At 46.9% G+C, this 132,693-nt stretch overlaps 5 protein-coding genes and 4 pseudogenes across 5 annotated transcripts; 3 read left to right on the top strand and 6 right to left on the bottom strand.

The window, feature by feature from the left end:
- Nucleotides 1-709: 709 nt before the first annotated feature.
- On the bottom strand, nucleotides 710-826 carry LOC136661872 (5S ribosomal RNA; annotated as a pseudogene).
- A 105-nt stretch (nucleotides 827-931) lies between these two features.
- Nucleotides 932-13,095, bottom strand: IL20RB (interleukin 20 receptor subunit beta). The gene is made up of 6 exons (XM_066638799.1): nucleotides 12,995-13,095; nucleotides 11,487-11,677; nucleotides 6,267-6,391; nucleotides 3,390-3,540; nucleotides 1,868-2,013; nucleotides 932-1,060 (listed from the first exon to the last, which is right to left on the bottom strand). Exons 1-6 carry the CDS (start codon nucleotides 13,066-13,068, stop codon nucleotides 932-934), a joined length of 816 nt encoding a protein of 271 aa, XP_066494896.1. The 5' UTR covers nucleotides 13,069-13,095.
- Nucleotides 13,096-22,704: 9,609 nt separating this feature from the next.
- On the top strand, nucleotides 22,705-36,453 carry DBR1 (debranching RNA lariats 1). Its single transcript, XM_066638672.1, has 8 exons — nucleotides 22,705-22,908; nucleotides 24,092-24,216; nucleotides 26,385-26,465; nucleotides 26,820-26,905; nucleotides 27,725-27,949; nucleotides 30,283-30,363; nucleotides 31,781-31,926; nucleotides 35,079-36,453. Exons 1-8 carry the CDS (start codon nucleotides 22,709-22,711, stop codon nucleotides 35,761-35,763), a joined length of 1,629 nt encoding a protein of 542 aa, XP_066494769.1. The 5' UTR covers nucleotides 22,705-22,708; the 3' UTR covers nucleotides 35,764-36,453.
- A 7,108-nt stretch (nucleotides 36,454-43,561) lies between these two features.
- Nucleotides 43,562-63,873, bottom strand: LOC136661516 (trypsin-like). Its single transcript, XM_066638800.1, has 6 exons — nucleotides 63,835-63,873; nucleotides 54,432-54,519; nucleotides 51,947-52,106; nucleotides 47,715-47,968; nucleotides 45,962-46,098; nucleotides 43,562-43,714 (listed from the first exon to the last, which is right to left on the bottom strand). Exons 1-6 carry the CDS (start codon nucleotides 63,871-63,873, stop codon nucleotides 43,562-43,564), a joined length of 831 nt encoding a protein of 276 aa, XP_066494897.1.
- Nucleotides 51,460-51,579, top strand: LOC136661937 (5S ribosomal RNA; annotated as a pseudogene).
- A 955-nt stretch (nucleotides 63,874-64,828) lies between the features above and the next one.
- Nucleotides 64,829-70,054, bottom strand: LOC136661518 (trypsin-like). Its single transcript, XM_066638803.1, has 5 exons — nucleotides 70,042-70,054; nucleotides 69,650-69,821; nucleotides 67,366-67,619; nucleotides 66,127-66,263; nucleotides 64,829-65,008 (listed from the first exon to the last, which is right to left on the bottom strand). The coding sequence occupies exons 1-5, from the start codon at nucleotides 70,052-70,054 to the stop codon at nucleotides 64,829-64,831; spliced, it is 756 nt and encodes a 251-aa protein (XP_066494900.1).
- Nucleotides 70,055-92,027: 21,973 nt separating this feature from the next.
- Nucleotides 92,028-104,581, bottom strand: LOC136661519 (trypsin-3-like). Its single transcript, XM_066638804.1, has 5 exons — nucleotides 104,539-104,581; nucleotides 96,509-96,683; nucleotides 94,755-95,005; nucleotides 93,329-93,465; nucleotides 92,028-92,180 (listed from the first exon to the last, which is right to left on the bottom strand). Exons 1-5 carry the CDS (start codon nucleotides 104,579-104,581, stop codon nucleotides 92,028-92,030), a joined length of 759 nt encoding a protein of 252 aa, XP_066494901.1.
- LOC136662027 (5S ribosomal RNA) lies at nucleotides 99,914-100,030 on the top strand (annotated as a pseudogene).
- Nucleotides 104,582-110,323: 5,742 nt separating the features above from the next.
- Nucleotides 110,324-110,440, bottom strand: LOC136662107 (5S ribosomal RNA; annotated as a pseudogene).
- Between the last annotated feature and the right edge of the window lie 22,253 nt (nucleotides 110,441-132,693).

A 132,693-nucleotide genomic window follows, 5' to 3' on the forward strand; every position in this document is an offset into this window, starting at 1 on the left:
TGCATTCCACTAACTGGCGGGTCACCTGTTTACTTGAGAAGGCCAGTATTGGTGGAGTGCTGAAGAGGCAAGGGGTGGGCTACAGGGCAAGGGCAAACAGTGCAGGGACCGCCACTGCGATCAGTGATGCCCAGGTGGTCCAGCCAGGCGGAGATACCATCTTCAGGAAAATCATCTGCAAAGAGATCTCAAACTGGTTGGTTGGCAACCTTCAGTCTCGAAAGACTATGGTATAAGCCAGCGGTGCCCAAACTCCGGCCCTGGGGCCACTTGCGGTCATTGAGGCCTCTCAATGCGACCCTCAGGGAGCCCCCAGTCTCCAATGAGCCTCTGGCCCTCCGGGGATTTGCTGGAGCCCACACTGGCCCGATGCAACTGCTCTCAGCGTGAGGGCAACTGTTTGACCTCTTGTGTGAGCTGTGGGATGAGGGTTCCCTCTAATGCTTGTTGTTTCATGTCTGTGATGCAGTAGCAGCAGCAAAGGAAAGGCCAGCCTTGCTTTGTGCAAGGCCTTTTTATAGACCTTGAGCTATTGCAAGACCATTCATTCATTCATAGAAGTTCATCTTTAATATATTCATTTATGTGAACGTATGTAAATTTATTCAAATTTTAAATGTAAATTAATTCTTCCCCCCCCCGGCCCCCAACACAGTGTCAGAGAGACGATGTGGCCCTCCTGCCAAAAACTTTGGAAACCCCTGGTATAAGCCTACAGCACCCGGTATTCCCAGGTGGTCTCCCATCCAAGTACTAACCAGGCCTGACCCTGCTTAGCTTCCGAGATCAGACAAGATCAGGCATGTGCAGGGTAACAGTTGCTGATCTCAATTATGATCAGCAAAAGGAAGTTGTGTGTGCCCAGCTCAGGTTGATGGGGAAGAGCTGAGAGCTGGCTGGACAGTCTTAGATTTTTGCCTTTGGTACCATATTAAAGGGGTTCATTGATCCAAAAGTGGAGGAGAAGCTCTTCAGGGGACAACACTTGTACAGAGTCATCACATTTTTCAGTCTCCTCTTCCCTGTAATTCAGCATCCAGGTAGGTGATTCTGTTAGTTTCTGCGGAAGGAAAAAAGAGATAGACTTAATGGGAGAAAGGCTTGGAAGCAGTCACTCCACTACATAGAAACCTTGACAGAGAATTATCATCCATCTTCCATATAGCGTTCTTTAAGTATTCAGACATGCCCACCGAAACCAACACAGTTGCACATTATGTGACAGCATATTCGCCTGAACGAAGCCTTTTCATGGGGTGGTGCAGCAAGCAGGCACAGGGGCATTAGAGGCAGGACTAGAGGGCACAGCCTCACTTCCCCCTTCACTGAACATGAGAGAAGGAATGATTCAACAGAACAAAAAAAATACTCTTCTATAATTGGAGTTGGCAAGTCTCCAGAAACCACATCTTGTTCAAAGCTCAGATGGTGTAGTGGTTCAAGAATTGGACTTAGACCTGGAAGATCTAGGTTCAAGTCCCAGCTCAGCCATGAAGCTTCTTGGGTGACCTTGGGCCAGTCTCTCTCTCTCTCTCTCTCTCTCAGCCTCACCAACCTCTCAGGGCTGTTGTGAGGACGAAAGGAAGGAACCATTTACGCCACCCTGAGCTCCTTGGAGGAATGGTGGCATACACATGTGAAAACTAAACATATAACTAGATTCTGTGAGCTGACTCATGGCAAGGCACTTTACTTGCACAAAAGTCCCGAGGATGCAAATTTTGGGAATAAAACTCATCTTTCATCATGACAACTCCTGGGTGAGTTTCCATGTCTGTCTTCTCTGGGATTTACAATGTCAAGGCAGGGCTGAAGAGTTCCAAATGTTCCCTTGTCCACTAATTAAAAAAACAAACAAGCAAATTACCAAAGTGTCTGGCAGGCCCTCCTCTGGGCAGCAGGAATACTGGCAGATCTTGCAGGTTTTCCAAGCCGCTAAAGGAAGGACCAAAACAGCTACGATGAAGATGACCAGGAAGAGTGGGGCAAAAGTCACCAACATGGCCTTGCCATCTGAAGACAAAGGGGAAATCACTAAAGGCCAAACTAGGTTTGTAAGCAAATATTTATTTAAATAACTTATACCCAACCTTTCCAAAAGCTCAAAGTGGCTTACGATACTTGATAAAGTACCAAAAAAAAAAATTCCACGTATTAAACATTGAAAATCTCAAACTTAATTTAAAAAGTCAGCACGGCAAATGGAAATAACAATTCTAAATGCAGGTAGGTGGTGTTAGGTACTAAAAAGCAATCTACAACAAGCTTAAAATACTGAGGCTGCAAACACAGAAGTACACAATAAAAGTAACAGGCCAAATAAACACAAATGTATGGTATAGAGGGGAGATTTCTACTGGATCTGTGTAAAAACATCCTGTGTGTATGTGGGGCTTGAACCTGGCTGGGGATGCACAGGGAGAGGAAGGCTTGCTCTTTCCCCATGCGCCATTTTGAAATCAAAAATCTCCCCCACACCACACTGGATTTGAAGTCACTTCATATGATTTTGAGCTCCAGAGCATGAGTTTTCAACCAGGCCCAAGACCTCCTGGTGCCTTTAGCTATTGTGTCCAAATTTCAGAACCACCTCTCAAGGCAGAAGCACCTGCCCAATACTCCTTTGTTTTAAGAAAGTGTTTCCCAACCCGGGGGTCATAACCCCCCAGGTAGTCATACATTTTTGGGGGGGCACAAAACCCCTTAAGGAGGGTAGCAACCTGACCAGGGAACCATATCTATTGTTAGATTGGCACTTCCGGATTTAGCTTCTGATGTCACCAAATATGAATAAGTAAAAAAGAGATTTTTTTACTTACCTGTGTTTGGTGTTGGCAGCAGAAACCAAAAGTGCAGCACTAACGGCAGCTACAGGTTCCCCTCCTTAAGGGGGTAGCACCCCAACAAAGGTTGGAACCACTGTATCAAGAAAAAAAAAACATGAAGCTGTCTTTAAGTGGCGACAGCTTCCTTCTCAAAGGCTCTTCCCAACTTATGTTTTAACTGGGATTAAACATTTCCACTGTGATTTGGTTTTGCCATTTTATTTTATTTCTCAGGGCACTGTAGCCCTGACCAAATACTCCAGACTGCAACCCTGATCCAAATCACTTCCCTGTGTGGTGCTTTCTGGAAGAGAAAAAGCTGCTCGCATCCAGCATCTTTTTTGACCATCCAGCATTTAATACGGCCATCAAGGTCTGGTATAAAAACACCCTGCATGTTTGGTTTTTTTTACCCCAGAAGCTGAAAAAGGCTGTTCTGGAACCAGTTACTTGGCAGAGATCCATCAAAGGAGCACAGACAGCTTCATCTTAATTAAAGGTGACTGCCCTCCTCTTGCAGAGGAAAATCACACCTGGGAAAAGGAGTGGCAATGTTGTCCTTACCTGCGGCCCGCACACACTGCACCTGGCTGAAATTGCTGCTTCGATTAATGGCTTCCACAAAGGTCTGTGCTGTGACACAGTATTCAGCTCCAGGTTCCATAGTATCCAGGTGGATGGTGCTGCTGCTGTCTCTCTTCACTGTGTGGTACACCTTCAAGGAATTGGGGTTGAAAAGAAAATTCAGAGTCACAACAGATCCCAGGTATGAGAGGAATTAACCAAGACTTCTGTGTGTGATTCTACCTTGCTTTTGTCCTCCTACCTAAGTTTGAAATTGACACCATTTCCCAAGCAGTAAAAAAAACCCACCCTTTTGGGACAGGAAGTCATCTGTTTCTTTTTTTTCTTTTTTTGTAACCCATTTTGAGAACTTTTATTTTAAGACAGGGGTCTCCAAACCCTGGCCCGGGGGCCAGACACGGCATGCGGCGAACCTCTATCTGACCTGCAGCCAGCCTCTTATCCCCTAAAAGTCTCTGCCCCACTTGGCTGAACATGACTGGAGCTGGTTGCATCTGGAGGGTGTTCCAAGGGCCAGAGAGGTTGAATGAATGAGCCCATTCATTCATTTATTCACTCATCTAAGTTCCATGCCTAATTTATTTATATACATTTTATATTTAAATTTTTTTTCTGGCCCTCTACACCGCGCCAGATATTTGATGCAGCCCTCTGGTCAAAAAGTTTGGAGAACCCTGCTTTAAGAGAAGCATATATAAATACTAGTGTGACAGCTAAAAACTAAGGGAAAGGAGGTCTGATCTAGAGGGTAGAGCCTCCATTTGCCTGAAGATAACATCCACAAGGTAGCCAGTTTGAGGCCACCGGCACCGTGCGACCTTGAAGCAGCTGACAAGCTGAAGCCGAGCTATTCCATCTGCTCTGAGCGTGGGAGGATGGAGGCCAGCATGTGAAACCAGATCAGAGAGAAACACCTGACTGTTGTGGTTCTTGAAAGAAAGAACCTTCTTTCATTTGTAAAAATCCCTACGGGGATTTAAATAAGCCTGCCTATGTAAACCGCCTTGAATAAAGTCTTGAATAAAGACCAAGAAAGGCGGTATATAAATACCTGTATTATTATTATTATTATTATTATTAAGGGAAAGGCATGTTCACTGCATGGGAGGAGGTCTATCACGGGGGTGACATGTTGGCCTCTTGCACCAGGTGACACAAACCCTGGTGACGCCACTGACTCAAGGGTGTATGTCTCTTCCCCTGAAGCTGAAATAATGAGCACACTTATCTGGGAGAAAGCACCATTAAAAAAAATTGAGGGCGCAATCCTAACCACTTATGTCACTGCTTTCCAGCACTGGGCAATGGCTGCTTTTCCAGCACTGGACATAAGGGCAATGCAGCTCCAAGGTAAGGGAACAAACATTCTCTTACTTTGAGGAGGCCACCTGAGTGACACCTAACTGCAGGATGTAGCACACGTCCCATTGGCACCGCTATGCCAGTGCTGGAAAGTACTGACATAAGGGGTTAGGATTGCGCCCTTAATTAAATATTTAAGGAACTTCTTTATAAGTACACACACAAATACAAATAAAATAAAAGCAAATGGCATTGTGGTTCTGTCAGATGAGATAGATAGATCCCTAAACATCCAACAGCAGGTTTAGCCTGCTTGCCCAGGAGGAATATAGTTGCTTTACAAATGAAAGGTACCAAGTTCAGCACAGCTGAGCTTCTCATTTACTGCTTCAAGCAGGACTGGAGAAACAGATGACTCTTCACAGTCCCTGAGTTACGGCTGGCCTGTTCGCCTGCCTTTCTCCAATTCTCCTCCTCCTAATCCCAGAATCTGAAAAGGAATAGACGTCCTCTTTTTCCAGGTCATGTTCTCTTTTTTTAGCCTTGTGACCTGGAAAATAACTTAAATGTCCTCCTTTTCCCTGTGAGGAGGCCCCTGTAGGCAGAGCATAGCCTTCTGGTAATTAAGAAATTATATGTAATAAATTATGTGATACAGTGTTAAATTACTTAATAAATGTAAAACTATATTACATAGAGTATACGTTACACTCCTATTCAAAACATTCGTATTTTGATTTCATGTGGTTAATTTAAACTCAATGGGCACCATCTTAACCTGCACTGGAAACAGGCAGGCCAGTGGGCCTGTGCTGCATCCAGCACAAGTTTGGGGCCAAAAGCGGCGCAGCCCGAGGCAAGGGAAAACATTTCCCCTTACCCTATGTCGCACTGCTGCAGCCCCAATGGGTTTACTCGGATCTGCGCCGCCTGATGAGGTGATGCAGAGCCAAGTACAACAGAGCAACCAGAGGCAGCTTTGTGCCACTAGGGATGGGGCTAGGATCTGGATAACTGCCAGATCTTGGCCCCGCCTCCCGTTTCCGCCTGCTCCCGGGAATGCCCACCCTCCCTCCCTCCCTCCTTCCCTCCTCCTCCCTGCCCCCCCCAACCTCTGTGTCAGCTGAGCTTGGCCGACACAATTCACCTTTTCCCTGGGGCCTCTGTTGGTGTGGGGAGGCCGTCACACATTCGCGTGCCAGCCCATCTCCCCTCAGAGTGGCGCAAAAGTGTTTTATGGCACTTTTGTGGCACTTCCGGGCCAGCGCAAGGGACTGCCCAAATGCCAGGTAGGATTGCACCCTATATTATTATATTAGCCGCATGAAATCAATATATGGGTGTTTTTAGCTTTTATTTTGTCACATCCTACATTTTGCTTGGATGGCCCACATTTTGGGGTGGGCCATCTTGTCCTCTTTTGCAGTTCTGACATCTGGTCACCCTGAATGGAGGAAATGTGGAAGACAGCAGAGAGTAAGAGCCACTCCAGCTCAAAGCTCTCCTCTCCTCCCTCTTCTGCATTCTGAGACCGAGCACAAGACCCCAACGTACCTCATGGTCCCGGCCCTTCTTCCAGAAGATGATCCAGAATTCAAAGGCTGGTCCTAGTTGTTCCAGCTCTACTAGTAAATGATTTCCATCAGCCTTGACAGTCAGTGTGGGTGGAATGAGGGATGCTGTGAACAACAGACAGCCACCATGTGGCTATATCAAGGTCACACAAATCTCATTGCCTCAATCCAGGGAGGACGAATTTCTGTATTTTTTTGAAAAATTTATATCCCGCCTTTCCCACTGAAGCAAACGCCCAAGGCGGCTTACAAATTTCCACAATAAAGTGTACAATGTACACAATAAAGTGTACAATGTACATACCAAGATCCAGGTCTACAGAGCTTGCGTCCTGAGTACACTTCTGTACTGCAGCGAGTCATGGACTCTTCGCTCACAACAGGAGAGGAAACTGAACACTTTCCACATGCGCTGCCTCCGACGCATTCTCGGCATCACCTGGCAGGACAAAGTTCCAAACAACATAGTCCTGGAACGTGCTGGAATCCCTAGCATGTATGCACTGCTGAAACAGAGATGCCTGCATTGGCTCGGTCATGTCGTGAGAATGAATGATGGCCGGATCCCAAAGGATCTCCTCTATGGAGAACTCGTGCAAGGAAAGTGCCCTACAGGTAGACCACAGCTGCGATACAAGGACATCTGCAAGAGGGATCTGAAGGCCTTAGGAGTGGAGCTCAACAAGTGGGAAACCCTGGCCTCTGAGCGGCCCGCTTGGAGGCAGGCTGTGCAGCATGGCCTTTCCCAGTTTGAAGAGACATGTGGCCAACAGACTGAGGCAAAGAAGGAAGGCCCATAGCCAGGGAGACAGACCAGGGACAGACTGCACTTGCTCCCAGTGTGGAAGGGATTGTCACCCCCGAATCGGCCTTTTCAGCCACACTAGACGCTGTTCCTGAACCACCATTCAGAGCGTGATACCAGAGTCTTTCGAGACTGAAGGTTGCCAACAACAAGTACAGCAATTCCTCACTTAAAGTTGTTGATAGGCTACAACTTTTAAGTTAAATAATGAATCCTATTTTTCCAGTTGGCTAATTGATATACAGGCAGATCTTGGCCCTTCTGAGGACCGAAAACCACAGCTTCTGATTTTCAGCGCTCTGTGTAGGAATCCTCCCTTCCGTTAAGGTCACCAGAGGATGTGTTGCCTACCTGTAAGATATGGGGCAAATAGCAGTTTCTTTCTAGTGGGGTGGTGGTTTTCAGAAACAGCATAGGGAAAGAGTGAAACCCATCTCATTCAATGCTGTGGTCCTACTTCAAATTTGCACTACCTGACAGCAGCTTTTAAAAGAATTGACAGAGACAGAAGATGCATCCAAATCATAAATCCTTAACGTCTCATCCAGTCTGAACATAAAAAGAACCCTGCTAGATCAGGATATGAGGCGTATCTAGTCTAGCATCTTAGTTCTCACTGTGGTCCCCCAGCTGCCTATAGGAAGCTGACAAGCAGGAAGGAATAGCAAACCCCTCCTCTCACCATTGCTCTGCTAGAACTGGTATTTTGAAATATACTGCCTCTGATGTTAAAGGTAGCGCAGAGCCATCATGACTAGTTGGATACTCATAGTCCTCTCTATGCAAGACTTGAGATTAGGAGGGACGGGGTGCGGCATAGCATGGCCTTCTCGTTTGTGGCTCCATTTGGGCAGGAGGTCTGGTCTAGAGGGTAGAGCCTCCGTCTGCCTGAAGATAACATCCACAAGGTCGCCAGTTCGAGGCCACCGGCATCCTGTGACCTTGAAGCAGCTGACAAGCTGAAGCCGAGCTATTCCACCTGCTCTGAGCTTGGGAGGATGGAGGCCAGAGTGTGAAGCCAGATCAGAATGAAACACCTGAATGTAGTGGTTCTTGAAAGAAAGAACCTTCTTTCAATTGTAAAAATCCCTATTTAATAAGGGATTTGGATAAGCCTGCCTATGTAAATCGCCTTGAATAAAGTCTTGAATAAAGACCAAGAAAGGTGGTATATAAATACCTGTTATTATTATTATTATTATTATTTAAAGATTATGGAATCTATTACCCAAGGGCCAAACTAGGATTATATTGTGTAGTTTGGCTGTGGCGTGCTCAGAGAGTTTTTTCGGTGGGTAAATAGCTGGGAGGGGGTGCTGACCCTTGATTGAGACCCTGGCATGGAAGGAGGGGGTTTTAACATTGCACGGTCCTGATCATATCTCCTGTGCACACCCCAGTTGCTATTTACTCCAAAAGGATAAATACATTGGCATTGTTTCAATCTCATTTCTTGGAAGTTGCCCGGTTGCTCAGTATGGAAATGTTTTCCTGGCAGTAATTTCAGTGGATGTGAACGTGGCTTTCTGCACAATGAGAATCAAGACTGACATTCATGGCTGGCTTCTCTGATCCAGATACACTGAAGTCTCAGTCCACACTGGTCCATACCCATCCATACAGCAGACGAGCTGTTATAACACCAAAGCTGATTGGCTAGAAAGTGCAAGTGGCTTCCAGCTATCAGTCTTTGAATGGTGCAAAGGACCATCAAGCAGATACCCAACACATATCTCACCTCTGAGTCTTACATTTGTCCTCAATTTTTTGCTCACCCAGTCTTGTTTTTCTGGTAGCAAGTCCCTGGGGCTAAGGTGGAGCAAAATGTTCTCTCCATTACCAGAACTAGGCAGTTGGCAATCTTGCACAGACTTGCAATCTCTCTTGCGTTGCAAAGATACCATTTTGCCTGCAGGCTCCGGCTAGTAGTAAAAGTACCAGCAGGAGCTAGGGAGAGGACAAACCAGTTCAGACCAGGAGGGAGACTATACCAGTGGTCAGGGCCTAGGAGAGGGGAGTAAAGGGGGTAATTTGTACCTGGGTCCAGGGTCCGAAAGGGGGCCCAGGAGCCAAAGGAGGGGGCCTAGAAAGTTCCTGGATCTGACATTTTCCTATCTTACCTGAACTAACTGCCAGCGCATAATGCTGGGGCACAGCCATGTGCATGCAGTGTTAACTGCTGCCGCAAGCCATACACACCAGGCCCAGGAAAGCATCCATGACCCTCCTCAACACAGTGTCAAATCTGGGAGGAAACTGGCCTGCTACAGTAGCTCATTGGCTTGTGGATCCTATAACCATGATGGAGTGTATAGAAGCTCAGGGACCCAGCTGTGGGGTTATAGCTACTGTAGAAGTTCATTTTGATTCATTCTAGTGTGAGCCTAAATATGATAATGCTAATATTCTGCAATCCATTTTCTATATTTCAAAAATTTTAGAGAGACTTAGGAGTGGTTTTCCATATGACTTTATCTAGCTGCTAATGCCACATGGTTGGGTAGACCTGGACTCTGCATCAAGAAGCCTAGTAGACCTAACCTTCAAAGACTTTTGTGGCTCTTAGCATCCTTCCCCATCTTATTTTGCCCCCCCCCCTTTCTGCCCATCCAAATTCCCCCCCTTCCTCTTTGGGAAGAAGTCCAGAAGAAACTTTGTACCCCCTTCTAAAATTCCTCTCATTGGTTCTGCCAGTGGTTCACAAACTGTGGGTTGGGACCCACTAGTAGGTCTCAACCTGATTTTTGGTGGGGCGCCAAAGTGTGATGGAAAGATCAGAAAACTAATTGTTTTCTGATTATTCAAAAATTCAAGGCTATTCAAAAATTAAATACTGTAGCTTCTAATTACCCAGCAAAGAGCTCAGCTCCTGCAGTTTGTAAGCAAGTGTACCTATAAGGAGATAAATGTTTGAGGGTCTTTTTTCTGGTTATTATTACTTTTTCTAGATCTTTTTTAAAAGTCTGGTAAACCGAGATGGGTCCTGATGGCGCATTGTTTTAAAAAGTGGGTCCCTGTGCTACAAATTTTGAGAACCACTGGACTATACCGATAAAAAATATGATGTAGAAAAAAGGTACTTTCAATGGCTGCATCAGAAAAAAAATATTAAGGGGAACACAGAAGGGGCAAAGTGCATTTTGGGACTTTCTAGAAAGACTTTCCTGCATATTATGTCTCTACCAGATAATCTGCATCTCAAACTGTCTTACTGCCAGGTTTAAAATAGGACAGAGCTGCTGTCTCTAAGAGCTGGTGCAGAAGACATAAGGTCAACTGGTGCAGCTTTTCATGGTTCAGGCATCAAACTGCACCTGTTGAATACGACAGGGGGTAGCTACTCAGTGAGCAAGGGAGATAACACCAGAACCAGGGGACATCCACTAAAATTGAGTGTTGTGAGAGTTAGGACAGACAAAAGAAAAATATTTCTTTACTCAGCGTGTGGTTGGTCTGTGGAACTCCTTGCCATAGGATGTGGTGACGGCATCTGGCCTGGATGCCTTTAAAAGGGGATTGGACAAGTTTCTGGAGGAAAAATCCATTACGGGTTACAAGCCATGATGTGTATGTGCAACCTCCTGATTTTAGAAATGGGCTATGTCAGATGCAAGGGAGGGCACCAGGATGCAGGTCTCTTGTTATCTGGTGTGCTTCCTGGGGCATTTGGTGGGCTGCTGTGAGATACAGGAAACTGGACTAGATGGGCCTATGGCCTGATCTAGTGGGGCTGTTCTTATGTTCTTATGAGATGCCCCCTCATATAAACATTGTTTCCTCTAGGTCAGCATTGTCTGCAGCTATCTAGGATTCCAGACAGCTTCCCCAGCCAACTTTGCCTGAGGACTCCAAGGACTGAACATGGACTTTTTTCCCTTTTTTCTAGACAAGAGTCCCAAATGCTGTAGCCTTTCCTCGTAAGGGAGTGCCCCAGCCCAGTAATAATTTTTGTCGCTCTCTTCTGCACCTTTTCCGTTTCCACTATATGGAAATGGTCTATGTATTATTTACTCAGAAGTAAGCTCTGTTGTGTTCAGTAAGACTTATCCCAGGTAAACCTGCATAACATTGTAGTAAAATGAGTTACATAAGAACATAAGAAGAGCCCCGCTGGATCAGGCCAAAGGCCCATCTAGTCCAGCTTCCTGCATCTTACAGTGGCCCACCAGCACTGGGGAAAAATGATGACCTAGACATTCTGCCCTAAGCAAATTTCTCAGTTTGCTTCTTGCTAAACCTGATGCTTCTTCTCAAGTTCCTTCTGAAAAACATTTCAAAGGTAGCACCTAAGCACTCCTGCTGGAGGAGGTCCTACTCTCCCTTGACTACACTACTGGTGAGGACTAGAGCCCCTAATTGTGCCATTAGGGCAAAACAAGGCATATGAACACTTACTTGTGACACGGTTGAAGAACTGGTTGAGAGTGGCCCAGCATGAGACTTGTGTACCCACAGCTGCCCTCACACGTACATTGTATGGGACGGTGGCAGAAATGTCTTCTGTGATGTCACACTGTGTATTGCTAATGTTTGAACACTCTCCAACAGGGATCCAGCTGTCATTGGCGTAGTCTCTCTCATATTCTCTGGTGAAAATGACAACACATATAAGGAAGGGGCATCATATAGTCCAGGGGCGACCAAACTTGCTTAAAACAAGAGCTGCATATGATAAACTCCAGGTGTTTGAGAGCCACAAGAGAGATATTTGGCCACCCCTGAGCCTGTCCCGGACAGGTAGTTGTCCAGATGGATCTGACTTGGGGCACAATCCTAACCAGGTCTACTCAGAAGTAAGTCCTATTTTGTTCAATGGGGCTTGCTCTCAGGAAAGTGTGGTTAGGACTGCAGCCTAGTCTAGCATTCTGGTTTCTGCGATCATTCACCAGCTGTCTCCTGGAATTCCACAATCACAAGCTGAAGACAAACAGACTTCCTATATCATTACCCACAGCACCTGTTATTCATACATTCATTCAGAGCATACAACCTCTGACTCTGGAAGCTCCATTGAGCCATCATGACTTGATAGATCTCTTCCATGTAGTTGTCAATTCCCCCTTGAAAGCCAGCTAAGATAGTGGCCTTCATCACATCCACAATTCACTTTGGTTGATCCCCCAAATGGTCCCCTGGATTTGAAAAAGCAGGAGAGGAAGTGAAGAGGAGAAGAGGTCAGAATGGTGGTTAGAGCAGCCCACCCCCTCCTCCATGATTTGTCTTCTGCTCCACTCCTCTCTTTTTTGAATTCAAGGACCAGAAGGAAGAATGGAAAGAAGCAGGAAGATAGGCATGTGCCCCTTACCAATCTGTCACCTAAGGCAACGGCCTCAGTTGGCCCCATGGGTGGGCCAGCTCCCTTCCTTATAGAGTTCTGCTGGTGGAGATTTGTGCTTTCATACATTCTATCTATAGCTCAGTTATACAGAATATTGCCTCCAAACAGGGCAGAACGGCTTGCAAATAAACATTTGCGCAATCGCTAGACAGTATTTTTCCTAGCAGCACCCAACAATGTGCGTCACAAACTTGCCTAATGGCTCCGGGCAGAAAAAGCTGCCAAAATAAGAGATTCCCTCTCACTTTTTCAAGTGGGCTGAGAGCCCAATCCTATGCGTGTCGATTCAGAAGTAAATCCCATTATAGACATTGGGGCTTACTCCCAGGTAAGTATGGATAGGATTAGAACATAAGAACATAAGAACAGCCCCACTGGATCAGGCCATAGGCCCATCTAGTCCAGCTTTCTGTATCTCTCTTCCCACTCTCTCCAACAGGCCTTGCATGGATTGGGGTCCCACTCTATATCTTATTTAGCATGTCCACTAACCTACCCTGTACCAGACTCTGCCTGAAATTAGCTAACATCCACAAGGAGAAAAAAACAGAACAAGAAAACTTACCCTTGGAACTCAACTGAATATTTCACCTCTTCTCCAGACACAGTCACTGGGCTCCATACCAGAAAGTGTTTCATATTCGTGGACAGGATCGTGATGTTCTGAGGGGGTTGCAGGAAGGTGCCTTCGGGTGGGAATTGCCCCACAAAACAAAACAAAAGAAAGCCAGAAGTTATCATTGGCCCCATGAGTTGTAATGGAGAAATTGAAGTTCCTTCCTGCCTTTCGCCCGAACTAGGTTGCCATAATGTCACCAAACCCAGACATTTAATGCAAATGACTATAAATGAATGAATCAATGAAAGTAGTTTGGGGACAGGCAATTTGCATTGAGAAAATAATGCGTGGGAAATGATGAAATCTCCTCCTCCAAGCCATAGTTCCCACCCAGTCAGCTTCCCCCCCTCTACTACAACCGCATTTGGTTGGAACGAAAGACGTGGAAAATCTCCAGCAGGGAATTCAAAGACATGTTAAATGTCATATCTAGATTGACCCATAGTTAAGCACTGGAGTGTCTCAAATTGTTTCCATTGCGTGCTCAATGCAATCTTCGGCAATTCAAAGTCTTCATTTGCTGGCTATTTTGAAGGAGTGCATGTCAACTCATGCCGATCTTGTCTGATCTCGGAAGCTAAGCAGGGTCAGTCCTGGTTAATACTTGGATGGGAGACCGCCTGGGAATACCAGGTGCTGTAGGCTTATACCACAGTCTTTCGAGACTGAAGGTTGCCAACCAACCATGTCAACTCTCTCAACATGTCTATGCTGGAGACACCACCATGTCAATATTCAATGACATGAGACACACACACATAGGAAAGCAAACAGGAAGGAAAAAGTCTTTTTATGCACTCTACTGCTCCTATTTCAAGTCCATCTTTCCACCATATCTGCCTAAATACAATACAGGTTGCTGACTTTCCTTTTTTTCCCAAGAGGACTGCTGATACGTGCAGCAAATAAGAATCTAAACCAGGGTTTCTCAAACTGTAGGTTGGGACGCACTACATGGGTCACAAGCCAATTTCAGATGGGTCCCCATTCATTTCAATGTGCATTTTATTTTTAATATATTGCATTTGATACAGGGCCCAATCCTATCCTATCCAACATTCCAGTGCCGGTGCAGCAGTCATGCAAATGGGGCATGTACTGTACCCAGTAGTGAGGCAGTCATGGAGGCTTCCTCAAGGAACAATCATTTCCTTACCACGGGGCAGCATTGCAGCTGCATCGGCACTGGAAAGTTGGATAGGACTGGGCCCACAGTCATGGTATGTGAATGCATTTGGGGAAATGTTACAGATCTGTGCTTTTATAGGCTACTCTGTATATAGGCTTTTAACAACGATCGTCAATGGGGCTTACTCCCAATAAGTGTGGATAGGATTGCAGCTTTTGGGACGTTTGGGGGATATTTTTTTTAAACAGATCAGCAACTGCTTGGGAGGGTTCTTCTTTATTTTAAATAAATATTTAAACTTACACTTATTGCAAACTTTTCATTTACTTACTCGATTGATTGATTGATTTCATATGGCGGATGTTTAAAATTTTCCTGCTTGATGATGTCACTTCCGGACACGACACCACTTCCAGTGGGTCCAGACAGACTGTCATTCTAAAAAGTGGGTCCCAGTGCTAACAAGTTTGAGAACCACTGATCTAAACCATCAAGGGTTGGAGGATAATAATAATAATAATAATAATACAAGTATTTATATATCGCCTTTCTTGGTCTTTATTCAAGACTTTATTCAAGGCGGTTTACATAGGCAGGCTAATTTAAATCCCCGTAGGGATTTTTACAATTGAAAGAAGGCTCTATCTTTCAAGAGCCACAACAATTCAGATGTTTCGTTCTGATCTGGCCTCCATCCTGGCCTCCATCCTCCATCCTCCCACGCTCAGATTGGGACAGGATGCCAGATTTTTGAATAAGTACAACTACCAACTATCTATCAAAGACTAGATAAAAGTTCCCAGAATGTGCTTTATGTGGCCCAATGAGAAGCAATCCTATGCATATCTACTCAGAAGCTCCATTAAATTCAGTGGGACGTACTCCCAGGAAAGTGTGTATAGGATAGGATTGCAGCCCTCCTCATTCATCTGGTTAGATTTGAAGAGTTACGAATTATTTTGAAAGTCGGAATCATTGTGTGATCTATTAGAATAAGCAATTTAACTGGTGAAAATAGTAGTATTTTTCAGCTACTACAGCTACTAATGTTTGGATTTGTATATTTTGTCATGGTTTAGATGAGTGAAGGATATGGGTTGTTCTTTTCTTTTTTTATTAGACCAAACTTTTAAAGTCATGTATGGAAAGTATGTAGAATGCCAAACGGAAATGTTCAAAAAGTAATTTTTTTAAAAAATGTGGGATTGCATTTTGTTTCAGTAGACAGAGAGAGGAAGGAGTCAGCAAGACTCACACGCCACCTCTTTGAGGATTGCAGTGCCTAAGGGCCTTTCTGAACTGTTCGGTTTTTGATACCATAAACATCTTTCCTCCTCATTTCATGTGCAGAGTTCACGCACCTTCCCTCACGACTATTCAGGATTCCTGTTGTGAGGACACCTTTTCTGAGCACTCAGAGAGCATCACATAATCAAACTTATACCTGTTTAACAGTACAATCTTAGGAAGTTAAGGCTGAAATCCTAAACGCTTAACGGCGGGTTGGGAATAAGCCCCAGTGAACTCAGTGGGCCTTCTAAGAACACTCATCAGAATGGGCTGTGCAGGTCACGGCTTCCCCGGAATCTTGGAAATCCTAGTTTGGGGAAAGTCCCGAGAACTCTGCCTAAGTCAGCTTCCTACACCAGAACTACAGTTCTCAAGGGTCTGAGAAGAGGAAATAACTGGTTTAAGAGCCAAGCCAGACACGTGCAAGAGGCGTCTTCTTCCTTGAAAACAACAGCACTGGGATGACCCAGATCAAGACTGGGTCACACAGGGAGTAGGCGGCCCATTACCTCCCTGAATGCCATTTTTATGCTGTTTCCCACAGCGTGGCCCATGAGTTGCCTCTGGAAACCTGACAAGCAGGAGAGAAAGGCAGGCTTCTTTCCCATCACAGCTCCCTTGCCACTGGTCTTCAGTGGCACACACTGCCATCAAATTATAGAGGAAGAACGCAGCCATCATCTAGCCCAGTATCCTGCGTCCATCAGTGGCCAGCCTGATGCTTATTGGAAAGCCACGAGCAGGGCATCAAAGCAATGCACACTGCTGCTTCCGAGCAACTATGGTAGTATTCAGCGGCATCGCTAAGGGGTGCAAGCTGCACCAGGTGACATGTGCAGGGGGAATGACAGCACGACTGGTCAAAAAAATTTTAAATCTTGGTATTTTAGAATAATACCATCATGTTATATACCATTTGATGCGTAATTTTAAGCTGAATGCAATGAAACAAACCGTGTTGAAATATCTCGATTCTACCAAAAGTTATAGCCAAAAAACCAGCAGGGTGGGGTGATGGTACGTCACCATGCCCACCGTCCGGGGTGTTGCCTCATCCACTGCATGGGTCCATCATGGGGAAGATGCCAGGGTGGTGTAGTGGTTTGGGAGGTGGACTTAGACCTGGATGATCCAGGTTCAAATCTCCCCTCAGCCACAAAGCTTCCTGGGTGACCTTGGGCCAGTCACTTTCTCTCAGCCTCACCTACCTCACAGGGTTGTTGTGAGGACAAGAAGGAGGGGAGGAGCAGCTGTGTAAACCGCCCTGAGCTCTTTGGAGGAGGGGCAGTATAAAAATGTGAATAAATAAATAAAATAAAAAATGCACTGGCCTCCTGCACAGGGCGGTGCAAACCCTAGTGATGCCAACGAGCAGCATACTGTAACATGGAGGTTCTTTCCAGTCTAAGGCATGTGAGGCAGCACATTTTCCAAATGTAAACAGGCCTGGGTCTAGTAGTGCCTGGATGGGAAAACAATCTAAGGTTGCAATCCTATTCACACTTTCCTTGGAGTAAGAGCCACTGACTATAATGGGACTTCTGAGTAGGCATGCACTGGACTGGGCCTCTAAGTGCCCCACAATGTTATTGTACACAATTTAAAATCAACTTCATCACTTGCAGCACATGAAACGGCCAGTTATACACTACGTGGTACCATCATGTTCACACACATGCATTTTTTTAGCCTTAATATTTCTCAGTTGCTTTTCCACCCTATCCTGGGCCCTCAAAGTGACTCACAATTAAAACAACAGCAAACAGTACAGTAGAAAAGCAGTATCAATAAAACAAACTGCAGGGGCGGGCAACAGTATGCAGACCATTTATTTGTGCTGCACGACACAGCTCACCCCCCCACCCCCAAAAACCCTGAATTTCTGGTGATGAAGAACAAAAATTGGAGCTTGACGAACAGAACCTTCAGCTATTCACACTGACATTTGCTTTAAAAGCATCTCTGAAATTGCTTCCAAAGTCAAAGGGCAGGATCAGAAACCAGAAAATAGAGACTGTCCCTGGTAGGTAAGAACAGCTGGAGCATAGGATTCAGAATATTTATACACTGCTATTCAATTAAGGGCACATTCCTAACCCCTTATGTCAGTGCTTTCCAGCACTGACATCAGGGCAATGCAGCTCTGAGGTAAAGGAACAAACATTCCCTTACTTTGAGGAGGCCTCCGTGAGTGACACCCAACTGCAGGATGCAGCACATGTCCCATTGGCACCACTATGCCAGTGCTGGAAAGCACTAACATAAAGGGTTAGGATTGTGCCCTAAAAGTAGTTTGCAAAGCACTTCACATAGCAAACAAAATGGTTCCCTGTCCCCACAGAGCTTACAATCTGAAAAACTTATTTGTTGCTCAAGTAGTGTTTAAGAACGTCCGGTGACTATACAAAGCTAGAAAGGATATGAGAAGGGCTCCCTAAGCTTCTCCCCACCCTCTTGTCTAATCGGTCTGAGTTGGGATGACGCAGTGATAACCACATACCTGAGACAAAAAGGGGCATCAAAGAACAGAGGATGAAGGAACGGAAACCTGTAGCCATTTCGCCTCATATTAGGATGCTTTCCAAGATATAGCTGGATCTGGTGGTGTCTTCTCCAGAACAAGGAGCCATTCCATGCTCTCTGAGCTCAGCGGCAACTTTAGCACTGCTGAAAGCTGGTAAATAGCTGGCAAACTTCAAGTCTTTCTGCTGCCTGGGCCCTGCCTCCACAACCAGCCACACTGCTTGGGAGGGCGTGGCCACGAGTAGTTTACCTGAACCTATTATTGAACCTTCTTTCATCCGGTGTTCTCTCAACAGCTTGTGTAATTGACTTAGACAGAAGAAGCTGCTGGAGATGGAGCTTCAGCATTGGCACAATCAGCAAGTTGGAGGCAAGCTGAGTTGGTGTAGTTGAGGGAGAGTATAGCTCTGGGATTTTCCAATAGCAGGAGTGCTCAGGTGCTACCTTTGAAATTTTTTTTTGAAAGTACCTTAGCCAAGAAACAGTGGTTCTCAAACTTTTTAGCATCAGGACCCACTTTTTAGAATGGAAATCTATCAGGACCCACTGGAAGTGATGTCATTAACTGGGAAGTGATGTCATGACCGGAAGGGACATAATTTATGCTTCAAACCTAAGCTGTGATCAGCCAAAGGTCCCATTAGACAGCACACTCGTGCTGTTATTTTGTATAGCTTGGAATTCAAACATTCCAGCTTGGAAGTCAAAGCAGAAGGCAGACTTGGATCCTTCTCCAACCACACAGCCTTCCCCCCTTTCCAGTCTCCCACCTTCCTACCTATTCGGGACAAAGCACCATGCCTCTCTCCCACTGGGAGACTGCCCTGCCCAGCAGCTCTGTACCCTATATTTTCAACTCTCTCAGCGGCTGAGCTAGGTGCTATGAGACCCACCTGAAATTGGCTCACGACCCACCTAGTGGGTCCTGACTTCCAGTTTGAAAAACACTTGCCAAGAAGAAACATCAGGCTCAGCAGAAGGCAAATTGAGAAATTTACTAGGCTCATCTGCTAGCGTCTCCAAACCAGGGGTCTCCAAACAACGACCCAAGGGTCTCATCTGTCCTGCCACAAGATTTTATCCAGCCCGCAGCAACTTAAAATATTTTTCCCCAACCACCTTGTTGGGCAGTTAACACTGGAAGTTCTGTGTGCCTCACACCTTTCCATATGGCCAGAGGGGTATCAGTCTGGCTAACCCTCATTTTTAGTCAACTGGATCAGGGGTGTCCAAAGTTTTTGGCAGGAGGGCCACATCATCTCTCTGACATAGTGTCGGGGGCCGGGGAAAAAAAGAATTAATTTACATTTAAATTTTGAATAAATTTACATAAGTTTTCATAAATGAATATATTAAAGATGAACTTCTATGAATGAATGAAGGTCTTGCAATAGCTCAAGGCCTATAAAAGGCCTTGCACAAAGCACAGCTGGCCTTTCCTTTGCTGCCGCTACTGCACTATAGACATGAAACAGCAAGCAGTGGAGGGAGCCCTCATCCCACAGCTCACGCAAGAGGTCAAACAGTCACCCTCATGCTGAGAGCAGTTGCGTCACGCCAGTGCGTGCTTCAACAAATCTCCGGAGGGCCAGAGGCTCATTGGAGACTGGGGGCTCTCTGAGGGCCGCACTGAGAGGCTTCGAGGGCTGCAAGTGGCCTCAGGGCCGGGGTTTGAGCACCCCTGAACTGGACCATACGCTTTAGGACTCTCAAACCGTAATTATTCAATCTTAACCTCACCCCTGCTGAAAATAAATTGGGCTGCCAGATGTTGACTTTTCAACAATGTAAAACAATCAGTGAGGAAACGGCGCCATCTTTGAACATGCATAAACAGGTCATAACAAACCAGGTTTCCGCACAGATCAGTGTGCCATGAGCTGCTCACTCACACCTTATATAACCAGCTCATGTCAAGCCCTGCTTCTTACATCAACTCTGTAACTATAATCTTTGAACAAATCCTAATCATTAGAATTTGGAATTGTCTTTTAAAATTCTTATGATTTAGAATTTTAGAATATAGAATTCTAGAATATAGAATTTAGAATTCAGAACTAACAATCTTTTCATTGTTCAGTTGTGTTCCTCATTTAAATTTCTTTCATTTATAAAACTGCTCTTTTTTCAGCCCATGAAAAATGTGTAAAATATATGATGTGGTCTTCATACTGCAAAGTTTTGAGGCCCCTGCTCTAGACCAGTGTTTCTCAAACTGTGGGTTGGGACCCACTAGGTGGGTCGTGAGCCAATTTTAGATGGTTGCGTAGCGCCTATCTAATGGCCCAATCCTATCCAACATTCCAGCACCATTGCTGCTGTAATGCAGCTCCAAGGTAAGGGAACAAATGTGACTATCCCTCCACCACAGGATTCAGCGCATGCCCCATTGGCACGGCTGCACACTGGCACTGGAAAATGGGTAGGATTGAACCCTAAGCCATTGAAAATAAAGAGTTGCAAATTCAGGGTAAAGAGCAGATGGTCTGGTATAGGAGGAGGTCCATCATATAGGGATGATGTAATGAGCTCTCACACCTGGTGATGCAGACCCTAGCGAGGACTCTGATGGGAAAACATTAAGGGCCCAATCCTATTCAACTTTCCAGCCTTGATGCAACCTCAATGAAAACTCAAGATAAGCAAACAAACATTCCCTTAGCTTGAGGAGGCCTCCATGATTGTCCATGCACAGCTGGATGCAGTACATGCCCCATTGTCACAGCTACATTGTTACCAAAAGGGCTGTTTTGTTTAGGGAATTATTACACTGCCCTTATGGAACATTAGGATCGTAGGCTGGATAACAAGATGGCGTAATGCAGAGAAATTCCCTTTTGCTTAAAGAGGTGACTGGGAGAAAGATAACTTTTAATAAAAGATTATAGTTTTATTACAAAAGCACAAAGGTAAACTTAATGCACATGGAGAAATGATAAGTGTATGTTTCTTGGCCCTAATGCTTGAATTCAATGTACCTAGCTTTCATGGTGATTGTGTGTGAGGAGTATTTGGTGCATCTGAGGAAATCAGAACTGGAAGGGGGGTTGTAGGGAAGGATTTTAGGAGGTCCTGCTCTGCCAACCCCAGCTGCTAACTAAAGATGGGGAGGAAGGGAAAGAGTTCCAGGCACAAGATAGTTACCTGTCCTGTAGAGCAGTTGTGGGAGGGGGGAGAGTCCTGTGAAGAGGACCCTCTGACACAACACAGATGTGTTGGTCCTTGGAGAGAGAGTGCATGTGAGAGGAAGCCCTCACTTAAAAGGGGTTGGGAGACAGTGCTGAGCTGGATGGTAGCTTGATTACTACCACACAGCAGGGTGCTTGGAGTACGTAAAACATTGAAAGAGAATCAGGATGTCAGTTATCAGCAGAATTCAATGGGGTCTATGGCTGGCTTCCTAGATGGGGGAACTTAAACAAAGCAACACAAGAAGGCAGTTCAAGTTTGCATACAGTACTTAAACAGTGATTGGGTTAAAATACAATGAATACCATAATGTAGGAGACATTTAAACAGTGATTTAAGACACCAGACTTCCTCCCATAATGTGTGACTATGGGGGTGGTGGTTGTGTAACCATGAGCCTGTGGCTTGATCAGAGTTCTGGAAAGGTGGCCTGTGTGCTGGGAGAACAGTTTAGCCTGCATGATATTTTAGTCCATAGTAACATAACCAGCTATAGAAAGAAAATCACAACTAAAAGGCAAAAGGGGATTTTCACGTAACACCATCTGTGCTGGAAATTTGGATAGGATATGGTGGTAAGACAGTGGTTCTCAAATTATTAGCTGTGGTTTCCCCAGGGAGCCTCAGAAAATAGCCAGGGGAGCCGCAGAATCATTGTGATAAACCTACCGCACTATAAACCGTATAGCACGTATAAACCGTATAAACCTTGGGTCCCTCTAGGGAGAAGGGCGGGATAAAAATAAAGTTTTATTATTATTATTTTATTATTAGCAGTGATTGCCAAACTGTGGGTTTATAATTCTTAACAATCCTAGGCTGCAATCCTACCCACGCTTACCCAGGGGTAAGCCCCATTGATTATCATTGTTAAAAGAAAATACATAGTAACTTGTTCAATGTACAGGTCTGTAACGTTTCCCCAAATGCAGTGTCATATAATGATAGTATCAAGTCAAATATATTAAAAATAAAATATTGAAATGAAGGGGGACCCACCTGAAATTGGCTCACAACCCACCTAGTGGGTCCTGACCTACACTTTGAGAAACACTTCTCCACTGTATCTGGTCACCCTGAACTGTGAGCAATTGGTCCAAGTGGCTTACAGCCAGCCCTGCCCAGGAGATCAAGGGGTTCACCTGCTATGGGGGGAAAAAAGTACCCACTGTATTAAACCCATTTCTGCCCAGCCCACAGGTATACACATTTGATCCCTGTTGCGTATACGCAACATTGTGCAGCAAGGGCTGAAGAGGCAAGCTGAAGCCACAAACAAGCACCCTTCTGCTTGCTTCTCCCATCTCCTCTCCAAACACATGCAGCTCAGGTGTCTGGATGCGCTTCTGGGGACGCGCTTTGATTGGCTGGAACATAAAGCTTGCAAAGAGGAAGTAGTTTTCCCTCTGGTCGGGCAGGCTGTGTGTCGCGCATGCGCAGGAACGGCAGGGGAGCAGGGCTGCGCTGGGAGGCTCCCGCTGCGTCACAGAGCCCGGCCGGCCAGCCAGTGCGCTTGCGCGGGCTGGAAGATGAAGGTGGCGGTGGCGGGCTGCTGCCATGGCGCGCTGGACAAGATGTACGAGACCCTCCGGCTACTGGAGCAGCGCCACGGCCACGCGCTCCCCGACCTGCTGCTCTGCGCCGGGGACTTCCAGGCCGTACGCAACGCCGCGGACCTGCGCTGCATGGCCGTGCCCGCCAAGTACCGCCTCCTGGGGGGCTTCGCGCGGTGAGAGCGCTGGGGGAAGGAGGGCAAGAGTGCCCCCAAGCATGTGCAGAGTGCAGATTTTCCTTACAGCCCTTCTACCCCTACTACTGAGAGAGAGAGTGAGTGCTGGGGGAAAAGGGAAGACAAGAGTGCCCCCGTGCATGTGCTGAGTGCAGATTTTTCTTTCACAGTCCTTTCACCCCCACTACTGAGAGAGAGAGAGAGAGAGATTGTGCTGGGAGAAAGGGAAGAGTGCTGCTGAGCATGTGCAGAGTGCAGATTTTCCTTACAGCCCTTCCACCCCCACTACTGAGAGAGAAAGAGAGAGTGTGCTGGGGGGAAAGGGAAGAGTGTCTCCGAGCATGTGCAGGTGCAGATATTTTTCCTTACAGCTCTTCCACCCCCACTACTGAGAGAGAGAGTGCGTGTGCGCGCTGGGAGAAAGGGATGAGTGCACCCGAGCATGTGCAGAGTGCAGATTTTCCTTACAGCCCTCCCACCCCCACTGCTTACTTCTGAGTGGTCAAGATCAGTGATGGGTCCCAGTCTGATACTTTATTGATTGATTGGGGGTTGTGGCATGAAAAAGGTTGAAAACTACTTTACAGAATGTGGGTGCCTTTTTGGACAGGTTTAAGTCCTGACACTGCTCATTTTAAAACACCTCTAATCTCAAAGCTTGACTCTCTGTAGCTACTCAGTGCAGAAGGGAATGCTTTGAAAAGTCTTGGGTTAAAAGTGGTGCATGAAAGCATGAAATAAACTAAATTTGGTGCTCAGATTTTGGATGATTTTGGTCTCTTTTCTGCATTCCCCCTGTGCACACAGTTGGGCACACAGTTGGGCACATAAATGCATGATGCTGTGTAACGGGGCGGGCAAACTTTCAACTTCAGGTATCCTGGACCTTTAACAATTGTGTAGGAGTGTTAAATTTAATTGTGTAGGAGAGAGAATTTCAGCTTCTCTCAGATGTCAAGCTACACCTGCTGAAATTCTCTCTCCTACGCAATTGTTAAAAGGTCCAGGATCCCTAAATTTGAAAGTTTGCCCGCCCCTGCTGTATGAAGGGATACTGTATCCCTTAGGTTTATCAATGGGGGGGAGGGGGGTGGCTCACCCTGAACATGAGTTGTGAATAAGCACAAAGATGCTGGACCTTGAATGCCTGCATCTAAGATCTGGACTTTTAATGTTTTTCTAGGTATTATTCTGGAGAGAAAAAGGCTCCAGTCCTCACCATCTTTATTGGGGGCAATCATGAAGCTTCCAACCACTTACAGGAGCTCCCTTATGGTGGATGGGTGGCACCCAACATCTATTACCTTGGTATGAAATTTTACTTCTTTCTTGGGCGCATGGCTTCTAGTGCTGGGGTGGAGGGTATGTGGCTTGGTGTGAAAAGAGAAACGAGAACTAGGTCAGAGGCAAAGAGTTTGAACAGCTGCCAGGTCTTAGCTTTGAATCTTGAGGCACATGGTCTTTTGGTCCCAGTCTCTTCCTATCCCCTGATTTCCAATATGGGGAGAATTCAGTGGTGTCCTCATAAGGATTGTGGTGAAGCTCTTTAAACCTGGGAAAACAGACTAAGCATTTTTGAAACTGAGGCTGCTTCCCATTTGCCTGACTAGGGAAAAGGCATGTAGTTATTATAAGATGTGTGTAATGGTCAAAACCTAGAAAAAAGCACCTGAGGGAGGCATGATTGAGATGTACAAAATTATATAGGGGATGGATAAGTGGATACAGGGATGTTCATTTCCTTCTTGCACAACACCAGAATCAGGGGACATCCACTAAAATTGAGCATTGGGAGAGTTAGGACCAACAAAGAAAATATTTCTTTACCCCATGTGTAATCAATCTGTGGAACTCCTTGCCATAGGATGTAGTGATGGTGTCTGGCCTAGATGCCTTTAAAAGGGGATTGGACAGATTTCTGGAGGAAAAGTCCATCACAGGCTATGGGCCATTATGGTACTACCTGGTTTTTGAAGTAGGCTATAACCCAGCGATTTTCAACCTTTTTCATCTCGTGGCACACTGACAAGGCACTAAAATTGTCAAGGCACATCATCGGGTTTTTTACAGTTGACAAGGCACACCATGCTGCCAGTGGGGCGACTCACATCCCCATTGGCCCTACTAATAAATTATCTTCCCCCAAATTCCTGTGGCACACCAGTGTGCCGCGGCACAGTGGTTGAAAATGGCTGCTATAACCGAATGCCAGATGCAAGGGAGTGGCAACAGAATGCAGGACTCGTGTGTGCTCCTTGCAGCATCTAGTGGGCCACTGTGAGATACAGGAAACTGCACTGGATGGGCTTTTGGCCTGATCCAGCAGGGCTTCTCTTATGTTCTCTTATGGAGTGTCTGCCTCTGGCCTTGTACAATCAGATTGGAAGAACTGCTGTTTGTGCGCATGTGGCCTAAAAGACCTTCACTATCATGTATGTGTTCCAAGATGCATACTTCCTGTTAAGAAGGTCAGTTTCCATGGGGCCTATTTGAAGGTGCACATGCCTGATCTCGTCTGATCTCGGAAGCTAAGCAGGGTCAGGCCTGGTTAGTACTTGGATGGGAGACGACCTGGGAATACCGGGTGTTGTAGGCTTATACCATAATCTTTCGAGACTGAAGGTTGCCAACCTTATGAGAAAAGGTTACGGCGTTTGGGCCTCTTCAGCCTAGAAAAGTGACGCTTGAGGGGGGACATGATTGAGAAATACAAAATTATGCAGGGGATGGACAGAGTGGATAGGGAGATACTCTTTACACTCTCACATAACACCAACACCAGGGGACATCTGCTAAAATTGAGTGTTGGGAGAGTTAGAACAGACAAGAGAAAATATTTCTTTACTCAGCGTGTGGTCGGTCTGTGGAACTCCTTGCCACAGGATGTGGTGATGTCGTCTAGCCTGGACGCCTTTAAAAGGGGATTGGACAAGTTTCTGGAGGAAAAATCCATGACGGGGTACAAGCCATGATGTGTATGCGCAACCTCCTGATTTTAGAAATGGGTTATGTCAGAATGCCAGATGCAAGAGAGGGCACCAGGATGAGGTCTCTTGTTATCTGGTGTGCTCCCTGGGGCATTTGGTGGGCCGCTGTGAGATACAGGAAGCTGGACTAGATGGGCCTATGGCCTGATCCAGTGGGGCTGTTCTTATGTTCTTAACCATATGAAGGGGTGTGTAATGCAACCTGCGATGAAAAGCCATTGTCCCTGGGTGAACATCTGAGAGGTTAGATCTCATCTACCTGCTGTCATGGGCTCCTGATCTCTCTCTTGCTGAGTTGCAAAAGGGAAGGCGATGGAGTAATCAAGTCTCATGCACGTCCCGCTGAATTCTGTCTTGCTTATCATACTGAGCCAAGTGCACGTTGGGATCATATTCTCTCTATTCCTAGTTCCAAAAGATTGATAGCCCTCAGAAGCTAGGAGACATCCTACCCTTGTGATTAATGCCTTTCCTTTTCCCCTGTTTCAGGTTATGCTGGAGTAGTGAAGTATCGTGGGGTCAGGATTGGCGGGCTGTCTGGTATTTTCAAATCTCACGATTACAGAAAAGGTACTTTTCACCGGGCAACACTGTGGGCTGCTAAATTCAGAGAGCCAGCATGGTGTAGTGGTTTGAGAATTGGACATAGGACCTGAAAGAACCAGGTTCAAATCCCTGCTCAGCAGTGAAGCTTCCTGGGTGAGCTGGGGCCATTTGCTGTGTCTCAGCTTCACCTATAGGGTTGTTGTGAGGGCAGAAGGAGGGGAGGAACCTTGTACACTGCCTTGAGCTCCTTGGATTAAGGGCAGTATGAAAACATGAAAAATATATTCAGCAAAGGGGGTGGGTTAGATCCCAAGCTCACCCAAGCACTGAACACACGTGTCTGTGCTTGTCACCTAACTTTCTCTTAACTTCTTCCAGGCCACTTTGAGTGTCCGCCGTACAACCAGCAAACGTTAAGAAGCGTTTACCATGTCAGGAGCGTCGAAGTCTTCAAGCTCAAACAAGTTAGTGCAAAATAACTTTTCCACCACATAAGACAGGATCCGGTTCCTGTGTCCTGCTCTGTATTTGAATCCACTGCAAAAGCCCTCTGGAAGATGGTGTCACCAATCTAGTATGGGGGATTTATGCACACCAGTTGCCTTCTTCTTGCAGTGCTTGTTGGGGTCCCACTAAACTGGCTAGAGGGGTGTGTGTGTGTGTGTGTGTGTGTGTGTGTGTGTGTATGTTTTAAGGGCTTCTATATGGCTTTGTGCTCACACCCTTCTTAAGAACCACCTCTTCCCCTATGACCCTACTTAGAGTTCTGTTCCTGGGCCCTGCCAACAGTGCCAACTGCTGCCCGAGGTATAACACGCAGCATCAAGAGACAGAACTTGCTGGACTGCAGCACCTAGACCAGCGATTTTCAACCATTGTTCTGCAGCACATTGGTGTGCCGTGACTGTCCCACAGGTGTGCTGTGGGAGATTCAGTGAGTGTCATATATTGGTAGGGCCATTGGATGTGAGTCCCCAGCAGCAGCACGGTGTGCCTTGACAACTTTTGCCCTTCACAGTGTGCCTTGATATGAAAAAAGATTACAAATCATTAACCTAGATTGTGGAACGCCTTTTCCAAAGAGACCTGTGCGTTTACATGGTTGTTGACTTTCCTATGTGCAGTCAAGTCTCCGTGCTTTAAGAAAACTTTTGGGCTTGTCCAGCATCACCTCTGGTGACGGAATGAAATATTTTGTGGTTGTGGTATTCCATCTCGCTTCCTTGGGCATAGAATAGCAAGTTGTGTGTCTGATTTGTGTTCCTTTCTTCTTGGCTTATCAGCTAAAGCAGCCGATGGATGTCTTTATGTCCCATGACTGGCCTCGAAGCATATATCACTACGGCAACAAGCAATCGCTCTTGAAAAGGAAAGCCTTTTTCCGCCAAGAGGTGGAAAGCAACACTTTAGGAAGCCCAGCCGCTTCGGAGCTTCTGCAGCACCTGAAACCCAAGTACTGGTTCTCTGCACACCTTCATGTGAAGTTTGCGGCTTTGATGCAACACCAGGTAAGAAAAGCAAAGTGTTTTTGCTTTGTGTCTATGAAGAGGGCTGCCAATGTGCATACTATGACTTAAGAATTTAAGGCTCTGAAAACCTCAGACTGTTTTTTCAGAAAGCTGGTTTCCCCTTTTGTATCGTTCAGCAAAATGGTCAAAGTATAAGCCATCCTGCTGCTTGCATCTAATTTTTGCATTAAAACCTTTATCATTCCAATAAATAGATCAAAACAAAGAAATGCATGCATGCCACCCCTCTTTTCAACTGATTAAGGGCACAATCCTTACCCCTTATGTCAGTGCTTTCCAGCGCTGACATAAGGGCAGTGCCACTCCAAGGTAAGAGAGCAAACATTCCCTTACCTTGAGGAGGCCTCTGTGAGTGACACCCAACTGCAGGATGCAGCACTTGTCCCACTGGCACAGCTATGTCATTGCTGGAAAGCACTGACATAAGGGGTTAGGACAGCCATTCTCAACCGTTTGCATTTCACGGCACAGTGACAAGGCACGAAAACGGTCAAGGCAGACCATCAGGGTGTGATAGTGACAAGACACGGCATGCTCCCAGTGGGGGGCTCATATCCCCCATTGCCCATACTAATAAATAACCTTCCCCTAAGCTCCTAGGGCACACCTGTGGACCACTCATGGCACACCAGCGTGCCACAGCACAGTGGTTGAAAATGGTTGGGTTAGGATTGCAGCCTAAGCAAGATATGTAAGAGGTTACACGCAACCTTTGAAACAGACACAAACTGTTTTACATCTTCTGTCTCAAGAGAAGGCTGAGTTCCATTTTCCAAACTGATCTTATTCGTTCCTGTTAAAAGTGAAGCATTTCCCATGTAACTGTTTTGACTACATGTCACTTCCGATAGGGGGCGGACTTTCCAGCATTCTGTAAACGTTTTTAACTTTCTTCACCCCTTCCCCTTCTCAAAATCTGATTAGACGTGTGAATTTAACTATATAGGAAATGGTGATAATGAAATTAAAACACATAATATTGCTTTCTGCGCTTCTCTTTGAAGTAAAAAAAACCCCGAAACCCTGAAATCCACAGAAAAAAATAACAGTTTGCTTTAGAAACACCCTTGACAAAATGTACTTTAAATGTACCTTGTCCATTTCTTCAAATTGTTGCTATATGAACCCCTGTTGCCTGGACAAAGGGGCATCTTTTAAAGTGGTGCTGCTCTTACATTTAACAGGGGGAGAGCAGCCATCCCTCTTCACCCCACCATTGTGTCTATTCAAGTTGCTGCTGGTGTCTCTTCTGCATCTTTTTTAAGACTAAACCCTCTAGGGGCGTGGAACTATTTGATTTATTTTATTGTATAAACGCTTTGTTTTACATATGCTTTCAGATTGCAGGAACTCAGTTCCTTGCAGTGCATTTAGCAGCTATCTGATTTTTGAATAGCTTCAGGGCTTGAGGCAATTAGTTGGAAAGCAGTATATAAATCTTTTTGTTGGAAAGCAGTATAGAAATATTCCTAATAAGTTATACTAATTTGTAAGCTGGACTTCAGCCTTCAAGGATTTCTATTGACTGTCATGGGGAATGATGGTTTCTCTAAAGCCCCAAATGATTCATTTATGGACTGTTTTTCAATCTGGTTTAAATCGGTGGTCTCTAAACTGGAAACTGCTATGTGCTAAAAACAGCCTCCCCGGCACAACCAGAGCCTCTCATCTTCACAACTGATCTCTCCCAAACCTCACACCAGTCAGCCACATCTGCCCCAAAATCCAGACACAAAGCTGGGGCAACAGTGCGTAGTAATGGCAGGGCTGGTGCGAGGTTTGGGGGAGATTGGGTGCAAAGATGAGAGGCCCCCACGGAGCTATAAGTGTGTGTGGGGGGGTTGCATGGGTGCCAGATCCGTAGTTTGGAGAGTCCTGACTCTTCAGCCTAGGAAGGCAGTTCATCTAAGAGAAGGAAACTCTGACCTCAAACCTCCACTGCCTTGTGGCTATATCCAGTTGTGGAAAAGGCTTCAGGAGTCAACCTTGAGGCAAAATCAGGAGCCGGAGTCCCTGAGGCAGTCCGCGGCTGTACACAGTCACGCTCTGGCAACTCCTGCGACGCCGCTGGAACCAACCGTATTGGCTTCTGCCTTTCCATTGGACTATTCCAGCAACGTAGAGAGGGGGGATTTGCTGCATGGGTAACAGCCTATCCTTCATACCTTCTTTACCCAGGCTTCGCGCACTGAAGAGGACACTCCAACTTCGGTTTAAATGCTTTCAGAAAAGATCATTCATGAATGTTCACCATTATCACCAGTCGGCATTTGTTGTTTAGTGTGCAGTTTTCTCATGTCTTTTCTTTCTAGGCCAATGGGAGTGGGCAGGAACCAAAAGCAACAAAATTCCTAGCCCTGGATAAATGTCTGCCACACAGAGATTTCCTCCAGGTAAACTTATTTTGAGTGTTCTGTGTTTTACTATAGTATGCCGAAGTGGTAGAGTGCCTGCTTTCCATGCAGAAGGTCCCAAGTTTGATCCCTGGAATCTCCAGGTAGAGCTGGGAATGCTGGAGAGCCACTCCCAAGTCCATGCGTAGGCCATAGTGACTTCAACGGAGGTACTGGTTATATTAACAGTGTGAAGACCACGTGTTCAGAGCAGGAGAGTTATTCCGTGATGGAACTTGATGTGTACACAGGGTCCTTGGTGGTCTCCTTTTCAAGCATTGCTCAGACTTGGATTGCTCTGCTTCAGCAAGGTAGCTGCATCCTGTGTCTTCAGACCATGACCCGGAATGTGGTTGCTATCAGACAAAAGTATAGTGGGTCCTTGGTGTCTGTGGGGGATCTGTTCCAGGACCCCCCACAGATACTGATTTCGGTGGGTAATGAAATCTGCCTGGAGGGCCTTAGAGGACCTCCAGCTGCGAACTTGGCGCCCGTGGATACTGAAATCTGCAGATATTGAGCCCATGGATAAATGAGGCCTCACCTGTTGGCAGCCTTCAGTCTCGAAAGACTCTGGTATCGCGCTCTGAATGGTGGTTCTGGAACAGCGTCTAGTGTGGCTGAAAAGGCCAATTTGGGAGTGACAATCCTTTCCACACTGGGAGCAAGTGCAGTCTGTCCCTGGTCTGTCTCCCAGGCTATGGGCCTTCCTTCTTTGCCTCAATCTGTTGGCCAAGTGTCTCTTCAAACTGGGAAAGGCCATGCTGCACAGCCTGCCTCCAAGCGGGCTGCTCAGATGCCAGGGTTTCCCACCTGTTGAGGTCCACTCCTAAGGCCTTCAGATCCCTCTTGTATTGTCCTTGTATTGCAGCTGTGGTCTACCTATAGGGCACTTTCCCTACTATACAGTATATCCTTGTGTCTATAACATGCATGTATTAATTATCATATGTTTCTGTATCTGAGGTCCTGCTGTAGGCCCTCAGTCCCCCTCCTGTCTGCCCCAGGTAGAGGTTTAGCTAGTGGGTACAAGACAGGAGACCTTTTTGGTTGTTGCACCCACACTACAATGCCTTTCTTAGATGTGATCCTGTTGTGTTATGTCTTCCAGTGCTGGGGAAGGCCTTGCTCTTGAAAGAGTCCTTTGGGAGAATTTTACAGAAGTATAGTTACAAGTTTCCAATCCTGGTTGGCAGTGTTGTCCATTAAATCAACCTGGTCAATCAGTTCTTAAATTGATCAAACACATCCTTTACAACCAAGTTTCAGACACAGTGCTTGCTTCCCAGTTCTTGCCCAAGGAAATGGAGAAATGCAAGCTGTGCATGAGCCCTACCAGTGACATCTGCGGTGAAAGATGTTCACAGCCGCATTCTTCCTGTTAACAAGACTGAGATCTTTCTGTTTGTTTTCTAAGATCATAGACATCGAGCACGATCCCAGCGCTCCTGACTGCCTGGAATACGACGCTGAATGGATCGCAGTCCTGAAAGCTACGAACAGTCTCGTTAACGTGTCACCGAACTTCTGGAACATGCCTGAAAACAATGGACTCCATGCAAAGTATGTGGAATGAAGGACTCTCTCCATTTTTTGCTGTGCACTCAAGGGCCGAATCCTTATTCAGCTAAGAAATGGTGCAGCTGCATGCTGGCATTCTAGAATCCAGGCATGTGGTAGGCTTGGCTACATAGACATGTGAACTGGCCCAAATTTCCTATTCCAGGGGTACTCAGACTGGTGGGTTGCGACCCACCAGCTTGTTTACCCCAGTACCTTTAAGGCAGGGGTATCCAAAGTTTTTGGCAGGAGGGCCACATCATCTCTCTGACACTGTGTTGGGGGCCGGGGGAAAAAAAGAATAAATTTACATTTAAAATTTGAATAAATTTACATAAGTTTACATAAATGAATATATTAAAGATGAACTTATATGAATGAATGAAGGTCTTGAAATATCTCAAGGCCTATAAAAGGCCTTGCACAAAGCAAGGCCAGCCTTTCCTTTGCTGCCACTACTGCATCACAGACGTGAAACAGCAAGCTGTGGAGGAAGCCCTCCTCCCACAGCTCACGCAAGAGCTCAAACAGTCGCCCTCACACTGAGAGCAGTTACATTGGGCCAATGTGGGCTCCAGCAAATCTCTGGAGGGCCAGAGGCTCATTGGAGACTGGGAGCTCCCTGAGGGCCGCAGTGAGAGGCCTCGAGGGCCGCATGTGGCCCCAGGGCCGGGGTTTGGGCACCACTGCTTTAAGGGGAGGGGACGAGGGCAACAAAGCGATCATCAGGATTGCATCACTAACAGGAGTGTAGAGGGGGTGCTTATATTCATGGAGGTCTGCTGCAAGCTGCAGGTGGTGCAGGGAGCCCTACGTAGCCCTCCACTGGGCTCCCCTGAGGCTTAGAACAGAGCAACTAGGAAGTACTTTGCGATCGCTCTGTTTGAACATTCTGAACCTTGGGGGAGCCCTAGAGGGGCTTCCTGCTCCTCTTGCAGCAGCTCTTCATGAGTATAAGCACCCCCTTACATCCCCGTTAGCAATGTGATCCTGCGTATCACTTTGCTGGCCTTGCCCCCTCCACCTTAAAGACTTACCGTGAGAGTAAAACTCCCAAGAAGTTTGAGAACCACTATTGTATTCAATTACAATGTCCTCTGAGTGTGTCTGTACACCTTTTCCTGCACTCCTGCTCTGCTGGTATGGGTTGGAGAGATACGTTGGAGAGCTCAGAGGGGAGGTGGTGGACAAATTGGTGAATAGTGAATAGATACTTATATCCAGATGGGGCCAGGTAGTTCTTCCTATGATGAAAATGGTTTATGGTACCTGCTTAGAGGCCCTTAGTCTCTTGCTGGTGGCAGAAGGTCCTTTCAGTTGTTTCCGAATGGAGTTGGGGAAGCAAGTGTTATGTGGCTGCTTTTTGTCAGGGCGATGGCTGGGGGCCAGGGTAGTGGTGGCTCCTTTGATGCTCTGAATGGGAGAAGAAACAGTGAAGGTAGCCCAGGAGGAACATTAAAAAAAGAATAAGAACATAAGAACAGCCCCACTGGATCAGGCCATAGGCCCATCTAGTCCAGCTTCCTGTATCTCACAGCGGCCCACCAAATGCCCCGGGGAGCACACCAGATAACATCCTGGTGCCCTCCCTTGCATCTGACATAGCCCATTTCTAAAATCAGGAGATTGCACATGCACATCATGGCTTGTAATCCGTAATGGATTTTTCCTCCAGAAACTTTTCCAATCCCCTTTTAAATGCTTCCAGGCCAGACACCATCACCACATCCTGTGGCAAGAATGTGGGCTGGTGATTGCTCAAAAAAACACCATTTAACACAGAATTGTTCAACTTTTGTTAGAATATTTTGATTTTTAATTTTGATGTAGTGGTAGTAGTACGCCATTCTGTTGAATAATATATTACAATGCATTAGGCCAGTAGTTCTCAAACTTTCTAGCAGCAGGACCCACTTTTTAGAATGACCATCTGTTGTGGCCCACCAGAAGTGATTCCATTAACCTGGAGTGATGTCATGGCCAGAAGTGACATCAACCAGGAAAACTTTTCTCGCATGACAGAATCAAATCAAGTAAATAAATTAAAAGTTTCAGTAAGTTTAAAATGTATTTAAAATAAAGAACCCTGCTAATCTTAACAAGCAGTAGCAGATCTGTTTTTTAAAAAAAAAAAATTCTCAAACATCCCTAAGGCTGCAATTCTATCCACACTTACCCAGGAGTAAGCCCCATTGACTATCACTTTTAAAAGCATATAGTGATGATTCCCAAACTTTTTAGCACTGTTCCCACTCTTTAAAATGACACTCTGTTGGGACCCACCTAGGTTTACCAGACTTCTTAAAAAATGAGATCTAGAAAGTAATGTTTTATTTATTTAAAAGTAATGTTGACCAGAAAAAAGATCTTCAGACATTTTATCTCCCGATATTTACACATGCTTTCAGACTGTAGGAGCTCAAGCTCCTTGCAGGATAGTTAGCAGCTATCTGATTTTTTGAATAGCTTCAGGGCTGGAGGCAATTAGTTATCTGAACTTTCCGTCACCCTTGGGCAATCCACCAAAAATCATATCACGACTCACCAGTGGGTCTTGGCCCACAGTTTGGGAACCACTGGGTGACCTGTTAAAAGTATAAGTAAAAAGTAAGATTTCCCCAAATGCAGTCACATACCATGTCTAATATATTTAAAATAAAATACACATTGAAATTAATGGGAACCTACCTGAAATTGGCTTGCAATTGGCTAGTGGGTTCCGACCCACAGTTTAAGAAACAGTGCATTAGGCAATAGGCTAGATAAAAACCACAAAATTTAAGATACTTTAAAAGGTAGTGATAACACCCAAAAAAGCCAACCAAAAACTAAGATTATCATTGAAATCAGAACCCCTGAACTGTATAAGAAACATTAAAATTCAAAATTTGTTCAACATGAACAATTTTTTTTACACAGTATAATGGCTGGAGAGCTTAGCTCTGCTCATCTTATATTTATTTATATTTTAAGCAAGTTCCAGGCTTGATAGGCCTGAAGCAAAGGGTTAAAGATAAATGTTAGAGCATATGGGTTTGAGCAAAAGATATTAAGTCCTCTCTGGAAGCACAGCAGTTCTGTAACACTCTTTAGATAAGGTGCGGAGAAGGGACAATTTCAGTCTAATGGGCCTCCTTGTCTTTGACCTCTTGTAGATGGGACTACAGTGTTACAGAAGATGACATCAAGGAAGTTTTGGAAGAGGCAAACCAGGACCTTCAGATCCCACACAACTTCAGTGCCACTGTTGCTCGTTATGATGCTGAGAAATCCCAGCAAGAGTTGCAACCAGTTCATAGGATCAACCCTCAGACCACTGAGTTCTGTGCCCGGTTTGGTCTTGTGGACATCAATGATCGTATCCAACAGTTGAAGGAGGAGCTGTCCAAGCACAAGGACGAGGAAGAGGACGAGGTAGACAGTACCGGGTCAGCTGAAGAACCCAGTGACTACAGTACAGATGTTTCTGGGTTGTCCTCTTCTGTCAACCCAGATGAAATAATACTGGATGACAGCAGCAGTGATGAAGATCTGGATTCCCATTCAGAGGATCCGTCATCTGACCACCCTTCCAGCATTTCCACAGCTTTTTCCGACGCCAGGATCATGCCAGATTCCATGACTGTGTCTCCCAGCGAGACGGCGGATCTTGCCAACGAAGATGAACTGGAGAAACTGAGCGATGGAAATCAGACAGACAAGCAAAGCCTGGTCGAGAAGTCTTTGAAGCGGATAAGTGGCAAAAATGAAGATGGAGATACCGGCACCAAGCGGATTAAAAGGCGGAACCAGGCCATCTATGCTTCCAAGGATGATGATGATGATGATGATGTGGAATAAGGAACCCCTTTTCAAATCGCTTTAACTGCTCGTTCCTTTTGGCATTTGCTGATTCTTGCAGTTGCAATATTTTAATTACCCCAAACAAGCTTTCGTTTTTAAAATAATAATGTTTACAGTATCACAAATATTTTAAAGAGACAGATTTTCTAGATTGAAGTATAGATTTTCTTTAATCGTACTCGAAACGCAGAACGTGTTGTGTTTTGCGGTGACTTACCAGCCAAGACAAAAGAATATTCACATTTTAGTAAAAGGTTTGGAAAAGGGTCTTTTTGAATTTGGAGGAGTTGGATTCAGGTTGATTCAACTCTGTTGGCACTTGTGTTCCTCACCCAGCCCACTACATGTCAAGCAAGTCTCACATTGGGTTGACTGTACTTCTGCAAGTCAACCCAATGCAGGACCTGTCTGATGTCTCGCTTCTTGCCTTACCCTTTCCAGAGGTGGTGACTCTTGTGATGTGCCTGTGATGTTGCGATATTCCATGTTGACCTTTGAAGCTGTCTGATATGGGATGTACCATCTATTGCTACGTGGAGGGGCCCATTCAACAGGACACCCGCCGTGTGAAATTGAGAAAATGAAATCATCTCATGATGAATTCAACATGTCAGAAGACAAACCAGGATGTGGGTTTTGTTTAATGCCCCAGATATTCCCCAAATAAATTCCTCTTTTACAAAACAACCTCCACTTGGGTTCTGAATTGGCCGTTCATGCTGTACAGAAGGAAAAACCGTACGTCTGTCTGCACCAAATTGTGCCGTATTGGTGTACCTCCGACATACTACTAGTTGGAGTTGTGGGAGAAGGAATTTAAATCATCAGCCGAAGAAAAATAGTTCTGGTGCAAAGAGTGGAGCAGCCATTTTCAACTTTTTTATATCGGGGCACACTGACAAGGCGCTGAAACTTTCAGGGCACACCATCAGTTTGTTTTGACAACTGCCTGGCCCCACTGGTGGGGGGTGGGATTACACACCACCCATGGCCCTACTTATAAATTGATCTCCCCCAAACCCCTGTGGAGCGTTCACGGCATACCAATGGGCCACGGCACATTGGTTGAAAATGGCTGCAGTAGACAGTAAAAATGTTATATTAAAAACAGAAAAGGAGGGGGAAGGATGAAGACCCAGAGTTTTATTAGTCAGGCAGCGCGATCCTGTCTGGGCTGCCTGTGCCGCAATATAGCAGCACTGAAATGGCCGCTGCTGTATCCCACGTGGGCAGAGAGGCTGCCAGAGGTCTCCTTTGGGTAAGGGAACTTTGTGCAGCTGCTATGGGTCTACTTAGATCTATACCGGCTTAGTGGCTAGCTCAGAACCAAGGAGACCCATGTAGGGCTGCAAAGTGCCGAATGGGTGATAGGATCTGACAACAGCCTCTGCTGCTGTCCCTGCCTCCTTTCTGGCCCTGAACCCCCACCCCTCCCGGGCCACTCTTTCCCTACAGTTTCACCCCCCTGCCTTTCCACATGCTCTGGAATGCCTCCTTGCTACCAGGGGTGGCAGTTATCCCATCTGGTGGCCGCTCTCCAGTGCCCACTGCTCCTGGCCTCAGCGCTGGTGCCAACAACTGCTGGGCCCGGCACAAAGTGCTTTATGGCACTTTCACAACAGCTGTCACCATGACAGCGTGCGCAAGAGTAGCACTGCAAGGATCAGGCCCTTATTCTCTCCAACTCCATCAGTTGCAAGGATCACTGCAAGGATCAGGCCCTTATTCTCTCTAACTCCATCAGTGAGGACAGGGCTTTTCAACCTTTTTTTTTTTTGCAAGTATCGCTTTTCTAAGTCGAGCCTTCTGAGAGTGCCACCACTGTTCTATGAGCCAGTAGTAGCCCACAGTTATCCCTGCAGCAAGGAAGAGGGTTCTTGCTGCCTACATTATGTTTTTAATCTCCACTCTGCCCCCTCCATGTCCAGACCTTGTTTGAAGAACTTGGCAACTTCACAACTATATCTTATCCACTGGTGCACCACTTTCCCAGGAGGCAAACGCCACTGAAGCATCATCAGTGTCCCTTCACCACCGAGGTATCAACACCATGTCAACCAGTACTACATGCAGTGGCTGCAATATACTGAGCTGGTATGGTAATGATGTCTGGGTCCAAAACCCATATTCTGGTTTGCCATTGAAGCCCAAGCTTGAGGACTACTTCCAAGATCACAGCATTTACTAGCTATGTACCGGTGTATTACGCATACCCCTGTCATGTGTCATATTGTGATTTAACATTTTGAAGGATCATTGTTTTTTTTTGGGGGGGGCACAATAGGCTGTGGGGCTTTGCAGTGTGTGCATGCTCTTGATTGCAGAAAGATTTGTGTGGTTCTCGAAATGCTGAGTAACAATGTGAACATTGATGAAACAGGTAGCTGCTTCTTGGTCCTTCTACATCAGTACAGTTGGTATAGATTGGCAGTAGGTTTTCAGGGTTTCAGACAGGAATATTTTCTCCCTAAGCACCTGGGACGAGCAGTGCGCAGGACTGGTTCTCTACTACTGAGCGATATGTTTTTCACAACATGTAAAGAGGCCTTCTGTCCTTCTTCTAAGTCAGGGGTCTCTAAACTTTTTGGCCAGAGGGCCACATCAAATATCTGGCATGGTTTTGAGGGCCAGAAAAAAATTTAAATATAACATTTAAATAAATAAATAAGAGATGGAACTTAGATGAGTGAATAAATGAGCTCATTCGTTCAACCTCTCTGGCTACCCTCCAGACACAATCAGTTCTGGTCATGTTCAGTTGAGTGGGCCAGAGGCTTTCAGGGGACAAGAGGTTGGCCGCGGGCCAGGTTGAGGCTTACTGTGGGCCGCATCTGGCCCCCAGGCCGGGGTTTAGAGACTTCTGCTCTAAGTGGAAAATACATTGTTTTAAAATCACAGATCTCTTGTATGTAGTGGGGTGGGGGGAAACCAATTGTCCTGTTTCACCCCAAGGTATAATGTCATTTCCAGTGACTGCCCATATCTGTGTGCATGTGTGAGAGTGATTGTCAGCCCCTTTAAGGTCGGGAACAATTTTGTTTGCTATGTAAACTACTCTGGGAATTTTAAATTTATTTTTTTTGGCTGAAAAGCAGTGCAAAAATATACTAAGTACACCTGGCTTAATTGTCACAGTGTAAACCTGTTTTCTGTCTGAGAACTTCCTTGATGGGGCTGCGAATCTAGTATGGAGAATTAATCATTTAAACTTGTGCACAGTTTGTAATGATGAGGGCCAGCAGAGGGCACCCGTAACATAGAGAAGCAGTTTCTGAGCCTTGGTCTTTCCTAAAGGATATCCTTAATACTCAAGAAGACAAAACAGGCCAGCCTCTCTGCAAAGGAAAAAAGGGGCACATATTTGATGTCAGAAATAGTACTATTATTAACACAGTTCCGTAGGAAAAAACAGGGGTGCTGGGTGTATGTGCTGCTGAAAGGGGGGGCATGTGTGATAATTGCCTGGGCTCTACTTACCTTGAAAGTATGGTCAAGGTTTGCATATTTTCTCTTCTGGCATTTGCAACTAATTAGTTTCTAGGTGAGAACAAAGTGCTCACTTTGTTAACTTGTTGATAGCTACACCACTGGCAATGTCTAGGCAGTGGGTGCTCGGGGGCCCTCAGTGCAAGGCTAGCCTCAGGACCAGCGACAACTTGGTGCCGAAAATATTCACACACTATGCTTGCACAAGAAAATGGTAAAAAGTAAAAGCACTTTGAATCAGAGAACCAGGTGATTATTCACTCAGGCAGGATGTAGCAAAGGTAAGTCGAGATGCAGATGACATCTTGGCTGTTTTGAACCAAATTTTAAAGATTCATTGAGTTATTTCAAAAGGGGTGTTGTCTGCTCCTGTGGCGATAGGTGGAAAGCCACAGGAGTTCACCCTGAAAGGAAAAGCGTCAGTGGCGTAGCTAAGGGGTCAGGGGTGGTACATTGCACTGGGTGCCACGTCTTGAGGGGGTGTCTTAAAGGCCTGCGAAAGACGCTTCTGGTTTTTGCCAAAAGTGCCTTACGGAGGCCTCTAAGACACCCCCTGAAGGCACCCAGTGTATGGGGGAAAGTTAAAATTTTGGGGGGTGTGTGAGACGGGGGTGCAAAAAATTTTTACACCTTAGCTGTGCTGCTGGAAAGCATTCCTTGGAAGAAAGCCCCATAGTATTCAATGGAGCCTACATCTGAGTCTATTTTAGATGCTCAGATTACAGGACTTATCCAAGGAGGAAAGCTGGGTGGAGAAGCCAGCACAATGAAATGTCATCTCTTCTGGTGCAGGGGCGGGAGAAGAAGCCAGCAAGCCAGTTTGGATGGCAGCAGTTCAGAAATCCCAGGGGCCACTAATTAATTAGTGGGCGGAATTCTAATCCGCAATTAAAGTGTAAGTGATTTATCGCTCATCTGGTTCCTCTTTGCTAGAAGTCCTCCTGCAAATCTGAACATGCCCAGTTGGTTTTGGGGCACACTCCAGCAAATCAAAGTGATGTATCTTGTTCCGAACCCAAACACAGTTTTCATTTTACATCTTTTCCACTAATGAGTTTGTATCAGGACAATCACATCAGCGACCTGGCGAGGAGCTTTGGTTAATCGTTTCTCCACAGGTTAGGTGTGTTCCTCAACGCAGCCTTCCCCAGTAGTTCTTCACACAAATGCACAGAAGGGAGAGGCCAGCCAGGGTGTTGACCTAGGAAAGCATGGGTAGAAGAAGGAGACAGTATTTCTGCCTATAAAATGGGAGGCAGGTGATGCTGGAAAATGTGGACATGGTCCAGCTGTTGCAGAGGGCAGACGGCAAAGACCTCCAAGCGTGCACAGACTGTACTTAGTTATTCCATTCTTCCCACAAGGAGCTCAAGATGACCTACATAGTTTCTCCCACCTCTTCCTTCCCTCTCCATTCTTGCTTTCCAGTTAAAATCAGTGGTGTAGCTAATGAAAGTGTAGCCAAAGGTGTCACTTTGCAGCTCAACTGCATAATGGTTGGCAACCTTCAGTCTGGAAAGACTATGGTATAAGCCTACAGCACCCAGTATTCCCTGGCGGTCTCCCATCCAAGTCCTAACCAGGCCTGACCTTGCTTAGCTTCCGAGATCAGATGAGATCAGGCATGTGCAAGGTAACAGTTGCAGAGATCAGCTGATAGTGGTACTGGAGTGGAGAGCCCAATTATCAGGAGCAGGGTCTAGGAGAGGGGAGGTAAAGGGGGTAATTTGTACCTGGGCCAGGGTCAAAAGGGGGGCCCAGGAGCCAAAGGAGGGGGCCCCAGGAATTTCCTGCGTTCTGACATTTTCCTCTCTGCTGGGGACACTGCTGATGCCAAATGGGTAGACTCCAAAGACTTTTCCAGCTGTCTCTACCCTCTGCTCACCCTTCTTCACCCCTCCCTGCCCCTATTCTGCCCGTCACCGCCCTCCCCCACTCTGTTTCACCCCTCCCTCTTTGCAAAGGAGCCCAAAAGAAACGTTGTACCCCCTGCTAAGGTTCCTCTGAGAGGCCCTGATCAGGAGGGCTGGATAAGAAGCTTCTGGGGGGCTATATCCAGCCTGTGGGCCTTACCATTGACACCCCTGATCTAGAGTCCCCAGGAATCACCAACAATCTCTGGGAGATTGTTGAAAGCAATCCTGGAAGTTTTGACCTGGCCTCCCCGGCCCAGTGACAACATATCATGTTGGGAAACAAAATCTCCAGGAATAGCCTCCATCAGAGATGGCAACCCTCCTCTCTGTACTGAGCTTTAAGCATCTCAAATGCTAGGTGAGCTGGTTTAATGTCTGCCAAACGAGTTTTGTTTGTAACAGGCCGGTTGCCTGTATTAGCTAGCAATTACATTTATTTATTTAGATCGTATGTCCTAACAAAATTATAGGCTTTGCCACTGTTGCAAAGAGCAGAAACACATCTATAAAACAGCCACAGAGGCCTTTGTTGGAAAACTTTCTTGTTGGCCACAGCTAGGTGAAGTTCCCTTCCTGGCAATGTTTTGATCCATATCAGCTAATAAAAATTCAGTTGATTTGGGGAGTTGACCAGTTGCATTATCTGTGTTGAAGCCTCATTAGGTTTGCAGAAAGGCCAACTTGACGAATGAGGGTGAAGTTCTGTCACAACCTCCCCACAAGTCAAAAATCAGAGATTCATAGAATCATAGAGTTGGAAGGAACCTACAAGGTCTTCTAGTCCAACCCCCTGCCTGTAGCATAAAATCCTCCTAAAGTATTGTCAGCTGGTGTCTGTCAAGCTCTGCTTGAAGATCTCCAATGAGTGAGAATCCACCACTTCCCTCTGCAAACTGTTCCACTGCTGAAATGCCCTTACCATCAAGAATTTCTTCCTGATGTCCAACTGAAATCTCTTCTCTTGCAATTTATAGATCTAGTTCTACTCTCAGAGGTAGTTGAGAACAAATTTGTTGCTTCTTCCATATGACAGCCCTTCATATGAGTATTTGAAGAGCACCATCATATACCCTGTCAGCTTTCTCTTCTCCAGTCTGAACATGCCACATTCCCTCAACCATTACTCATAGTGCTTGTTCCCCCAATCCTCTGAGCATCCTCTCCTCTCTCTCCTCTGTACCTGCTCCTGCTGAGAGTGATCCTTGGTGACTCCTATGAAACAGCCACCCAAAGCGTCAGATGGAACCTTAGGAAGATCAAAGCTCTTCTCATAGAGAAACTGTTGATATTAAATAAATAGTTCCAGGGCTGGCTCCAGATTTGCAGGGGGGCCTCAGCCTGCATTAGCCCCCCCAAGCCCAACTCAAGGTTTAACTTTGTGACAGTCATAGCCGTTATCTTCATTGACCACCCGTATTTTCTTTTTTAACCAATAATGCAATGCCCCTGCCCTCACCTTTGTATCACAGTCTTATAGCAAGGGGAGGCATTGACTATTGCAACCAGGGGCAGGAAAGGCAATGGGGGGTTAGCCCAGTATGATACTGGCTAATGTCCATGCCCATTAGAGGTTCCATGTGGCTGGACTGGCTCCTAACCCTCTGTATTTGTGGCAGTGGCCCAATATACCATCAGAGAGTGGGTAGAATGTGCCAGAAGGGCCCAGTACAGAGCTTTGCTTCAAGACTTACAACAAACTGTTTTGGCCCTGATCAGTGTCAGTGCAAGGTCTTCAGGAACCTGGAAGAGGGCACCAAATGCCACCTGCTTGTTGCCTCCCCACCAGGCTGAGCTACATGAAAGTGCCCTCTCCACTGCCATCACTGCTTTTCTCAAATTTGAAAAGCAGGAGGGGAACAGAGCAGACAAGGAAGTGGAGGAGAGGAGAATGGTAGGCTAGAGAGTCACTCCTGCACTTGTCTATCTTCCATTTCCTCTTCTCTTCTGTCTTTGTCCTTTTCACATCTGAGAGAGAGAGAGAGAGAGAGAGAGAGAGAGAGAGAGAGAGAGAGAGAGAGAGAGAGGTGGCATTGCTGGGCAAGTACATTGGGTCCGTACTATCATACTTCTCACTGATGTGCTGGCCCTGACAGATGAGATGCCTGAGATGACTGCCCTGTTTGCACCAGCACCTTGGAAAGCTGGAGGCAATACAGTTCTTTCTCCTGCTACCCCTCAACTTGGTGGGCTCTCATCAGCCCTAATAAATGCCTGGCTTCATTGGTGCAAGCCATTCTGCAATGGTATGAAACCCTGGGGAACAGGGAAAGGAGACAGAATGGGATCTCATGGGGGGGGGGGAGAGGGGAAGACTGTTTAAGAGTGAGAAAAGGGAGACACATGTTGAGATGACTTCTGATGCTTTATTTCTGTTCTTCGCATCCATGGAGACGTCACATGGTCCGAATGATCCACTGAATCCAGCCAATGTAGTTGCAAACCTTAGTGTAGACACCGGGTTTCCTGGGCTGGCCACATACCTCTGGACCCCAAGACACAATGCCCTGGAGTGCTTCATTGCAGATGAGGGGTCCCCCGGAGTCACCCTGCAAAAGCAAAGAGGCCCCCCCCCCCAAGTCTTTAGATCAGGGGTCTCCAAACCCCGGCCTGGGGGCCACATTTAGCCGTCTGGAGGATTTTATCCAGCATGTGAGGTTCCCCAAAGTATCGGAGCTAAAAATAGCTCAAAGGCATACTTCCAGGTTTCCCAGCATGGGAATATACACCACATTCAAGCCTCTAGAAGTGCCTCTTGAAGAAATTATCCCATTACATTTCATTGCATTCAGCACCTCTAGTGGCTGAATTTGGTATATATCCAGTTTATTCCCCATTACATCCAGCATCTCTAGTGGCTAAATGAGATATATACCAATGCTGGGAGACCTGGAACGTAAAGTTAATGTCTATGTAAAAATTATATGGAGCAGAAGCGAAGACAAAAAGAAGTTTGTGATTTGCATCGTCAGCTGCTTGATGCTTTTTCAAAATCCATTCCCCCTCTTCCTGTGTGAATCAATTTTGCGCTCTGCTCTCTCTAATCCTTTTTCAAAATCCATTCCTCCCTCTTCCTGTGCAAGTCAGTTTTGCCCTCTGCTCCTGTCCTCCTTGCACCCCCACCCTCTTATTCTATTCACTCAAACTCTCAGCACATCGGTTCTTCATATATGTAGAAGAACTTACAGGAAGAATATAAATACATGTTCCTGCCCTCAGCACTGTGTCAGATATACGACGCGGCCCTTGTGTCAAAAGTTTGGAGACCCCTGCTTTAGATGGTCATCAGATTAAAACAGTGGTTCCCAAACTTTTTCAGCTGTAGACTCCATCGATCTACTGGGCCATTGGCTGCAGCTCCCCATTAGGGATATAACACTGTACATTGTTTAGGGTGGCGGTAATCAGCATGCCGCGGCTCCCCTGGCTGCTTTCCACTTGTCCTCTGGAAGCCATGGCTCACAGTTTGGATTAGAACAGGGGTGTCCAAACTTTTTGGCAGGAGGGCCACATCATCTCTCTGACACTGTGTCAGGGGCCGGGAAAGAAAGAATTAATTTGCAATTTAAAATTTGAATAAATGTACATAAATGAATGTATTAGAGATGGAACTTATATGAATGAATGAAGGTCTTGTGATAGCTCAAGGCCTATAAAAGGCTTTGCACAAAGCAAGGCCAGCCTTTCCTTCACTGCCACTGCTGCATCACAGACGTGAAACAGCAAGTAGTGGAGGGAGCCCTCGTCCCACAGCTCACGCGAGAGGTCGAACAGTCGCCCTCACTCTGAGAGCAGTTGCGTCAGGCCAGCACAGGATCTAGCAAGTGTCTGGAGGGCTAGAGGCTCATTGGAAACTGAGGGTTCCCTGCGGGCCGGATTGGGAGTCCCTGAGGGCCACAAGTGGCCCCGGGCCAGAGTTTGGACACCCCTGGATTAGAAGATACTTCTCTAGGAGCAGGGGTGGCTTGGCCATGTATCTGTTCTTACGGCCAAACAGAGGTCTAGCATGCTGGAACCTTGAAATCATGCCTTGTGATTTCTCCCAGTTGTCAGGGCCTTCCCAAAATCACAGCCGCCAAAACACTTTAACAATTCAAACTGGTTCCAAACAAGCTAAACGGTATAGCGCAGGTGTGCTTCGCTAATCTGTCAAATGTTAAAAGATTAAGGGGGCGTTCTCATTGTAGGTTCTATGCTATAGGTTTAGTTCTTAATATTCCATCAGGCGTATGAAAAGTCCACAGGACAAGTTCAGTGAAGGAGAAATCTTTCCCTCCTTAGATTTTTCCTGTGCAATCCACTGGGCTTCATTCTAGCCACTCTGTCCCAGCCTGGCTTTTGATCAACCTTCGTTGAGCACATGGACCTCCACAGAGGAATGATTCACTCAGCTCAATATTATGATAGCCAGTGGCTTTTCTTTCCCATCACCTTTAAGTTAGAATTGCTGGGGATTGAACCTAGGACTGCATGTGTGTGCTCTCCTTATGGTCCGCCCCCCCCCCCAATAACAGGTGCAAAAGGTTCCCTGCTTAACCCATTTTTGTCCGGCCCAAAGGGATACACATTTGGTCCCCTGTTGCTTATATTCAACATTGGGCAGAAGAACAGGTTAGGTCCCAGGGTCTGTTTGCAAATTGTTTTGTCTGTAATTCCAACATCACCATTACAACTTGGGGGGGGGGGCACCATGGGAGTCTCAGTGCAAGGCTGCCCCATTGCCTCCAGGCACCTGGTGCCAGCATTGGGCGTCAAAGTGAGGCTAACCTGGCAGAGAATTCCACCGTCCTCCTCACCTGACAGGAATCGGCTCCTCCTTCTCTCCAGCCTGCACAGATCATGTTCGGAGTGATGGCATCAGGGTATACTTCCTCACACTCCCTCTGAGACACGATAATCAGGTAAGCACACTGCAGTTCTACAGGGATTTTTGCTGTGGAAACAACAGTTATCTGGTTTCTTCCTTCTTAAAAAAAATAAATAAATGAACAATCACACACACATACACAGAGCTACCAAATGCTGCATCACCCTTCAGTTGTTGGCCCACCAAATGCAGCCTCTACCACTTGTCCTTCTACTCCCTGGATTTTTACAGGAAGAGGAGGATGGATCAGAGGAGGATGGAGCAGAAGTGTGAAGGAGAACAGAGCGGTGGGCTAGAGAGTCTCTGACACTCTAGTTCACCACTCCAGTTTCATCCATGCTTCTTTTTCCAGTCCATCTGATGAACAAGGACCATGAAAGCAGGCAGATGGATGGATGAGGCCACTTTTTGCCTGAGGCAACTGCTTCAGTAAGCCTCATGAGTAGGCCTGCAGGACTCACTGAAGCGAAATACATCAAATTGAGGAGAGTGAGAATATTATTATTAATTATTAACAGTATTTATATACCGCTTTTCAACGGAAAGTTCACAAAGCAGTTTACAGAGAAAATCAAACAAGCAACTAATGGCTCCCTGTCCCAAAAGGGCTCACAGTCTAAAAGGATGCAAAAGAACACCAGCAGACAACCACTAGAAAAGACACTGCTGGGTGAGGAGGGCCAGTTATAGAAATATTTTGTCGCTGTTTATGATATGGAAGTATATCTGGGGCAGGGGAGGGGGTAAGACATCTGGTATACAGAGTCTATTGGAGGTTTTGTAAAACTGATCCTACTGAGTAAACCTATCCTACACCAACCACAACCTTATATAAAATGCTTGATCCAGGAGTGGGGTCAATGACCTACATACTCCATTCATTGCGATAACCTGCAACAGAAGTACAAATCGACATCTGAGCGACTACACAGTAGGTTTTTTTTTTTGGTTTTTGTTTATTAAACACAAAGCACTTCCAACCAGCCAGCAGAGCTCCCCAAAGAACAGGTCAAAGGCAGCTTGTTCATACTCTTATGTTATAGCTGCCAATGCCAACTGTGCAGTTTGAGAGCCCTCCGTGGTAGAACAGGTGCTTGGGTTATGCATCACTGTCCCTGTTTTGGGATCAGCAGGACTGATCATTTGCTTTCCAATGAAAATGGCAATGGACAGCCCACCCCCACTTTGGGAGCGGGGAAGGGACCATCACTCAATTGATAGAGTTCATGCATTGTATGAAGGACATCCCACACTGAATACTTGGCATCTACAGATACTGCTGGCACTACTGGCTATAGGTTACGCTGAGCTAGATGGAGAAATGGTCTAATCCCATGGAAAGGAGTTTCTCTATCTATCTATCTATCTATCTATCTATCTATCTATCTATCTATCTATCTATCTATCTATCTATCTATACAAACAAACAAACAAACAAACAAACAAACAAACAAACAAACAAACAAACAAACAAACAAACAAACAAGCAGCCAGCCAGCCAGCCAGCCAGCCAGCCCGCACTACAGTAACTGGTATTTCAATGTTGAGACTTCCCAACTGGGAGACCCTCCTCGGGCCTTCTCATATGCCACAAAAATCATTTTGGCCCACCAAATGTTCCCAGCTGTCTCTCCTGCCTCTCCCAAATCCGCCTGAAAGATTAGAGAGCAATTGTGCCGTACGTTTAGGGCTGGTGACGGTGCCCCAGCCTGTCACAAGGCACTGTGTTCCTGGAGGTGCACACTGAGTGCCCAAACTGATGGGCTGGGCGCTGTCATTGATATCTACTGATGAGGAGAGCTTGATCAACATGATGTCATTGTCCTTGCTGCCCGGGTCATAGTCTGGGTGGACGATGAACTTGGCTGCCTTTCTCTGTTGTTCAGTGCCCTCGTTCAGTGCCATGTTGTGCTCTCCTAAGCGCACGAAAGTATTTCTGCAAGAAAGATTGATGAGATTAGTTGGGAAAGAAAGAGAACAGGTTATAGAAGCAGAGCTGGCCCATATATAAGGCCAACTGAGGCAGTTGCTTCAGGCATGAGATTAGCAGAGCAGGCCTGCCTCCATCCACCTATCTACTTCCACGTCTCTCCCTTTATTTGAAAAGGAAGAGGGGAATGGGATGGAACAGGAAGTGTGAGAACACCCCCATGACAGCACAGAATGACCAGATGGAAAACTGGAAGAACCTCCCATCTCTTTAACACTTGGTAGAAGAGAGAAATTTGGCACAGCACTTTGTTATCTCAGAGTTGCATCTGATGGAGAGACATATTTAATGCACCTATATTTGCAATGAATAATAGTTTCTGTCAAACATCTTGATGACTGGATTTAGACCCGATCTACCCATTACACAGAATAATGTGGTACACTGAGGTTGTAGAATTCTGGACTGTTCCACTTCAGACTGTAGGTGGGGCAGTTTTATTTTTGAATCTTCCATCCCGTCCCCCCATCCCCCATACAAAAAGATGCATCCTGGATGTAGTACACTAGGAAATCAAAGAGAAGTCTGTGCTAAATCATCCCTCCAGTGTGCTCATTTACAACACTCAGTGAGGCATGGGTGGGTTTGCATGGGGAGGCATTCTAAAATATGACTTCCTGCCCGCAAGTCTCAAATGGAATAGTACATAATTCTATCACTGTTAACCACCTCATTCTGTGTAGTTTCTGCTTGGTTGGCAACCTTCAGACTCGAAAGACTGTGGTATAAGCCTACAGCACCCGGTATTCCCAGGCAGTCTCCCATCCAAGTACTAACCAGGCCTGACCCTGCTTAGCTTCCAAGTTCAGACAAGATCGTGCATGTGCAGGGTAACAGTTGCTACCATTCTGCTTAATGGAGCAGAGCTGGAACCTGTCAAGATTCCGCCTTCTATGTACCTTGTCTCCTGTATCTGTTACAGGTACAGAAAACAAGCCTTCTGTGCATCTCAAGACTTGAATTTTATACTTATTGCCTTACAGTTCATCAGCAAAAAGAGCATCCCTTCAGACTGCATTCGAAAGGGCCTTTTTGGTGGTGGGAACTTTACCGTGGAACTCCCTTCCTAGAGAGGCTTGCCAAGCAGAGTCACTGGTAACTTCCCAAAGGCTAGCAAAGATCGTCCTATGAACAACCTTCACAAAGTGATCCAGGTTTGTAGTCTTTGGTTATCTTTGGAACTGTCATTTGATTTAAAAAAAACAAAACACCTTCATTGATGTATGAGTTTTAATTAATTCACTCTGCAGAGGTCTAGTAACAGTCTATTAATGCATAATTAACTCTGCAGAAACATGTACAAGACTAAAATAATTGTTCAGAAGGAGAAAAAAAAAAAGCCTTGCTTTCTTTTAAGCCAGCGGTGCCCAAACCCCGGCCCTGGGGCCACTTGCGACCCTCAAGGCCTCTCAATGCGGCCCTCAGGGAGCCCCCAGTCTCCAATGAGTCTCTGGCCCTCCAGAGATTTGTTGGAGCCCACGCTGGCCCAACGCAACAGCTCTCAGCGTGAGGGCGACTGTTTGACCTCTAGTGTGAGCTGTGGGATGAGGGCTCCCTCCTCTGCTTGTTGTTTCATGTCTGTGATGCAGTAGCGGCAGCAAAGGAAAGGCCGGCCTTGCTTTGTGCAAGGCCTTGAGCTATTGCAAGACCTTCATTCATTCATATAAGTTCATCTTTAATATATTCATTTATGTAAACATATGTAAATTTATTCAAATTTTAAATATAAATTAATTCTTTTTTCCCCCTGGCCCCCGACACAGTGTCAGAGAGACAATGTGGCCCTCCTGCCAAAAACTTTGTACACCCCTGTTTTAAGCGATGCATTCAGCAGACACTATCTTAGAAAAGGCATTCCCTCCTGTATGCACAGGGCTGGCCCAAGACCTCCTGATACCTGAGGTGGCCTGCCAAATACTGCCTGCCTTGATGTGCTAGCTTTGCTTCTCCCTCTCTCTAACATCCATCTTAGCACTTTCCTCCCCGCTACCTTTCCACTTCCTCTCTGCTCCTCTCTTCCAATCCAGGGAGAAGAAAGAGACGGAACAGCAGTGGAGGCGAGTAAGTGGATCCCCGCAAAGATGGGTGCCCCCCCCACTAACGTACTGCCTGAGGTGACCATTTCAGCTGGCCTCATGGACGGGCCAGCACTTTTAAGTGCAGAGAAAAAAAAAATGCTTTGGCTAAGGAAGTGCTTGCCGCTTCTCACTTTCAGGGGACACAACCTTATGTAGCTGAATTTACGTTTCAGTTTATATCCTACTCTATGAGATTCTAAGGCAGATCCTGTCTTATTTGGACAAAGGCTGCAATTCTAAACATACTCACAGGGGAGCCCTGTTAAACACACTGGGACTTACTGAAGTCCAATTAAGTACATTGGAACTTACTTCTGAGTAAACATGCAGAGGGTTGCTCTGTTTCAATATAGGTCTCTGCCCTGTCTCACAATCGAAAGATGTTCCAAATAAACAACTAAAGAAATGTTCCAAACACTCTCATTTGCCAGGTCAATGATTCCTGGTATGGTATAATTCTTCCTTTTTTTTCTTTTTTTTTACAATACTTTATTTATTTATTACAGATACAGGTAATGAACATTGGATAAACTTTGGGCTGGGACTACAAAGGTTACATATAAGGGTATTGGCCATCGATTGCAACATACCTTGATCCAAAGGAAATTATTCATATTCATCAATGCAAAAATCATCATATTTATTAATCTACTGGTTAATAATTCAACTAAATAATTATTTTTTTTCTCTAAACTTATCTATCCAATCATCAAAAGGCTTCAAATTTTTACTTATACACTCTTGTTACCACTAAACTAATATTTAAAATTTTTCTTATCTGATTTTTAGTTTCTAATATCGCATTTTTAAAAAATGTCTCCAGTTGCAATGGTAATGCACACTTCAATATCTCTTATAACATGTTATATATCATTTTCCAAAATTTCCTTATTTTTTCCCTTATCCACCACATATAATAAAAAATTCCCTCAATTCTTTACTCATCCAACATTTTTGATGACCCAGGGTACACTTGTACTATTTTCTCTAAAATAAATTGCCATCTATAGATTATTTTATATAACTTCTCTTTTAAAAAAGGTATAATTCTTCCAAAGGGGTGTGTGTGTGTGTGTGTGTGTGTGTTTCAGTGTGGCTTTTGCCTGTAATGTTTCTTGCAAATTTATCACAGGGGTGACAACTTCCCTTCCACACACCCAATGGCATTACTAGGGTTTGCGTCACCCGGTGTCAGAGACTAGCACATCACCCCCATGTTGCACCTTCTTCCCATGCAGTGGGTAGGGCAGCACCCCAGGTGGTGGGCTTAATGATGTACCATTGCCCTGCCCCGCTGGTTTTTTTTGGCTATAACTTTGGATAGAATCAAAATATTTCAATGGGGTTTGTTTCATTGCATTCTGCAGCAACTGTTACCCTGCACATGCCTGATCTTGTCTGATCTTGGAAGCTAAGCAGGGTCAGGCCTGGTTAGTACTTGGATGGGAGACCGCCTGGGAATACTGGGTGCTGTAGGCTTATACCATAGTCTTTCGAGACTGAAGGTTGCCAACCATCTCCCTATACTGAACACTATCTCCTGATCTTGTCTGATCTTGGAAGCTAAGCAGGGTCAGGCCTGGTTAGTACTTGGATGGGAGACCGCCTGGGAATACCGGGTGCTGTAGGCTTATACCATAGTCTTTCGAGACTGAAGGTTGCCAACCAGCCAGCCATTCTGCATGAAATTACGCATTGAATGAAGATGGTATCATTGTAAAGTACCAACACTTAAAAAAAAATGGCCAGTAGTGATGTTGCTCCTCTGTGCGTGTCACCTCATGCGCCCCTCACCCCCAGCATCCCCCTAGCTACTCCACTGCCCACACAACTTCCAAAAACCTACCCGGCCGATCTGCAGTGCGCGGCTGTCACCACCCAGTTTTTGGTCAACAGAGCCCCACTGCAATAGAACCGGTTTGAATCGTAGATGCCCACATGCCAAGGCTGGGAGTTTTTGGGACAGGTGACTCCTCCGATGACCCGGGACCCTAACTGAGCAGTCACTGCAAGAAGACAAAAGTTCCTTGAGGAGGTGGCGATGCAGACAGGTATAGCAAAACTTGTACACTGCAACTGATAGGAGTAGCCACATTAGGGCCAACCTAGCTGGCATGTTGAGCGCATCATTAGAGAGCATATGCTTAAGTTTTCCATATTTAATAGGCACCATGGGAGGCTTTGATCCAGATTGGGATTGCAGTGGGAGACGGGAGAAAGGTGAGAATGCTTTAAACCTCTGCCCAATCATGAGGTCAACTGAACTAGAATAAGAAAAGGGGTTAGAGAGGAAGAGAAAATGTAGAGGAGATCAGTGATATAGCTCAGGGGTGCCCAAATCCCGGCCCGGAGGCCACTTGCGGCCCTCGGGGGTCCCAATCCAGCCCTCGGGGAGCCCCCAGTCTCCAATGAGCCTCTGGCCCTCCAGAGACTTGCTGGAGCCCGTACTGGCCCAACACAACTGCTCTCAGTGTGAGAACGACTGTTCGACCTCTCACCTGAGCTGTGGGATGAGCACTCCCTCCACTACTTGCTGTTTCACGTCTGTGATGCAGCAGTGGCAGCAAAGGAGAGGCCGACCTTGCCTTGTGCAAGGCCTTTTATAGGCCTTGAGCTACTGCAAGACCTTCATTCAGTCATATAAGTTCCACCTCTAATAAATTCATTTATGTACATTTCTTCAGATTTGAAATGTAAATTAATTCTTTCCCCCCGCCCCCGGCACCCGACACAGTGTTCGAGAGATGGTGTGGCCCTCCTGCCAAAATGTTTGGACACCCCTGATATAGCTGATACAGTGTTGAGTGTCAACCTGTATCAGCTAAAGCTTGCAAATAGATTTCAAACGCCACCCCACATAAAGCATATTTCAGCAGTCTAGTTTCTAGGTGACAGACATATGAGTGACCACTACCAAGTCTTCCTTAGAAAATGTGCCAGATTTCTGACCAGCCTCCTCTCCTAGGACATTCATGGACCTACATGTTGGCAACCTTCAGTCTCGAAAGACTATGGTATCGCGCTCTGAAAGGTGGTTCTGGCACAGCGTCTAGTGTGGCTGAAAAGGCCAATCCGGGAGTGACAATCCCTTCCACACTGGGAGCAAGTGCAGTCTGTCCCTGGTCTGTCTCCCTGGCTATGGGCCTTCCTTCTTTGCCTCTTTGCCTCAGTCTGTTGGCCAAGTGTCTCTTCAAACTGGGAAAGGCCATGCTGCACAGCCTGCCTCCAAGCGGGCCGCTCAGAGGCCAGGGTTTCCCACCTGTTGAGGTCCACTCCTAAGGCCTTCAGATCCCTCTTGCAGATGTCCTTGTATCGCAGCTGTGGTCTACCTGGAGGGTGCTTTCCTTGCATGAGTTCTCCATAGAGGAGATCCTTTGGGATCCGGCCATCATCCATTCTCACGACATGACTGAGCCAACGCAGGCGTCTCTGTTTCAGCAGTGCATACATGCTAGGGATTCCAGCACGTTCCAGGACTGTGTTGTTTGGAACTTTGTCCTGCTAGGTGATGCCGAGAATACGTCGGAGGCAGCGCATGTGGAAAGCATTCAGTTTCCTCTCCTGTTGTGAGTGAAGAGTCCATGACCCGCTGCAGTACATGGACCTAACGGTTTCATAAAGCAGGAGAAGAGCCACAATGAATGTTTCGGGGGGGGGGGGGGGTAGGGCAGAGAGATAAAGCTACTGCATTTCCAAACTGAGTAACATCTTCTCTGCTCCCTTTGGTCCATTGCTTCCAAAGAAAGCATCTTTAGGCTTTCTATAGGAGGATGGGAGTGGGAAATCTGATTCAAAACCTGGATAAATTTGATTATACAGTGGGGCCATGGTAACTGTGGGGGATCTGTTCCGGGACCCCCCACCAATACTAAATTTTGTGAATAATTTAATCCCTGATTGGGTCTCACAAGACCTCCTGGACGTGACTCCCTGTGCCTCAGAAGGACTCTGGACATGACCTAAAGTCTGTGGCATGATCCAGAAGTGCCTTCTGGTCATGTCCGGGAGACCTTCTGAGGCTTTCTAACCTGTGGGCTTGGGATACTGAAATCCACAGATGCTGAACCCGTGAATAAGGGGGACCCAATGGGTGGGAGGAGGGAGGACCCTCCCATTCTGAAAGCCAAAGTAGCAGATTGGGTTAGAAGAATCTTTGAAATACTTGTTTTAAGGGAATGAGGGAGGGTGCAACTTGTGAGGAAGTGCTGTACACTTAAAGGCACTGTTCCACGTGCTCAGACATTTCTGTGAGGCTCCTTCAAACAATCGTCATTGAGAGTAGTTACCAGGTTTGACAACAAACTCCTAAGCCTCACTCCATACGCTCTTACCTCCAGACACCAGGAGTATCAACAGCGTCACCTCTTCCACGATGGTCATGGCAGCATAGGAGCTTGACAGGGTCTTCCTGTTAATCAGCTGGGGACAGAGAGAGAGTAGATGGTCATTGAAAGCATAGATGGCAGATATAAAACCCACCATGGACCAAACTAGATGTGACAATGGGGCACTGTGACTGTATCAGTCTTTTAAAATAAATAAATAAATAAATAAATAAATAAATAGCAGTTGCAGAGGGCAGGGGTACTCCAGATTTGGACTGTGGGTGAGTATCTTCTAAAACAGGGGTCTCCAAACACCAGCCCGGGGTCCGGATCCGGCCCGCAGCAAGCCTCTTTCCGGCCCACGGCCAACCTCTTGTCCCCTGAAAGCCTCTGGCCCACTCAACTGAACATGACCAGAACTGTGCTCTGATTGTGTCTGGAGGGCCAGAGAGGTTGAATGAAAGAGCCCATTTGTTCATTTATTCACTCATCCAAGTTCCATCTCTAATTTGTTTATTTAAATTTTATTTAAAATATTTAAATTTTTTTCCGGCCCTCCACATGGTATTCCGGCCCTCCAGAGGGCCAGATATTTGATGCGGCCCTCTGGCCCAAAAGTTTGGAGACCCCTGTTCTAAAAGCATATATGTCTAAAAGCATATATGTTCTTTTTCATCATCTTCTGTAAGGAGCTGTCCATCTTATTTCTGGGTAGACATGCATAGGATTGCACTGAATAACCCCATTCCCTACTCCCTACTGTAACTCAGCCCAAGTACATGTAACTGAAATAAAAAGTCTTCTGCCTCCATTTCTCTCCTTCTGTTGCCCTCTCTTAATCAAATTTTAGACTGTAAACTCCTTGGGGCAGCAATCTGTTCTCTTGTACTTGGCAAAGCAGGCCGTGCACATCGAAGGTGAGGTATTAATTCATAAATCCAGAAAAAACATCCCTTTCCAAAAATGTTTGTTTCTTGCAACTGGACGTGTCACGTAGGAGTTGCCAGCCTTTTTCTGTGTGATGAAGTAATTATCAGAAGCAACGTGATCTCTGGTTGTTATGGGTGGATAAGATGGGGAGGGGCCACAGTTGAAACAAGTGTCCCATTTTAAATCCCTGACAGCATCTCCTTGATGGGCCAGGAAAGGGACTCACATGAAATTCTCCAAGGCATCACCAGTCCATGCACAGAACTGGGTTCTGCGCAAGAAGTTGACTTTTTTCAAAATGTATGATGGTAGCCACAACCAATGCTCTTTGTTGGAATTTTAAAATTTATATCAAGCAGGCCTTTGCTATTGGTCTCCATTCTACTGAGGTCACACCACCACATTCTCACAACCAACTGAGGTCACCTCCCCGCACCGCCCCATTTTATGGCACCTAAAATGGTTCCTTTGTTTACGATCTGTAGTCATGAGCTGGGACAGTTTGCTTCAAAAAGAAGGCTCTGTGACTGGCGCACACACACACACACACACACACACACACACACACAGCTCTGAGAGGGGGTAAAAAGTGTCTTTTGGGCCCCTCTCCCTTCTCCATTGGATCATAATTTCTACAAATGGCAATATATAGAACTATGTAGGCTTACACAAAATGCAAATGCAGTGGTGGACCTGGGGCAGGGCAAACGGGGCAAACGCCCCGGGCACTGAGCCTCGTGTAGGACCATGCGGGAAACCTCCTGAGGCTTCTGGCATGATTGGAAATAGTCCTTCCGGTTTTTTGGAAGTACTGTTTAAGACCATGGGGAAGCCTGTTGCGCTGGGTAAGTATGGGGGCAGTATCACGTTAGGGGTTGTCATTGCAGACCTTTGCCCAGGGAGTGGCGAGAGGTCAGTTCATTGCTGTGCGAATGCTAATCTTCACACAATATATGCAAAGATTTTCTGAGATCCCAAGAAATTTCCAACCTCTCTTTTGGCTCCCAGGCTGCCTTTTTGACCCTGGGCCTGGATTTAATTTATCCCCTGCACCCTCCCCATGGGCCCTGCATACACACACGAAGAGAGAGACAGAAAGAATGAGAGAGGGTTCAGAAGGACATGCTATGAGGAGGTAAAAAGCAGTTCTGTGTACCTGAAGTGGACCAGGTGTAAGTCAATCAGGTGGGGGGACAGTCCTTTATCTCTTGGCTCCACCTGAACGAGTAGATGCGCCACCAATTTCTTCAGTGACAAAGCCTCCAGAGAGCATCCATTGTCATGGGTGCATCTAGCTTCGTATCCTGCAAAGTCCAGGCGGCCCCAGGTGCAAGCAAACCCCGCTTCCAAGCTCTTCCTTACTGCGGCACACTTTCCCTTACCACCTTGCCTGAGTTGCTCTTTGCAACCTCTCCGCACAACAGCCACATGTCTTTACAGGTGTCTCTGCTGCGTCTCCTTCCTGTGTTAATTTCTTGGCACTCCTACTAATGAAGAGGTGTCAGCCTTTAATTATTATTACAAGGTGGTTGTTTTTTTTTGGTCTCATCCTTGGATATGGCCCCAAATTGAGCAATGGTCATGGCTGAGGGCTTTGGAAAGAGGTGTATGTCTGTCTGGTTGCTCACCACCCTCTTTCCCATTATGTGCTGGTTTTTGGTTCACCTTTGTTTTTACGGCACCTTCGTTGTTCACCCAGCAAATGTGCACAACCGGAAAGCATTTTCTGGGAAAGGAGACGCTATGCAAGTTTGGGCAGGTCTGGGCCCAGCTCAGTACTGTCCTTTGTACCTGGGATTGCTTCCATGGTCACTGTTTGAACCCAGGATGAATGATGGAGGCAGCGCGGCCCAGGTTTGATTGAACTGGCATGAGAGGCCACTGGAAACTGTGTTACATTGGTTTCGTTGTATTGGTGCATGGATTTAAAAGCACCCTTCTTTCAAAAGATACCAGGGTGCTATACAGTATAAAAGCACAAGACCCACATCTATCTATCTTTCAAAAGATACCAGGGTGCTATACAGTATAAAAGCACCATCCATCCATCCATCCAGTCAGCCAGCCAGCCAGCCAGTCAGTCAGTCCACGGCAGGAGGGCCACATCATCTCTCTGACACCGTGTCGGGGGCCAGGGAAAAAAAGAATTAATTTACATTTCAAATTTGAATGTATTTACATAAGTATACATAAATGAATATATTAAAGATGAACTTATATGAATGAATGAAGGTCTTGCAATAGCTCAAGGCCTATAAAAGGCCCTGCGCAAAGCAAGGCTGACCTTTCCTTTGCTGCCGCTACTGCATCACAGACGTGAAACAGCAAGCAGTGGAGGAAGCCCTCATCCCACAGCTCACACGAGAGGTCAAACAGTCGCCCTCATGCTGAGAGCGGTTGCATTGGGCCAGTGTGGGCTCCAACAAATCTCTGGAGGGCCAGAGGCTCATTGGAGACTGGGGGCTCCCTGAGGGCAGCATTGAGAGGCCTCGAGGGCCGCATGTGGCCCCAGGGCTGGGGTTTGGGCACCCCTGATCTACACTAATTGAGTAGTGGGTCTCTAGAGTTTCAGACAAGGGTCTTTCTCATCTCTACCTGAAGATACAAGGGATTGCATCTAGGGACGTCTGCATGATAGCATGTGTTCTACCATTGAGCTACAGCCCCTCCCTAATGCCTCTCTCCCTCCACTGTTACTCTTTACACCCCACTCCTTCCTTCCTTTGCTTTATGTGTCTGTCGATTTAAATCGGGGGTCTCCAATTGGCAGGAGGGCCACATTGTAAACCTGACATGATGTTGAGGGTCAGAAAAATAAATAAATAAATTTATATTTAAAATTTTAATAAATTTTAATATATAATAAATACATTAGAGAAGGAATGGGGGAAGGGAAAGATCTCCTTGCAAACCGGGGGGCTGTTGGGTCACCGTGGGCCAGATGGGATGAGCTGGATATGGCCCATGGGCCATACTTTGAAGACCCATGATTTAGATCAGTGGCACTCAAAGTTGTGCTTGCTGTGCACCAGGAATGAAGTCCCCAGCACAACCAAGCACTTTCAGTTCCAGAGCACCGCTGCACTTCATGTCCCCAAATCAGGATGACGAGATGGTCCAGCCAGTTGTGTCTATGGTGCAATGTTCCAGCAGGCATCCTGTCTGGATTTTTGTGAAGATGTGACTGGCTGGAGCATCGTGTCGTCCCGATCTGGGGACGTGAAGTCCTGCAGCACTCTAGAACTAAAGGGACCGGTCATGGGAGGGAAGGATTTGGCTGAGCCCCGGATCTGGCCCTGAGGCCGGAGTTTGGCCAGCCCTGATTTAGATCATAAACTTGTGGGCAAAGGCTTGTCAATGTCAATCATCATCTCAGATTGTAACTGATCCCGTCATCCGTTTCAGAGGAAATCATATGGGCATTTGGAAGGGTCGTTGTACTTTGTGAGAAAGTGAGAAAGCCATATAAAAGAGCTAATGGTATCACATCATTTTGTTGTGCGGTCTGGGGGAAAAGGTGGCAGCCCACTGTGTGTGGGGCCTTGTTTTGGCCCACCTCTGAAGTCTCTTGAATCCTCCCTCCCTAGTCACTTGAATATTCATAAAACTTTATTTGGTGATGTACCATATTTTTCGCTCCATAAGACGCACTTTTTCCCCCCAAAAAAGTGTGGGGGGGGGGAAGTGTGTGCGTCTTATGGAGCGAATACTGCAAAAAAAAACAACAACCACAAAAAACAAAAACAAACCTCTGCCCCAGCCCTGGCCCCCTGCCCGCCCGCTCGCTCTGCTCTGCTTCCCCGGGCAGTCAGAGGCTACTCAGAAGTAAGTCACAGAGTCACTGGGGCTCACTCCCAGGAAAGCGTGGGTGGGGTGGCAGTCTCACTGCCCAATCCTGTGCATGCCTACTCTGAAGTAAGTCCCATTAGAGTCAGGGGGGCTTACTCCCAGGAAAGCCTCTCTCTCCCCTCCCCAAGCCTGGAGCATCACAGCTTCTCTTTCCCCCCACCCCAAGCCTGGAGCATCACAACTTCTCTGCAACACAAACACTTTCCCCCCTCTCTCACACACACAGGCTGCCCCCTTCTCTTACACACACAGATGCTCTGCCCCCCCCACTCACACAGCAGGGGAGGGGCGCTTTCACTCACCTCATCCAGCATCTGAATGTAAGCCCCCCCCCCATCACAAAGAAAAAACTGTCTCCTTGGTCAGAATGCCAGTGTTTGCTTATTGCACAAGCCCCAGGTAAGGCTTGTTCTCACCATAAATCCAGAGGTTTGTTGTGTCTTGAGAATTCAAGTTGTGGTTGGACTTTCCACTTGTTCATTTGTATTGGAATCATGGAAGAACTGGCGAGGAGGTAGATGTGGTGTCAGCAGTGGCCCCTTTAAGGGTAAGGCCTGGGCATTCAGCAGAGTGTGCTGCACAGCTGCAGCCACTGGAAGGCAATAGGGCCCTCAGGGATATAAGGAGTACCTGAGGCAGAAAGGGTTTGTGGGTTTTGAAGGAGTGCAGGTTGGAGAGGAGACTGAATGGGTTTATTGAATTTGGAATCTGACTGTGGATTGTGACTGGACTTGGATACCCTGATGGATTTGACTGACCTTGGACTGTAATTTGGCTTATTGGTTCTGGACTCTGATTTGGCAACTCTGATTGATGGGACTGATTTACTTGGCATCTGTGGACTGGAACTGGACTCACTTTTGCTTGCTGCACTGGTGAGTTGCACAAGGGGGACTGATCAGCCTTAAGTGGGCACAAGGCCTAGTGGATTGGGATTTGGTAGAACATCATTGTAGCAGAAAGATAATGTGATCCCCTATTTGTGTGCACCTGCTTTTGTGAGCTTCATAAATTCTGACTCTAGCGATGATGAGTTCTTGGGGTTTCCAGAAAACTAGAGTACTCAAACCTTTAAGTCTCTCCATTTGTTAATGACAGTGATAATGGTTCTTAATGCCACTGTTGATTGCTGTTCACTTTACATGGTTCAAATGTTATTCTGTTATAGTTTATTAAATATTTTATTACACTATTTGGTTCAGAATATTTTTTTCCTGTTTTCCTCCTCTAAAAACTAGGTGTGTCTTATGGTCAGGTGCGTCTTATGGAGCGAAAAATACGGTAATAGGGTCAGCACTAGCTCTCCCCCCTCCCCCAGTCTCGCAGCAATCTAAGCTCTCACTTAGTGGGCTTTTCCAGTGTGTTGCTAGATCCTAGGAGTTAAGATCTTAGCAAGTCTGCTATGGGCTGTTGTTGCCATACATATGATAGTACATACTCCTCTTTTTCCCGGAAGGCATCACACACGCGAAGGACCCGGCATTGCCTTGTCTCCTCTCTCTTGTCCTTGAAAGTTGTGTCATATCACATGAGAGATTATCACAACCTATAAAGAGAAGGAGGCTTGTGCAAATGGTGGGCAGACAGTGACCTGAATGTCTTGTTTACAGAAGTGCCCAAGCCCAAATTAGCCTTGAAACTTCTGAAGTCAGCTTGTTTTGGTGCAAGATACATTGCGACAGGCTGCCTTAAGCCACCGGGTGCGGTGATTCTTCTGTCTGCCCAAGTCTCAGGGCTGGGCCATTCATGAGGCCAAATAAGAAGGTCGCCTCAGGGAGCTGCTTGGCTGGGGGTCGTGTGCTCGACTCTGTCTGCACACCTCAGTGGCTTCTCCCCCCCACCGCTCCCTGGATCTGAAAAGGAATTGGGGAACAGAAAGGAAGAAGTGTGGAGGGAGGGGAGGGGTGATGCTAGACAGCCTCTGCTGCTCTAGATAACCACCCTCCTCTCCACTATACTTCCTTTTCCACTCTCTTCCCCAACTTCCTTTCAAATCCAAGAGCAAAAGGAGAAGTGCACATTGTGCTCAGTCTCCATGAGTCAAAACCGAAAGCAGCCCTACATTTCTGTTTTCAGAGATGATTATAATAAGTATTTGTCTACCACCCCTTAACCTTCAACAGCATTGATTTTTATGCATTCTACCCCTCAAAGCAATTCAGGGTGATGCACATGGTTCTCCTGTCCTCCACGTTCACAAGGCCCCTGTGAGGTAGGTTTCTCAAAGTGTGACTAGCACGACTAGCCCAAGGCCACCAGTCAGCTTCATTCTAAATTGGGATTAGACACTGAGGCTTCCCAGTTACGAATCCCAGGTTGGCAGTCTTGTGACATCATCAACCCTCGCCTCAGCAATGCAAGGTTGCTGGATGCAAGGTGTGTCAGAAACCCTTGCTGATGTACCGCATAACACGTGATGTTCTGCCAATGGATCTTAGTCTACCTGAGTCCCATTCTTGTAGCCTCAAAATCAAACACAACATTTCTGTTCCATAGCACCACAACAAGAGATGTTCAGGCAAAGGCTGCTGGGTCCTACATGGGGAAGTGTCAGGTCAGAGGGCCCCTCCGAACAGGGAGGGTCTGGTGATGTGTATATATTTCACCACCCCCTCTCCTGAGACGGAATGGGATATATAAACTTGAAAGGGAGTAGGGAGGTTGCAGAGATGCCTCCCCAAATTCAAGTCTCAGGCCCTCCAGAATCCAAATCTTGACCTGAAAACCAGAGATCTGGTCCTTCTAGATGTCAAAATCCCTTCTTGTGAGCCTCTCTCTCTCTCTCTCTCTCTCTCTCTCTCTCTCTGTGTGTGTGTGTGTGTGTGTGTGTGTGTGTGTGTGTGTGTGTGTGTGTGAACTTAGCACCTTGTGTAAAGCTGGAATGGCAGACATATATAATGATAGGAGCCAGGGAGTGTCACTTCTTTTTGCCTCAATAAGCACCTTCTGCAATGGACTGACTAATTTCCTCTGCCAGGAAACCTGCCCCACTCCAGGATGTGACCCTGAACACGCAGAGGGCAAAAATGGCATTTGAAATGGACCCAAGCCAGCTGTGACCCATGCAGCCGGGGCGTGGCTTGCTAATTCCATCCCTTATTGCAATTGTCAGCCGTGGCAGCGCTTTATGGCTGACCGCTTCGGGTTGGCACAGCTTTGCTCCGTCAGGTTTACGGCACTTTTGCAGCACTGCGAGTCAAGAATACACAAACGGCTCTCGGGCAACAGCCAGTGTGGCTGCGATCATCTCAAGAATTCGGTGAGCAAGCTAAATAAAATAGATTATGGTAAGAATTGCAGGTAGTTGTGTTCATCTGTTAAGGGGAAGGGGGAAAAAAGCACTCCAATTCCAATAACTTCATTAGGATCTTATTAAAAAAAAAATCACAGCTTAGCAAGCAAGCTTTCAAGCACTCCAGGTTGGATGTACTTTTGCTTGCAGCATTCTAGAGGATGCTTAAGAAGCATTCTAGAGGATTCAAAAGCTTGTTCATTTCTTTGGGTTATCATCATCATTACACATTACCTTAATTTTCATCCACTTGACTTTCATTGTTTTGCTCTTTCAGCCATTTTCAATTATAACATTTTCAATTTCATCCACTTGCTTTGCTCTTTCATCCAGTTTCATCCAACCTTCCATGACCTTCATCATCATTCTTATGTTTATTTTTCTTTCATTTCTAATTCTTTAGGTTTCACACCCCTTCGCATGAGTTACACAGGGCACAAGCCTAACCAGGTCTACTCAGAAGTAAGTCCTATTTTGTTCAATGTGGCTTCCTCTCAGGAAAGTGGGGTTAGCATTGCAGCCATAGTTAGTTATGTACATTGTTTGCCTGCCCAAATAAATGTGCACGCTAAATAAGGCTCTGCTCTGACATTCATCCATTTTTCACTTTCATCCATGCTCCAGCCCTTAGCCAGAAGAAAGTGCAAGGTATTGCTGTATTATTATTTTGAGTCGATATCTTTTCTAATTATTAAAGTACTTGACTTTTGAATGACCAACATGATTACCTACATTTTGTGTGTGTATGTGTTTTGGAAAATATACTGAATTTTCCTGTCCAGGAGAAGGTTATTTAAACTGAAGGAAGATCGAATACCATCTTTCCCTGGAGTTTCCATATAGGATATTCTGACAACCTATCCCCCTTTGAAAAACATATTGATGCTGTTGTCAATGCCCCCTGTTGCAAGCAGCTGCCGAGGTTTGCCTGTCGTAAAGCCATCTCTGGCTCACAGCCATCTAAATAAATAATTTCGCGCAATGCGGATTTACAAGCCACAGGAACCCATGTAACATTCCAGTCTAAAAACATCACAGCTTGTCTTTCATAGGTATTTTAGACTCCTGATTTCTCTGGATTTGTATGCATTCATCCGGGAATCCTCCGGGAATGTCCTTCGGCAAGGAACTTCAGAAGCCTCAAAGTTGATTGTCCTGTGACCCATGTGCCCTGTTGTATTCCATAAGCAACCATTGTGATGAAGTGTTTTTCTCTATCTGTTGAAGGTGCAGCTACATATTACCTCCATGTGTGCCTGCTGCCCTTGACTTGTTCTCCCCTCCCCCCCCACACCAACCACTTATGCAATGCCAGTGCTAGGTTGCTGGGGGTCCCACTTGGCTGTCACTTGGCTGAGGGCCCCCATAGGCCGCCATGGTGTATCTCCAGAGAAGATAAAAGTTGCAAGAATTCCCACTTTTCTTCAGCAAGGGGGAGGAAAATGGGATGAAACAGGAAGTGTGGAGGCGAGAAGAGAGGCGGGCTAAGGTGTCCCATCAAGGTCCACCACTCACGTCCCACTTCTGCTCTGTCATAAGGACATAAGAACAGCCCCACTGGATCAGGCTATAGGCCCAATCCAGTTCAGGAGGCAAGGTGAAGATAGTGGTGGGCGGTGAGCCCCCCCAACCAGCCTGCCACCTGAGACAACCCCTTGAGTTAAGGCTTAGCAAGCTGAAATAGTGGGTGGATTTTAAGAAGGGAAACCCTACGGTTAGAGGTGGGAGAAAATGGTGATAACGAAATAAAAACAGATAACACCGCTTTCAGCACTTCTCATTTTTGTAAAAAGACAAAACCAACCATGAGATCTGCAAAAAAAAAAACCATTTTATTTGGTTTTTTTATTTAGTATTTAATTGGGGGGGGGGTTATGGGTAATGACTGGGACTGGGTAATGACTGGGACTGCTGACAAGCTACCACCTATGCCATGTATCTAGTACATGTTTAAAGTGATTATAATTTATAATCATAATGTAAATTTTGAATGAAAACACATCACACTGCTTGCTGCACGTCAGCTCTTGGAAAACATCAAAATCCACGAAAAAAAATAAAACCATTTTCTCCCACTTCTAGCCATAACTATGGGTGGCAACCTTCAGTCTCGAAAGACTATGGGATAAGGTTACAGCACCCAGTATTCCCAGGCGGTCTCCCATCCAAGTACTAACCAGGCCTGACCCTGCTTAGCTTCCAAGATCAGACATGTGCAGGGTAACAGTTAGCTAGATATTCCAATAGCTGCTGATATGGGGGTGATGAGGCAAAGCTCAATTTTCTATCATTTATTCTGGGTGCAAGATCCCCGTAGTAATACTCCACCCCACTAGCAGGCGTATACAGTGTGGTTGCCCGGATGACTCTGTACGATGCGGTGAATCCAGCCGGTGTATTGGCAGACTTTTGTGTAGACTCCGGCGTCCCCTTTCTGAGCACAGAGCTGCATCCCCCAAGAAACGATGCCCTGGAGTTTGTTGTCGCACACCAGGGGTCCCCCGGAATCACCCTGCAGGGAGAAGAGCAGAAGCAACAACAGGATGTGGGAAGGTGTCCTAAAATGATGCAGTGGCTATGAGCAAGAGATGGTAGGGAGCATGCAGAAGGTCCTTGCTTCGATTCCTGAATTCTCCATTATTGGGCCGTGTGGACAATACTGAGCTGGGTCTGATTTAGTCAATGCAGCTTCATACAAGGAGCTTAGGGAGGGTTTTGCAGGTCATAGCTGGGCACAGAGCCTGGTCAAAGTCAACTTCCTGTTTGTTAACAACCTTGGCCCCTGTCTAATGCAGCTGTCCATTTGGCTGTGTGAACCATCCAAAGTTGATCTGAGCAGTTGATAATGATACAGGAAGCAAGGCATTTTTAAGAGCATGCAAAGCACTTCAGGAGTATCATCTAGATCAGTAGTTCTCAAACTTTTTAGCACCAAGACCCCCTTAGAATGACAATCTGTCGGGACCCATCAAAAGTGATGTCATTAACCTGGAAGTGATGTCACAGTCATAGCTGGAAGTGACACCATCAATTTAGGCTTCAGCCCAAAGCCGCAATCAGTCAAGGGTTCCATTAGACAGCATGCTCGTGCTGTTAATATGCATATTTTGGAATTCAAACATTCCAGCTCAGAAGTCAAAGCAGAAGGCAGACTTGGATCCTTCTCCAGACTCCAACCACACAGCCCTCCCCCCTTTCCAGCATCCCATCTCCCCACCTATTCAAGGCAAAGCATCTTGCCTCTCTACAATTAGGAGCCCGCCCTGCCCTTCAGTTGTGTATCCTGGATTTTCAGCTCTGAATTTTCAATGGCAGCTGAGCTAGGTGCTACACAACCTGAAATTGGCTCACAACTCACCTAGTGGGTCCCAACCCACAGTTTGAGAAATGCTGATGTAAACATAATCCTCACAACAACTCTGTAAGGTGAGGAAGCATTATGCCCATTCTGCAGATGAGGAAAACTGAGGCTGGCATCTTATCCAAGGCCCTCGAGTGAGTTTAAAGCAGAGGCAAGTTCTGAACCATGAGCATCCTGCTTCACAGCTCAAGTCTCTTAGCCACAACACCACACCAGCAAACTCTTTGCTGCGTTGTACTTTGTGGGACTAATGGGAGACGTTGTCTCACCTGGCAGGCGTCCACCCCTCCTTGCTTCACAGTAGCACACAGCATGTCCTCCGTGATGGAATGAGGATAGATCTCGCTGCACTTTTCATTCGATATTGTGTAGACCTCTGCACACTGAAGGAGGTCGGGAAACTGTGCTGCAAATGAATAGCAACAATAGTTCATGGGCATGCTAAGAACCCTCTTCTAGTGCCTGAGGTGGCGCATCAAAATTCTGCCACCTCGCAGTGCACTGCCTGTACTACTCCTCCTTGAAAAGAAAAGAGGGAAATGGAGTAGAAGGGGAGAAGAGAAGAGTGGTAAGCAAGAGCACTGAGACACTCTAGCCTGCCATTTTTTTTTCTCATCCACACTTCTGTTTCCTCTTCCTTTCTGAGGAGGAGCAGGAGGAGGAAGAGTGGCAGAGGAGGTTCCCCCTGCCAATCTACTGCCTGCCTCAGTCAGCCTCATGGATGGGCCGGTCCTGCTTCCTGCAGGCTCAGCCTCGACCAGTGGTGGCCAGTCTTTCAACTTTAGGGCTCCTAGACCTTTAACAATTGTGTCATTTGGGAGTTGACAAGTGGCGCCTGCTGAAATTCCATCTTCTACACAGTTGTTAAAGGTCCAAGACCCTAAAGTTGAAAAGTTGGCCACCCCTGATCTAGACCCGTGTCATGCATCTCCCCATCTCTTCCGAGAACTGCGTGCTTCTACACAGGGATGAGGGATGAGGGTCTCACCTGAGTGTCTCAGGTGCTGAGTGATGGTAAGCACGAGTTAGGGTCCTTGGGCTAAACCTGGGAGAATGAGAAGTGGGGGAAATTTAGGAAGCTGTGAGGTCAGGTCTGAGCTAGGTGGAACAATGGTTTGATGTGCTGCAAGAAAGTGTCATAGGTTCATACCCAAGGCTTGACCCAGTGGCGCATACAGCATTAGTTCTTAGGTCCTTAGCTGAGTAACGGACCACACATTTTGCATGCAGAAGGACACAGGTTCAAATCCTGGCATCCCCAAGTCAAACTGGAGAAGACCCCTCTGTCTGAAACCCTGCCAATCATTGCAGACAATGTTGAGCTGGGTGAACCAATGGTCTGATTCATTATAAGGCAACTTCCTGTGTTGCTAGAGTTGTGGGGAAATAAGAGGGAGAAAGAAAGGCGGAACTTGCTAGCTTGTGGAGATAGGGGTGGAGATAGCATGGGCTGCTCCCAATTGACCCCCTCCACCTGCCCCGGTAGGTATTTAGAGTTCACCCCGTACTTTGAGGAGACCTGGTGGTGCCCCAGCCTGACACCTGACAGCGAGTGCCGGGCTCGACACATTGTGTGGCCAATGCAATGGGCCTCACAAATTCATTGATGATGGCCGGGTTGCGCAAACGGATCAGCATGATGTCGTTTTCGTGCGTATTAGGGTTGTAGTCCGGGTGTGGGAACTTCTGGGCAGATGTGATACACTGTTCTGAGCCTTCATTGGCCCTCAGGCTGTGATCGCCCATCCGTGTGAAAATGTCCCTGCGTGGGATGAGCACAGGAAGGAAAAAAAGAGAGAGCATAATGTCAGGAGGGTCCTTTTGGAGCTGGCAATCTGGTCCAGCCTCTCGTTCTCCATAGATATTTCCACAAGCAGGCATGAAGACAATTGCTCCCTGCTCACAGTTGTTGCCCCTTGTCATCACTCACACACACAGCCTCTGAACATGGGAGGTTCCATTTAGCTATTGTGGCCGAATGAGGACCAGCAGGGACAATGGCCTGTCAGAAGTTTGTCTCCTCGGGGACCTGATGAAGACACATGAATAGTGGGAATGATTTTAATAAAAGTTTCTTTCAAGATTTGCAATGCTTTTGAGCAACGGTTGATTTCAATTGCAGCTGTACACCAGGGTTGTGTGGTCAGGGGAGGCACATGCATTGCCTGCCTCCCCTGCCCTGCTCCAATGAAAAGAGCCTCATGTGCCTCTAATGAAAATAGCCTCACATATAGGGAGAGACTAGAACTTGCAGCAACGACAGTTCAGCCTCCCCGGTGATTGCACGTGCGCTCCGGCTACTTTCTGGGTGGCTGTGCGATCACAAGGGAGGCGGAGATGTCATTGCCGCAAGCTTTAGTCTCTCCAATAGACTAGAACTACAGAAGATGAGAGCTCAGCCTCTGCAGTGACTGCCTAGGTGCTGGGGAACCCCCCTGAATTCTTTGCGGTGTGATGTCATCATGTCACCAGCATACTTCCGGGTCTGCCTCCCCAGCCTTGGACCTCACATCACAGCTGTATCCACTTGGTTGGCAACCTTCAGTCTCGAAAGGCTATGGTATAAGCCTACAGCACCCAGTATTCGCAAGCGGTCTCCCATCCAAGTACCAACCATGCCTGACCTTGCTTAGCTTCCGAGATCAGACGAGATCAGGCATGTGCAGGGTAACAGTTGCTGTATCCACTTAAAAGTTTAGTTTATGCCAAGATGTGGAAAAATTCAGAAATTCCTATGAGAGAGATGTGGATTAAGAAACTGTATGAAATTATTGAAATAGATGTTTTGACGGAAAGACTGAGGGATGGCGGGATGGAGAGAATGCAGAAATTATGGAACCCATTATATGAATGGTTGGATAAACGATTAGGAGCTATCTAAGTGATGATAATTATAGAAACAAAATAGTATTAGCTACAGTTCTGCGATTCCCTAGTGTTTTTTTTCCTTTTGTATTACCTCTAACTTATGTATTTTTGATTTTCCCTGTACCCATATCTTAAATAAAATAAAATAAAAAATTGTTTTGTTTCTAACTGATGAATAAACCAGTGATTACTGTCACGATAGCTAAGCACTACTTTGAGGTTCAGAACGGAACCCAGAAGTATTCAAAGGAATACTCATACCACCGGTGGTACCTGAGGTGGTGTCAGGTGGTGCCAGCAATGCAACATGACCAGTAGCAATAGGAGGCTTGGCTCAGCGCGCACAGCTCCAGTGTGCACTTTTCTGTGTGCTCAAGTAAGCCACTCGGAGCCTCTTACCAGTATTTGTCACATGGTGTCTGGCTTCCCAATTCAGAAGCAACTGGTGATGGCATCATAATCCTTCCAATAGGTGGACCAGGTGAAGTGGTCTGGTGGGGGGGGAGGCTGGACATTGAGAAATGCTGCTCTAGGGAGGATGTTTCTGTTTCAAGCAGGGGCTTGCGCTATACGGCCTTGAAGGCCCCTTCTGACCCTATGATTCTATGCCTGACTGAACTAAAGATACAACCCATAATAAAAATTGATCATTTAGTGTTGGAGTCTATCAACAAACTACCTGGTCGATTCATTCCCGTGAGACTTCACATGTATGAACCACAAGAATGCATCCCCCAAACCAAGCTGTGGATTCAAGACCTTATGCAAGGTTCTGGTGGTCTTTGTAGCTCTTTTGCTACCCAACTCACGTTCAGAAAACCGGAAATTCAGAAGCAGGCCCTCACATTGCCTTCCTTACGCAACCCCAGGGTTAGTTCATTGTCATTTCCTTACTCCAGGGTTAGTTCCTTGTCATTTCCTTACCCCTGGTTATCACAGTGAGCGGCTGTCAGCACCCAATCCGGCTCAATCAGGACTCCTCCACATCGAACATCTGGCCCATTTTTCCTGCTGTTGGAGAGGATGACTTGGTAGGGTAGACCATGCCGGGGGCATTCATGTCCCCCAACAATCCGCGACTCATCTTGTGCTGCCACTGGGGAGAAAACCAGCTGGCATTAGAAGCGGGTTCAGCCACCGCTTGCCGAGTCCTATGGCAACGTGGCAAGTTGCTGGGTAGGGCTAGCTTGACCACTGAGTCAGCCTCAATGGATTTTCAAGTCTGCAGCGGCAAGAACTCAGGTTTTGCGGGGTCTCCAGCTACCACCACAGATGGAAAAGTCCAAACCCCCCCTTTCTTACTTGGCGGCGCAAACCCAGAAGCGCCATCACCACTGGGGTCGCCACTCCCCTTAAGGGGAAATATGTTATTTCCCACTGCCCTAAGGAAAACAAGCAGCAGAAACGTCACCCCACTGTACCCCAGTGCTTTTCTTTGCTTCCCCCAACATCATCTTGTAATGAGTCACCTTTTTCCTGAGCTGCTTTGAATATGGTCTCATAAAACAAGTGGGATTAAAAAACCAAAATCAAATCAATAAATAAGTCGATAATTCTGCAAATGGCCTGTTCCCTCAAGGCCACTTGGTTCATTATGCCACTATATAAACAGGCATTGTGGATGCACATAGAATTCATTCATTCCTTTGTATTGTGCCGTCAGTGTACATGGTATTATGGTACGTATAGAGCCAAAGCCAGGCCCACACCACAGGGCTTACAGTCTCAACCAGGGGTCTCTAAACCTTTCAGCCAAAGGGCCATATCAAATATCAGGCACAGTGTCAAGGGCTAGAAAAAAAAATTAAATATAAAATTTAAATAGATCTTAGATGAAATAATGAATAAATGAATGGGCTTAAATGTCCAGGATTCCTCCAAGCACCAACACAGCCCAAGAAATAAAGCACACACTTAAATGGACCCTGTCGTACACTTGGGTCTCACTCCCAGGGTTTTGGGTGCTCAGAGTTGTTGGTTCTGAACCCTAGAGCCCTCAAAGATCCCTGTTCGGTAGTACTGCCACCACCCTGTAAGAGCCAGTGCCTCGGTCCAGGGAAACCGAGACCCTCTAGGCTTAACTATATCCCTTGTAGGCACTGAGCACTTTCTTTACTTAAAGTCTCAGTCCTCAAGTTTCTAGTCCACAATGAGGATTTTTGGTAGCTTGCTGAACGGCTAGGCAGGATTCTGAACCTTTGTCCCCAACAGACAATGAACCAACATGGTAAAAAGATTTTCTACTTTATTAAATACATAGGGTTACAAAAAAGGTTACAAAAGGCAGCAAATGCTAGAGGCATAAAAACTTCTAGGAAACATAACAGCATAAAACAACAAAGCTAACTGGCTAACTCTGTTATTCTCTAATTCTCACCTGGGTCAGCTTCTTTTGTAGATCCCCAGTTACCTAAGAGGCCACATGGTCCTGGTGGGGCAGGATGTGCACCCACCACCTCTCTCACTCAGAGACAAGGAACAAAGACCCTGTCCTCCAGAAGTGGGGCTGGAAGCTCGCCCTCTCAGCTCTTCCCTCCCCCCTGGAGATCTGCAGCTGCATTCCATCCTTGATGGGCGTCTTTCTGGCTGCCTAGGTGCTACATAATCACCTTCCATTGAGTTGTAAATCCTAGCAGCTAGGAAATGCAAGTCAGGTCTGTTTTACTATTTTAGCTTGGTTCAGGCTTTGCAATGCTACTAGGCCTGAACTGTACATATTCATGACAGACCCCCAGTCTTGCACCCCACAAGCACAACTCCAGTTGTATTTGGTCAGCTGGGCCAGAGGCTCTCAGGGGATCAGAGGCTGACTGCAGGCTGGATAAAGGCCGCATCTGGCCCCCGAGCTGGGGTTTGGAGCACCTGGTCTAAACCAGTGGTTCCCAAACTATTTTTCAGCACTGGGACCCACTTTTTAAAATGACACTCAATTGGGACCCACCTAGGTTTACCAGACTTTTAAAAAAGGAGATCTAGAAATATTTATTTATTTATTAGTAATAATAACTAGAAAAAAGACCCTCAACTATTTATCTCCCTATATTTTCACATGCTATGCAATCAGCAGAAGCTGAGCTCTTTGCCGGGTAATTAGCAGTATCTGATTTTTGAATAGCCTCAGGGCTTAAGGCAGTTATCTGATCTTTCCATCACCCTTTGGAGACCCACCAAACATCAGGTCGTGACCTGCCAGTGGGTTCCGACCCACAGTTTGGGAACCACTGGTTTAAACATTGACAGAAGAGAGCCAAAAGAAGGAAGCAGGATGGAGGCAGGAGTAAACAGAAGGCTCTAAGATGGCTTTTGTTACTCATTCATAGACTAGGTGATAGCTGGGATTGGGGTAAAGGTGTGGCCCTAAAGCCTTCACAGAAAAGATAGCCACTTGCACATGCTTTGCCCTCCAAATGATGATCTCAGACCTATGCCCAGAAGAACTTACTTTCCTACCTGTGACTGTGTGCAGAAACAGCACTGCTGCCAGAAGCCTCCTGGCCCTCAGTGGAGAAGGGAGCGCCTGCATGTGTGTGCCTTGTCGTTGGACGTGCTGTTAGATCGAAAGCGGTTTATTGTCACTGAATTCATCACCCTTAAATCCTGCCAGCCCCTCCTTCCCTCTCTTTCTGGAAGCAGACAGATCCAGTTATGTAGGTTCCATGCTCACCCACACATGTGAGATCCTGCCAATGCTCAAACCCTGGGAGCATCCCAGGCCACATAAAGGAGGAGGAGGAAGGAACCTCTCTGCTGGGCATTCGTCCCAGGTTGGCCTCTGCTATGGCAGCCTGAGCTGCCCTCCAATGGAGACTGAAATGGAGGCTATCGTGGAAGTGAGTGTTGGCCTGACTCGGGAGTCTCTGCCCTGTTTGAGTTTGAAACTGTATCAGATCTAACAGAAGGGAACATAAACACAATCCAGTCTAGAACCCAGTTAAATGAAAGCACTTGCATTTAAACTGATCCCGAAACTGCGCCCACCTGATAACTTTTCTTCTTGTTAGTAGTGCGATAACCCTACCCCCCTATGTTAAAAATGTACACCATACCTCCATTCCCACATAAGGGAAAGAAGTGGGGTTAGCCTTTCTGCCAGGAGCGGATAGCTAGATGTTATTTGCATAGGAAAGGAAATTTGTGCTCCACCACTGAGCAGGGGGAGGGAACAGTCTCCAAATTAAGAGAAAGAGTAAAGAATCCAAGGTGTGGATTCATCTGCTGCCTGAGGTGATCACCTCAGTTGGCCTCATGGAGGGACCAGCCCTGAAAATGGTCTTCAGAACAAGAGGCAAGAAGCCAAACATTGAATAATCCACACAGATTCAGTTTTGAAAATGAAACGGCATTGAACATTTATTGAGACATAATGACAAAACCCTATCAGATTATATAGCCGCTTTGGGCATTTGCTTCAGCTTGGAGAAGGTAGATATATAGTCATTCAAATAAATAAATAAGTAAATAAGTAAATAAATAAATAAATAAATAATAGTTCCAAAAATCCCTTTACATTGGTATAAAGCAGGGGTGCCCAAACCCTGGCCCGGGGGCCACTTGCGGCCCTTGGGGACTCCCAATCCGGCCCACAGGGAGCACCCAGTCTCCAATTAGCTTCTGGCCCTCCGGAGACTTGCTGGAACCCATGCTGGCCTGACACAACTGCTCTCGGTAAGAGGGCAACTGTTTTACCTCTCATGTGAGCTGTGGGACGAGAGCTCCCTCCACTGCTTGCCGTTTCACATCTGTGATGCAGCAGTGGTAGCAAAGGAAAGGCCAGCCTTGCTTTGCGCCAGGCCTTTTATAGGCCCTGAGCTATTGCCAGACCTTCATTCATTCATATAAGTTCCATCCCTAATCTATTCATTTATGTAAACTTATGTAAATGCATTCAAATTTTAAATGTAAATTAATTCCTTTTTTTCCCCGGCCCCTGACACAGTGTCAGAGAGATGATGTGGCCCTCCTGCCAAAAAGTTTGGACACCCCTGGTTTAAAGGAAGGAACATAATTTCAGTTGTACAAAGGGGGGTGGGGAGGTGGGAACCCAGGACCGAAACTAACATTGTACGGTTGTAGAGGAGTCATTCTGTAAAAAGAAGAATCAAAGTTAACTGTCCCATAAAATCTTGTTCTGGATGAAAAATTCCTGGCTAGTATCTATTGACAAGTATCTATTGATGAGCGCCTGCAAATGTTTTTAATCAGCTGCAAAAGATGACCATTTGCACATCTCATTCTACAGCAGGGGAACTTTCTTAGATGGAGAGGACCGAGCTATGTTTACTTTTGCCCTCTGCTTCCCAGCCCCACTCCTTTGCCCCTTCCTTGCCCACTTCACATGAACAAAACCATAAAAATCACCTGCGGTTCCTGGGAGAGATGAGACACTGCAGTCATGGAGTGTCCTGTAAAAGTGAGTTTCCGGGGCTGTCAGGGATTGTCACTGTCGCTCCCTGGGCTGTGAGTCATAAGAACATAAGAACATAAGAACAGCCCCACTGGATCAGGCCATAGGCCCATCTAGTCCAGCTTCCTGTATCTCACAGCGGCCCACCAAATGCCCCAGGGAGCACACCAGATAACAAGAGACCTCATCCTGGTGCTCTCCCCTACATCTGGCATTCTGACTTAACCCATTCCTAAAATCAGGAGGTTGCGCATTATTGTACCCCATAATGGATTTTTCCTCCAGAAACTCGTCCAATCCCCTTTTAAAGGCGTCTAGGCTAGACGCCAGCACCACATCCTGTGGCAAGGAGTTCCACAGACCGACCACGCGCTGAGTAAAGAAATATTTTCTTTTGTCTGTCCTAACCCGCCCAACACTCAATTTTAGTGGATGTCCCCTGGTTCTGGTATTATGTGAGAGTGTAAAGAGCATCTCCCTATCCACTCTGTCCATCCCCTGCATAATTTTGTATGTCTCAATCATGTCCCCCCTCAAGCGTCTCTTTTCTAGGCTGAAGAGGCCCAAACGCCGTAGCCTTTCCTCATAAGGAAGGTGCCCCAGCCCCATAATCATCTTAGTCGCTCTCTTTTGCACCTTTTCCATTTCCACTATGTCTTTTTTGAGATGCGGCGACCAGAACTGGACACAATACTCCAGGTGTGGCCTTACCATCGATTTGTACAACGGCATCATAATACTAGCCGTTTTGTTCTCAATACCCTTCCTAATGATCCCAAGCATAGAATTGGCCTTCTTCACTGCCACCGCACATTGGGTCGACACTTTCATCGACCTGTCCACCACCACCCCAAGATCTCTCTCCTGATCTGTCACAGACAGCTCAGAACCCATCAGCCTATATCTAAAGTTTTGATTTTTTGCCCCAATGTGCATGACTTTACACTTACTGACATTGAAGCGCATCTGCCATTTTGCTGCCCATTCTGCCAGTCTGGAGAGATCCTTCTGGAGCTCCTCACAATCACTTCTGGTCTTTACCACTCGGAAAAGTTTGGTGTCGTCTGCAAACTTAGCCACTTCACTGCTCAACCCTGTCTCCAGGTCATTTATGAAGAGGTTGAAAAGCACCGGTCCCAGGACAGATCCTTGGGGCACACCGCTTTTCACCTCTCTCCATTGTGAAAATTGCCCATTGACACCCACTCTCTGCTTCCTGGCCTCCAACCAGTTCTCAATCCACGAGAGGACCTGTCCTCTAATTCCCTGACTGTGGAGTTTTTTCAGTAGCCTTTGGTGAGGGACCGTGTCAAACGCCTTCTGAAAGTCCAGATATATAATGTCCACGGGTTCTCCCGCATCCACATGCCTGTTGACCTTTTCAAAGAATTCTATAAGGTTCGTGAGGCAAGACTTACCCTTACAGAAGCCATGCTGACTCTCCCTCAGCAAGGCCTGTTCGTCTATGTGTTTTGAGATCCTATCTTTGATGAGGCATTCCACCATCTTACCCGGTATGGATGTTAGGCTGACCGGCCTATAGTTTCCCGGGTCCCCCCTCTTTCCCTTTTTAAAAATAGGCGTGACATTTGCTATCCTCCAATCTTCTGGCACCGTGGCCGTTTTGAGGGACAAGTTGCATACCTTAGTCAAGAGATCTGCAACTTCATTCTTCAATTCCTTAATAACCCTTGGGTGTATGCCATCAGGGCCCGGTGACTTATTGATCTTTAATTTATCAATGAGGTCTGAAACATCTTCTCTTTTAACCTCTATCTGACTTAACTCCTCGGTTAGGAGGGGCCGTTCGGGTAGCGGTATCTGCCCGAGGTCTTCTGCCGTGAAGACAGATGCAAAGAACTCATTTAATTTCTCTGCCATCTCTAAGTCTCCTTTTATCTCCCCTTTCCCTCCCTCACCATCCAGAGGGCCAACCGCTTCTCTGGCGGGTTTCCTGCTTCTAACATATTTGAAGAAGCTTTTATTATTCCCCTTAATGTTGCTGGCCATGCGTTCCTCATGGTCTCGCTTGGCCTCCCCTATCACCTTCTTACATTTCTTTTGCCACAGTTTATGTTCCTTTTTATTCTCTTCATTAGGGCAAGACTTCCATTTACGGAAGGAAGCTTCCTTGCCCTTCACAGCCTCTCTAACTTGGCTGGTTAGCCATGCGGGCACTCTCCTGGATTTAGTGGAACCCTTCTTTCTTTGCGGTATACACCTCTGCTGGGCCTCTATTACTGTTGTTTTAAGCAGCCTCCATGCATTCTGGAGAGACTGGACTCTTTTTACCCTCCCTTTCAACCTCCTTCTAACCAGCCTCCTCATTTGAGGGAAGTCCGCCCGTCGGAAGTCAAGGGTTTTTGTTAGAGATTTGCCTGGTATTCTTCCCCCAACGTGCACGTCAAAACGGATCGCAGCATGATCACTGTTCTCCAATGGCTCAGTAACGTTTACATCTCTAACCAGGTCTTGCGTACCACACAAAATTAAATCCAGAGTCACCTGTCATTCAGCACGTCAAGAAATCCGGTTTCCTTATCGTGAGCAGAACACAAATTGACCCAGTCAATATGGGGATAATTGAAGTCCCCCATGATTACAACCCTGTCCTTCCTTGTCACCTCCCTGATCTGTTTCCTCATTTCAAGGTCCCCATCCGATTTCTGGTCTGGAGGACGATAGCACGCCCCCAGTATTACATCGCTGCACAAGCCTGGTAATTTAACCCACAGAGATTCTACAGTGGAGTCGGACCCACCTTCAATCTCTACTTTGCTGGATTCTATCCCTTCCTTAACATAAAGGGCCACCCCACCTCCAACACGCCCCTGCCTGTCCCTCCTGTAGAGTTTATAGCCCGGGATTGCGATATCCCACTGATTCTCCGCATTCCACCAGGTTTCCGTTATGCCCACTATGTCAATATTTTCCCTTGACACCAGACATTCCAGTTCTCCCACCTTTGCTCGTAGACTTCGGGCATTCGCATAAAAGCATTTATACATGGAATGCCCCAGGATGGGCTGCTTATTTGCTCCTTTGTCCCCGCATCCTCTCATTGTGCCAAACCGTCTATCACATCCCATCTCCCTACCTTTCCCAATTTCTTCTCCTACCCTGCCTTTGTCTTGTTGTTCTCTAACCTCCCCATCCTCATCCCATAGGGATGAGGAGTCCCGAACCGGATGCCCCTCGGCTCCTGTCGGCCTTCCCCCAGGGATCAGTTTAAAAGCTGCTCTGCCACCTTTTTAATGTTATGCGCCAGCAGTCTGGTTCCATTCTGGTTCAAATGGAGCCCGTCCCTCTTATACAGGCCCCGCTTGTCCCAAAACGTTCCCCAGTGCTTAACGAATCTAAACCCCTCCTCCCTACACCACCGTCTCATCCACGCATTGAGACCCCTGATCTCCGCCTGCCTAGCTGGCCCTGCGCGTGGAACAGGTAGCACTTCAGAGAACGCTACCTTTGAGGTCCTGGCTTTCAGCTTCCTGCCTAAAAGCCTAAATTTGGCCTCCAGGACCTCCCAGCTACACTTGCCCACATCGTTGGTGCCGACATGCACCACAGCCGCTACCTCTCCCCCAGCACTGTCTACCAGCCTGTCTAGACGAGAAGTGATGTCCGCAACCTTCGCACCAGGCAGGCAAGTCACCATGCGGTCCTCACATCCATCGCAAACCCCCCTCTCTATGTTTCTAATAATCGAATCCCCCACTACAAGAAGGCCCCGACCCCCCTCCCGCCGAGGAGTATCCCGAGTGCGCTCGGATACGGGCCCATCCCCTGGAGAAGGGATCCCCCCTAGGGGATTGTTTCCCTCCTCTCCAGGATGACGTCCTCCAGTCCTGAGACTTCCCACCCGGGCAGCCGAGGAGCTGCACGCCTGAGGTTGGGACGAAGCCTGATCGTCCCCAGAAGTCTCCCCACGGTCCTCCTCTGGCTGCCTGCGCTTCTCCAGGTCGGCCACCAAGGCTTCAAGGGAGCGGACACGTTCCCTGAGAGCCTGGAGCTCCTTGCACCGAGGACACACCCATGACTTATGCCCCAGAGGCATATAATCATACATGTGGCACTCGATGCAGAACACTGGATAGCCCCCACCCTGCTGCTGGCTGTCTGACTGCATAGCTTTTTTGTTGTTGTTTTATTTAGGGGTCCTTTTAAAAACCGTACACTGGATAGCAGCCCTCTTCTCAAGGGAAGAGGAAGGGCAGTGTATGGGGCCCTGGCCTCCTCGCCCTGCTGCTGAACTCGCCCAGATGCTAAACTCTTGTGCCTTACCTGGCACTTAGTTCCCAGAGGCACTTGGTTCCCAGAGGCCACACGCGTCTGCTCATCTCTCATCTCTCCATCCACACATGAACAAGTGCCCTTTGTTTATCCATCATATAAACGTCGGCAGTGAGGGCACTCCCTTACCATAGGCCATACCATATGGTCTCCTTACCATAGGCAGCCCTCCACCGCACAAAGGGCTCCTTCCCTCTCATGTACTACCATCTTGAAAGAGCCTGTGACTTTTTTTCCCATCCAAAGGCACGTGTGATTCCTTCCTACCACTTTGAACCCACCTTGTCTCCTCTGGGTTTGCGGCAAGTTGGAGCAACCAAAAACAGCCCTTCTCCTTTAAAGTCCCTGCCTGTCATCAACCAGCTTTACTATCAGCAAGGACTTGTGCCATCTGCATGTTGCCCATGCTTGCATCTTTTTAAGACTGTAAGAACACACGTAGGAGAGAAAGGCACATTTTAAAAGAGGGTTGGACAAATTCATGGAGAACAGGTCAACCAATGGCTCCTAATCATAATGGCTACACATTGCCTCTGGCGGTGACACGCAGTGAGGTCCAAGGCTGAGGAAGCAGACCTGGAAGTATGGCAGTGATGTGATGACATCACACCACAAAGCATTCAGGGGGCCACCCCAGAGCCTGCACTATCACAGTCTATATGTTGGCAGCCTTCAGTCTCGAAAGACTCTGGTATCGCGCTCTGAATGGTGGTTCTGGAACAGCGTCTAGCGTGGCTGAAAAGGCCAATTCGGGAGTGACAATCCCTTCCACACTGGGAGCAAGTGCAGTCTGTCCCTGGTCTGTCTCCCTGGCTATGGGCCTTCCTTCTTTGCCTCTTAGCCTCAGACTGTTGGCCAAGTGTCTCTTCAAACTGGAAAAGGCCATGCTGCACAGCCTGCCTCCAAGCGGGCCACTCAGAGGCCAGGGTTTCCCACCTGTTGAGGTCCACTCCTAAGGCCTTCAGATCCCTCTTGCAGATATCCTTGTATTGCAGCTGTGGTCTACCCATAGGGCGCTTTCCTTGCACGAGTTCTCCATAGAGGAGATCCTTTGGGATCCGGCCATCATCACAATCACAGTGGAGCCTACACCATCACAGTGCCTCAGTTCTAGTCTCTCCAAGAGACTCTTAGAGTCACAAAGAGATTAGAGCTTGAAGCAGTGACATCTCTGCCTTCCCTGTGATCACACAACCACTCACAAACTGGATGGAGCATGTGTGGGCCATCACAGGAGAGGTTGAGAAGCCCTAAGTTCTAGCCTCTATCTGCATATAAGGATATTTTATTTGGAGGCATGTGGGGCTCTGGGTCTATTGTCATTGGAGCAGGATGGGACAAGGAGGCTCTGCCTCTCTTGCCTCCTCTGAATGCACGTTCTTGGCCTCCGGTTTCAGGTGCTCTATGTCTCTGAATATGAGTTGCAGAGGAGCAAGGATGGCGAGATTCATACTTCTTGGGAGCTTCCCAGAGGTTGCTGGTGGGACAGTGGGGGATACGAGATGCTGGACTGGATGGGACTTTTGTCTGATCCAACAAGGCTTTTCTGATCCTCTTATGTAGGTGTTCCAAGCAAGCAGCTGCCAGCAGAGTGTTGCAATAATCCTTCTCAAGGAGCCCTGCTGAGAGATCCTATAATGATAGGGTGGCAGACGTGTTGACTCTCCTTCTAACCCAGCTGCACCCAGCAGAGTCATTTGAGTTACGGAGACCTGTCTGGAGGCAAAATACGAAGAGGTAGCATCACCGCAAATGCAGTCCCAGCACTGTAGGTGATGCGTTTCTGGGGGAAAAAAAAAAAAGGAATCACCACTGTCATCATCTTGATTGCTGGTATCAGTCCAACAGAAAACAAAAAAACAAAAAGATGTAGGCAAGGTGTGTGTGCTGGAGGTGCTCCATAGGTGATACTATCCAATAGAGCACATTCTCAGGTGGGAGAATGTTGGGTGCCTGGGCTGATGATTTTGGATAGGTCTGCAAGCTGCTGATGGCAGCTCAGTGCACAGCTAGAGACCAGGAAAACGTTTTTTCCCATGCAACAAAATACAGAATGCAAATTCTCAGAGTGCAGGAGAGATGCTACATCTCAATGTCTTTTGTCATCCAGCTGCAGGAAGGACTTGGAATTGCTATCTTCTTTCAAAGTGGTATGGCAAAATGAACAAAATGTGTACATGAAGAGCAGGATGGTGTAGTGGTTTGGGAGTTGGACACAGACCTGGAAGATCCAGGTTCAAATCCCCACTCAGCGATGAAGCTTCCTGGGTGACTGTGGGCCAATCATGACCTTTCAACATGACCCACCTCACAAGGTCGTTGGGAGGACCAAAAGAGGGAAGGAACCACGTACACCATACTGAGCTCCTTGGAGGAAGGGTTGTCTAAAAACATGGGAAATAAATTTAAATCCATAAAGGTAATATAGGTGTTAGGAGGACTGCAACCCCTAGTCAGACAGCCTTATTTAGACTGGGGCAAATCCCTGTTCTCCAGCCAAAGGTGTGTGTGTGGGGTGGTGGCGGATTGGCTGCCTTCAATGGTTCTGCTCAGTGTGAGATCACACAGAGAAGCAGTCATGTTTCCAGAGCAACATGGATGCTCAAGTTGGGCCTTTTGCTGGGGGAAGATGAGAAATTCACATGCACAAATTGATGCAACAGTTTTGAAAGCCCTGTCTGTGTTGCCTCTGAAGAAGACAAGAAGGCCGATTGCACAGAATCAGACAGGGGCCATTTGGAAGGCTGCTGCTCTGTAGGAGTATGATGCCAAAGGGGGAAAGAAGGAACCAAGGGCGAACCTGATATTTCTCCCCCTTCCTCTTCCTGCTTTATCTGACATGCCCGATCTCGTCTGATCTCGGAAGCTAAGCAGGGTCAGGCCTGGTTAGTACTTGGATGGGAGACCGCCTGGGAATACCGGGTGCTGTAGGCTTGTACCATAGTCTTTCGAGACTGCAGGTTGCCAACCAACCATTTATCTGAGGCACATAGCAGAGAAAAAGTGGGAGGCATTTAAAGGGGCATCTGTGATTTGATGTGTTGCTAAAGGGAAAACCTGTGGGTCCTCCCCATTTCATAGCCTCACCTGCATTTATTGCCCACCCATCTCAGGCGATGCCACACTGGTGGAGAACATGGGCCGGGAAGGGGTTCCAAACATTTTAGAAAATGTCAAGCACTCTGGATTTCCCCCAGTTTGGCCAGTGGCCGGTTAATTCCTTGGGAAATTAATTAAGAACTTGAAGCCAAAAAGAAAGGAAGTACCAGTCTAAGATGGGACAGGATTTGAGCGAAGGATATTGTGGCATGGCAGTAAATACGCGTGACCTCAGAAACGAAGCCACTCTGTTCTGCTGATGGGAGGATTCTTCTCTGAGTGGGATGGTGACAGGAGAGATGTGTCATCTTTATCCCCCAGCGAAAGAAAGCTTTCTCGATTACCATCAGTTAATTGAGAAATGTACACCTCTTCAGCAATTTTCGCAGCATTTCTCCATATGAGCCACAAGGCAAACATTTCAAGCCATAGTTTCTGTCATCCTGGAGAGTATGTGGTAAGTACTATCTCATCAAAATGTTTTTAAAAACCACAAGCTAATCCTCTACAGGTCATGACAGACAGAGCCTTTTCTAGGTCAAATGGCACCCTAGGGAAACAGTAGCTTTGGCTCTCCCCTCAATTTGAATGACTTGCTTTCTAATTTAATGTGTAGCCACTCTCATGACTTTGATTCTGCACCTGTGGGTCCCTGTCATATAAGATGATACATTTTCTTGCTGGGAGCTTTGGGTCATAGCCCTCCACCAGACATCCACAGAGCCCCTGTTTGCCTTCTGTTGGATCCTGCAACCCACTAATGCCCCTTGAAGTTTCAGGGGCTGGTCTGGTCTCATAGGCCCTGGTGGGTTTGGGCCTTTGGACAGTGCCGAATCTGGCTGACTCCTTGTTTCAACTTTCAAAACTGAACTGAAAGTGACGTGAGATGTCACAGTCTGCTGGATCTTGATCGGGGTGGCCAAACTGCAGCTTGTGAGCCACATACGGCTCTTTGACATATAATGTACAGCTCTCTGAAATACGTCGGTCGAGCTCCTTTTTGCATGGTTGGCAACCTTCAGTCTCGAAAGACTATGGTATAAGCCTACAGCACCCGATATTCCCAGGCGCTCTCCCATCCAAGTACTAACCAGGCCTGACCCTGCTTAGCTTCTGAGATCAGACGAGATCAGGCACATGCAGGGTAAATTTTCAAGTTTTATTTAACAAGTATAAACTGAGAGTCCACTGGATTAAAACGTAAGTTTAATGTTCATGATGAGTAGATACATTTAAGAATTTAAATGCTTCTTAAATACTGCAGCTCTCAAACAACTGAAGTTTCTCGTACGTGGTTCTTACATTAAGCAGGTTTGGCCAACCCTGCTCTATATGATACCAGAAGTACTAAGGTGGAGAATCAAGAGAAGCACACAAACTTCTTCTGCAAATAATTTTGACCAGATCAAAAAATAAAGAAAGACTGCAGCTCTCTTTCCTATGATGGCCAAAAAAATTTTTTCATCCATGATTTCTTCTAGATTCTTCTCTCCCACAGTGACTCTTGGCTTTTTTCCACACAGGCATGTCTAAATGCACCTAATCTAAATGCATTGCCTGCTAATTAATCTGCGGTCAGTAATTATTATTCCTAATGATGATAACTTTGTCTTACAAACGTCTCAGGCATGCAGATTGCCTTGTTAGGAATATTGATATTGCGTTGATAATTGATATGCTATGTAAGCTACACAGTAGATTCCTTTTTAAAAAAAATTCACCTCTGTTCTTCCCTTGTTCCTTACAGTCCTGTGAATGTCTAAAAGCGGCAATTTTCAACCACTGTGCCGGGGCACATTAGTGTGCTGCAAATGGTCTGCAGGTATGCCGCGGGGGTTTGGGGGAGGGTCAGGGCCCAATCCTATCCAACTTTCCAGTGCACCGGTGCATCCACAATGCAGCCCTGAGGTAAGGGAAAAAATGTTCCCATACTGTGAGGAGGCCTCTGTAATTTCCCCACCACCACCACCACCACAGGAGGCAACACATGCCCCATTGGTACAGCTGCACCAGCCCTGGAAAATTGGATAGGATTGGGTCCTTATTTATTAATAGGGCCACTGGGGGATGTGAGCAAGTTAGGGGCGATCAACACTAATCCTCCTGTTACATTGATGAGGGAAGCAATGTAATGGGATGAACTTACATATAGGAAGCTTTCAACTAGCATTGGAATAGTCCTTTGCTGAATGGAACTTACTGGAAGGAATGGTGGGATACATGCCTAAAAGAGGGACTGCCCTGAATTTTGAGAACTACTATTATTATTAATTAATTATTAACAGTATTTATATACTGCTTTTATATATATATATATATATATATATATATATATATATATATATATATATATATATATATATACACATACTAAAAGTTCACAAAGCGGTTTACAGAGAAAAATCAAATAACTAATGGCTCCCTGTCCCAAAAGGGCTCACAATCTAAAAAGATGCAAATGAATACCAGCAGATAGTCACTAGAACAGACAGTGCTGGGGGTGAGGTGGGCCAGTTACTCTCCCCCTGCTAAAAAAAGGAGCACCCACTTGAAAAAGTGCCTCTTACCCAATTAGCAGGGGTTTCTATATATTTTCTATATTCTATATTCTTATAATTAAGGATCACATTCTTCTGTGGAACCAGTATTGTTTAATGGTCAAACCAGGAAAGAGGTATCAACAGTTCTTAAATATGGTAGCATTTATCAGGAAGTCTTGCTCTCTCTGCTACTGCCTGAACCTACAGAGAGACATCCCCCGACAACCTTGGACCTGGCTCACATCTCTCTACAGGGAATGTTCCTTAAAGCTACCGTCACACATTTGACTAAATCCTATTATCCGAACATGATTTAGATTATGATGTGTACAAGAAAATGGGAGATTATTTTGTTGACTGCATACCCATATTATGGACTTACTTCCACTTGGGAAGCTCTTTGGTTGTGGGTCACATTGGCTAGAAGTGTCACACCATGGCCTTTGTAGCTTATTCTCAGAGACAATTAGTACAGGTGCCACATCCTAAAATCCTCCTAAGGTAGTTTCAGCTTTCATATGAAATAGGGCATAAATACACAGTGTTTCCCCTAAATCCACCTTTCAATGCAGTTGCTTTTTAATCTATATTGAGCAAAACTTCTCAGGGAGGAGGGCAAAGTTTTCAACCCATTCCTTAGCCAAATGTTAAGCTACACGGAGCTCGTACCCAATCCACTTGTTTTGCAGTGAATGAGTAAATTGACGTGGTGACATTCTGGATTGTTCCACTTCAGACCAGCAAATCAGAGAGCCGTCTGCACTGAGCCGTCTGCACAGAGACCAGCCTGCACTGAGCTGTCCCTGCAATGTACTCTTTTACTAGATGCAAAAGGGTTTTCTTTTGCATGTGAATGTATTCTAAAATATGATTTTCATTCCACCTGCAGTGTAACGGAAGATCCAGAATTCTGCTGCCTTGGTTTATGACTTCTCTCTGTGTAATGGGTATTCCTTGAACCAATTAAAGTGTTGAAAGCAAGGATCAAAGTCTAGAGAATCATTTTCCAAGGTGTTCAAAGCAAGAATAAAAGCGGGGGGGGGGGGGGGGTCAACATGAATTATATGACTTGCCCGATGTTAATCCTGATAATTTTAAACACAGAAACATAAGATTTCACAGGCAAGATAAGAACATAAGAAGAGCCCTTCTGGAGCAGGCTATAGGCCCATCTAGTCCAGCTTCCTGTATCTCACAGTGGCCCACCAGATGCCTCCAGAAGCACTCAAGACAGCAAAATACCTACATCCTATTGCCACCTCCTTGCATTCAGGGATAGACTACCTCTTAAACCCAGGGGTTGCATATACCCATCATGGCTCGTAATCTGGGATGGAGGTCTTCTCCAAAAATATGTCCAATCCCCTTTTAAAGGCATCTAGGCTGGTGCCATCACCATATCCTGTGGCAAGGTGTGCCACAGATTAATTATGCACTGGGCAAAGATTCCCTGGAGACTGCACCTCACAGTGATGTCACAGACACTCGTCAATAAGCATACTAAAGGGGCAACTAGCAGGCCTGCAATTGTTGAATTTTTTTGAGACAAGAGTCGCAGTTTGCGACTAACTAGGTGAGCAGCTGGATTGCTGGTAAGAGGCAAATCCACCCACAACAAGCTGTGTGGATCTCCATTCATCGTCACTCCTGTAAATCACAGCATCTGTAAAGGCTCTTCAAGAGCCAGGGGGTACTGAAATATGCCCTATCTTTAAAAAATCAAGCGCACCCTGGTGCCCATGGCAAGATCCTCCATGAAAGATCCCAACAGTTTAAGCTACATTAACTAGATAAGAAGTCTAAATTTGCACCCTCACACACACTTGTGGAGAGAAGACCAGAGGTGAACAGCAGCAGCCCAGATGTTCCCCAAACAAACATAGCTTGGACCAGCTGCTCATCCCAGATTCACTTGGCAATTTAGTGGGTGCAGCAGGTGTAATAATTCACTTAACAGTCTAAGTTGCTGATAAGCAGGTTCACTCTGTGATCTAATGACACTTAATTGCAGCCACATATTAATTGGAGTCAAATAAAGGACCTCAAAAATCTGGCTCTGCATGTTCTAGGAGGATACCTCCACCCTTGACATTCAGTAGGAATATTGAATATAGCCTTTCTGCCTTCCTGTTCCCAAAAGGGTACCATGCGTTTGCAGGGCACTGGTACCTATGGCAATTTCTTGTAAACCAGCCACTTGACCTGTGAAGACATTGGCCTGGTTTGCATATATTTTCCCATGGCTCTGAAAGAAAAGACAACAGGCAGTCGTACATGGGAAGGGTTGTCAGATTCAGCAACAACAGCTGTAGGACTTGAGCATGGCAACACATTATGCACAAATGGTCCCTCTCTCCTGGATGGGCTCATGGTCTCTCCTGTTTGCTGGGGAGCCACACTAGCGCTGAGGAGAACATGCTCATGAACAAATTTTCAGACTTGAATTCTGTGCACAAAGCCCCCAGAACCTGCTCTGTAACTAGGGCAGAAACCTGGGAGTAGTCATGCGCCCCCGCTTGACATAGTGCCCAAGGCAGGTGCCATTCAGTCTCTGCCCTAGTTACGGTTCCGGGTAGCGACCCACCAAGACTGCAGAGAGAGAGAGAGAGAGAGAGAGAGAGAGAGAGAGATCTTCTACCAGTCCTGCTGGAGATTCAAGCAGGAATCTTTGCACTGCAAAGCAGGTGCTTCCCCACCGAACGAAAACCCTTCCTGATCTCTTTTCATGGCTTGTTTCCCAACTCTGATGTCCTTTCTCCCAGTTCCTCTGGAGCTGAACCACTCCTGAGCCAACTCCCACCTCCATAGTTGCTTCATCTTCCCCATCCATGCAGAGAAAGAGATTTCCTTGGCTCTCCTTTGAGTTCAGTTTTAACCCAAGCCAGAGGAGATGTGGGAGGGACGATGGAATGTTGTCCCACACGACAAAGGAAATACTGTTGGCAGGAGTATACGAAGAGCTCACCTTGTCTTGAAGGGCATCTCTGACAGCAGCTGAGGGGAAATCAGGAAGGGGGGTGATGGATCTTCAAGGGGAAAGGACAGGAAAAAAGCATGCCAGCCTGGAAAGGGGGAGACAACCCACAGAGGTGATGTGGGAAGGAAAATGCTGGTGTTAATTTTCGAAAGAGAAATGTGGAAAAAACACCTGACTTTTAGATGCCACTGCTATAGATTTAGCTGAAAAATTGGTCTAAAAAACAAAACACATAGCTCAAGGCTTTGCATGTTGAATCAGCAGTGGCATACTTGGGGAGGGAGGTAAGGCACACCACCCGGCAGGAGGTACCGCCACGACCCCTCCTCCCCCTGCCTGGTTCCCCCTGACTATTTTAGGTCTTCCAGAGGCCTTTGAAGGTCTACTGGGGGCTGGCGAGGCTGCACACAGCCGCTCTGACACTCAGAAGGCCAAAAATTGTCAGGTCTTGCTTTTTTCCCCAAAAACCAGAAGTGATGATTTTAGGCCTGGGGAAGGGGATTCTTTTTGCAGTCCTGACCCTGCGTGGCACAGGGGCCAGGATTGCAATTGCTGAGAAGTCCTTTTGTATGCAATGTGCTTTACACTCAGTGTGTACGGTGTTGCAGCAGTGGTTCCACTAAGTGGGTGTGTGTGGTGGGGAGGGGGTGCAGACTGCACTGGGTGACACCATGGGGGTGATACCAAAGGGGTGGAGTCAGAAATTTCCTGGCTGGGCTAACCAGAGGCAGGTCTACCAAGTGGGTACACCTGGGCTTCACAGCGGGAAGCCCGGTAGACCTGGGCTCTAGAGACTTTTTTGGCTGTCACTGCTCTCCCCCACTTTGTTTCATCTGTCCCAACCCCTGTTCTACCCACTCCCATTGCTGCCCTCCCCCTGCCCCACAACCCTGTGGTGTCCATCCATGCGGCTGACTGAAGTGATCACCTTAGGCAGCGGATTAATGGCAGGACACCCACCTCCTTCTGCCCACTCACTCTACTTCTCATCTTCCTTCCATGCCCTGGATTGAAAATTAGATTGACACAGAAGAGGAAGTGTAGAAGAGAAGAGAGAAGTGGGCTAGAGTGTCAAAGCCTCTCTAGCCTACCACTCTCTTCTCTACGCTTCCTCTTCTGCTCTGTCCTCCTCTTCCTTTTCTAATTCAGGGCATCAGAGGAGAAGAGGCAGCTACATCACCAGTTAATAAGGGGCAACATTGGCGTCTGCCTCAGGTGCCAAAAGGCCCTGGTCTGGCTCTGAGCATTACCCTGCTTTTAGAGCCTAATCCTAAGCTCTGCGCGCTGTCTTACTGTGCAGGCACATTTGCGGGGCTTAGTGTCAGCCCAGCACCAAGGCCAGTGCCTGTGGAAGTCTGGTGGTTTGCTGCTCATTGGTCTCCCAGACTGCCTGGTGGTGGATTGTCAGTGAGGATAGTCAATCAAATGCTGGCTTTGACTTCATGCATTTGACTTCATGAGGAACATTTGCACACACAAGTCTTTGATCACCTTTGCATCAGTGTTGACAGCTGACATTAGTCATCCTCCATGAGGGAGATTAAACTGAAGAGAGGCTTTTTGTGATGTAAATGAGCATCCTGCCCATTGTGGGACTGATTGACATTCACACCCTGATTCCCATTGAGGCAAGAGGGCCTTAAGCTTTGCATGTGATCAATGCCTACAAAGAATCCAAAAACCCTCTCTGAAACCCATGGCCAACACAAATCAAGGTGGCTTCCCCTTCCTGTTTGGTTGCCCATCTCCTGAGCTGTGTGCAACTCCTTTATAAAGCCTCTGAGGTTCCTTTGGACAGGAAAGCATCCCTGATGACACTCTGAGGTCTTGCAACAGAGTTGAGCCATTCATCCATCCAAATTATCACCTGGGGAGTTACTCGGAGAAGGTGGGGAAACCCCACCTAGGGAGTCATTATCATGCATTGGCATTGTCATGCAAATACCTGGCTTAACCTTTGCAAATCACATGGCCTCCACTGCACAAAGGGAGATTGTGCTTATCTTACAGGGCAACAAAAGTGGCTGTGCTCAAACTAGGGAAATCAGATCCCCCCTTCCTCTTTATATATCATGGGGGGGGGCCCAGTGACATTGCTAGGAGGGTGTAGGGGTTCGGACCTCACAGGGGAGGTGACACCAAAGCTTGACTGACCATCAGAAAGGAAAGCACTCTGAGCATGTGATGATACTGGCCAAAATTTTTAAAATCTTTGTATTTTTGAATGATACCATCATGTTATATATCATTCAATGTGTAATTTCATGTGGAATGCAGTGAAACAAACCACGCTGAAATCTGTCTATTCTATCAAAGGTTATAGCCAAAAAAACCCAGCAATGGTGCATCACCATGCCCACTGCTCAGTGTCTTGTGTTGCTACACCCACTGCATGGGAGGAGGTCCATCAGGGGGTGATGCGCTGGCCTCCTGTACTGGGTGATGCGAACCCTAGTGATGCCACTGTGGGGGCCGATTTGGATTTAAAAGCACTACCTGCTGCCTTCACGTTGTATGATTGTGAGAAGACTTCTGTTGGATCTTATAAGGTTTCAGACAAGCCTGTCTTCTACAGTAGATAACCAAATTCCACCAGGGAAAAAAAATAAACAAGACACAAAATGCATTTCCTATGGGACCAGCTTATGATTCCGAAACCGAAATGATGGTACAGTATATACTTCATAGGAATGTCCCCATCCTTACCATCAGTACAAGTGAGCTCATGGAGAAATGCTCTCTTTCCCGCATTGGTACTTTTTATACAGCTTGACTGATGATCAGAAAGGAAAGCACTCTGAGCATGTGAAAAGTGCGTTTCAGCAAAGTAGCCATCAGGCTCTGGCATTGCGAGAACAGGTGTGGCTGATGTCTTTGCAGGCTTGCTCTCCTGTGCCCCCCAAAGTGTTGTCTATGTCCAGGGTGTCCACAAGTAGAGCATGATAGGTGAACACTCTCCCTTATTTATTGCCTCCCAGCACCTGGAATTCATTGGAAGGCTTCCTCCAGACTTGAAGATTTGGAATTTTTATTTACCATTTTCACACATACGCACACAAGCGATCAAATCAGGGTTATGTGGCAAGGGGAATGATTTGGAACTGGAATTTGGAACAGAAGCAAGAGAAGGCCTGAGTTCTCGGCTGCAGTGAGCAAGGCTAACTCTGGAGTCCCAACACCTGATTTCCTGATTTTAAATTAAATTAAAACTAAATGGAAGGTTTATACGGAAGGGCTGTTTACGGAATGCTGGACTCAAGAAAGCCACTTTGTAACACAGGTAAAACTTCTACCTCCACAAGGATGACACAGAAAGTTTAACAGCCCAATACTAACTGTGCAAATGTAAAGTAAATGTAAATGTAAAGTTGAGTGTTGGGAGAGTTAGGACAGACAAAAGAAAAAATATTTCTTTATCTAGCGTGTGATGAGTCTGTGGAACTCCTTTGCCACAGGAAGCAGCGATGGCATCTTGCCTAGATGCCTTTAAGAGGAGAATGGACAAATTTCTGGAGGAAAAGTTCATCATGGGTTACATGGTAGGTATCTACAAGGTAGAGATAGGCTGCCTCTGATTACCCCATGCAGGGGAGGGCTCCAGGACGCAGATTGTGTCTGTTGTCTAGTGTGTTCCCTGAAGCATTTGGTGGGCCACTGTGAGATACAGGAAGCTGGACTAGATGGGCCTTTGGCCTGATCCAGCAGGGCTCTTCTTATGTTCTTCTTATGTTCTGATGTGCGGTACACTAATGCATCCTGATGTATGCACGCATGCTGTGTGGTCTTCCATTGCAGCAGTCTCTTTGGCATAGTTCGAGTGGAGGTGGAGGTACATCAGAGGTTAGCCTGCCCAGTGGGCATTCCCCTGGTGTCTGACTTTGCTCCCAGTCCTGGTGGGTGCCCTTCCCCGCTGGCGCAACAGTTTGGGGGAGTCACGCACCCATGGCCCCCCATGGACCCGCCCATGAATGGAGGGCACCCTCCAGAACCTTAGGCAATAATCACAATTTTCTCTCTCTTTCCATTGTCAGTCCCACTGGAAGGATCTTTGCCTCAGACCGCTGGCGTTCCTGGCCCTGACTTCCTTTGCTTTAAAAAAAGGTAAAAAAAACACCCAAGAAGCACGCGCAGAGTGGTGCGCAACTGAACATCACAGGACAGTGGATAATGCTGCCCACGGCACTGGTCCCCTTTGATTCCCCTCAGGCATGCCAGTGCTCCTTACTCATATATAGCCTTGGAAAACATTCAGAACTGGTAAAAAAACCAACCCTCTCCCAGACAGTACAAAGAAGCACTTGGATTTCCATTTTTACTTGGTTTTCAGTTTCAGAAATGGCAAGCTTCTATTGGAACCACAATTTGGAATGCTGTTTTCCCCATATAAATGGCTATGGATCTCAAAACATATTTGTGTCCATATTTTTTCTCTTCTTGGGGCAAACGGTGGGCTCTGAGCAGAATTTTTTTCCCCCCCAATAAAACAGCATGGAAGGAAAAAGGAGAACTTCCACATAATTAAACACACTGTCCCAATCTCTGAGGATGACAAGGAGGCCAGCGGTGTTCTTAAAGTCTTCTCCATTCCTATCGCTTCCTTTTACTCCATTGATTGTTCATATTTGTGTCCTACCCATCCTGTAGTGAGCTCAGGGGGCTTGCAGGAATGGAGGGTGCCCTACTTAATCCTCACAACAGCCCTGTGAGGTAGGCTGAGACAGAGTACCTCCTACCCGCCCTCTGTAGTATAAAAACATGTGGGGCACAAACAAAACTAATTTTCATCTAAGAGGACAAAATATATACCGCCAGCCTTATGGGAGAGCCTGGCAAGATCTTGAGCGATGTGAGATGCTCGTCACAATTCAAGGACACCCAAGAAGTGGGGGAAGGATAATGTGTGCAAACACACAGGGGTCTGGTTAATCCAAATGGTCTCTTTGCTGACACTGCTTCACGGAGTCCTACAATGTTGGGACGGGTCACTCGCTATTGTCCATTTATTGTCTTCTGGATCCAGGGCACAGCACAGCAGACTTTGGCGTACACACCTGGGTTGCCTGGCTGCGCGCACACCGCCGTCCCCCAAGAAACCACACCTTCAAGCCTCCCGTTACAGACAAGTGGGCCCCCGGAGTCACCCTGCAGAGAGAAACCGTGGAAGTAGTCAGCGGGCAAACCCAGAGTAATTTCTTAACATTAATGTATTTCTGTTTCTGTACGCTCAGTTAAATGGCCTAATTCAGTGGTTTCCGAGCTGTGGGTCGGGACCCACTGGTGGGTTGGGACCTGATTTTTGGTGGGTCACCAAAGGGTGATGGAAAGGTCAGATAGCTATTTGCCCCCGAGGGGACTGAAACCCTGAGGGTAATGAAAAATCAGATACTGTAGCTAATTACCCTGCGAAGAGCTCAGCTCCTGCAGTTTGCAAGATAGTCGCTTACTACCCTTCTAGGAGCTGAGCTCCTGCTGTTTGCTAGCATGTGTAAATATAGAGAGATCAAGTCTGAGGGTCTTTTTCCAGTTATTATTACCTATAACGAACGAACGAACGAACGAACGAACGAACGAACTAACTAACTAACTAACTAACTAACTAACTAACTAACTAACTAACTAACTAACTAACTAACTAACTAACTAACTAACTAAATAAATAAATAAATAAATAAATAAATAAATAAATAAATATTGCTTGATCTTTTTTTAAAGTCTGGTAAACCTAGGTGGGTCCCAACAGAGTGTTGTTTTCAAAACTGGGACCTGGAGCTAGAAAGTTTGGGAACCACTGGTCTAATGTGTTTTGGCAATGTAATAAAAATCCAACAGGCACAGCGTAATCATGCCTTTGTTAGGAACAGCAACAAAATTGCAATAGAATACTATAACAAGGAAAACATCAACAGGGATGGAACCTCTGTTCGTTCCTGCTCGCAGCTAACTGCCAGAAAGGAAGGACCCAACATCAGGAGAGGGATCTTGTAGACTCCTGTAGCAAATGAGTCACATAGATGCCTTCAAAAAAGATGGCACTGAAGAGCAATTCCATGTCCTTTCTGACCCTACGCAGCCTTAACCTCAGAAGGGGGCAAAGTTCAACTTCACAGACCCAAACCTGTTTGCATTCAAACGTTGAAGAAGTGACTTTCAGAGCACCTTTTTCACGATCTCACCCAGGGAGATGCATCTGAGAATTTTCTCAGCCATTGGAAAGCCATTGGGCTTCCCGTGAATGTTCTCGGAGACATGTCTCAAGGGAGATTCTGCTCGTCTCCAAACCCCTCTCTCACCTGGCATGAATCGACACCTCCTTGTGGAATTCCGGCGCACAGCATGTAGTTCGAAATCGCACCATGATAGTCTCTATTGCATTCAGCCCGCGGAACAGTACTGATGTCTGCGCACTGCAACTGAGAAGGAAGCTGTACTGGAAGGAAGGAAGACGCACACCAGGAGGTCAATGGCGGTGAAAGACAGACAACGACAGAGCTAGTGATGCAAGCTTTGAGTAGGAATGATTCAGCTTAAGTTGGTGCTGCCAACTGCAGTCAGTCACTCTGTGGTAATCTACATCAGCACGGAATATGACTCCCGTCATGCGCTCAGTTTGCGCCACAAGAAGGTTAAGAAGCAAAGTCCTTTAGCTTTCTAGGATGCCTCTCAGCAGAGGTCTAAAGCCGTGACTGTCAATGCTTGTTACCTTTATCCAACAAGGCCTTCCTATACTGACTGCCTGTACGGAATTCATGACAACAGCACACAGCTATCCCATCTGGCACCTGAGGACACAAAATTTTTTAACACTCCCCTCCGAAGGCCTTAGAAAGGCACTTCCAGTTTTTGGCAAAAACTGGTAGTGCCTTTCTAAGGTCTCTGGCAGGTCTTCTCAGACCTGGGGAAGCTATGCATGACCTTCCTGAGCCTCAGAAGGCCAGCTGGATGTCTTAGAAAGTCACTTCTGGTTGCCTTTCTAAGACCTCCAGCAGGCATCCTGAAGCTTGGGAAGCCACACACAGCTTCCCTGGGCCTCAGAAGGCATTCAAAAGATACCACGTGACACCCCCCCCCCAGGTTTGGCACCTGGGGCAATTGACCTCCCCGGCACCACCTTAGCTATGCGACTGGACTGCAACCCTAAACTCAATTATCTGGACAAAGTCCCATTGAACTCAGATCTACTTCTGAGTAGACATGCAAAGGTTTGCTCTGCACGTGCTACTTGAAGCAAGTCCAGAAAGTCATAAAGGGTAACATTTTTGGCTCTGTACATTGTATTCCTTAGCACCAGGAATCTAGGGGTTGCCTTAATTTTTCTTTTTTATTGTGCCTGCATTTTCTCCATGATCATGTTAAAGGAATGGGACCTTGGGGAGGGAGGCAGGAACAACTTTTGGTTTATTATCACCTTAGGTATTCTTAAACGCAAATAAGCAGGTACTCTTTTTGCCCTCTTGGCTTCTCGAAGCCAAGAAAATTTCCAGCAGCTGACTTTCTCCTTGTCTAGTAGCTATTAAAGGCACAGCCATAGGAGTATAAGGTTTCCAGGTATAGAAATGGAAAAGACTTCTATACCTGGAAGAGTTAAAGAACTGTCGCTCTTAAAGGTACAGGAGTCATTTCAGGATCTGCACCTGTCAACTCTGACTTTAGAGGGTTGATACTTAGAGCCAAGGACAGTCTGAGGCACCCCAATCCTTCCAGAGTTTGTCGTTTCACCTTGAGGAGAGCTGATGGTGCCCCATCCAGACACAGTGCATTGCATCCTCTCTCCAGGGCACTGGGAAGGCAATGGAATGATGTCAACAGCGTTCGTAATTCTGGCACAGGGACTGAGCCGGAGAAGCATGTAGTCCTTGTTGTTCTGTCTCTGATTGTAATAGGGGTAGACTTTCACTTCCGCCACTCGTAAGCACTGCTCTGTTCTTTCAACCATCTTCAGGTTGTGCTTCCCAAGGCACACACGCATTCTGTATGGACAAAATTCAGGGGACAGACAGACAGACAATAACGCAAGAGCAGAAGGTCAGCATACAAACCAATCCACTCACAGGTGCTGACTGGCTTTGGGAGGATCAGTGAGTGTTGACAGGGGCCAATTCTTGTCCACAGTGTGCCATACACCCCCTTGCGTGATGCTTCAGATCCAGGTCCCATGAGAGGGGTGTACAGGGGGTTAATTGTACCTGGACCCCGGGTCAAAAAGGGGGCCCAGGAGAAAAGGAGGGAGTCTGAAAATTTCCTGGGATCTTACATTTTCTGATCTCACCAGGGACCATGAGAAGGGGGTGCAGGGGATACATCATACCTGGGCCGGGGGTCAAAAAGGGAGCCTGGGAACCAAAGGAGGGGAGCTGGAAGTTTCCTGGGATCTCAGAAGATTTTTGCATATATGGTGTGAAGACGAGTGTTCACATAGTTTTATACAGTCAGTTCTCTTTATCTGCAAGAGGCAAAATTGCTACCTTCTCTCAATATCCACACCTCATTATCTGCTATGAAAAGACCTTCCGGAAGCTTCAGGAACCTTTAGAATGGTGCCTGTGACCAGCGCTGACCCCTTTAAAGTGGCCAATGGAAGCTTCCACTGGTCATTTCTCTGCAGCATTCAGAGATCTTTTGGTACTTTCTGTTGCACTCTGCTGGCTTCCTGAGGATCTCTGCTGGATTCTTCTGATGGAACCCGTCCCATCCCAAGGGTACTCCTTATACCTAATCCCATTGATTCCATAGAATCTATGGTCTATTATCTGCAAATTCACTATCCACTAGGGCAATGGTTCCCAAACTGTGGTTCGGGACCCACTAGTGGGTCGCGACCCAATTTTTGGTGGGTCACAAAGCCCTGCGCAGAGCTTCCAATGAAAACACTGGTGATGGAAAGATCAGATAACTAGTTGCCTCAAGCCCTGAAGCTATTCAAAAATCAGAGAGCTGCTAATTGCCCTGCAAAGAGCCCAGCTCCCCCAGTTTGCAGGTATGTGTAATTATGGGGAGATAAAACGTTTAAGCATCTTTTTTCTGGTTATTACTTGTAAATGAATAAATAAAAATTCCATTTCTTTCTAGATCTCTGTTTTTTTAAGTGTCATAAACCTAGGTGGGTCCTGATAGAGTGTCTTTTTTAAAAAGTGGGTCCCAGTGCTTAAAGGTTTCCAGGAACCTAATCCTAGTGGATAACGAGAACCGACGGTATATCATCATTATGATCTAATGATTGTATCAAATTATGGTTCAATGGAGAAGGGAAAGGGCCCAAAAGAAACTTTGTGCCCCCTGATAAAATACCCCTCAGAGGCCCTGAGCAGATCTAAACATGAAGAGGCAATTGTGTCTGCCATCGAACTAAGGTGAAGAAGAACCACCCTGCTGGAGCATAGGCCATAGACTCATAGAATGTTAGAAATGGAGGGGTCTTGGAGGTCATCTAGTCCTGCTTGTCCATCATGCACTGTTCTTGTCCTTAGACTTACCCGGCTCGGGGCCTACAGTGGGCAGCAGTGAGCACCCAGCACGGAGCCACTAAGCTCCCTCCACAGAAAATGTTCCAGTTTCCTCGGTATCCAATCACAAGGGCTGCCTGGTAGGGTCGTGAAAACTGTTCGCAGCTGTAGCCTCCAATGACCCGACTGCTTTCCTGAGCAAGTGCTACAATGACACAGAAAAGCCAACCGGTATACCATCATTGCTCTCGGAAAGTCTCCCGCTACCAAAAAGTGGTCTTCTCCATCCTCAGTGTTGCAACAGGGCTGGGCAGAAGAGAAGGTGATCTCCCAGTGGACAGCTGGCCTATTTCTAGTGACCCACTTGGTACCTGCTGGTATTCTTCCAATGGATGTTTGATTGGGTGGACCTGGGCGGGGGCCAATCCAAATTCCTACAGGCTCTTGGACATACTCAGTATCACTGGACCATCTTTGGCCTCACCCATTCAGGACCACCCCTTCCTCACCTAACCACATTCCTTTTCCTTTTGGCTCATCCCCTTCCTCCTCTAACTCAGCAGTTTTCAACCTTTTTCATGGCACACTGAGAATGCCTGATCTCGTCTGATCTTGGAAGCTAAGCAGGGTCAAGCCTGGTTAGTACTTGGATGGGAGACCGCTTAGGAATACCGGGTGCTGTAGGCTTATACCATAGTCTTTCGAGACTGAAGGTTGCCAGCCATCTCCCTATACTGAACACTATCTCCCTATCTCGTCTGATCTTGGAAGCTAAGCAGGGTCAAGCCTGGTTAGTACTTGGATGGGAGACCGCTTAGGAATACCAGGTGCTGTAGGCTTATACCATAGTCTTTCGAGACTGAAGGTTGCCAACCAGGGTACCATTTGAGAAGGCACTGAAATTGTCAAGGCACGCCATCAGTTTTTGGACAATTGACAAGGCACACCATATGAAAAGGGTGAAGGATATTTTAGGGGTGACTGGAATTATAAGGGATTATTTAATATAGAAGAGGTTGATGGGGTATGTTAGGGCAAGGTAACTGAGGAAGAATGCTTAGCATAGAGCGAATATGGGAGAGGAAGCTATGTCTTTTGAAGTCGGAACTGCATAGTCAGGCAGAGTGATGGTGGAGAAGGTGTTAACCAACAGGGAGGGGGAGGAAGAGAACTTTGAAGGGGAAAGAAGAATTCTAGAAGAATGTACTGACATCTCTAGCTGCCCTTGAGAAGCCCACTGTGCTGGGTGGCAGCTACTTAAACTACTAACCTCAGTTAGAATAAAGAGCTTTTACTCTGACTTTTGGAGTGTGTGTGCTCAGGGGAGGGCTTGGATGACTCAGAGAACCCAGAGGCTTGCGTAGGCAAGCAGCTAAGGGGCTAGGGTGAACCAGCGTCCTTCACATACCACACTGCCCGTGGAGGCTCACATCCCCCAATGGCCCTACTAATAAATGACCCCCCCCCCAACTCCCATGGCTCACCTGCAGACCATTCACGGCACACCAATGAGCCGCAGCCCAGTGGCTGAAAATCACTCTTCTGCCCTCTCACTTGGTCCCTAAAGATCTTGGAAGGCCATATGCTTAGGCTGTCTGCTGCAATGACCATCACTACAGCAAACGTTCTCAGTGGAACAAACTACTGTGTCACACCAAGGCTGCAATCCTAGCCACACTTTCCTGAGAGTAAGCCCCATTGAACAAAATAGGACTTTTGAGTAGGCCTGGTTAGGCTTGTGCCCTAAATGTGACAATTGTGGAAGAGCATGGTGTATTTAAAGGGTATTTCGTAAGAGGAATGGGAACCAAACGCTGAGTATTTGCTGACAAGCTGTAATGATTCCCCCTCCCCCCCCCCGGAGGCCTCAGAATGAGAGTTTTCTGTCGTCGAATCATACAATCATAGAGCTGGAAGGAACCCACAAGGTCATCTAGTCCAACACCCTGCCTGTAGTAAGAAATCCTCATAGAGCATCTCCAGCAGGTGTCATCTGGACCCTTCTCTCAGGTGCTTCAACACTGATGCTAGCTTCCCTGGACTGCACACCTTCCATGGTCTTTCCTAGCTTCGTTTCCTGGTCCCCTCTGAGTGCAAGGCATTCTTGCAAGATGGAGCCTGTCAGCATTATTGCTACAACAAGACGTCCACAAAGCTGAGGCCAAATTTCAATGCCATTCCGTCCCCTGGTCCACCATCCCATAGTCCCCTTCCCAAATGGACCTCTCACACTCCAAAGCTCCTCCTCCTACTCCCTAAAGCTGAATGGAGAGATGACAGGTGTTTGCCCAGCCTCTTTGTTGTCCAGTTTTGATGCTCTGGCCCAGCACTCTCACACTTCCTGTTCTGTTCCATTCCCCTCTTGCCACAGGATGTGGTGACGGCATCTGGTCTGGACGCCTTTAAAAGGGGATTGGACAAGCTTCTGGAGGAAAAATCCATTACGGGTTACAAGCCATGATGTGTATGTGCAACCTCCTGATTTTAGAAATGGGCTATGTTAGATGGGAGGGCACCAGATAAGCCAGTCTGAGGGCACCAGGATGAGGTTATCTGGTGTGCTCCCTGGGGCATTTGGTGGGCCGCTGTGAGATACAGGAAGCTGGACTACATGGGCCTATGGCCTGATCCAGTGGGACTGTTCTTATGTTCTCTTCCTGTTCAAACATAGGAAGTGGGAGTTGGAGGAGAAATGGCAGAGGTGGTGGCTGGTACACCACCAGGTGTGACATTTTTGTGGAACTCACTGCCAGAACATCTAAAATTTGCCCCTTTGGTACAGAGCTTCCGGCAAGACCTATAAATATTTTTTATTCCCACTAGCTTTAAGAGGTGGATAGCGGGGATAATCTTGTTTGTTTTTATTTGCCGGTTGTATTTGTTTGTTGGCTGTCTTTTAACTTGCTGTGAATTGCTTTTCATTCACGTTTGCTTTATATTTATCACCACTTCTGAGTCACGATACTGTTGTATCATGGGCCTTGCTTGCATTTTAAATTTTGCGTTAGATTTTAAATGCTTTTAAATGGTTTTCTTTCGAATTGTATACTGCAGTGTTTCTCAAACTGTGGGTTGGGACCCACTAGGTGAGTCGCGGGCCAATTTCAGGTGGGTCCTGACTCATTTCAATATTTTATTTTTAATATAGTAGACTTGATGCTACCATGGGATGTGGCTGCATTTGGGGAAATGTTACAGACCTGTATTTTTAACAAACTATTAGGTATATTCTTTTAACAATGACAGTAAATGGGACTTACTCCTGGGTAAATGTGGGTAGGATTGCAGCCTAGGATTGTTAAAAATTTCCTGCTTGATGATGTCACTTCCAGTCCTGACCTCACTTCCGGTGGGTCCTGACAGATTCTCATTCTAAAAAGCGGGTCCTGGTGCTAACTGTGTGTGAACCACTGGTATACAATATTTTATTTATCCATCTGTAACTGTCACCCTGCACATGCCCAATCTCGTCTGATCTTGGAAGCTAAGCAGGGTCAGGCCTGGTTAGTACTTGGATGGGAGACCGCCTGGGAATGCTGGGTGCTGTAGGCTTATACCATAGTCTTTCGAGACTGAAGGTTGCCATCCAACCAACTGGGTCGGTAAGCCACCTTGGGCTTCTGGAAAGGTGGGATATAAATAAATTAATAAATAAATCTGCCATGCCATCAGGCACCAGTAGGTCTTGAGAGCCTGCTCTGTCCTTGGGAACAGAAGTGATATAAGCCGCTCTGAGTCCACAAAAACAGCCGTGGTTCTGAAAGAGTCTGCTCAAACCTTACTGTTGTCTTGGCGTCACTAATCATTTGAAATACCTTATATACAATGAGCTTTTGTATCAACCTGTCCGGTTGGTCATGATGATTGCGACTGCCAGATGAGAAAATGAGACCGTGAGCCAACAGCATTCCAAGAGTTCTTGCCTGAGAACCCAGGTCCACGGCACACACTCTTTCCCATGGGAACTCGCGTCAGGCTGTCCATTCTGATTCCGGGTCTACTCTGAGAATATGCACACTGGTCCTTTACAAGGCCAGCTTGCATGTCTTCACGGCATTGGGGTGAAAGCTGGAGACTATGAGCTCGTAAAGTTTTTATTCTGTGGTAGAGTCACATGTGGGTGTGGCAGGTTGCAAAGGCTGTAGTTAAAAAAAATGTGTTTAAGCGGCTTGTTTTGCTTTTATAACCAGCATGTGTCTGGGCTGCTTCCTTTTATAAGCAGCATGTGCTCATCTCTTTTATAAGCAGCATGTGTCCCAGAGAGTACTTCGCTGCTCGACAAAGCCCAGGGTGTCGTTAGACAACCTGTGGGCCAAAGAAGCCATGACGAAGAGCACCTGGCTGGCAATTGCATTGCTGGGTCTTAAAACCACAAATTGTTGCTTTCCAATCAACGGTGCTTGCAGCAAGAATGAAATCGCACAGAATGGCAGGTGGAGGGTGGGGCTCGAAAGACTATGGTATAAGCCTACAGCACCCAGTATTCCCAGGCGGTCTCCCATCCAAGTACTAACCAGGCCTGAGCCTGCTTAGCTTCCAAGATCATGGTATAAGCCTACAGCACCTGGTATTCCCTGGCGGTCTCCCATCCAAGTACTAACCAGGCCTGACCCTGCTTAGCTTCCAAGATCATGGTATAAGCCTACAGCACCAGGTATTCCCTGGCGGTCTCCCATCCAAGTACTAACCAGGCCTGACCCTGCTTAGCTTCCAAGATCATGGTATAAGGCTACAGCACCTGGTATTCCCTGGTGGTCTCCCATCCAAGTACTAACCAGGCCTGACCCTGCTTAGCTTCCAAGATCATGGTATAAGCCTACAGCACCAGGTATTCCCTGGCGGTCTCCCATCCAAGTACTAACCAGGCCTGACCCTGCTTGGCTTCCAAGATCATGGTATAAGCCTACAGCACCTGGTATTCCCTGGCGGTCTCCCATCCAAGTACTAACCAGGGCTGAGCCTGCTTAGCTTCCAAGATCATGGTATAAGCCTACAGCACCCGGTATTCCCTGGCGGTCTCCCATCCAAGTACTAACCAGGCCTGACCCTGCTTAGCTTCCAAGATCATGGTATAAGCCTACAGCGTCCGGTATTCCCAGGTGGTCTCCCATCCAAGTACTAACCAGGCCTGACCCTGCTTAGCTTCCAAGATCATGGTATAAGCCTACAGCGTCCGGTATTCCCTGGCGGTCTCCCATCCAAGTACTAACCAGGCCTGACCCTGCTTGGCTTCCAAGATCATGGTATAAGCCTACAGCACCCGGTATTCCCTGGCGGTCTCCCATCCAAGTACTAACCAGGCCTGACCCTGCTTAGCTTCCGAGATCATGGTATAAGCCTACAGCACCTGGTATTCCCAGGTGGTCTCCCATCCAAGTACTAACCAGGCCTGACCCTGCTTATCTTCTGAGATCAGACGAGATCAGGCATGTGCTCCCCTCTGGTTCAACCCTGCTGGAAGCAGAGGCGGCTAAGGTGGGATTGCACCAATGAGCAAGGTGTAGCTGTTTGGCCTACCAAAAGAGGCACAGCTTGGGGAAAGAGGATGCAGACTGATCAGGGGCAGCAGTAACCAAAGAAGCCTCTCCCTTATAGCAGGAGCCAGACAAGGCAAGCTGCCCGCACCTGGGCACTGCTGCCATTTGTTGGTGACTGTTGTGGGATCTGAAAAACAGGCGCCCTCCAACAATGGCACTTGGAAAAGTGGCAGTAGTAAAATAAAGGTTGAAAACCCCTGGTATAAATAACAGCCCTGGTGGGGGATTGTAACATCTCCTCCTCTCACCCCAAACAGTGGCATAACTAAGGGAGGGGGCTGGGGGGGTCCATTGCACCGTATGACTTGCCTTGAGGGGGTGTCAAGGGATGTCTTTTGGAGGTCTTCTGAGGCCTGGGGAGTGTATGGGGGAATGGGAAGGGTGTTAAAAATTGATGGGCCCTGGGTGTCAGATGCCCTAAGCTGTGTCACTGATGCCCAAGAGGACAACGTGGAATCAAAAGGCTTGGCCTGAGACTTTTGGGGGCACTCACAACATATTTTCTCAAGAAAGCAAGATGGAAGCCATCTCCTCCCCCCCCCCCCACACACACATGATGCTCACAAGGGACAGAGTTTATTTACAATGAAATCTTACGGTTCCAGGTCAGTCAATGTGATTCAGTTCCAATGCAACTCTTGTTCTACCTCTTCACTGCAGTTCACTGAACTTCACTGCAGTTTCCTTTTTCCTGTCCTGTCATTGCCCAGAGGTCTGTGTCCCCTAGTAGTGGTCCATTCTTCTACCCCCTCAGTCCAGGGCAGAGTGGGGAGATGGCCCTTCAGGACCTGGCTATCCTTCCGCAAGACACAGGGCCCCCCTTAACCACAGATCCCTTGTCCGCGGATTCACTTATCTGCTGATAGGGTCTCCACCCCCTATGCACACACACCCATGTGTGTCCCCTCGCCTCTGGAGCATCCTCTGAGCCCAGCAGAGGCCACGGATGTCCATCCACGGCCTCTGCCGGCTGTCAGCGAAAAAAGTCTCTTCCAGTTTCTCTGTGAAACTGGCAGTGGCGTTTTAATGCTTTATAAGCAGAAGCGGAAATGTAAAGGAGAGTGGGGGGAAAAGATTCCACACTTCCTCTTCCACTGCTTCCCTGTTCCTTGTTGCATCCAGGGAGTGGGGAAGGGAGGAAAGGGCAGCCAGTAAACAAAGGGACACAGTCTCTGTTAATCTGCTGTCTAAGTCAATCACCTCACTCAGCCTCAAAGAAGGGGCGATCCTGTGAGAGTGCTTCCTGGGGCAACTGTATCCTGGTCAAATGCATCCAGGTATTGGACATTTGTGACCCAATATTTGTATATTGATGTTAGATATACTTTTCTATTTTTAAAACACAAAGGTAGGGTTAGGGCTGGGATAAGAGGCTTAGGATACACAGGTACGAGCACAGTATCAGTGGTCCAGGCACGTGCGGATTTAACTCACCGTGGATGCCAGCGGATATCAGGGTCACCACTTAAATAACCTGCCAGAATTGCATTTCTTACCTTAGCATTGCCTGCGTGGTTTCCAAGCCTCTCAGGGCTAAAAACCGCTCAAAAGATGCACTTCTGGGTTGCACGGAGGTTCCTTGCTCCTCCCAGAATGCATTTGTGAAGGTAAGAAATGCAATTTTTGCAGTGTCCCCCCCCCCCCATTTTAAAGGTATTAAAATAGTGGTGCTAGTAAACCAGTATTTCTAAATGTTTCTCTCCCCCCCCCCCGCTGTACCACTTTGCACAGTCCACCTACTGAAAGCACTACCAGAAGTAACTGGTGATGATGTCACCGGTGCCTCAGGATTGGGAGACCGGATGTGATGCGACAAACACCAGTAAGAGGCTCAGGGTGGATGGGAGGCCTGTGAAAAGCAGGCTTTGGAGCTCTGCCCTCCCGAGTCAAGCCTCTTACCGTTGTGATCTCGCTGCTGGGTGGTGGGTGACCGAGGGTTCCATGAGTCCCACCGGATACCCCCTCACCACACTGGTGGTACCTGTACCACTGGTTGAGAAACACTGCTCTGAGCACATTATAATGTAAACTAGATTACCCTTGTGGGGGGGGGGCCTTAGGCATGGGGCCCAATTTGGAGCAATTAGTCCAATTAGCTTAAAATCTGGCCCTACCAGGACACAATCGTCCAGGATGGTTGGCAACCTTCAGTCTGGAAAGACTATGGTATAAGCCTACAGCACCCGGTATTCCCAGGCGGTCTCCCATCCAAGTACTAACCAGGCCTGACCCTGCTTAGCTTCCAAGATCATGGTATAAACCTACAGCACCCAGTATTCCCAGGCGGTGTCCAGGATGCAAATAGCCTAGTACTTGCCCTGTGGGGAGGAGGCTGAATCCTGGACTGTGATAGCATCAGCATTTCACGCTAAACACATGTTAAATACAGTATTCCCAAGAGAAAAAAAACAAGGAATAAAAATAGGGACAGTTATTTAGCAGGGACAGGCACTGGAGAACAGGGACTGTCCCTGGCAAGCAAGGAGAGTTGGAGTGCTAAGAGTTGCGTCATTCTTCCCTTACCTGCCGAGGTCATCAGTAGGAGTCCAAGCAGCAACAGCTTCATGGTTGCAGTGGCGAACCAACAAGACACCAAGCCTTCTTGTGAAATTGGCTGCAGGGCAGAAGATTGACAGGAAAACAGTCTTGTGGCCATCCCGTCAGATCCAGCCCTAGATTACCAATCCCTCCGAGATACACACCCAAGTGGCAACACCGCATGCCAGCATTGGTAATTGTTTACATAAACAGTTCTCCAATATCTATTAGTCACGGTTACGTTAGCATTCATTGTGATGCTGAAACGAAGAGGAGCCATTTACCGTTGATGCAAGCACTTCCTGTTTCAACCAGGGCATGTCTAAAGGGTCCAGAGGCAGGTATAAGAGGGGTTGAGGTGGAGCAAGGAAATGGTCCCCCCCCCCCAAAAAAAAATCGGTGATTGATTAAGGGCCAAATCACACTGCTCAAAATGCGTATTATGGCCTGGGGGTGGGCGGGCTGTGGGATCTTTAGACAAATTCATGAAGGACAAGACAATCAGTTGGCACTCAGCCATAACGGTGATGTACAATTAGGAGTGGAACTGCAGAGAGGACCAGGTCCGAATGCCCCCACCCCATTCTGATTCTGCTCAATGTTTTTCTTTCAACCTCAAACCCACTGGCCCAGATTGAATGCAATATCTAATTGGACTTAAGACTATTTTCATTAGCAATCACAATAAACAGCAAAAGAAACAAAGGCTTTTCTCAGTTCTAGAGCCATAAAGGTTCTGAAAAACAGATATATCATCCCTTTTGGTGGTACAGCTCTATGTACCTTTATCAACAAGCAAGGAAATGTTGGGCAGGGAAAGAGTTTAGGCAGTGCGGTAGTGCCGTGTAATGGTTAGAGAAGGGCTAACTTGCCCTGACAACCAGGGAAGCACATAGGGACCCTTCCCTCTTTGCCCTCTCCTCTTTCCAATAGGGATTTCATGTTTTGTTTTGTGGTTTCCAGCAGGGCTTTGTGCCTCGAACAGCTGAAAGGTAGACAGAAATTGGACAGGTGAAGCATTTCAAGTTCCTGCTAGTCTGAGAAGCACTGCTGGGCAAGAGAGTAGCAACCCTCACTTTCATGGGGAGCTATGGGTTCTGCTTCATTGGGAGGTCAAGGCTGTAGCCACAAGGACTAGGAGGGGCCTGAGCCCCTCAGGGATATTCCAGGGAATCAGAGACATTCTGGATGGTGCGTGCAAAATGGAGGCGTACCACCCAGAATGGCTCCAAAGGAGAGGGGGCCGCTTGCATGCTGCGGTGAGGCTCCCTGCAAAACTTAGTGCCTTGCACCCCCTCTAGCTATGCCACTGCATCCACTGCTTTCATGTGTTCTTCCGTTAAAACAGCAACTGTGTGCTGACCTGGATTGGGATCACACTGCAAATGGAGAGGAGCTTTAACCTATCCCCCCCCCCCCTCCATAAGAGATCTGTCTGGATCTTCAGTCACAGGCCCTTTCATAGCCCTGTGCCCAACTTGGTCCTTCCCTGGAGAAACAGACATTCCAAACACTTTCCCCCTGTAAAACCTATTGCTGGACAGAAGCAGGGCCGGCCCATCCATAAGGCCAGCTGAAGCTATTGCCTAAGGAAACAGTTTGACAGTGGGGAAGGGCGCCCATCTCTGTCCACCTATGTGTTTCCACTGCTCCTCCTTTTCTTTACACTCCCTGGATTGGAAAAGGCAGAGGGCAACAGCAGCCTTTTCCTTCCTCTTTGTGGAAACAAAAAATGAGAAAACCAGTCCTCCATGGCTATGAGAAACAATGATTGGCTCTCAAGCACGGCCCAACAGTCCCCTGTTTCAACAACACTCTGGTCCATGGCCTGGCGCTCGGTGTCCTCCCTCTTATGGAGCTGTAGTTCAGTGGTTGAGCACATGTTTCGAATGCTGATGTTCAACCTGTAGCATCTCCACGTAGGGCTGGAAAAGACACCCCCCCCAACTCTGGAGAACCACTTCCAGTCAGTCTACAATACTGATCTAGTGGATGAATGAGCCTGACTCAGTCTAAGGCACGTTCCTGTACTCAGATTTCAGGAAAGAATCCAACAGTTTGCAAGAGAGGCTGGCACCTGCTTTCACCACTGAGTAACTCCTACAAACAGTTTATTCCCTCCAGTGCAGATGTAACAGGGGGCCAGCCCATCCACGAGGCAGTGGAATGGGATGGGGTGCCCCCTCTGTTGCTTTTCTTCCTTAAAAAGCAAGAGGGGAAGAAGATAGAGAAGCACCTCAGACCTTCTAGTCTACCACTCTACGCCTCCACTCTACTCTTCCATTCTTTCTTTTCAAGGAGGAGTGGCAGAAGCAACAGTTGGCACAGGGTCTCAAGTGCCAGGTGGTCTTGGGCTGGCCCTGGATGCCAAAGGGGTGTGATGACAGTAACCATGGTTGACGAACTCCATGGTGAAGGAAACTGGTTCCAGGTTTGCACTGAGGGGCTCTTATGTGACACTATGCCAAAGCTACCAGGAGAGAATGGCACGGGGAGAGGAAATTTCACCTAAATCTTCAAATGTAGATTTGAACTTCAGAGTTTATCACTTGAGTTGCACCTTCTGTTAATTTGAGGGAGTTAGATTTTAACTCTGCGTGTGCCACGTGAGTGTGCGAGAGAGAGAGAGAGAGAGAGAGAGAGAGAGATTGTGGCAACAAGGCCTTATGTCTGACCCCAACATTCACCTACTCATATGGCAACTAACATTTTGAAACCTCAGTTTCTTAAACAGAAAAAAAAAATTGGTGCAAAGATAAAATGAAGGAGGGGAGAATTCTTAAAGTTCATGTAGAAATACACATTTCAGAATCTAAAGTTCAAATTTGTTCAAGGTTCAACAACTCTTGGACAGCAAGCCTTAATACGCTGATTAGGAAATGAGCACAATTAAATGGATTATAATGTTAAAACCCTTTTCACCCCACCACAGTGTCTTTACCAGTAGCTCTTTTACTGGTACTTCTTTTGCATTTTTTAAAAGATTGGGAGCCTTTATGGGACAGGATGGAGCCATTAGTTATTGATTTTCTGTGTTAACCAATTTAATAATAATAATAATAATAATAATAATAATAATAATAATAATAATAATAATGGGACTTAGTTCTGAGCAAACATGCAAAGGATTGCACTGTTGATCTCAAACAGATTGTTGTCCCTTCTCAACCTCTGCCCCAGTCCATGAAATCTACCAATATAATCTAATTATATATTAGGTTATATAGAATTAGGATTATAATTTAAGGATTTATAAAATATATTGCAAGGATATTTTTGTGTGTGCAAAAGTTGTTTGTTGCTGCATGTTTGGTAAGCAAATCCCTGTCTTTCCTTCTCTCCTCTTAGCAACAGAAATAGGAATGAAAGATGACTTGAAATCTTGCCAATGATTCCACAAGCAAGACACTAAGAGAAAAAGGTGAAGAGGTGTAGAAGGAAGATTTATCCGCAGATTAATTCATGCTAATAATAAACATAAATGATGGATAACAATAGTCTTTTACCCCCAACCTTGATGTCTAAAAATTAGAATGGATCTATATAGCCTCTCACTTACCTGCGGAGCCTGATGGAGAGGTGGTGGATGGAAGTAACCTTACAGTGTTGTCTTAGAGTAGGTGAGTAACTGCTGGAGAAGTTAACTTTTAAATGCCAGGAGAGTAGGACAACCCTGACTGATTCCCTGCCTGATGCATCACACCAGTTGAACCTCAGCTGTGACTCAAAGCTGTGGCACTATCTTCTGATTAGTGCTCCAACGAGAAATTCAGCACGTTCGGTGCTGAATGGATCAGCCTCCTGGTGGGTCCACCCTCTGGATGAAACCTCTTGAAACCTTGCCAATGGACAGTGTTCTGCACGCTGGTCACGGAGTGTCATAAAAGGCTGCACAAGGAGGAAACTTCTGCTGTAACAACTGAACCTTCTTGAAGAGGGAGAGGTGATGATGGGGAAAAAACCTGAAAGTAATTGTTCGTGTCCTTGGAAAGGCAAGCACTAGGGGAACCTGAAATGCCAGCTCTCACCAGCTAGATCCCTCTGGGTTTGTCCAAAGCCGATGAACGATCCATCCTTGTTGGGAGTTTCTAGATGCACCTCCAATTTGCATTCCCTGCCTTAGCACATACTGATGCACATACTGATCAGTATGTGCATACTGATGCACATACTGGGATTGTCAACTTTCCTATTGGCCTCTGTGTGTTTAGGGCAGCATTTTGATCTGCAGCCATGATCAAACCATCATTTTAACTCCAGCCCCCTGGAAAGCTTTGCCTGCTGGTGTCTACATATCATACCTTTGCTAAAGGGGCACAAGCAGGCTGGTTGGGATTTTTCCAGTCAGTTGGCAACCCTGCTAGAGATTTGTATTGATTTAGGGAACCCAGAGAATCTGTGAATTGCATTTAAAGGGAGATATTTTTTAACCCAACGTGTAATTGGTCTGTGGAACTCTTTGCCACTGGATGTGGCGATGGCATCAAGCCTAAACACTTCAAAGGGGATTGGACAGATTTCTAGAAGAAAAGTCCATCATAGGTTACAAGCCATGGTCTTGGGTGGTCCCTGAGGCAACTGGTGGGCCACTGTGAGATACAGGAAACCGGATGGCCTGATCCAGCGGGGCTCTTCTTGTGTTCTTAATTTGCTGCTAACTCTGGTATGCAGAATTCTCAGGAATTCATAGGGAGAAGCCACAATGGAATTGCAGAAAACCATGCCCGATCTTGTCTGATCTCGGAAGCTAAGCAGGATCAGGCCTGGTTAGTAATTAGATGGGAGACCTCTTGGGAATACCGGGTGCTGTAGGCTTATACCATGATCTCGGAAGCTAAGCAGGGTCAGGCCTGGTTAGTACTTGGATGGGAGACCGCCTGGGAATACCGGGTGCTGTAGGCTTATACCATGATCTCGGAAGCTAAGCAGGGTCAGGCCTGGTTAGTACTTAGATGGGAGACCTCTTGGGAATACCGGGTGCTGTAGGCTTATACCATAGTCTTTCGAGACTGAAGGTTGCCAACCAACACAGTGTGCTCTGAAGATATAGTTCAGGTCTCTTATAATTATCTCAGCTGTTGGCAATTGCATTCCTCCAACCAGCTCCTGTCCATTTCCGGCCATGTCAGGCTGTGCTGAGGTACTCGCATGCGCCCCAGTGGCACAAACAGAATTAAGCCCAAGTGGGGTTTGCCGAACCCCTGCATTTGTTCCATGGCTGGTTGCATACCAGAGGGCAATCTGGAAGGAATCCCGGGTCTGGCCGCAGTGCACGCAACCATTTTGCCATGTGATGACATGGCTGGAAGTCAGCTATAGATTCCTGAAAACTGCATCCCTGGGGCAAAAGCACTTTGAAGTGTTGGTGTAGCCGGAGAGGGGGGGCGGAGCAGCCAGTCTGGCGGGGAGGTTCAGAGGGGTGTGCAAGCGGCCCCTCTCTTTGGAGCCATTTGGAGCAGTACGGTTCTGTACGGCTCTGTTTTGCTCCCCCCACCGGGAATGGCTCCAAAGGGAGGGGCTGCTTGCCCTCCCCGCTGAGCCTCCCTGATGGACTGGCTGCTCCACCCCCCCTCCAGCTACGCCACTGCTTTGAAGGTCATTTCCCTCCCCCATGGCACACTCCCCTCATGCTTTTGGAAAGCACATGTGTGCACATGTGTGCACCAGGTACCCTCCCATGGTCCTCTATCCAGAGGGGTATCTGGGCAGTAGACAGGTGACTCGTAGTTATCATGGTTGGCAACCTTCAGTCTCGAAAGACTATGGTATAAGCCTACAGCACCTGGTATTCCCAGGCGGTCTCCCATCCAAGTACTAACCAGGCCTGACCCTGCTTAGCTTCCAAGATCAGACAAGATCGGGTATGTGCAGGGCAGTTATCAGTGGCAGTGTGAAGGATGTCCCTGGCTGGCTTAGTATGTGACAGTGGAGAGCCAATGGGGAGGCCCTTCTACAGACAAGGGCCCTCTGGTACATACCTCATCAGGCCCCACCTGTGGAGCTGCACCTGCCAGCAACGCACACAGATCATCCCTCTGGGTGAGGGAGGGTCTACCCCAACAATACTCTTGGATCAGGGTTCCTCTCTATCATGCCAAAAGATGATGATATGTGCACCCTCCACCCCTGGTGGGGCTCTATCTCTGAGCTACAAATCCTATCACTCTTTCATCTCAGGATAAGAGATTGTGTTGGCAATGTTGGTGGTTGTCTTTGTTGAACAGCAAGAAACATATTGACTTATGAATAAACCTCAGTCAAGGGCTGTGGTTGATGGCACTTGGGTAGGAAGGAATTGTCTCAGCAGGATAGTCTTAGGGTAACAAACCCAGAGATCTCTGTGTAATACACGCAACATGTATGTATACGCAACATGCACGCATGGATCTGTTCTTCACGTGGGAACTGGAAATGTGGGCCTGTCTCCTGTGCGCCACAATATGACAATGCACTAATTATGAGAATCAATTATCTAATGGCAGCCAGTGCGAGATCTAGTGGAGAGCTGAGCTAAGTGTTTTTGGATTCAGCTCCTAGCTCTGCCACCGGGCCGGCCCATCCATGAGGCCAAATGAAGCAGTTGCTTCAGGCAGTAAATTAGTATGGCAGCCCATCTCCTTCTGGCTACTTGCTTCCATTGCTTCTCCTCCTCTTTCCATGCCCTGGATTGGAAAAAGAAGAGAGAGACAAAGAGGAATGGAAATGTGGAGGGAAAGAAAAAGTTGAGCTGGAATACTGGAGAGCGGGAGAAACAGAGGCTGGCATATGATCAGGTAAGGGGGAGCAGCTTTTGGCATGCTGCCTCGGGCATCAGGAGGGCTTGCTCTGGCACTGTGTAAGTCTTACCTGGCTTGCTTGTCCTGTGTGAACAAGATCAGGATTGTTGCAAGACGCTAAGTACCTTTTGAAAAGTGTGGTGGTGACAGTAAGCAGCTCCAAAGGACCACCCTTTGAAAATGAGTTCCACAAATAGGACATGCCCCAAAGCTAGGAGAGCTGCTTACTCAGAGAGGGGAATTCCTCTCTGGCAGACGTGATGGTTCTGGAATCGAGACAAGGTATTACGGGGGAAATCTCAGCTAGTTCTTCTGGATGGAAGGCTGCTCCCACTGAAATCCTCCATTTCCACCTTGCTGGTGGGAAGCAGAACCAGAGCTCCAATGCTCGGTTCTTGGGACAATGAATTGATCGCCGTATCAACCGTATCAATCGGTTGATTTGCTGATCACATCCCACCAGGGGGTCATGACCCAATGCTCTGCTGAATTGATAAGAGTGGTGTGTGCCAGGGCACAGGATTCCACATAGTGTATGTGGTGCCGTTCGGACTGATGATTTTGCAATTTAGCATAACAGCGTTAACAGCTCTGCAGTGCAAATGACAAAAGCAGTGGCAACCTGGAGAAAGCATTGGGTTGGAGCAGTGATTTTCAACTGGTGTGCAGCAGTACATTGGTGTACTGCAAACGGTCTGCAGGTGTGCCACAGGGTACAGTATTATTTATTAGTAGGGCCTTAGGGGATGTGAGCCCCCCAACAGCAGCGCAATGTGCCTTGTCAATAGTCAAAAAACTGATGGAGTGCCCTGAAAATTTGAGTGCCTTGTTAGGGTACCATGAGATTACAAAAGTTGAGAATCCCTGCACATGCCCGATCTTGTCTGATCTTAGAAGCTAAGCAGCTAAGTACTAATCAGGCCTGGTTAGTACTTGGATGGGAGACTGCCTGGGAATACTGGGTGCTGTAGGCTTATACCATAGTCTTTCGAGACTAAAGGTTGCCAGCCATTTTACTGGTATAGAGGTTATGTGCCTGGGGGCAGACTAGTGCTTTGAAAACCTGACTGTGATGTTGCAGGGAACTTCTTTGAAAAGTGAAGATACCTCTGTTGGCTTAGCTCTCTTCCTTCAACATAGTGACCAAGCTTCAAAGCAAGCAGAAATGCAGTGATAATCTAGCTCAGGGGTCTCCAAATTTTTCAGTCAGAGGGCCACATCAAATATCTGGCATGGTGTCAAGGACTGGAAAAATAAACAATCTCTACAGTGGACTTCAAGCTATTTGATTTACAGTTGCGAATGCAGACTTTTGAAGAGGGGTATGTAGAATGGTGTATAACCCAACTTGGAAATTGGAGCCCATTCATTTATTTATTCATTCATCTAAGTTCCAACTCTATGGTAAGGCCACACCTGGAGTATTGTGTCCAGTTCTGGTCGCCGCATCTCAAAAAAGACATAGTGGAAATGGAAAAGGTGCAAAAGAGAGCGACTAAGATGATTACAGGGCTGGGGCACCTTCCTTAAGAGGAAAGGCTATGGCATTTGGGCCTCTTCAGCCTAGAAAAGAGACGCCTGAGGGGGGACATGATTGAGACATACAAAATTATGCAGGGAATGGACAGAGATGCTCTTTACACTCTCACATAACACCAGAACCAGGGGACATCCACTAAAATTGAGTGTTGGGCGGGTTAGGACAGACAAAAGAAAATATTTCTTTACTCAGCATGTGGTTGGTTTGTGGAACTCCTTGCCACAGAATGTGGTGCTGGCGTCTGGCCTGGACGCCTTTAAAAGGGGATTGGACAAGTTTCTGGAGGAAAAATCCATTACGGGTTACAAGCTATGATGCGTACGTGCAGCCTCCTGATTTTAGAAATGGGCTATGTCAGAATGCCAGATGCAAGGGAGGGCACCAGGATGAGGTCTCTTGTTATCTGGTGTGCTCCCTGGGGCATTTGGTGGGCCGCTGTGAGATACAGGAAGCTGGACTAGATGGGCCTATGGCCTGATCCAGTGGGGCTGTTCTTATGTTCTTAACTACAATTCCCAGGAGGCCTTGCAGGTCTCTTGTTATCTGGTGTGCTCCTTGGGGCATTTGGTGGGCCGCTGTGAGATACAGGAAGCTGGACTAGATGGGCCTATGGCCTGAATCCAGTGGGGCTGTTCTTATGTTCTAATGTATTTATTTAAATCAAACAGCGTGAAGTCCTCTGTAGAGATTGTTCAGGCTGGCCGGGGGCCGTTTAGAGGTTCATCAGGGGTCGCATCTGGCCCCTGGGTCAGGGTTTGGAGAGCACTGATCTAGGTGGAGTGTTTTTCTGCTGTGCAGCCAGGATCAAGGGTTTTGGGGCTGTGGGTTAGGGTTAGCAATTTTTTTAGGAATTTTTTTTTAATTATAAAAAACTTACTACATGTTTTTAAATTGCATTTTACACATGTGAAAATTCATTACACACAGTTTTACTCTCTCTCTCTCTCTCTCTCTCTCTCTCTCTCTCTCACACACACACACACACACACACACACACACCCATATCCCCTTCTTAGGATATATCCATCCTTCTTAGGATTAGGGCATAGGGCAGTGGTTTTCAAACTATGTTCTGAAGCCCTTCAAGTTTGATTCCTTGAAGGGAGTCTCAGCGGAGAAGTCAAGCCACATGAAATGTTCAGTTGCGAATGTGGTACTGTATTCAAAGTGTTGGACTAAGATTGAGGAGACCTAAATTCATTCAGCCACAAAGCTCACAGGATGACTTTGGGCCAGCCAACCATTCCCAGTTGAACTTGCCTTTACAGGGTTCTTGTGGGCACATAATGCAGGTGGGAGAACCACGAAGGCCACCCTGAGCAACTCAGAAAATAAGTCAATGTTTCATCAGTTCTTTAACCCAAAGAAGCTGCCATCCAGACGAGATATCTGGTGGAGAGAATGAGCACCTCTCTCTTTCCCTGTGCATATCTCATTTGTTGGTGCCTGAAGGGGTGCTTCCTCTTTGCCTCTTGTGTCTTCTCTTTCCATCTCTTTCTGCCTTCTTTCTCCGGTATATGGAGGAAAGGAGAGATGGTGTCCCAGAGCGTCCTCACCTCATCTCTATCCATTTCCTGGATGAAGTGGAAGAGGAGGAAGTGACTGCTGGGCTGGGTCACTCTCATACCTGACCCAGCAATGGGCTACTGCTACAGGGTTGATTGCTTATCCTCTCTTGATGGGGCTTTGCTAGACTGGGGGCGGGGGGCAAAGTGAGCACCCAGCATGGAGGAGGAGAAAACTTTAGCTGTGGCCACTCTCAGCCAGGCTAGTCCTGGAATGAAGGATGCTGGAGGGTGCTGAATGAAGCATCTTACCAAGGCCAAACTGGCCACCCACATAGACGGGAACTCTAAGAGGCAGAAGTAGCCACCTGGGGAGAAGGAGGGAGGGAGCTGCCACCAAGAGCTGGCCTGCCCAGCCCAGAGAGACAGAGCAGTACACCACTTACGGCTGCCACGTTGCTGTAACTCAGTTGGTCTTCCAAACGTGTACAGAGAGTGATTGGAAAAGTGCGTCTGGGCAGGCAAGCTCTGCTGAATTCCCCATGGAGGAGGGGCAACACTGGAGAGAGTGGCCAGATGCTGCTGGGTGGATGTCAAGGAGATGGCGGAAGGATGACAACCAGGCGTGGTGGCACTGCAGCAGGAGTTTTTGCTGCCTCAGGAACTCTGCCCCTGGAAGCAAGGGGCAATCAACAATCAACTTGCCTCTTCGTCTGCAGGTAAGCTGACCCCCTGCACCAGTCTGAAGTGTGCTACCTGTGTCCTGGCTAAGCTTGTGCTGCTTTCCACCGCATTTGCCTGTTGTCTTGGTGACTTCAGCTGCTCCGTTTGCCACGGCCATGTCTAAGATTGGCAGTACACCCTCAGCTTTGTCCACTGCTGAAGCTTAGTAAGAACGGCGGATCCACTTCGGACACCATGTGGCATCCCTTAGCATCTCACAAGTTCAGCTCCCAGCATTGACATCACTACAGGGACAGTGGCATGGTAAGGACTGCAGGCTCCTGTGCATTGCTGTCACTGCCCAAAATGGCTCTGATGGCGAGTGGGAGGGGCTGTTACCAACAAGGGCTGTTATGTTTTAAGGGGTACCCTTTTGGAAACGTTAGGATCGCGGGCTGGATAACAAAACCGTGTAATGCAGAGAAAATCCCTTGTTTAGCTTAAAGAGGAGACTGGGAGAAAGATAACTTTCAATCATATTTTTATTACAAAAACACATAGGTAAACATAATGCACATGGAGAATCGATAAGTATAGGTTTCTAGTAGTGTCTAGTGTACCTAGTTTTATGGTGGTTGCATGTGCCGTGTATTTGGTGCATCCGAGAAGAAATCAGAAAAGGATAGGTTGTAGGGAAGGATTTTAGGGGTCCCTGGTCTGCATAACTCAGTTGCTAACTGAAATGGGGAGAGAAGGGGAGAAATAGGTAGGATAGAAGGGAGAGAGTTCCAGAAACAGCAGATGGATGGGGGGGTGGGTGGAGAGTCCTATGGAGGACCCTCACAACATTGAAGTGCTGTGTCCCTGAAGGGGGCGGAGCCCAGAGAGCGAGACCATGTGGCCAGAGCTTTCTCTTAAAGGGTTGTGGCTGACCTAGAATGACCCGGATGTGTCCTAGAGCTGTGCGCCTGCTCGGTATACACACAGTGGTACACGTGGAGTATGTAAAACAGTGGAAGGGTCCAGAAATCAGCTATCAGCAAAGGCTGTCCCTGGGGGAGGGGGGCAGCTTGCTTCCTGTTGCTACTGGACTTTGGAGTCAGGATGTAGCTTAATGTGATTTAGTTAACAATAGGTGGAGGCTAGGTACTTAGACTTTGCTGCAAAAGTCTTCCTCCCTTATGGTGTTTGCATATGCAGTGATTGGCTTAAACAACAAAGACATTTAAACAATGGATTTACTCTTCCAGTGTCCCTAGAGAAATGAGTGAGCTTGTGACTTGACTCCTTTGTGGCCTGTAAGAGAAGTTTTAGGCCTGCATGATATTTTAAAATCATAACTTGGAAGGGAAAAGGGGATTTTCACGTAACAGGGCCGTTTACACGGGGCACTGCGGCACCTGCAGTACTTACCACTCCACTTACCACTCCACCCCCCACCCCTATAGCGATGCCACTGTCTCCCAGGAAGGCTGTCCCCACAGAGAGGAAGAGCATCAAGAGCATCTTAGAGCACAACAGGAATGTATTCCGGCCAACACAACTATCGCTACTTTCCAACTTGCCACAACTAGATGAGAAGGTAAGACAGAGAGAGAGAGAATGAGGCAGCAATAGGAAATGGAGTGTTGCAACAGCTTCTTAAAGATACAGGCACAAGGTCTTGTTAAGGGCAGTCAAGGAAGGATTATAGCAAGAACAAAGACCCGGAAGGGGGAAAAAAAACAACAAACAGAAGGCTGAGCATCAAGGTTGACTAAGGCTACTCAGGGATGGTGGAGCCACCTTTATGCTTATTGGAGAAGGTGGACAACAGGTGAAAAATGTAGATGTCACTGTTGTCAGCCCCGAGGCCCTGTTGCCACATGAGCGAGGACAGAGATAATCTTGCAAGCAGTTAGCTGAGAGGGTGTGGGTAAAGTACATAATTCCTGGGTGTGGTTGGTGGCTGGTGATGCTGTTGGCAGGAGATGTTTGGGAAGCATGGGGAAGCATGAATATGAAAACAGCAGGAGCAAACATGCCGGCATGGATGGAGTGCCCTGGGAGCAGGCGGATTTGCAGCCCGTGCCTTTCAGAGTACGAGAGGAAAGGTCAACCGGACATGGCACTGATGACATCTCTGCATGCAGAGTCCCACTTGAGTGAAAAACCCTCAGGTTCTCTTGTTGGTGCATGCCTCTATTATTCTGTATGTTCACACATGAACTGTCTCTTTCGTTGGGCTCAATGATCATGCCTTCACCGCATTGCCAATGGGGTGCACTTTGCATTCTGCTGGGGGAGGGGCAGTCACTGAGGCTTCCTCAAGGTAAAGTAATGTTTACAGTCAATTCTAGCTATCTACTAGGATTAGGTTCCTATCTGATAGGTAATTGACACATAATGTGGTGGGCAGTGGTGTTGCTAGGGGGCGCAGAGGGTACAGGTTGCACCCAGTGATGAGGATAAGGGGGGGTGACACCACTACTGGCCAAAACATCTTGGTGTTTTCGAATAATACCGTCATGTTATGTATCATCCGATGTGTGATTTCATGCAGAACGCGATGAAACAAACTGCGTTGAAATATCTCTATTCTCTCAAAAGTTGTCTGATCTTGGAAGCTAAGCAGGGTCAGGCCTGGTTAGTACTTAGATGGGAGACCGCCCAGGAATACCGGGTGCTGTAGGCTTATACCATAGTCTTTCGAGACTGAAGGTTGCCAACCATTATAGCCAAAAAAACCAGCAGGGGGTGGGGCAATGGTGCATCACCATGCCTACCGCATGGGGCATTGCCCTGCCCACTGCGTGGGAGGAGGTCCATCATGGGGGTGATGCACTGACTTCCCGTGGCAGGTGTACAAACCATAGTGACAGCACTGCAAAGGGGTTAGGGGGAGGGGTATCTCACCTAGGTTGACTTTCAAGACAACTTTTCCTTTCCTGGCCATATCTGCACAGAACACAGCAGGTGTTGAACCCCTCAATTTTATGCATGCACACGCCTGATCTCGTCTGATCTTGGAAGCTAAGCAGGGTCAGGCCTGGTTAGTACTTAGATGGGAGACCGCCTGGGAATACCAGGTGCTGTAGGCTTATACCATAGTCTTTCGAGACTGAAGGTTGCCAACCATTTTTTTTAACCCCTCAAGGTCTTTGTTAGTCTTCTAATTTATGATTCTTATTTATCATGAACAATGTCCATCATTATGATGGACACTCGTGTGTGTGTGTGTGTGTGTGTGTGTGTGTGTGTGTGTGTGTGTGTACACCCAGAGGAAAAGCATGTGGTTGTAGCTGGAGAAACTTAGGGCGCAATCCTCACCCACTTTCCAGCACTGACATAGCGGTGCCAATGGGATGTGTGCTGCATCCTGGAGGTGGGTGCAACTCACGGAGGCCTCCTCAAAGTAAGAGAATGTTTGTTCCCTTACCTCTGAACTGCATTGCCCTTATGTCAGTGCTGGAAAATGGGTTAGGATTGCGGCCTTAAATTGTCAAAATTCCTGCCTTAAGGCATGTTCTTTCCCCCCCCCCACCCCAACATTCATACTCTACTCTAATTGAATGCCTGTTCAAAATTTTAAAAAACCTGAAATATTCAGAACTCTGTCAGCTGTGTTATGTGCACTATTTGTACACTGGCAAGGACGTCCTGCAGCTCCATGGTAGAGACCCAACATACAGGTGGTCCCAGCTTCAATGCCTGGCCTCCCCAAGTAGGGGTGGGTAACATCCTCAACAGATGTCGCTGGTTTGTATGGACTGGTATGGCAGGTGGAACTTAGTGCTGTAGATTATTTGAGTGTGACCTTGCTGTCCTTGGCCCAATTCCATCAAAAGAGGAAAAGCTTGTGCTGCTTTTTTTTTTTTCTTTTTGCTTCTTGAGCTAATTTTCCCCTCTTCATATGTACATTTATGCAGGTCGAATTGATGAATCAGTTTCATAGGCTAAAGTTTATGTGATTCATCCACCAAGATTTCTTTATCTGTCTGCAATCCTGTTTGCTATGTTCATATCCTGGCCTATGTGTGCTCATATAGTTAGCCTGGGGCCAAAGTAGATCTGACTTTTAAATGCATGGCTTTGGTGTTTTGCTTTTGGGGAGGTTGGGAAATAGGAACTAAGGGCAGCAGATTTGGATTGGGACCATAGCAAAGAGGTTGGAGGGACTGGTATCTTCTGCTGTGCAGTGGTCCTGATCTGGATTATGGTTGGCAACCTTCAGTCTCGAAAGACTATGGTAGAAGCCTACAGCACCTGGTATTCCCAAGTGGTCTCCCATCCAAGTACTAACCAGGCCTGACCCTGCTTAGCTTCCCAGATCAGGCAAGATCAGGCTAGGGCTCGACACAGGGTAAAGGAACAATGTTCCTGGATTATGAGTTACGTGGCTATTTGCTCAAGGGGGGGGGGAACCTGTTACTTGAATAATAATCAATGGAGGCCCATCTTAGAATCTCCCTGGTGATATTTGATCAATTGCGATCTTTCAATCTAACCGATCTCACAGGGTTGCTAACGATGAAGGGGGTGGGACATGTGCGTCGCTCAGAATTCCTTGGAAGAAGGAATGTAAATGTAATAAATAGACACTTGAACCTTCTCTGAACCGATTGGCTGGCAAAAGCCTGGCCTCTAACCTCCCATTAAATTACCACTGACGCATCGTATGGTTGCAATATTACTTTTCTTTAAATGGTGTTCACAAAACTCCTTAGCGGCATTGGTATTTATGAAGGACAGCTTCATAAATATGCACAGGCATTATAAAAAAATTTCTGGCCCTTAATGCACTTCCTGTACATGTTGCCCTGCTTCGGTTTCTTAACAAGTAAAACAACTTCACGGACTTCTGGCTTAATGAGGCCTTTGCCACAAAAAAAGCCTGCCTGATCCCAACTTGGAAGGAGCATTCCAAGTCCAGATGAATCCCTTTTTATTCTCCCAGATATTTTTAAACCAATTGTTTTATTGGCTGCATTTTGATTGACTTGTTTTATGTTTATTGATGCTTTGGCTCTTGTGATTTATTTTGTTTTTTGTCAGGGGCTGTTTAGGCTGGGGATTTGGGTCTGGCCAATTTCATTCTCCTGTGACCAGAATAGCAACCTGGAATACTATCACAGGAGGGAACAGGCTCTCTCTCAGACCCTGGACGCAGGGTGGTACCTGGATCCCTCTAGAACAGGAAGGAATTGAAACCACTTCCTTTTGGGGGATGAGGCCTTGCCTAAGTGATGAAATCTTCTTGCCTCTAGTGTGCTTCTTTCTGTGGCTTCTGGCTTAACTCTTAGGTATTAGCTCCTGATTTCTAGCTTCAGGTCTGGTTTGAGGCTTGGCTCCTCTATCCTAGCCCCTGGCTGGTCTCCTGATTCTGACTCCTGACTCTCCTGTGGTTGCTGTCCACAGCCCAGTGCTGATATTTATATTATTTTTAATACTTTATCCTAATTTTGCAATCTGTCCCAGAAGCACCGACACAGAGAAAGAAGGTATACAAATAAATTTTGAGCCCCATCTGGATTATAAGAATACAATCTTTTTTGGGGTGCAAGAGGCCCATTCCTTCCCCCCCACCCCCAGATATAGCAGCATTAAATCTCAGGTTTCTAGATATGACAGTCAGCCTGACATTACTCCCTACAAGATAATCCTGCACATCATAAAAGAATATGCCAATTCATATTTTGAGCAAATGTGGCTCACTAAGGCAAGATATATTTGTCAATGAACAAGTATGATCAGCCAATTTCCTTCTTTGGTTAGATACTTTTCTTAGTAGATAAAGGGACATGGTGGATGTAATATTTCTGTAAACACTTTTGACATGAAAGGGTGGTGACACAGGGAAGCTACAGAACTAGAAGCTAGAAAGAACTTCCATAAGGTGGATAAACCTTTGGTATAGATGCCATGATGCACGTCCACTTTGGGAGATATATCAAGTGCGATGTTGCCACAGTGGTGTAGCAAAGGCACAAAACTTTTTAGCACTCCCCCATACGCCCCAAAACACCCCCCTCAAATTTTAACACTCTTATATGACATCTTAGAGCAGTGTTTCGCAAACACTGAGGGGTGTGTTTGAGGGTCTTTGGGGGTGAGTGGGGAGTCTATCTGCCTGGTGCTAGTGCTTTCCGTTGGCTCCCATCTCCCCAGAAGGTAAAAGAGGTCTTGTGGGTGGCTATGAAACTGTGAGTTGGGAGCCACTAGGTGGGTCACGAGCCAATTTCAGGTGGGTTCCCATTCATTTCAATGTGTATTGTTTTAACATACTTGACATGATGCTACCATGATATATCACTGTGTTTGGGGAAATGTTACAGATCTGTACTTTTAACAAGCTATTACGTACAGGCATGCCCCCTTATCCACAGGGATTCTGTTCCAGAACACCCCCCCCCCCAGACAGCCAAAACTGTGGATACAGGCAAACGCCCGTCCCCACAGTCCAGGGGCTGCCCATCCCCCCTCTGGAGGCTTACCTGGGCCTCCAAATGCCTAATAAGGCATTGAAAACATCAATTCTGGTTTCTCCGTGAAACCAGAAGTCATGCAATCTGAACTCTAAAGCTCAGTCTGAGACAGGCAGAGGCCAGGGATGTAATCTTGCAACACCAACCAAATAAGCTCAATCTAATGGATACCAGTTAGTAGCCTGGACATCTTACTGTGAACCAGTAGAGGTTCTGGAACACTCTTATGGGTAGTCCCATGTGTAACACATTATAGTAGTCTAGCCTGCTGCAAGTTCAATTTGGTGCATGTCTTTGAGCAGTGTGTGGGGAGTCTATCTGTCTGGTCCTAGTGCTCCCACCAGCTTCCACCTAGTGCTCCAGTTGGTTCCCATCTCCCTGGAAGGTAAAAGAGGTCTTGTGGGTGGCTATGAAGCTAGGCTTCTGACCTTGGTTCCACTAGAAGAAGGCCTCTTCCTGTTTATCCAATGGCTGCTTCTGACTTAGCAGAAGAACATGGCGTGAGGAAAGTGACTCCCACACCAAAGGAGTTTCTCCATTTGTGCAAGCTCTTGGGCAAGCTGTTGTGCCATCCCATTTCCACATCGTGCCAGGGCCCACTAGAGTTGAACATAGGTCACATAGGAAGCACCTCCTTTTGAGTCAAGGGTTTGATCAGCACTATGACTTAGGTTTTCCAGGGTTTCAGACACAGGGGCTCTTTTCCAGTGCTACCTGGAGGTGCCAGGAAACCTGGCATCTTCTGCAGACAATGGATAACCTAGCACCCTCGTCCCCATGTGGGGCTGGCTCATCCATGGGGCCAACTGAAAAGGTCACCTTGGATAGCAGCTAGGTTTAGGACCTTCATCTCTGTCCACACACTGGTCTCCACTACTCCTCTTTCTAATGGCATACCAAGGTCATTTGGCACCCGGGGCCAATAAATTTTGGGTACCCCACCCCAGGACAAAATTATTTTCAGAATTAGTCATGACATGAAAGTAATAATAATGGCCAGAGAAGACACGCAGACCCCAGCTTTGTAAGTTTGTATATTTTTATTTGTATACTGATGTATAACTCTGTAACTTAGTATATATATAATAGGCCTTATTTTTCAGTTGAAACAACTGAAATAAACAATAAACCAATAAACAACTGAAAAATAAGTTTCAAAGAAATAAGTTTGCTTCTTGAAAAAGAAGTTTAAGCATCTTGGGGTAAGTTCTCAGACACCCCCCTGCAGCCTGGCACCCGGGGGACCTGCCCTCCCCCCAGCCACCCTCTTTGTACACCACTGCCTCCTTCTCCTTCCAGTCCCTGGATTAGAAAAGGGCAAGAAAGTGCAGAAGGGAGGAGAATGCTGGGCTAGAACATCAGAGAGTGGGAGGAAAAGAGGCTGGCACATCAAAGGGCAAGGGGGGCAGAATTTGACATGCCAGCTGCCCCCATGCATCCCCACCCTGCAGCCCCATATGCAACAGCCTGCATGCTATTTCTCATGCTCTCCCCTCTGCCCCCCCACTCCATATTTTGTGGCCCCACACTAGAAGTCATCTTCCACTGACACTGATGTAACCTTTCACTGAAGGGCATTGAGTCATGGTTTCTTTCCACTTGTTGTTCTTTGGATCCAAGTCGGTGACCTCCCCCCCAACCCTAAGTGTGTGTCTCTGCAGCAGGTCCTGGTCACAGCCCTCACGACTCCATACGGTAACCCTGAAGGACCTAACTCTGTCAAAGAGAGGCATATACATCTTGGTGAACAATGCGATGTTGTGTATGGGAGGATGATGCAAGCAAATGCCAGCTCCTGTTGAGGGTATGCAATCAGGGTGTAGCACAGTGAGAGGTGTGGCAACCTCCAGGTGTGCCCTGCACATGGGCTCCACCGCATTTCAAACCTCACATGGAACCACTCAGTATCCTCCGAGCACGCTTGGCCTCATACATATTCCCTGTGGGAGAGCAGTGAGGCCATCAGGGAATCATGTGGTTGCTCTCCAATTGCAACCTGGGGTTAAGTTCCAACACAACGTCCTCCATGCGTATGAACATTGGGCCTCCAGCTATTCACCCGTTGAGGTATTTAGCCACACTGGTGCAATCCCTGATCGATACAAAAGATTTCTGCACAAAACAAATCCCTGACATGATTATGTTAACATAATAATTGGCTGGGCTCCCCAGATTGAACCGCTGCCAGACCATGGAGAAACCTGTGAATTTGAAGGCTGGTGGCGTAATCCAGGGCGTTTGAATACGGGAAGAGAGAAATAAAGCCATTTAATGGGGAGTTCCGGCCATAAACACAGGGTTGAATTTTCCTACACCTGTACCTGCTTATGTTACAATCAGTGACATTTTGATCCCACCCCTCAGCCAAGTGTCCCACACATTTTAGCCTTACAACAACCCTGTGAGGTTGGTTAGTTGGAGTGATGGTGACCGACCCAAAGTCACACAGTGAGCTTTATGTCTCAAAGGGAGTCTGAACCTGGAGCTCCCTGCTCCTGATGGGATACATTAACCACCTATTATCACAGTGTTTCACAAAATGTGGGTTGGGACTTGATTGTCCCTGGGTGGTGAAACTGAAACTGACAAGGTGGTAACTGACAAGGAAAATGTATTGAACCCTATGGAAAGTGAAACTGAGCTACATGCGTGAGTTTACTTGTGAGTAGGTGAGTATGCCTCAGTCCATTTTGACCCTCAACAGGAGCTGGCAAGCTGAGAGGAATGCAGTGCCCCTAGAATGGTCCAGATCCAATGAACGCAGCCCCTCAAAACACTCAAGGATGTCCCCCTCTCCAAGCTGAGAAGGAAAATGTATTGTGCCCTATGGAAAGTGAAACTGAGCTGCACAGGCGTGTTTATTCACAAGTAGGCAACCGTCATCCATTTCGAAGGGCATTCCAAGAGGAATGCAAGTCCACCAGAATGGTCCCAATCCAATGAACATGGTACTCAGCAAATGCTCCAGAAGGTGACCCCCATCATGATAAAAAGAACTAAAAAAGAGGCTTGAGCAGCTGGTAAAGTGAAACCTTTTTTTTTTTTTTTTTTTTTTTTATTCTCAGGAAGCTAGGTGGGTCCCGATAGAGTGTCAGCATTTAGAAAGTGGGTCCTGGTGCTGAAAGGTTTGGGAACCAATACACTATCCGATTGGGCCTATTAGAGTTTTGTAACATCAGGCTTGCATATTGTAACCTGCCAGGCCTAATGCAGCCCATAAGCCAGGGTGGTTTGATGCCTTGATTTTTGCACTGCCATGCATGCTGCAAAGAGGGGTGACACTGAAGGGGGCCAAGTGAGAAATTTGCCTAAGCACCAAGCCGTCTGATGGAATGTTAGTACCCCTGCCGGTTGGGCAAAGAGGTACCTTTTAAAAGTGGTACCTTCTTATATTTAGCAGGGGGAGTGCAATTATTTGTCTTCACCCCAGCGTGAAGGTGGGCCCTTTTCCAATGGCCATTGCTGGTGTCTCCTGCATTTTTCTTGTGAGCCCTTTGTGGATAGGGAACTATTGATTTATTTTGCTCAATAAATTGCACTGTGATCTACTCTTGTTGTAAAGCAGTATATAAATACTCTTGATGATGATGATGATGATGATGATGATGATGATGATGATGATGATGAAAAACATGGTACAGGATAATGATGGATGGATGGATGGGGAGGAGAGAAGTGGGTGGGTGGACAGAAGGAGGGTAGAAGGCATAGTGGCATTTCGTCTTCCCAGGACAGGAACAGTGACATTTTTACTTCATTTCATTGGACAAAGGGTGCCCAGAGACACAGGTGGTGGAAGTAAGTGGAATTTACTTCTGAGTAAACAGGCATAGGATTGCACTTTTTTTTTTTTTTACTCTTACCATTCAACTTGTATGTGTCTGCTTTAAACTATTATACAATTGTTTTAATATACAGGTGTTGCCTAGGTATCCACGGGGATCTGTTCCCAGACCCCCCATGGATACCAAAAAACCATAGATAAAAAAAATCTGCTGTTAAGCACCCCTTAAAGCCTCCTAAAGGCATCTGGAGCACAGTTCCAATCCCCTCTGGAGGCTCTTCTGATGCCCATGGAAGCCTCCGCAGGACTCAGAAAGCCTTCTCTGGTTTTGCGCCCAAACCAGAAGTGACGTTTAAGGAGGTATCACTGTGGTGTCTCCCCACCTAGAGACCCACTGTCACCACTCGGTGTGTGTTGTTTCTTTCCATGTACCCCAGAAGTACAGGAGTATTTTTCTTTTTTTGAGGCTGCCCATCAATTCCTCCCAGATCTTTCTTGAGACTGTTGCATGTGATTAGAAGGTTGCATTTGGCTTGGTGGGTTACACACGTTTTGCAAGCCTGTGCCATGTTCTAGTTTGGTGTTGAAGTATTCAGATGCTTTCCCATTTTAATAGGCTTGTAGGGCTAAAAAAACCATTACAATGCTTGCAAGCCAGCTGGTTGGTTGGCAACCTTCAGTCTCGAAAGACTATGGTATAAGCCTACAGCACCCAGTATTCCCGGGTGGTCTCCCATCCAAGTACTAACCAGGCCTGACCCTGCTTAGCTTCCGAGTTCAGATGAGACATGTCAAATATGCATGTTAAAGATGGTTGCTTCTGCACTAGCCCTTTGGACGTGCCATGATATGTTCATTCATTTTTCACAGGGCAGTCCAATGGTAGCATTTTCAAATCACTGACTTATAGTGTTTTCTGAATTCCCACTCTGTTGGAATGCCCAATATTTTCCCCCAAACCTGGGAAAAAATTGAGAATTTCCCCAAAATTCCCAATTTTTTTCCCCAAACCTGGGGAAAAAAAATTTCCCCAGGCAATTTTTATGTAATAAAATCCAACTTAGACTTGTCCAATGGGGGGGGGGGAAGCCCACGCTGAAGCCTTTTTAATAGTGCTATCCACAACATTTTTTGCTGTTAACAAAAGGAAAACATAATTGGTAATTAAATAAGAATGCTTGACATTTGTTTTTTTTAAATTTTCTTATTAAAATATAACCATGAATGTACTTAATATATACTATAAATCATTGTATATAACAATATATAAAGCAATCAGGTTGGCAACCTTCAGTCTCGGAAGACTATGGTAAGCAATCACTGTACATAATAATATTTAAAGCAATATAAACAGTGTATTATAATCTGTATAACTACTTAACATCTGTGGGTGTGTTTTATATAAATAACATTTGCATCATGTGTTCCAAGTATTATTATCCCCATTTTGCAGATGGGGAAGACTGAGGCTGAGAGGGAGTGACTTGCCAAAGGCCACTGAATGAGTTTATGACAGAAGTGCTGATTCACAGCTCAGTTTCTTAGCGGCTGCACTAAACTAGTTTAACACCTTCCACTTCCGGTAGGAACAGAAGCTCGAATGGAGCAATTCACAGCGAGGGGCAATTATTTGCAAATCCCCTAGCTGAGTTCCACTAATGAAAGCAATCATTAACTGAACCCACCGGCTATCAACTTTTAATTGAAGTCCAACAATATTTCTTGTGAGGAGACATCATGAAAGGATATTGGCTCTGGGGGAGGGCATTGCAGATTAATGTAGTGCTCCAACAGATGCTGGCTAGAACCTCCATTTTATTTATGATTCTAACTGATTGTGGGTGAGCAATGCCTTAATATTGCTAAAGGGGTCAAGTGTGGAAGCAGTGGAAGCTTTCCAGCTTGGCTCTTTGGTACCTAGAAGTACCAATCCTCACATGTCAAACAGGTCAGGTCTTCTATGGTGGCCTGTGCATAACATGGCCCTATGAGATTCAGTGTGTGGTGACTGCAGATAGCACCTTATAGTAGCACCTTAGCTATAGAATTTTCTCCTCAGAGATGCTCCCTTGATTTCAGTGTTACTGAGGGCCCAATCCTATCCAACATTCCAGCATCGATGCAGCCCCAATGGTCTCTGTGACAGCCCCACCACCACCACCACAAAACGCAGTGCTCAACCCATTGGCATGACTGCATCAGCACTGGAAAGTTGGCTAGGATTGGGCCCTGAGTTTCAGATGCCAAGGATATGTAGAACCCTCAGGAATGCTTAAAATGCCCTTCAAATTTCACTTTGTGTGAAATTTCAGTGCCAACTCTAATGATGTGCAGGAAACACGGAAGAAATTCCATTCGTTGTTTTCAGATGTTTGTTTGATTTCCCTTGAAAATCCTCAGATGTTTCACATTGAGGGGAACCTCAAAATTCACATCCAGTTTGTTTTATTTGCTTAAACCTTTGTTAATTAATTCAGAGAGTTTTATGGCTAAGTCTATCTATGTATTCTGTTTTACTATTCCCTTTAGCTATTAGTATAGCCATTGTTTAATTTGTTAGTGATGTTTCATAGTGATTCATTTTCAGTGTAAGTCACCTTGGGAATTTTATGAGCTGAGAGACAGATTAAAAATATCTTCAATCAGTCTTTCAATATAAATGTTTCACATCCTAAGCAAGGGAGGGATCCAGAAATAGATCTGCTTAAGCACCACTGAAAGCAATGGGACTTGCTTTATTTACATCTTTTCTTCAATGAGCCTTGAATCTATGTAATTCTATGCACATTTACTCAAGAAAGCCCAAGTGAGATGGGCCTTTGGCCTGATCCAGCAGGGCTCTTCTTATGTTCTTATGAGTTCAATGGGACTTACTCCAGGGCAAGCATGTATAGAATTTTAACCTAGCTAGATTGGGAGCTTTACATAGAAACAATGCTTCAATCCTATGCCTCCTGTCATGGGAGTAAATCCTGTTGAACTCAATTAGACTCGCTTCTGAGGAAACCTGCTTAGGCTCGTGTTCCCATCTCATCAAAGGAGCTACACGCATCTGAGTGTCAGATGATGTCGTACGTCGTAATCCCGAAACATCGCGGAAATGAATAAGTTGTAACAGATTATGGCAGCCGTCACGCTGTCTTCCTTTCTGCCAAATTGGCAGAAAGCACCCGACTCCCACGTCAACCATTAGAAACCGCAACTACAAATGAACGCAGATTCCTAAGCCACAAACGGCAACACAGAAGCAAACAAGTAAACACACAACCCACACAGAGCCCTAATAAGCCTGGAAGGCGGTCTGCTCTCTTCACTTAGCTCCTGCTTTTCATCGGCGTATAAAAACAGGGAGTTCATTTCCATGGGCTCAGATGCAAGGAGAGCCATGCATTTTAGTGGTGGGACAGCCAACCAGTTAGATCAGTGTTTCTCAACGTTTGTCCTCCGCCTTGCTACTTCACATCGTCCACCTAAGAACAGCCCCGCTAGATCAGGCCATAGGCCCATCTAGTCCAGCATCCTGTATCTCACAGTGGCCCACCAAATGCCCCAGGGAGCACACAAGAGAGCAAGAGACCTGCAAGGCTTCCTGGGAATTGTAGTTAAGAACATAAGAACAGCCCCACTGGATCAGGCCATAGGCCCATCTAGTCCAGCTTCCTGTATCTCACAGTGGCCCACCAGATGCCCCAGGGAGCACACAAGACATCTATTCAAAGTACCACCAGAAGTAACTAGTGATGACATCATCACCAGTTGGCCTGGGATGAGAGGCCACATGCAACATGACGAACACCAGCAAGAGACCCAGAGTGGACGGGAGGGCTTTTTCGAGTGCAGAAAAGCATACTTTGGAGCTGAGCCCACTAAGCCAAGCCTCCTACCGCTGTTTGTTGTGTTGTGTTCTTGGTCTTGCTGCTGGGCGGCAGGTGTCCAGGAGTCCACCACCAGACACTACCTCAAGTACCACTGGTGGTACCTGTACCGTTGATTGAGAAACATTGAGTTAGATCAGTAGCCCAGCGCAAGTCAGCTGAAAATCAGAAGTGAGCGGAGCACAACACAGTCAAAGGATAGTAGAATCTGTGTACTTCACAGAGTGCATCCAGGCAGTGGCGTAGCTATTGGGGGGTGGGTCAGTAAGTACTGCAGACACCACATTGCACCATGTAAGCAGTCCCTCCCACTCACCATTGAAGTCATTCCAGTAAGCAATGGTAATGTGCAGACCTGAGCATTGCCTTTGCTGCCTGGAATGGCTCTGACAGCAAGTGGGGGGAGGTGCATTGCAGCACCCGCAAGTTCCCATGCCACCCCCTGTAGCTACACCACTGGATCTGGAGGCGCCACAGAGACTTCTTCTGACATGCATCCTTCTGTTTCGTGGCCTATCCACACTGTTTCCAAAGCACTGCGGCAAGAGATGCGAGCACAACCTTATGTTAGATCTGGTCCATGCTGAGATGTAACCTGGATTCCTCTTCTTGCTGGTGATGAATCTATTGCCTGCTAATAAACCAGATCAACAACCGAGGGGCTTTTTGGATCAACCTAAGTGTGGGATTTCAGTGTGTGAACCCAGGACCGGCCCAAGACCTCCTGGGGCCTGGGGCAGTGTGCCAAATGCTGCCCCCTTTACCTGGTGCTGTGCCAGCCTCTGCTCCTCCAACACTCTAGCCCAAGCTCTCCTCCATGCTTCTTCTCTGTCCCCTTATTCCTTATCCAGCCCAGGGAATGGGATGAGGAGGAGGAGGAGGAGGAGGAGGAGGAGGAGGAGAAGTATCAATGGAGGCTAGCGGGCAGATGGAAGTACGTGCCCCAGCCAGTCTGCTGCCTGAGGTCATCAAATATTGGTCTCATAGATGGGCCTATAGATGGGTCTCATAGATGGGCTTTCCACATGCGCTGCCTCCGACGCATCCTTGGCATCACCTGGCAGGACAAAGTTCCAAACAACACAGTCCTGGAACGTGCTGAAATCCCTAGCATGTATGCACTGCTGAAACAGAGACACCTGTGTTGGCTCGGTCATATCGTGAGAATGGATGATGGCCGGATCCCAAAGGATCTTCTCTATGGAGAACTCGTGCAAGGAAAGCGCCCTACAGGTAGACCACAGCTGCGATACAAGGACATCTGCAAGAGGGATCTGAAGGCCTTAGGAGTAGACCTCAACAGGTGGGAAATCTTGGCCTCTGAGCGGCCTGCTTGGAGGCAGGCTGTGGAGCATGGCCTTTCCCAGTTTGAAGAGAGACACTTGGCCAACAGTCTGAGGCTAAGAGGCAAAGAAGGAAGGCCCATAGCCAGGGAGACAGACCAGGGACAGACTGCACTTGCTCCCGGTGTGGAAGGGATTGTCACTCCCGAATCGGCCTTTTCAGCCACACTAGACGCTGTTCCAGAACCACCATTCAGAGCGCAATACCATAGTCTTTCGAGACTGAAGGTTGCCAACATGGAGATGGGCCGGCCTTGTGTGCATCCTTCAGGTACCTATTTGAGTGTGTACTTATTTGTGTTCTTGTCTGGCTCTGTAGGCGGACACTCCATTTGTCTGTTCCTGTGTTCCTTTGACCGTTTGATTGAACCGTCACGTGTTTCATGGTTCTGCCCTGCCATTATCGTGGAGACTGCATTTCATCATTCCTCAGGCTCATCATTCCAGGTTTCGTGGTTTTTTCTGCCTTCCTGGTCAACTGACTCACCCTGCTTCCTTACAGAAATGGTTTGACCCACCCCAGCGCTATATTTTTCATTGTGGAATGTTGTCTGTCTCCCATTCTTTTACGCAAGATGACACCTTTGCAGTACTTCCCTCAATCGAGTCCTAAAACCGTCCCACCTTCAGTTTCAAAATGGATTCCTTCTAGTTAGAGTGAAAGGCTAATTTCACCCTAATAGAGTGGATTAATTTTTGCCTAGAGGCTTACAATCTACAGGTTGAAAGACATCCAAGGGGAGGGGGTGGTTCAGTGGAAACAAGGGAGCCACCCCCAAATTATTTCTGCCAGCCCCCCAGCACTAGCTGAGGAGACATAAGACCATTTTCTTGCCCCCCCCATGTTCTGCTGAACAGCCCCACAGCTCAACCTCAGTCATGTTTACTCAGAAGGAAGTGCTATTTAGCTCAAGTGCCATTTAGCTTTGTTCTAGGGAATGGTCTTCTGAGTGCCAATGTTATGTTTATTTTGATCACTTTTTCCCTGGGGGGTGGGGGGGATCCCATCTTAAAAATAGCTCAAGGGCCCAATTTTCCTGACTGTTTCCAAATGCTTGTTTTAGTACAGCAATACCTTGCACTTTCATCTGGGGACCGGAGCATGGATGGAAGTCAGAAAGAGATGAATGGCAAAGCACAAAAACAGAAATTACTAACTATACAACATGTGCACATGCATGCAGAACTTAAAGAAATAAAAGAAATGAAACTTAAATAAATGAAAGAAAAAGAAACATTGGATGTCGTGGAAGGCTGGATGCAATTGGACAAAAGGGAAAAGCAGGTGGATGAAATTTGAAAGGTGGTTGGAATTGAAAATGGCTGAAAGAGCAAAGCGATGAAAGTCAAGCGGATGAAAGTCAAGGTATTGCTGTATGGATTCATTCTAGCAAATTGGACCTGGTGGCATCTCAGCTCCAGGGTGGCTGCCACCTCCACCGGCTCCCCGACTAATGCAGTTGTTGACACCACTGATGCCACCCTCCTCCTGACTCCCCGCCTGAATGTTTAAAAAGAGGGAAGAAAGAGGAAGTGGGGAGGAAGCTGCTCAATCCCTGCAGTCGTTCCCCCTCCACACTTCCTCTTTCCCTTCCCACATTCCTCTATTTTGAAACGGCAGAGAACAAAAGAAGTTCATCTGGAAGTGGCCATGGAGAGAGGTGGAGAGGGGGATGCAGGAAACCACAAAGGGGTGGGGATGGGGGGTCAGAGAGAGGCTAAGGGGACATGGGGAAGAGGGAAGGCCGGGTAGGCATGGAGAGATTGGGAGTGGGAGATGGGCCCAGGTAGCAGTTAGGTTTGGGCTCAGGTGGATTCTTGACAGGCTGCCTTGACCTAAATGTTGCCTTAACCTCTTCTAGATGGATCCAATCTAGTCCCTGATTGAGGCCTGAGACTGCCTAATTGAGGCCTGAGACTACTCCCAGGGCAATCTACTGTAATGCAATTCAGCAACAATGTTGCGGCTACTTAGACTGGGAATGTCTGTCTAGACAGTCCATCTCGATAGTCTCTAAATGGACAAATTAAGGCGGTGGCATCAACGTTATATAACGCTATAAATCGCCCATAACAGGCACAGCCCAGACCTCTGCGGCTCTCCTTGTGCTTCTCTTGAGCGCTATTCACTTAGCGACAAATGTCAAAAGGCCCCAGGGCAGCTCACGCAATGGTCTGAGAACAGGTGAT

This window comes from Tiliqua scincoides, chromosome 10, assembly GCF_035046505.1.
Source record: "Tiliqua scincoides isolate rTilSci1 chromosome 10, rTilSci1.hap2, whole genome shotgun sequence".
Classification (NCBI taxonomy): domain Eukaryota; kingdom Metazoa; phylum Chordata; class Lepidosauria; order Squamata; family Scincidae; genus Tiliqua; species Tiliqua scincoides.

Excerpts from the sequence above, each read along its gene's own strand:
- IL20RB (XM_066638799.1), bottom strand. The coding sequence starts at position 13,068 with ATGAAACACTTTCTGGTATGGAGCCCAGTGACTGTGTCTGGAGAAGAG. Across the intron at positions 3,541-6,266 it reads AGAAGGGCCGGGACCATGAG|GTGTACCACACAGTGAAGAG; the intron begins GTACGTTGGGGT and ends AATTCCTTGAAG. Across the intron at positions 1,061-1,867 it reads AGGGCCTGCCAGACACTTTG|AAACTAACAGAATCACCTAC; the intron begins GTAATTTGCTTG and ends TTCCTTCCGCAG.
- DBR1 (XM_066638672.1), top strand. The coding sequence starts at position 22,709 with ATGAAGGTGGCGGTGGCGGGCTGCTGCCATGGCGCGCTGGACAAGATG. Across the intron at positions 24,217-26,384 it reads ACCCAACATCTATTACCTTG|GTTATGCTGGAGTAGTGAAG; the intron begins GTATGAAATTTT and ends CCCCTGTTTCAG. Across the intron at positions 26,906-27,724 it reads AAGTCTTCAAGCTCAAACAA|CTAAAGCAGCCGATGGATGT; the intron begins GTTAGTGCAAAA and ends TTGGCTTATCAG.
- LOC136661516 (XM_066638800.1), bottom strand. The coding sequence starts at position 63,873 with ATGGCGGCCTATGGGGGCCCTCAGCCAAGTGACAGCCAA. Across the intron at positions 54,520-63,834 it reads CTCAGCCAAGTGACAGCCAA|CTGATTAACAGGAAGACCCT; the intron begins GTGGGACCCCCA and ends CTCTGTCCCCAG. Across the intron at positions 43,715-45,961 it reads GAGGAGCCGATTCCTGTCAG|GGTGACTCCGGGGGACCCCT; the intron begins GTGAGGAGGACG and ends TTGCTTTTGCAG.
- LOC136661518 (XM_066638803.1), bottom strand. Across the intron at positions 67,620-69,649 it reads GCTCACTGTGATAACCAGGG|GGACATTTTCACACGGATGG; the intron begins GTAAGGAAATGA and ends CATCCCACGCAG. Across the intron at positions 65,009-66,126 it reads GAGGGGTGGACGCCTGCCAG|GGTGATTCCGGGGGACCCCT; the intron begins GTGAGACAACGT and ends TTCTCCCTGCAG.
- LOC136661519 (XM_066638804.1), bottom strand. The coding sequence starts at position 104,581 with ATGAAGCTGTTGCTGCTTGGACTCCTACTGATGACCTCGGCAG. Across the intron at positions 96,684-104,538 it reads CCTACTGATGACCTCGGCAG|CACTTGCTCAGGAAAGCAGT; the intron begins GTAAGGGAAGAA and ends GTGTCATTGTAG. Across the intron at positions 92,181-93,328 it reads GAGGTGTCGATTCATGCCAG|GGTGACTCCGGGGGCCCACT; the intron begins GTGAGAGAGGGG and ends TTCTCTCTGCAG.